Here is a 105894-nt window from a genome sequence, read left to right on the forward strand (position 1 = left end):
GACAATTCAAAGTTCCAGTCCGTGTGCAGGGTGTGTTTAAAAAGCCCAAACGATGATGGATCCAAAAAGAGAAGGCTCTGAGCAGTGAAGATGGGATGTTTCCAGCAAAGGCTTCTCACCTCTGCATCAGTTCAAAAAGGGGAAGGTGTGATCCTACACCCCTTCCAGATCCCTTGACAGAAAAGGGCCTTTAGCTTTTTAGCAAGGCTTCTGACTAAACAGAGCGGCACGGCTCAGCTTTCTAGCAGTGATGCTTCAACTTGGGCAACCTTTCTGCAGATCTTACTCTGCCTCTATCAGGCTCTCACAGACATCTTCTAGCCTCCCTGCCTGCCAAGGCTAAACCAGTGGCAGACAGGGAGTTGGGTGACCCTCCTTGGCTCTGCTCTGCGAACACTGACAGAAATAAGCTGATACAGACTCTGACATTCTAAAAACTGCATAAGCTTAAACTCTTCTAAGCTACTTCTAATCAAATCATGGCTATAACTTACAAGGCTTCACTGCATTTCTGATGCTGGGCCTTGACATTATGTTCGCTCTCATAACACTCTTTCACTCTAAAAACGTACTCCCCTCCCCTCACACTTTCTCAGCTTGGTTGCTCAGAGACTGCTGAGGGGAAGTGACTGTCTAAACTAGGGAGCTTGCAAAAACATTTCCAGTGCTTCTGAGCTTTCAATGGGTCTACTTGGAAATCTCAATCTAAGCTATTTCAAACACATTAAAAACAACAAAACCATCTCTTTTGCAAAGAGGAAAGGAGAGATCTCGGCTATGATCCCCTCCCTCTTGCGTAAGTACACTTAAAGTTACAGGGCAGTTTTAAACTGAACGGCTAAGTCAGGGGGAAAAACTCTTGGGGCTATCTATCACTAGACAGGCTAGCCAGGGATTCACAACATGACACCCCCTTCTCTTCTTCTCCCTCAACCTGGCACACAGGAACATAGTGCTGGAACTCAGGACATGGCAGGGTGATGGGGGTCACCTTATACTTGCATTCTTTACGCAGCCATCAATCTTCTTGGGGAGGCGGCGGGGTGATTTGCAGGACTTCAAAGTAAAGCTTCACAGTTTGTTTTTGTAAATCTTAGGTTCGAAAGAGGACACAATGAGGTACAGGGCAACCAAATGTTTGCTTTGTCAGGGGCAACAAATTACTCAGGTCAGCTTTTTTCCACTGGGGTCTCAAACAGGAAAACAGTCTTAGTTTCCAGTTGTAACATCACTTACAGCATCAGCCAGCTGGCTACACAGAACTCGGTGTTTTTGGAGACAGCTGCTCCAGTATCTTATTTTCTTCTCAATCAGGTTGGGTCTCCCAGCTTACTAGTTTATTGCAGCTTCCAGGAGCATGGTAGTAGCATTTTCTCGATCTCTTGAGCGCACACGCTCAGGCAGTCCAACACTGGACCCCTAAATCTGTGAGATTTCTTCATTGCAGGGAATCCCACGGCAAAAGCTTAATGGTTACACTCTTTAGAAATCATATAGCTGATGATCAGTAGCTCTATGCAATTCTAGAACAGTTCAAAGCTAAACACCTTGACAGAGATCTTCAGTGTGGTCTCTCCACTTCATTCTGCCTTGGAACCGTCCTCTGGTGCACTTTCCGCTCTAAGAGGGGTCTAGCCTGTGCCCTGGAGGCTGATTCTTCACCTTTACTTGGTTCCGTGTCTTCATCTTCTGGGTTTTTATTTTCAGTTTCCACTTCTTAGGGATTTCATCCCAGTCAGGCGAGGTGATGATGTTGCACCCCTCAGAACGCCGTGGGCAATCCCCCCCCCCCCGGTGTATCAGGCAAACAGCTACTTCTTGAGCTTCATGCTCCCACGCCTCATTAGAGGCCAGGCTGTTCTGCAGCGTTTCTCTAATTAACAGCCTTAGATCTTGCTCTTTTCTCAGCTCGGCCTTGAGCTGTTCTGCTGTTTTCTCTCTCCATTCTAACTCCTTCTGCCCAACAGCTCCTAAAGCTGTCAGCGATAACCATGCTAGAGGTCCTACGCATTGCTTCTCTTTAGCTGACCACTTTCCCAGCTGCAGAGATTCTAACACAGTTTCCAGGCCCACTAGTGTGCAGTCCTCTTCAACCTCTGGCCATGCAACCGAGCCACTCAGGATCGCCAATTGCTTTGCAGCTATACCCTACAGCCCCTCCTGTGGTCAGCCTGGGAGTTGGTTTAACACGCTGACCCCTCGATCCTCCTTCCTTTTGAATCTGAACATAGCAGTATTTTTGGCACCCTGCTCACTGCGCCAAATGTATCATCCCTGCAGTGGGCGTTGAACTCTTAGGTTAGAGGTGCCAAGATAGTGATACATCAGATTCAATCGTTTACTTACAAGGAGACTTTATTGGGTAACTTACAGCACACAGGGGTACCCAATGGCTGGATCAGACAGCTTCTCTGAACCACGAGCCATTGGGTCAAATGGGTCTTATACCATACATGTTAGCAATAAGCAGCATAACAGCAGCAAGCGCCCCCAGCGTGCATTCCCAGCATGGACTAACAGCACTAGGTTCTCAGCACAGCCACCTGTAGCTTTAAGGTAAACAAACTCTGCTTCTCAGGCACATCAGTGATAAGACATTCTCCTCATTAGCAAGGAATGTTCTGAGAAGGCTGTTATTGGCCTCTTGACTCATCTGCACATGCTCAGAGTCTCACCAGCATGGGAATTGCACCAATAATGAACTTAAGCAAGCATTATGGATCTCTAGGCCCCTCTAACACTACCAATGACTTGGCTATGCTCCTGGGGCCAATGCAGCCTCCCTGCAGCTGCTAGTTTCTCCCCGCACTCAAGTTGCTATTTCTTCTCTCCCCCACCCTTGCCTCTACATCCATACTCTCTTCCAGAGGACGGACAGCCAAGCTCTCCACTGGCTGTGCTGCCATTTTTAAAACTGGAGCTGAACTGAGAGGATATCTGGGAAGGGAACTATGCCATGTAATGTAACTGAGAGGAAATAGTACATTTCCTCTCAGCTGAGGTCCATCTTCAAAACTGCAGCTGACTATTCAGACTGCTACTGCTAATCTCTGCAAAAGCCGCCTCTTGGACCTGCACGGCTGGATTTTAAAGAGGAATTTTTTCACAAAGGAAAAAACACGCACTTTGCGATAAGCTGTATGGCTCCAAGTGGTGATCTTTTCAGAGAAATCAGCAGAGCCTGGGTCGCCACCTTAAGTCAGTTCAGGGCCGATTTGGGTGCTGCATTTTGTCCACCCGCCACCAGACCTGGGATGTGCACAAACCTGGACAAGCATGATTCTTCCATCTGCAGTACAAGCTGAAATGTAGTCCAGATTCACGATTAAATTGTAAGCCCTTTTTTGGAGCTGCATTTCACCTCAGTCAAGTATTCCTCTAAAGTTTGCCCTTGTTGAGAGATGCAGCCAGAGTGAACTTGATCCCTAAGTGCAGTCAGATATTAGTACTGCATTTTGGTATTTAACCACCAGGAGAGGGGTCATGGTTCAGTGGTAGAACACACGCTTTGCATGCAGATGGTCCCAGGTTCAATCCCAAGCATCTCCAGGTAGGGCAGGATAACTCCCTGCCTGAAACCCTAAAGAGCTGCTGCCAGTCAGTGTCATCAGTACTAGCTAGATGGACCAATGGTCTAACTGAATATAAGGCAGCTTCCTACGTTCCTGTCCTTAACTTGTAATTTGGCTGCTAATAGGGAGTTCTTAAATACTCCGCTGAAAATTCCATATGTGATACCAAGTTTCCACTTTCTTCCACCATGAGTCTTTATGTTTAAATTCTTGCTTCTTTTGACATAAATGTGGTAGTCCCTACTTTCATCCTCATAATCCTCTGTCAGCAGTTCACAACTAGAAAACAGGCTTTCATTACAAAGGAAAGAAGGGTTATTTGGGGACACTCCTGAAAGAGCCCTTGACATGCGTTTGGGGTTAAAATTCTGCTGAATTAGAACACCTTCAGGTTTTGGTATGGTAAAACTACTGGGCTTGTGTTCTAAAACTACATAGGCTCGAAGAGACCAAAACATAATCTATTCCAGTTTGTAGATAGGATGCAACTTCTCATAAACACACCGTTCCTGGATGCTGTCTAATGCTTTGCTAAGTACTACTGAGTGAGGAAGCATCACCCAAGCTTGGAGACGCTTCAGATGTTTCAGAGAAGTGCTGAGAGAAGAAGTGGGAATATCTCCTCTAATCATGCTTTCAGGTCTTGCTCAAACTGGGGAGAGTGCATATCCTTGCAGGACAGGAGTGGAGAGCCTCTTTCAGCAGGAAGACCAAATTCAATCTCTGAAAAGCTCTTGGGGGCTGCATTGCAGTGGTGGATGGGGCCTGAGGCAAAAACAAAGGGGGCGGGAGCAAAAATACAAAGAATAACAGCATATTTTAGCTTAAAGTTCTTATTGCCGATAATTGAGCCTTAGAGGTATTACAACATTTTATAAAGGGGAAAAACTGCACAAAAGCCAGGAAACCACCAAATGGGGGGGGAGCATGGCACCCAGGAGGGTCAGATTTGGCCCCTGGGCTTGAGGTTCCCCACCCCTGCTGTAGGAGATGTGCATCCTCTCCCCACACTTTGAGAATGTGCATCTATATACTTCAGTACAGGGATATGCTTGCAAAATGTTAACTCCCAGCTTCGCATGTAGAAGTGCTGTATGCATACAGCTGTGCTTCCATGACAATGCCTGTAGAAAATATGCTGCACCACCACTGACTGTCAAAGCACTTTTATAGCAAGGTCAGCCTCAAAGGCAGGGGAAGAGCTACTGCATTCGCTAACCTTAAAACCACCACTGCTTTCACAAGCCAGGAAGGGGGTCAACTCATTGTAGTTTACTCTGAGAGCTCCACGGCTGTCTTTATAACCCCTCTGTAGTTTGTCTTCCCATCCTGCATCACTCTCTGATTGCATCACTGGCTTGTTTCTTTCAACTAGCCTCCTTTGGCCTCTCCAACTCCCCATTTTCAGACAGGATGCTCAAAAGACTGGGGACAGCATGGCAGTTGCCCTTCTGAGGAATTCTGGGAGTATCGATTACCATGATCTCTATCTACCATCTATCTATCTATCTATCTATCTATCTATCTATTTTCATTTCTATACTGCCCAATAGCTGAAGCTCTCTGGGCGGTTCACAAAAATTAAAACCAAAAAGCACACAGTAAAACAATTTAAAATATAAAAGCATTAAAACCACAATATAACAATACAACCAGAACAAAACCAGAATAAGGCCTAGCAGCAATGCAGAGATTTAAAATACAGATTTAAAACAGCAAAGCTAAAAGACTAGAAAGCTAAAAAGCTAACTTGGTCCTCTTGAATGGGCTGCCAAAATTATGCATACACACGCTGCATATGTAAGCATTTATGTATGCAAAGTGTGGCAGTTAGCATAATTAAACTATGTAGTTAGCTCCTGACAGGGCAGGGAGAATTATGGAGGAAGTGTTGGTTATGCATGTACTTGGAGCTAAGTATAATTATCCTCAAGATCTGCATTATGATATCTCAAATTCTAACTTTTAGGAAGAGGTCTAATATTTTTCTCATGAAAATGAGACCACATGAAATGTCTCCTTGATCGCTCTTTGGCCCAAACCAGAGTTGATGGAACCATACACAGGGAAACATGAAATTTTCTGTTCAGTTTGTACAGCCTGTGCCAAGGCCACCTGGCTTACTTGAGGCAGTCTTGGCTGCATTACCTTGATAAATTTGTGTGTGGTGTCTCCTTGAAGCACCATCTTTGAAGTTCACCAACCACCACCAAGAAGGTCAATGTGAAACTGTTTTCTAATCCCAGGCAATTCTCCTGTCCAAGATAGCCTAATATGACATTTGAATCTCTGCCTTTATTGCTGAAGAGGGCAGTTATGCAATCTGTTGAGCTACCATTTTTGGTAAGTCTGTTGAAACATTTACAACCTTAAGACCCAGCTTTCTTTTTTGTTGGTCATCTGTTTCATTTTGCATTATCAGTGTTATTTTGGTCTAGCTTGCATAGCATTTTAAATAGGAAAGTATTCACGGAACTTTTGAGATTACACAGGCTCTTCTGACCCAGAACATAAAATATCACAGTAAGACTTTTTGTGCTGTAAACAAATTTCATGCAGGCCTTTTATCATCATATCTTGAAAAGAAGGTGAAACCTTGCTTCCAAAACTCATTAAAGCTTCACACACAGCTGTTTTGTCTTGTCCTTCCTTCTGTTGTCATTGTCTCATACTGATCTTAATCTAGGTCCTGCTATGAAATTATGTGAGCTCCCTAGAAAAGAATACAATATGCTAGGTCTAGGTCACCTGTTTATGTCAAAAACTGAAAAAGTTATAAGTCACTGCAGCCCCTATCTTCTGAATATGTATTAAGTTCTCTGAAAGTGTGTTCTGGTATTTCTGCCATCAAAAGTCTTGTTTTGTTAATTTTTCCTTTGTGGATGATGGCTCATATGGTGGATCTTGGGCAAGCCACTTAATCTCAATGGACTATCAATGATTTTCCAAACGGAATGACAAACTACGCCTGCTGAGAGCCACTTCACAGGTTACAAAATTCCTAAATGGAAGGTGCTCCTATGTAGGAAGTAATGTGTTGTCTAGGTGTCTTGCTTCTCTGAGTGTTATCTTCATTTATTTAAAAGATTTATAAACTACCCTTTGGCAGAGGTTCCATGGTTTACAAAAACAAGACAAAATATGCAAAAAATATAACAGGTTAAAAAGAAAAACACATTAAAAAGCTCAAGAGAATAAAATGTTTGCCTAGCACTAAATGGATAATGGTGTTGGTGCTAGGCAGGCCTCTATGGGGAGAGTTTACCACAAATGGGCCACCACTTAGAAGGCTCTTTCTCATTCTTTGATCACCCACGTTACTGCAGGTGTGTGTGTGTGTGTGGGGGGGAATCTGGAAAAGAGCATCCAAGGATGCCCTCAACACATGGGCAGGCTTGTATGGGAGCATGCTACCTGGGTCCTAAGCTGATATAGGGCTTTAAAAATCAGTACCAGCAAATTGAGCTCTCAAATAAACTGGAAGCCAGTTAATTTAATACTGGTACTATGTTCCAATCGACTAGTCCCAATCAACGCCATGACAGATGTTTTTGAACTCACAGAAGTTTCCATACAGTCTTCAAAGGCAGCCACCTGTACAATGCATTGCAGTAATCAATCCTAGATGTTATTCTGAGTATGGAGATCTTTGGCCAGATGATCTCTGTCCAGGAGAGGCTGCTGCTAGCTGATGAAAGGCACTCCTTGCTAAGGAGGCTATCTGGGCCTTCAGTGTCCAAGCTGGAGCCAGGGGGTTAATCCAACATCATGCCAGTGGAAGTCTGCTAGTGCAATGGGACTTTCTTCCTCCCTTCTCCCCCTTGCAGTCTTCTGCACCATCCAAAAATCTACCCCAGAGAGTTTTCCAGCCTTCCAGAGGATATTTCAGGACAGGTGTGTGCGGAATCTCCCTCCTCCTGATTCTGCCAGCTGACTGCTGCCACCAGTAGAATGACAATGCAGAATACATCCTAGGAGTACTCTCAGACCATACACTTGATCCTTTAGGGAGTGCAAACCCACCCAGAACAGGTTGAATACTCTTGGAATTGACAAGCCAACTACCTACAGAATGTCTGTTGGTTTGGGACTAAGTGTCCTGTAAATGTTAAAGGGCATAGGAGACATGATAACCTGACTCAGAGCTTTTATGATTTCTTAAATCACTCTTAAATGGGAAAGGAGCTTCTCCCTGAAGCCTTTAATTGCTTATGCCAATTTATTTTGATATAATAATGCACTGTCACAAACAGGAAAGTATTGCACTCTTTTTTGATTCAATAATGGAGTAAACTCTAAATGGGGAAACCAGATTGCACGGAGAAGTGAGCTTTTAGAATATTGAAAGCCACTGGCAACTTATTACAGCACTTTCGCTTCTGTGTGTTTTAGCAGATTTATTAATGTCTTAAGCATAACAATGTTTTATACTCTTGTGTAAGTAAGATACTATGAAATGTCCTTAAATAGTTATTATAAAACATAATAGCATGAACAAAGCATGAACAAAGGGAAACGTTTCCTCATCTACATTTCTATTAGGATAATGGAATAGATTGCAAATAAGTGTTGTTGTTTTAATGAAAGGCCAGTGAATAGAACTGACTGTATACCTGACTGTTAACACCCATGTAACCAGGACTCTGAAGGTAGTCTCTGAGACATTTTAGGTCCTTTTAAAGCCCCCAGTCATTAATACATTTTTCCAAATGTTGCTGTGAAGGTTTGAGGCCTACAGATGCAAAGGGAAATACGTTCAGGCTTAGAGGTCTGGGTTGTTTTTGTTGTTGTTGGGAGGGAGTATCTCTGAGAGGAGTAGTTTAATTTCCCAAGTTAGGGTTCATTTTCATTTCCCCAGTTAAGTTTCATTTCTTCAGGTCTGAAGCAGTATTTTCAGTTTTGAGGGAGGAGGGTATAAAAAAAGAGTCAGAAAGAGCAGAGCAGTAAGAGCAGAGGCAGGAAGACCAGAGCCCGAAGAGGGAGCAGGAAGAAGCAACCTGGAGAAGTCTAAATACAGCTAGGTTAAAAGAACTTGCATTTTTAACTTTTATTTTCTCTTAATGCTATTTGTATCACTCAGCTCTATTGTGTAAAGACCTTTAGTTGTGATTTGCTTCTTTTAATTTACCAGTAGACTGTTGTAGTTAACACCCAAGTGCCTGAAGTACCAATCACCCATGTCTACAGCCTAAACCCCACATTACTGGGAAGGGGAAGTTTAAAAGAAGGAAGGCAGGACTCTCAAGGAGGCAAGAGATCCTTACGGACTTGCTCAGGGGGTCCAGGTCATAAGGGGAAATCTGACATTTGCATCCCAGATTAAAGTGGAATTCTATTGAACCAGTGCCTTTCTGTTTAACGTTTTCCTTTTATTAGAAACAGGTGCTCCTAGCGCTACTAATCAAAAGACATTGTACATCTATTCTGTCTTTCCCTCAACAGATTTTTCTGTGGTAAGAAAAAAAGATGCAAGAAGCTTTGGGAAAACACAGGAAGGTTACAAGTCGAAGACGATGATATCCGGAACCTCCCCCCATCCCCATCCCCAGTAAAATTCCATGAATGAGGCAGAGGGATTGCACAATGAAAGCCTCATCTGGAAGCACCCAGAAACAATTCAAACTCTTATTGGTATATAACAGGTGGTACAGAAAGATGAATGGCTGCTCCTGGTATTTTTATATAATCCCTGCTGTAATACATCAGAATCTCAAAATAATCTCTCTACCAAGTGCTGCAGCATATAGCCGAAACAGACCATGGGATGTCAATTGGCTTGCAGCTGTGAAAGAAAAGAGCTTACTCTGCAAGTATAAATATATACTATGGAGATAATAAAAACAACTAAAATAAAATAATTTTTAATCTATTTTTATTTTATTTTTATAAATGAAATAAACACTACCAACAACATAATCAGAATATTCAGTTTCCAACATTACAGTATTCTGAGGAAAAGAAAAAAGGGAGGATAGCAAAGAAGGAAGAGAAAAAAAGAAGAAAAAGAAGAAATGATTATATTAAACTTCAATAAGAACAAACCAAATATCCAAATATATATCCAATTGGAGATTATACTATACAGCATTCTTCCAAACGTTGCAAGTATTATTAAATCTTCAATCCGCTACACCACAAATGGTAAACCTTATCTTTCAATATCATAACCTCAGTCTTATAGCAAAGGAATGGGAACAAACAATCCATTTCCATTGTCCATATGTTACCATTCAGTTAATGGCATTAATAAACATTAAAGGTTTAACCAACAAGAAATAGTAGTAATAATAATAATCCCATAATAATATTAATAATAATAATCAAAAGAAAAAAAGTTTAAAAACAAGAGTAAAAAAGAAAAGCAAATCATTTGTATATTTTAAGTAAAATCATATCTAAAAATATATATGTGTACACACACATACTCACACAAATAGGCATTTTATTATAGTATAACACAAAAAAGGAGAAAGAAAACAAAAATATGCAAACATTTACTCTGACATATTGCCTAGACAACTTATCAGCTATAGCCCAAACAGCACTTCAAAAGAACAGTAAAGATGGCTAAGTTCCAACTCCGGAGGCTGAGAGAGTTGGTTCCCTTGTTTTAATTGTAATACCAATTAAAAATGATTCTGCAACATCAGGATCCAAAAATCTTTTCACCTGGCCTTCAAAAAGAATGCAAAATGTAGCCAGATATTTAATATGATATTGCAGATTAATGTGCTTTGCCAAACTTCTCGCCTTGGTGAATTGCCTTCTTTTGTCAGCGATTTCTTTAGTATAATCAGGAAAGAGCATAATCTTGCCATTTGCTGGTCCCCACCAAAACTCACCTCTTTCTCTTGCCAGGCACATAAGATAATTTTTTGTAGAGACTTGTGAAAATTGAACAATAACAGTCCTAAAACTCCCTTTAGTGCCACATATTGAACCAGGAGCATGATATGTATGCTCAATATCAAGTAAAAAATCAGATGGTAAAGCAAATAGCTCATGCAAAAGTTTAGCCATAAATTCAGCCAAACCTATATCAGTAGCCACATCTTTAATACCAAGGATACGTAGATTCGCTCTATGTGTGCAGGCCTCCAGTTGAGAAATTTGAGCAGACAAAATTCGATGGCCATTTCATGAGCAGTAACCCAATCTTCAAGAGCATTAACCTTTGATTCCATCTTTTGAAAACAGGTATTAAGTAAATCCACAGCCAGTGGAGGGCAGTAATTGAGTCCTGAATTGTTTCAAGTTTCTTTGACTGCTCTGGTAGCTGAAAAGACATAGTTTTTATCAAAGCAAGCAACTCCTCTTCATCTCCGGCATTTCTAGAAACCTTTGCCGAGAGCGCCATTGGGGGGGAGGTAGGTGGCGTTCTCAAGCCTTTCTTTTTTTCCTTTGGTACTGCCATCCTCCACCTGCAAAAGCACAAGTATAATTGCAGAAACAAAAACAAACAAACACACAGATTTAATTAGAAGTTCTTAGATATTGCTGGTAGTTTAAATTCAGAAATACTATTTGGAGCTGTTTGTCCTTATGTCTCCTAATTGCTTAGGAGTTTCAAACAGCATTCAGTAGATGACACTCTGGCATCTAATCTTAGAGTTCAGCCCCTCTGTTTCTCCACGGAAGCAGCTAGCTGTTCTTCCAAGATTTCATCTGGATGGTACTGTAAGCTTCCCCTTTTAATTCCAGGGGAAGATAAAAAGGCTTCTCAAACTTTTCACAGCTGTTTGAGATAAGCAACCTGCAGAGCTCAGCAAGTCACTGCAGGATGCCATGGCTCCAATCAGATATCTCCTAAAATAAAATAATTATGTTCAGTGAGGTGGTATAGAATTAAATTTTGAAATGCAGGTAGTCATGTAGTTGCCACAGCCATGTGCTCAAGGAGAAGACAAAAATGTGGGCAGCTGTGTTGATGCATATCAACAAATCTGTTCATTACTTTTCATCTCTACCTGGAGCAGGTCTTTTCTAAAGTTATTTGATGTTAATTGCCCATTCGAAACTAGGGGAAAAGTGCTTTCCATTACAACAGGGAGAGCTCACAACTATTGTTGCTGAGATGTTCATCTCCTCCCCTGTCCATCTTGTTACTACTGTGAGGATTGCAGCTAGGCTCAGAGTGAACAGGGAATTCTGAGGGGGTGGCAGATGACATCAGCATCCCTGCTCATCAAAAAGTGCCAGTGGTGCATCCCTGAGAACCCTGGCTCCAGTATATCACTGGTTCAGTATCTATATACTGGCGTTTGCAGTCTGAACTTATGATGAGCATGACCAAAAATCACTAGGAATGTGAGTGAATGAGACTGAGTGGGTACCGAGCAGGAGTGGCAACTTAAAAAAGTTTATTCAGTGGTTCTCAAACTTTCTATCCCAGGGCCTGCTTGAGAGAGCAGAAAATGACTGAGGTCAGCCAGTCACAAAATGGTGACAAATGGAAGTGGGGTTTGGCACAATCAGCTGGCAATTGCTTATATTATTTTATATTGGTATCTAATCCCTCTTCCAAAATTCAAAATTCTTTGCTACAGCTATTTCCTTGTAGCAGGCAGTTCCATAATTCAGCTTTCCTCACGTTAACTGCAGACATTGGTTTTGGAGGTTTCATTATTCATCCTTCCCATTTGGTTAAAAAATTGCTGATCCGGGGGCTCTAAGTCCAGGTTTCCGACATGGTGCCCACAGACACCAATGTGCCCACTGCCCATGGACACTTTCTTGGTGCCCACCAGGCTCCTTGCCTCTCCTGATTTTAATTATAGTTTTAAAGATTATTTTTTTTAGCAGGGAGGTTGCCATTCTGCACAGCAAAGTGCTTCCCTCCAGCACTATCTTTATTTGGGTTCAAAACAGTGCTTTTATATTTGAATCCCAGTCGCCCACCTCTGCCTCGTACTTAGGTTCTTGAGCTACTTAGTTTTCTATTAGTCTCCCCAGTTTGCCTTCTGGGAAATGAGTGTTTTGTGACCCATCATGGCAGCCATTGCATGAATTAGTAAGTCCCACCATGGCTGCCATTTTGTGAGTGCTTATGACACTCAAAATTCCAAATGTGTCCACCAACCCCAAAGGGTTAGGGATCTCTTCTCTAAGTAAAGAAATCTGTTAACATTATTTTTCGCCCTGCCCCAACATGTCGCTCAAAGTCTTACCCATCTCTTGTCATTTTGCCTCCCCTTCTTTCACACTTAACTTGTACCCTATCCCTAACCACCAGTTGCTTTCATCTTTCCTTCTTGTGGTAGGTTTTACATTCACTTCCTCCTATGATAGCTTCCCTCTCCTATCCCCTTCCTCTTTATTCCCCCTCCCTATTTACTATACTCTAAGCAATTCCTGCTGCCCCACCTGCCTATGAAGCGTGTAAAGTGTGGCCATGGAACAGGGTGGTTAAGTAAGAGGCAGTGGGCCGTCTGCAGCACTGAGACTTTCCAGTTTGAGAAACACTGTTAGATGAATAGGATCAAGGACAACAGTAGTGTAATACTGAAGCTGCAGAACACATAGTAACTGAAAAACAGGAGTAACGAGACCTGTAGCCCAAACAGTTTGGGATGACAATTTACATATCAGTGGAAGAGTCAGCAGCAAGCCACTGTAGGTACCTATAGAACTGAGTTGCCAGTATTGATTCAAAATCTTGATGTTAAAAAAATCTGTATTTTGTAAGGAAATGGAGCACTATAATAGATCGTAACACATTTAAAAAAAAATGGTGCTAAACTTCATGACATCACATTCAGTAACATCACTTTTGTAAGTAATTCTACAATTGGATAAAATTGTTTTTAAGTGATCTTGCTGGGATGCAATTATCTCCAGAAGCTTTCCGTGAAGTAAGCAATTCTACTGTTTACATGATCTCTTAAACACATTTTATCACTTGTTACTGTTACAGGAAACTCTAAGAGCTAAGATACCAGTGTGTATCCTGTTTCTGAAAAGAAGGAGTGGGCCATGGAGCTCTTTTGTTCTCCCAAAGGAAATGCAAAAATAAATCTTGAAGCTGATTAAAGTAGTTATTTTATGGCAAGTTTGTAGCAGATGTGTATTCTCACTGCAGCAAAACATCTAAGGGTGTTGCCCAAAATGTGTAATTTGCAAGTGACATTGCCCAGGTTTCATTCATTCCAGTGGGATTTGCTTCCTGGGAAATACAGTTGACTGATTTAATTACTTAGGGCATGATCCTATGCATGTTTAGACAGACAAAAGCCCTACAACTCCCAGCATTCCTCAGCCAGCCTTGCTGGGTAGGAAATGCTGGGAGTTGTAGGCCTTTTCTCTGTGTAAACATGCATAGGATCGTGCCCTAAGTAATCAAATCAGTCAACTGTGAGTATTTCCCAGGAAGCAAATCCCACTGGAATGAATGAAACCTGGGCAATGTCACTTGCAAATTACACATTTTGGGTAGATTGTAGCCCATATATGACATAGCAACTTACTTGCTACCAGTTGCACTGTCCTCTTCTGTTACTCCCCCCTCAGGAGCACTGCGTGCTTTGTGTCAGCCATGTATAGGTGCTGTGAGGCTACCTTGACCAAGTCCTGTATAGACATGCACACTCATGGGCCTCTTTCCATACACGTACTGGGCATATTGTGACTATTTTAAATTGTTGTTTGTGTGTTAGTTTCCTACTCTGTAGCAGTGCATTAGTCATATATAGCGTTTAGGTACATTTGTAGTGGTATGCAAATAATTCTTTGTGCTCTCTCTGCAGCCCCATGTATAGGTTTTGATTGTGCTGAGAGAAATTTTGAACACCCGGCAGCTTTAGCTTGTTTGTAGCAATGGGTAGTAGGATACTGGCATCCACAGCTGCTTTCAGGGCACAATCCTATGAACGTTTAGACAGAAAAAAAGTTCTACACCTCTCAGCATTTCCCACCAACAGAAGAAGCTGACATACTGGTTCAGGCTATTGGTCTGTCCAGCCCACTGTCAGTGACTCTCAAAAGCCCCATGTCTTTCCCAGCCCTGCTCCCCAAGATCCCTTTTAATATGGAAATACCAGGAATTGAACCGGGGGGCCCCTCTACATGGAAAATATGTGCACTTCCACTGATCCTACCCCCAAGAAGCGCTACTCATTTGAACTGTTGTGAAAGTGAATAAGAAAAGGCTTGCTAATTGCTTTCCACAAAATTAAAAAAAAATGTGATTATCCTTGATGCCTGGCTCTGAGAGGGTCCTACCTCAGAGCCTGGCAGTGTAGGAGGGGTGTCCTAGGAAACTGCAGCTAAAGCCAAGACCCACTGGCCTCTGCTATCATGCAGGGGACCAAGGACCACTGGAAGGCCATACTGCCTGCCTTCCAGCAAGACCATCATAGCAAGGAGGAAACTAACCAGGCCCTTTCCATTGGCTAGAGAAGAATAATACACTGTGTTCCAGCTGCCAGTTGCCCTGAGCCTAGATGGGGCCAGCCCAGGGCATTTTTTTTCCCCCCTGAGGCAGAGCAGTAAATGGAGTCCACCCACCCATCTCCATATGTAAATAAAAGCACTCCAAAATAATTAAGGCTTTACCAATAGAGCTGACAAAAGCCGTGTATTTTCTTTTCGGGTCTGCAGATTAGGGAACTGATAGGCTAGCAAGATGTCAGGACTGATTCTGAGCGCAGGGAGATAGTTAGCAGCTCAGATTCAGAAAAGGAACAGCCAGAACCAGAGGATGCATTTTTCCAAGCCAGTTCAGATATGGGTGGGCGTGCTTCTCAGGTTACTAACTACCAGATGGCCGGGCCTTGCCCCCCTCTGTGAGAAGCTGGGAGGAGGAGGAGAGTGGGGGCTGTGACCTAAGAGATGCCAGACTATGGCGCAGAGCTAAGAGGGAAACGTCAGGGGCGGAGTTCAGATGGTCGACCTGGTTAGCGACGCATGAGAGGCGATGTAGGGAAGCATCACTGGAAGGGTGGGACATCCCTCCCTAAGTTAGTCTAGCCAGCAAGCCTCACTTCAAACTGTAGGCAAGGTCATGTTCCCATTTGAATCCCCTGGAGGCGTTCCTTTGTAGCCTGAGAGTCTTCGAGGATTTGCATCTGTAATAACCTGTGGATAATGAATTAAAGGCCTGAGACTGAAGCCTCTCTATTTGTGTGTGTGTGAGTGCATAAGGAAAGAGGGGCCCAAGGGAAACATGACACAAGATGAACCAGTTAAAAAGGACCATTTGCAGTGGGAGGGGAAAAAATAGTGGAAGAGCTAAAAGTAATGCTGATTACACATGCAGCAACTGGTGTAGGATGGCCCACAAGTCCTGCTAAGCCATGAGCAAAAGAATGAGAGGTCAAAGAAAGGGAACTGCAGATGCTAGCAAAGCAGAAGGACGAGAACAAGGTGGAGTGGGAGCAGATCCAGCTGCAGGCTGAACAACTGAAAGTCCGAGTGGAACAACACAGACACGAGGAAAAGATGGTGCAGCTGAGACAGGAGCAGCCAGCCAAGGTCACCCCCAATGACTTTACATCATACACCCCACGAGAAGACCCACATGTGTTCCTGACCACCTTTGAATGGGCAGCACAGAAGTGGGGACTACAGCATGGTGAATATATGAAATTTGTGCCTAATGTAATAAAAGGGGAGCTGGCAGAGATCTATAATAGCATGTCAGAAGGTAGGGCTGTTACCTATGCTCAATATAAACTGCATTTCAAAGGTTCCAGTTGGGTCCTGCGTACTTAAGGAAAAAGTTTAGAATGTTAACACCTCAGCCTGATAAATCTATGGTGGAATCTGAAACAAAGCTAAAAACACCCCCCCCCCCTACTGAAATGGGTAGGAGAAGCTAAGGCTGATACAAGGGAAAAGGTGCTAGAATTTATGGCTCTGGATCAGTTTTATTTTTGGTTACCCAGGGGATTAAAGCTGAAGTTTAAGGATAAAGATCCTGACAATATAAGCCGAGCTGCTGAAATGACTGACAAATTGATTGAAAACCAGGAAGGTTTGGGCCCAAGGAGGGAGCCTGAAAAGAAAGGGGGGAAGGGAGAAACCCCAGTCAAAAAGGGGTTTTAAAAACCTTCAAATGATTATTCTTACTCCAAGGATAGAGTCTGCTCTTCATGTGGCCAGACAGGCAATATCAAGAGCAATTGCCCCAGGTTACAAACCCCTTTGCCTGCTAAAATGGGTGTCCCCAAACAGGAACAAAACAAGCCCCAAGGTGTAGCAAGTGTGAAACAGTCCTACAATTGTGGCTTTGTGATCTCTAACCGTGAAGAGGTTAATAATCAGTTTAAAGAACCTGTTTATAAGGATAAGACCGTTATTGCTATGATGGACTCAGGAGCAGATTGTTCTTTAATCTGAGCTGATTTGGTGTCAGCTGAAGATACAGGGTTTTTCCACATTAAGCAAAACCCCCACAAAAACCCACATCCTTTTTGGAGCTTCCTGCTTTAGGTTTCTTTGTGGGATTAGGAAGGGCTTCTTTACAGAGCAGCTAGCAGCCATGTGATTTGAACTGAGGGAGTGCCTGGCGTGTGTGCAAAGGTGTGAGGGGAGTCTTGTTTTCGTAGCTCAACTTCTGCTGTACTGTTTACTTGCAGCCCCCAGGAAACCTCTGATGTACTTCTGAGTAGACATAATACCATGGTATAAGTCTGCAATCTTGGGCACACTTACTTGGGAGTAAGCCCCATTGAACTTAATAGGGTACTCTGAAACAACAGAGAATGTTGCTTCTGAGCTTGGTGGGGTGGGGGATCAGTTATGTTTCCCTTTGTTGTAGGGAGGCATTTTACCCTCTTCTCCCTCGGATTGAGAAATGCAGAGGCAGGAGACTCAGTCGGTAGGCGATTCTTGCCCTCGCGCCTGTCAAATCTGCTCGGGTCTCCTTCCCTGCAACCCCGCTCCCATCCTCAATGCCTTCATCATCCTGACCACACCCCCAGCAACTGAAAACAAATGCCCACAGCAGGCGGACAGAGCAGTTTCTTCCGCTATGGGAGAATTTCACGTGGAGGTCATGGCGCTCCTGTTCTGTGGGCCGGGAAAAATACAACATTTTTTGCATTTGGGGAAAACACGGCATAGGCTGGGGGAAATGGCAGGAGACACCCTGGAGGGTAACGGTGTCATCTAAAGAGCCCGCAAACTTCTGCGACAGAGCCATCACAATAGCAGGATAAAAGCTCTGTGTGATGAACCCCCTAGTATCAGGAAGGTACATGGAAATTCAGGGAGTACAGAGCCCATCTTTTGATGTCCCCGTGGCAAGGTTGTGCATAGAATGGAAGGGATGCCGAGGGTTGTATGAGGTTGGTGTGATGGAACGTCAAGCCCAATTTACCCCTATCATTATGGGAAAAGATACAATGGATCCAGATGCTCAAATATGTGTTGTGACTCGCATTCAAAAGGAAACGGAGGAAGATCAAGGGGAGGACCAGGAAATAATTATTCTGGAGAAAAGAAAAGAACCAGAAATACAACTTTTATTGATTCCTGAGGGATTAAACCAAAGCCCAGAACCTCCCCAGGAAGAAGCTAAGGCAGTCCTGGAAGAGGCAGAAAAAGCCCCTAAGGAATCTGCAAACTCTAACCCCAGTCTAGTAAGTGAGACAAGTGGTTTTGTAGAGGAGAAGGTCCTAGAGACCGAGGTTTCTGACTTAGGGCACAATCCTATCTAGACAGCCGCCTCCGAACTCGGAGGCGACCGCCTATCCAAAGCAAGGCTGGAGAAGCATGGGGGGATCGTTCCCTCTGCGCCTCTCCGGCCCTGCTATTTCTGCTAGACAGCCGATTACGGCTGTCTAGCCACAGGGGGGCTAAGCAGGAGAGTGGGCTGCTGTACGACACATAGGATGTTTCGTACAGGCAGATCTTATCTCCCCGCTCTGGAACGCCCCCAGCCCCGCCCCTTTCCTGCTGTTCCACGCTCCTCTTCTGAGCATAGGGCATCTGAGCGCTGACATGGGGGGAAGTTGGTTCCTGGAAAACAGCATATTCTATGGCTGTTTAGCTGCTGTCTTGCAGCCATAGGATTGCTCCCTCCAGAGAAGTGGAGGGCTCACGCAGGAAGTCCTCAGTGATCCTAGATTGGAAACTTTAAAAAGGATTTCTCTCCCTCAAGAGGTGACTTTTTCTGAGAAAAAAAAAGGAGCTGGTTATTTGGAGCAAAGGGCTGCTGTATAGACTCTGGTTGCCAAAAACCCAGGAGGTAAAGTGGGAGTCCCTAAAGCAACTGGTAGTACCTGAAAAATTCCAGTAGAGTTACTGGAACTAGCCTATGATGTGCCAGGACATTTGGGGAAAAACAAAACTTGTTGTTTATTCGTTCAGTCGCTTCCGACTCTTCGTGACTTCATGGACCAGCCCACGCCAGAGCTTCCTGTCAGCCGTCGCCACCCCCAGCTCCCCCAAGGTCGAGTCCATGACCTCCAGAATATCATCCATCCATCTTGCACTTGGTCGGCCCCTCTTCCTTTTGCCTTCCACTTTCCCTAGCATCAGCATCTTCTCCAAGGTGTCCTGTCTTCTCATGATGTGGCCAAAGTACTTCAGTTTTGCCTTTAATATCATTCCCTCAAGTGAGCAGTCTGGCTTTATTTCCTGGAGTATGGACTGGTTTGATCTTCTTGCAGTCCAAGGCACTCTCAGAATTTTCCTCCAGCACCACAGTTCAAAAGCAACTTATCTTCCTTCACTCAGCCTTCCTTATGGTCCAGCTCTCGCAGCCATAGGTTACTACGGGGAATACCATTACTTTAACTGTGCAGACCTTTGTTGTCAGTGTGATGTCTCTGCTCTTAACTGTTTTATCAAGATTTGTCATTGCTGTCCTCCCAAGAAGTAAACGTCTTCTGATTTCCTGGCTGCAGTCAGCATCTGCAGTAATCATTGCGCCTAGAAAGACAAAGTCTGTCACTGCCTCCATGTTTTCTCCCTCTATTTTATTTATTTATTTATTTATTTATTTATTTATTTATTTATTTATTTATTTCTATACCGCCCAATAGCCGAAGCTCTCTGCCAGTTTGCCAGTTATCAATCAAGCTGGTTGCCATAATCTTTTTTTTTTTTTAGGCTTAACTGCAACCCAGCTTTTGTACTTTCTTCTTTCACCTTCGTCATGAGGTTCCTCAGCTCCTCCTCGCTTTCAGCCATCAAAGTGGTATCATCTGCATATCGGAGATTGTTAATGTTTCTTCCAGTGATTTTAACTCCAGCTTTGGATTCATCAAGCCCAGCACGTCGCATGATGTGTTCTGCATACAGGTTGAATAGGTAGGGTGAGAGTATACAATCCTGCTGTACTCCTTTCCCAATCTTAAACCAGTCCGTTGTTCCATGGTCTGTTCTTACCGTTGCTACTTGGTCGTTATACAGATTCCTCAGGAGGCAGACAAGATTACTTGGTATCCCCATACCACCAAGAACTTGCCACAATTTGTGATGATCCACAGAGTCAAAGGCTTTAGAATAGTCAATAAAACAGAAATAGATGTTTTTCTGAAACTCCCTGGCTTTCTCTATTATCCAGTGGATATTGGCAATTTGGTCTCTAGTTCCTCTGCCTTTTCTAAACCCAGCTTGTACATCTGGCAATTCTCATTCCATGAATTGCTGGAGTCTACCTTGCAAGATCTTGAGCATTACCTTACTGGCATGTGAAATAAGTGCCACTGTTCAATAGTTTGAACATTCTTTAGTGTTTCCCTTTTTGGTATGGGGATATAAGTTGATTTTTCCAATCTGATGGCCATTCTTGTGTTTTCCAAATTTGCTGGCATATGGCATGCATCACTTTGACAGCATCATCTTGCAAGATTTTAAACAGTTCAGCTGGGATACCGTCGTCTCCTGCTGCCTTGTTATTAGCAATGCTTCTTAAGGCCCATTCAATGTCACTGTTCAGGATGTCTGGCTCTAACTCACTGACCACACCGTCAAATCTATCTCTGATATTATTATTCTTCCTATACAGATCTTCAATATATTCTTGCCACCTTTTCTTGATCTCTTCTGCTTCTGTTAGGTCCTTGCCATCTTTGTTTTTGATCATACCCATTTTTGCCTGAAATTTACTGCCGATGTTTCTAATTTTCTTGAAGAGGTCTCTTGTCCTTCCTATTCTATTATCTTCTTCCACTTCCGCGCATTGCTTGTTTAAAAATAATTGTTTAAAAATAATTCCTTATCTCTTCTGCCTAACCTCTGGAATTTTGCATTTAATTGGCCATATTATCACTGTTGCCTTTTGCTTTCCTTCTTTCTTGGGCTGTTTCCAGTGTCTCAGCAGACAGCCATCTTGCCTTCTTGGTTTTCTTTTTCTTTGGGACATTTTTTGTTGCCCCCTCCTGAACAATGTTGCAAACTTCTGTCCATAGTTCTTCCGGGACCCTATCTACTAAATCTAGTCCCTTAAATCTATTCTTCACCTCCACTGCATATTCATTAGGAATATTAGTGAGCTCATATCTAACTGCTCTGTGGGTCTTCCCTGTTCTGTTTAGTGTGATACTAAATTGTGCAATAAGTTCGTGATCTGAACTACAGTCAGCTCCAGGTCTTGTTTTTACTGACTATAGATGTCCGCCACCTTTGGCTACAAAGGATGTAGTCAATCTGATTTCGGTGTTGACCATCTGGTGAAGTCCATGTATAAAGTCGTCTTTTAGGTTGTTGGAAGAGAGTGTTTGTTATGCACAGTGAGTTGTCTTGGCAAAATTCTATCAGCCTATGTCCCGCTTCATTTTGTTCTCCCAGACCATGCTTGCCTGTAATTCCAGGTGTTGTTTGACTACCCACCTTAACATTCCAGTCTCCTGAAATGAAAATAACATTTCTTTTTGGCGTATTATCCAGTAGGTGCTGCAGATCCTCATAGAACTGATCTACTTCTGCTTCTTCAGCATCTGTGGTTGGGGCGTATATTTGGATCATTGTGATGTTAAATGGCTTACCCTGAATTCAAATTGAGATCATTCTGTCATTATTTGGATTGTATCCAAGCACTGCTTTAGCCACTTTATTATTAATGATGAAGGCTACTCCATTTCTTCTGTGGTCCTCTTGTCCACAGTAGTAGATCTGGTGGTCATCTGATGTGAAGTAGCCCATTCCAGTCCATTTCAGTTCACTGACACCCAACATGTCTATATTTAATCTTGACATCTCCCCAGTAACCACATCCAATTTGCCCTGTCATCACATCTGGGGCTAGTTGAACTTATCCTCTGTTCCTCCCCAGTAGCATTTTGACCATTTTCCGACCTGGGAGTCCCATCTTCCGATGGTATACCGACATATCTCTGGTTGTACTGATCCATTTAGTTTTCATGGCAAGAATACTGGGGTGGGTTGCCATTACCTTCCCCAGGGATAATATTTAGTCTGACCTCTCTGCCCTGACCTTCCTGTCTTGGGTGTCCCTTCACAGTTTAGCTCATGGCATCATTGAGGTGCTCAAGCTCCAGCACCACAACAAGGTAACGATCTCCTTTGCTGGAGAAAAACAAGACTAAACAAAGGTTAATGGCAAATTTCTTCTGGCCTGGTAGCTACTGTAGGTCTTGTGAAACCTGTCAGTGTGTGGGGAAAGCAGGGCACCAAGGTAAAGTCCCATTGAAACCTGTGACTATCATAGGAGAGGCTTTTTTCAGAGTAGAAATGGATATAGTGGGCCCCTTCAATAAACCCACATGCAGAGCAAAAAAATACATCCTCATGGTGGCAGATTTTGCCACAAGGTATTCAGAAGCAGCAGCACTGGCCTCTATAGATACCCAATCTGTAGCTGAGGCTTTGCTGGGCATTTTCTTTAGAACAGGATTTCCCTCAGATTTTGACAGATTGTGGAACGAATTTCCTCTCTGAGGTAATGGAATGTCTGTGGAAATGTTGTGGGGTAATACACTTGAAAACTACTGCTTACCATCCCCAAGGCAACAGATTGGTTGAGAGATTTAACATCACCCTTAAGGGAATGATTGCTTATGTAAACACACACCCTAATGACTGGGATGACAAACTACAACATCTACTCTTTGCTTATAGAGAAGTTCCCCAGGAGTCAACAGGAATCTCACCTTTGATCTCCTAAAGGAAAACTGGGAAGGTAAACTGTTGGAAAACAAAACTTCTGTGTTAGACTATGTGCTGAATCTCAGACAAACCCTAGATACTGTCTGTAAACTGGTTCAAACAAATATAACAAAGGCTGAGGAGGTGCAAAAGTTCTGGTATGGTCAAACTGCATGCTCTAGAGTATTTGAGGTGGGGAACCAAAAGTAATGATCTTTCTGCTCCTGCACAAAGACAAGCTCAAAGCTGCTTGGAAAGGCCCCTATGTAATCAGAGACAAATTGGATGACTTGACATATGTGGAGGTTAAGGAAAGGTCTAAGAAAAAGCCAAAAGTGGTGCATGTAAATATGATAAAGTAATATTATACAATAGGTAGAGTGTTTCACAGGTACACAGGGTACCTGATGAAAATGTGGAGCAAGAAGAGGGAAATGGTCATATAACACCTTTATGGGACAAGGTTGAAGCTATTTAAAGCTGGGATATACCTAACACCAAGAAACAGGTCAGATCATTCTTGGCACTTCCTGGGGATTATAGGAAATTTGTACCCCATTTTTGATGGTGAAATTGCTAGACCTTTGTCTGATATAACAAAGAAATGTAAACCTGATAAGATTGTGTGGACTGCTGAATATCAGGAAGCTCTTGACAAACTGAAATACATTTTAATTTCAAGACCTGTTTTAAAGGCACCTGACTTTGAAAAGACATTTAGGGAGCAATCCTATGGCCGCTAGACAGCAGCTAGATGGCCATAGGATATGCTATTTTCTGGGAACTGACCTCGGAGCCCATGCTCCGAGGTCGGTTCCTGGAAAACCAACCTACTCCCATGTCCACGCTGCCTCGCAGGCCACACAGAGAAGCCCCGTGTAGCTGAAAAGGGGTGGGGCTGGGGGCGTTCCAGGGCAGGGAGAGCGGATCTGCCTGTACGACACATCCTACGTGTTGTACAGCAGCCTCCTCTCCTGCTCGGCCCCCCTGTGGCTAGGCAGCCAAAAACGGCTGTCTAGCAGAAATAGCAGGGCAGGAGAGGTGCAGAGGGAACGATCCCCCTGTGCTTCTCCTGCCTTGCTTTGGATAGGCGGTCGCCTCCGAGTTAGGAGGCGGCCACCTATCTAGATAGGATTGTGCCCTTATTGTAGCCATGGATGCTTCGGAAGCTGGCATTGGAGCTGTGTTGCTGCAGGAACATGACTGCCAACCACCCAGTAGCTTACCTGAGTAGGAAACTCTTGCCAAGAGAAAGAAACTTGTCCACCAACCAGAAAGAATGTTTGGCAGCAGTGTGGGCTCTAGAGAAGCTCAAACGCTATGTTTTCAGATGGGAATTTACCTTATGGACTGATCACCATGCCTTGCAATGGATACAGACTATGCAAAATACCAACTCAAAGCTCCAGAGATGGTCTGGAAGTTACAGAAATTCCAGATGAACACTGATCAAGTCCCAGGGAAGGAGAATGTTATTGCAGATGGTCTTTCCTGAAAGTAATGACTGGTTTGTTGCCTTCTGTTAAGCTGGATGTTTCACAATTCTCTTTGGTTAAGAAAAATTGTTCCACTTTAAAGGGGTTGGGGAGATGTGAAGGTCTGAGGCCTACAGAGGCAAGGAAAAAGGTCAGGCCTGGAGTTTTGTGTGTGTGTGGGAGGGGATATCCCTGAGAGGGGTAGTTTCATTTCCCTAGTTAAGTTTCAGTTTCAATTTCCCAGTTAAGTTTCATTTCTTCAGGTTAGGAGCGGTACTTCTGGTTGTGAGGAAGAAGAGAATATAAAGAGAGCGAGAGAGTAGTAAGAGTCAGAGTCAGGGAGACCAGAGCCTGAAGAGCCAGCAAGACAAAGCAGCCTGGAGAACTTAAGTACAGCTAGGGTAAAGGAACTTGCATTGTGCAGCTTTTATTTTCTCTTAGGGCGCAATCCTATGGGGATAGGTGGCTGCCTCCGAACTCGGAGGTGGCCAACTATCCAATGCAGGGCAGGAGAAGCACGGAGAGGATTGTTCCCTCTGCGCTTCTCCTGCCCTGCACTTGCAGCTAGACAGCCAATTTCCAGTAGTGCTGGAACAGCAGCGCTGAAGGGGGGAAAGGTTGGTTCTCCAGGAACTGACCTTGGGGTGTGGGCTCCAAGGTCGGTTCCCAGAAAACCACATATCCTATGGCCGTCTAGCTGCCGACTAGCGGCCATAGAATTGCTCCATCCATGCCTTTTGTATCACTCAGCCCTATTGTGTAAATACCTTTAGTTGTGATTTGCTTAATTTAATTTACCAGTAAACTGTTGTAGTCAAACCCCGTGTCTAGAGTGTCAATCACCCCACATCTACAGCCTAAACCCTGCATTACTGGGAAGGGGAAGTTTAAAAGAAAGGAGGTAGGACTCTTAAGGAGGCAAGAGATCCTTAAGGAGTTGCTCAGGGGTTCCAGGTCATAAAGGGAACACTGACAGTGTTGTATCTATCATGTGTGTATGTGTATTCACATCATAACCTATTGTAAGCTGGCTTGAGGATCATTTGATGAAAATATGAGATATAAATCTAATAAAATAAATTCCAAAAAAGTAGTTCTGGAGCCTCACCTTACCCCCTAAGAGTACCTCTTTTCTGATAAATTCACTGCTGCCTTTCTCCTCTTCAAGGAAGGCTGATACCTGTTCCTAATAAATGTTATTTGGGGTGTGTGTGTTTTCAGTGACACTTTCATAGTAGGGAGCACTCTGTTATGGATGGATTTTCTCCCCTCTTTGTCACAAAAGGAAATGCAAAAGAATAACGATATATTTTGCCAGAGTACAGTTCACTGCCCAGAGAGTGTTGAATTAATAGACCTGTCCACTGTAGACAGAGTACGTTTCACATTGCCTTGCCTAAACCCCATAGCACAGCCTTCCCCAACCTGGTTGCCCAGTCCAAAACATATGGAGGGCAACCAGGTTGGCGAAGGTTGCCACATCACTTTCATGCCATTCTGCCAGACAATAGGGGGGGATTTAGGAGAAGGCAATCAATGGCTATTATTTATTATTTATTACATTTATATCCCACCTTTTTTCCTCTTTGAGGAACCCAAGGTGGCATACATAATCCTCCTCCTCTCCATTTTATCCTCACAACAACAACCCTGTGAGGTAGGTTGGGCTGAGAGAGGCTGTGACTGGCCCAAAGTCACCCAGTGAGCTTCCATGGCTGAGTAGGAACTAGAACCCAGGTCTCCTGGCTCCCAGTCCAACACTCTAGCCACTACACCACGCTGGCTCTACTAGTCCTAATGGTTATATGCTACCTCCAGTATCAGAGGCAGCATGCCTATGTACACCAGTTGCTGGGGGATATGGGTGGGAGGGTGCTGTTGCACTCATGTCCTGCTTGTGGGTTTCCCATGGGCAGCTGGTTGACCACTGTGTGAACAGCATGCTGGACTAGATGGGCCCTTGGTCTGATCCAGCAGCGCTCTTCTTATGTTTTTATGTCCGTGTTGTAGAACTAAGGTTGCAATCCTATGAATGTTTAGACAGAAAAAAAAATCCTGCAGCTCGCAGCACTGTTGCAGATCTTCTTTTTTTTGTATAAACATGCATAAGATTGAGCCCTAAGAGAACTAGCCTGGCACCATGCCATGGTGGCCAGGTGATATGATATCTCCCTTCCCTCCGCCCCACTGCCGTGGTCGACAAGCTGGACAGCTCAGGGTTTTCCCTTGCCAGGAAAGCGTGTCAGAGGGAGAGGAATATGGTGGGCGGTGCCAGGAGCTGGAGGCGGGAAGCGCAGCGTCGTCGACTGAGGACGGAAAGGAGAAAGAGAAGTGGAGCGTCGTCCTTTGCCTGGCCGCCGTGTGGACGTCGGGCGCTGCTTTAGCCCTTGGGGTGAGCGCTCGGCGCGCGGTGAGCGTGCGTCGGTGGCTGGCTTCTTAACTGATCTCTGGAGCAGATTCCCCACGTCGTTCATCCCCATCCAGGATGCGAGTTGGGGGCTCTCTCTCCCACGGCGAAAGCGCCTCCTTTCTCTTTAATTTCCCTAGAAGTGGTTATTCACTTCCCGAGGATTGCTTAACCGAAAGGGAGTTTCACGTTCTCTTTTTCTCCTCCCCGCCTCGCTTGCTGCGTTTCTCCTTGCCTTGCTTGCATAAGTTCCCTCAAGTGTGATTTGGTTGTTGGAAGGAGTCGCACTTTCGTTATTCTTCCGTTCGCGGTTACCGTTTCCCCTCTTACTCCTAAGATTTGAAGACCACCCAACCAAACAAAAATGTTTCCACAATGTCTCCGTTTTAGGTTTAGCGTGGCAGTATTACGTCTTTCAATCTGGACCTTATCTGAGGGGGCTTAAACATTTGTAAACACCAGCATTAATTTTCAGTCTTCATTTCCTTTAAAGGAATTCGGATTCTTGATGTTCCTTCTGAGGACGCTTCAGGGAGCACCGCTAAAGCGCAGGTCAAAGCGTTTCTGTGCTGTGACTTGCTCAAATAGTGCTCTCATTTGTTACTTCTAGCGCTGCGGCCAAATATGTGAAATCTTCTATGGACGTCTTGACAGGTAAGGCTTTGAACTGGCTTTTGGCTTGATCTGCATGTGCATCACTTGATGTTCCTCAGCTCAGTGTGTAAATCAGCCTTCCCCAACCTGTTGCCCTCCAGATTTGTTGGACTGCAACTCACTAATCCCACTGCCAGCTTCCCAAAGTTGGCGAAGGCTGGTGTAAACTGTCTCCCCTGGAAGTTGGTTCAGATAATCAGATCAGCAGGTCTCTTCCCCCAAATACTGAACAGCGTAAATTGGGAGTAACCAAGTCTTATGAGCCGATGGTGAACTATGAATGGCAATTTGTGATTTTCTCCCCTTCCCATAAGGGGTCTCATGTGGACTTGTTGTCATGCCCTATTGCTCATCTGAACTGGATGAATTGCGTATGTACTTACTTGCAGATGTGACAGCTGATTTGAGCACTGGAAGAGACTTTTAAGAATTGTCTTAAAAGTCTCTTCCAATTTTGCCTTCAGGACTTTTGTCCTGAAGGCAAAAGGAGAAGGGGAAGGCAGAGGATGAGATGGCTAGATAGCATCACCGATGCAATGAATATGAGCTTGAGCACGCTCCGGGAGAGTGCGCAGGACAGGAAGGCCTGGCGTGCTATGGTCCATGGGGTCACGAAGAGTCGGACACGACTGAACGACTGAACAACAATCTGATTCATACTGGATAGTATTCAGGTTCTGTCTGTGATGAGTTGTTTTTTAGTTAGAGATGACACTGAATGCATAAACCAGTTAAATTGTTCTGCAAAGTGAATATAACTCTTGCAAATGCGATAATGCATTCTTGTCCTGCTTGTGGCTTCCTGGTCAACAGCTGGCTGGCCACTGTATGAACGGAATGCTGGACTAGATGGACCCTTGGTCTGATCCAGCAGCGCTCTTCATATGTTCTTATGATTTTTCAGTCATGTGTTAACAGTATTCACATGTGACACAAATAGATGGAAGAGGATGTGTGTTTGACTTTTCCTGCAACAGAAAAACTTGCTCTTTCTCCTGGTTGGAGTTATATCTATATGCAACTAAGATATCTTGAGATATCTGAAGGTGTTCGTTGGTTCTTGTAGTCTCTCCAGTAGGGGTCTCCAACCTTTTTGGCCTGTGGGCACATTTGGTATTTTGAAAAAGTGCCCCTGGACACCACCACTGCTGTGGGGCAATCTCAAAAAATGTTGAGAGCGCCCCCTGTATCTGTGTGTGTGTGTGTGTGTTACCCAGTCTAGAGTCTCTCCCTCTCTCTCTCTCTCTCTCTGGTACCTATTCTCACTCTCTGGCTTTTCTTCTGTCTCTCTCTCTCTCTCTCTCTCTCTCGTGCTTTTCCTTTCTTTCCTTCCCTCTTTCTGATTCCTTCCTTCTGTCTCTTCTTCTTTCCTTCCTGCTCCCACCTCTCTGAGGTTCTTCTTTCTTTCTTTCTTTTTTTCTTTTCCCCCTCAATTCTTTCTCTCCTGCTCTACCTCTCTGCCCCTGGCTCTCTTCTCTCATACTCTTTCTCTCTGGCTATTCTTTCTTTCCTCCTCTCTCTGTTGACTTTCCTTCCTTCCTTCTGGCTCCCCCCCCCCGGTTCTGTCTGTCTTTCTCCTCACTCCTCTATTCCTCTTTCTTTCTCTCCCCCTTCCTCTGGCTCTTCTCTCTCTCTCTCTCTCTCTCTCCCCCTCCCTCTCTGGCTCCTCTTTTTCTCTTTCCCAGTCCCCCTGCAACTGAATGAAGCAATTTCTCCATGCATTTGCACGAGGTGAGAAAAAGTTTCCCTACCAAAAATTGCCAGTGGGGCAAAACTCACCCCCGCTAAGGACCCTGTTGCCCCAAGGGTCCTTGGTGGGGGGTGCACTTCACCCCCCAGCCATTTTTTTGCAGGGTGGGGGGGGGCTTTTTGCAGGTGCCTCAGCCTGACCTTGCAGATGTAGTGTTGCCTGTAGGCGTTGCATTAGAAAAGCCCATTCTCCAGTGATGCAAATGCAGGGAAGGTATGCATTGTGAAAATGCTGCCCAAACATGTATTTTTGAATAATGTAATCCCTTTCGTGAGAAGAATTTGTTTTTAATCCAAGGTATTGCTCATACGGTAGATTCCTATGTAACTGTGCAGAATGAAATGAAGAAAAATGTAAAGGGATTTTAAAAAACAGTTTAACAGTTGGTGGGTTGTGTGTTTTTTTGTTACTTATCAGCGAATACCATCGTTTATATTCAGAATTTGTTGCTCTGTAACAAGGTACTTAAACAAAACTTTAGACTTCGTTATAATTAATTATAAATTCTAAAAGCACATTATTTAGTTTTGTTTGTAAGTTCATGTACCATTATATGGGGATAGACAACCAATGAAAACCTGTCAGTTGACTTAGCTGAATCCTATATGGGGATATGCTTGTTATGCTTTTGCAGCAAATGGAGGAAGAACTTTAGTAATTTATTGGCAGTATCTAATGAAGTTCAATGAAACGTGACATTACTGGATGCCCATAGAATTCTATTCCAACAGTATATTGCATGTGGTGGAACCGCTCCATGGTTTTATTTGTTTAAACATAGTGTTAAGGGTTGACAGCTTCTCTGTAGATTGGGGGTTGTCTGGTGGGTGTGTGAGAATGTGTGGAACAGTGTGAGTGGCTGATGCCTGGGCCCTTGTGATTGGTAAGTGAGAGTGCTGATGGAAGGGGGTGCTGGAGTGAGTTAGAGTGGGTAAAAAGGGGCAGTTTGAAGATAGACGAGAGAGGGTTTTGATAAAACATCTCCTGGGGATAGGGAGTGGTGGTTAGTGGTTTTAGGCCTTAGTTTAGCTTAGCTTAGGTTAAGAGGTTAACATATAAAGTAACTAAGAAAAAGAACATCATATTCAAGAAATCTTTTAAAGTTTAATCTTTATAGTAATCTCAATAAATTATTTTAATTCTTTTACACTGAATCTGTATTCAAGTCCTCATCACGCTATTTATACTTAGGTAGAAGTTAAAAATAAAAAAGGGCACAGCTCTCACACACAATTATACTCTAGGGAAAAAAAGGAGTATAATAAAGGTGGTAAAAGGTGGAAGCCTAAGGTGGGTGGAAACAACCTGCCTAGGCTGAGGCAACGACGAACCCCTCTAGTCTTGAGGGACTATAGGCTGGGTGAAGAGAGGAGGGGTTTCATTACGGTGCACAATTTAGTTTTTCGATCCCTTGTTGCGGCATATTTGTGCAATTTAGTTGGTGCATCTTTTGTGGGGGTATAGTGTGCATTAGCTTTCAAGCATTCAGTACAGCTGTTGTGTACTTTTTAGCACTTTTGATTGTTTGTGAAACTATATAGCCGTTTTTCCGGCACTGGAGACCATTGTGTTAGTATTTGTTTCCTAAGGATATGGTTAACAATGCACATTTCAGTATATCTGGTATATCTTAAGAAACAATAAATGTTGTTTCTTCTATGTATTTCTTAGGAAAAAAATAAGGCCCTAATCAAGTAAGTGGTATCATTTTTTTTATTTATTAAACTATTTTGATTTATAGACCATCTAATTCTTAAGATTCAAGGTGAAGGGAAACAAGTGAATATTATAATGTATCATTTATAAAGCATCTAGAATTTTCAAATTTCTAAACAGAGTTTAAAAAACAAGGCAGTCCCTGCCACTTAATGGGGCTTCAGTACATTGTAGTGGCATGTGGAAGGTTCTGTTTATTTATTTTCAAGATTTAGGGTGCAGTCCTATGGGTTGTGCCCTTGATGATCATAAACTACTGAATTTGGAGGCTTACAATCATCCTGTGCAGGGAGGGAGGCATGCAGAAGTGACGGTTGCCTCTGTGCTCCTTTCACCCTGCGTGTTCACTAGACAGATGATTTTGCCTGTCTACTGCAGTGCGGGAGGGAAGGAAGCTGGGGCTGCTGGAGGACGCTTTGTAAGCCAGCTGCCTTGGTCTCCTCCCCTCCCCACTCACAGAACTGCCCCCTTTCCCTCCTCTCCGAGGTCGAGTTTGCGAGTTCGGAGAGGCAGGTCGGGTTTGCGAGTTTGGAGAGGCAGCTGGTGTGTGCTGGTGGGGAGGGGAGCTCAGACTCCTGGATCTGAGGTTGGAGTGCTGTCTCTGGCCTTGGATCCAGGAATTCAAAACCAATGGTCCCCCAGAGACTGTCTAGGGGCCACTGGATTGTTCTCTTATACACCTTTCAATCAAATTACCCCTAAGGCAGCTTACAATAGATTAAATCAGGAGTGGCAAATCTCAGCCAGAGGGCCGAATTCAATTTCAGAGAAGTACTCAGGAGACACATTCCAGTGGTGGATGGGTCCAAAGGCAAAAGCGGTGGGGTCAAAATACAGAAGAAAAACCCCACCCTACCATATTTTAACTTAAAGCTCTTGCTGCCAGTAACGAAGCTTAGGAGAGGCATTTCAACCTGTTGTTGTTGTTGTTCAGTCGTGTCCGACTCTTCGTGACCCCGTGGACCATAGCACGCCAGGCCTTCCTGTTCTGCGCTCTCTCCCGGAGCATGCTCAAGTCCATATTCATTGCATTGGTGATGCTATCTAGCCATCTCATCCTCTGCCGTCCCCTTCTCCTTTTGCCTTTTGCCTTCAGTCTTTCCCAGCATCAGGGTCTTTTCCAGGGAGTTTTCTCTTCGCATTAGGTGGCCAAAATATTTGAGCTTCAGCCTCAGTATCTGTCCTTCCAATGAGCACTCAGGGTTGATTTCCTTTAGGATTGACTGATTCGACCTCCTTGCAGTCCAGGGGACTCGTAAGAGTGTTCTCCAGCACCACAGTCCGAAAGCATCAATTCTTTGGCGCTCAGCCTTCCTTATAGTCCAGCTCTCACAGCCCTACGTTACTACTGGGAAAACCATAGCTTTGATTAGACGGACCTTTGTCGGCAAGGTGATGTCTCTGCTTCTTACTATGCTGTCTAGGTTTGCTATAGCTTTCCTCCCAAGGAGCAAGCGTCTTTTAATTTCATGGCTACAGTCACCGTCTGCGGTGATCTTGGAGCCCAAGAAAATAACATCTGTCACTGCTTCCATTTCTTCCCCTTCTATATGCCAGGAAGTGATGGGGCCAGATGCCATGATCTTAGTTTTTTTAATGTTGAGTTTCAAACCAGCTTTTGCACTCTCCTCTTTCACCCTCAACAAGAGGCTCTTTAGATCCTCTTCGCTTTCTGCCATTAGGGTGGTATCATCTGCATATCGGAGGTTGTTGATAATTCTCCCGGCAATCTTAATTCCAACTTGTGATTCATCCAGCCCGGCGTTTCTCATGATGTACTCTGCATATAAGTTAAATAAGCAGGGTGACAATATGCAGCCTTGTTGTACTCCTTTCCCAATTTTGAACCAATCGGTTGTTCCATGTCTGGTTCTTACTGTTGCTTCTTGACCCTCGTACAGGTTTCTCAGGTGACAGGTAAGGTGGTCTGGTATTCCCATCACTTTAAGAATTTGTCACAGTTTATTGTGATCCACACAATCAAAGGCTTTAGCATAGTCAATGAAGCAGAAATAGACGTTTTTCTGGAATTCTCTTGCTTTCTCCATGATCCAGCGAACCTTGGCGATTTGATCTCTAGTTCCTCTGCCTCTTCAAAACCCAGCTTGTACTTCTGGTAGTTCTCGGTTCGCATACTGCTGAAGCCTAGGTTGTAGGATTTTGAGCATAACCTTGCTGGCATGTGAAATGAGCGCAATTGTGCGGTAGTTTGAACACTCTTTGGCGTTGCCCTTCTTTGGAATTGGAATGTAAACTGACCTTTTCCAGTCTTGCGGCCACTGTTGAGTGTTCCAAATTTGTTGGCATATTGAGTGCAGCACTTTAACAGCATCATCTTTTAGGATTTTAAATAGCTCAGCTGGAATACTGTCATCTCTGCTAGCTTTGTTGTTAGTAAAGCTTCCTAAGGCCTACTTGACTTCACTCTCGAGGATGTCCGGCTCAAGTTCAGTGACCGCACTATCATGGCTATCAGGGACATTCAGATCTTTCCTGTATAGTTCTTCTGTGTATTATTTCCACCTCTTCTTAATCTCAGCTGCTTCTGTTAGGTCCCTGCCTTCTTTGTCCTTTATCATGCCTGTCTTTGCACAAAACATTCCCTTGAGATCTCCGATTTTCTTGAAGAGATCTCTAGTCTTTCCCATTCTGTTGTTTTCCTCGATTTCTTTGCATTGTTCATTTAAGAAGGCCTTCTTGTCTCTCCTTGCTATTCTCTGGAACTCTGCATTCAGTTGGATATATCTTCCCCTTTCTCCCTTGCTTTTCACTTCCCTTCTTTCCTCAGCTACTTGTAAAGCCTCATCAGACAGCCACTTGGCTTTCTTGCATTTCTTTTTCTTTGGGATGGATTGAGTTGCTGCCTCCTGAACAATGTTACGGACCTCCGTCCATAGTTCCTCAGGCACTCTGTCTATCAGGTCTAATCCCTTAAATCTATTCCTCACCTCCACTGTATATTCATCAGGGATATGATTTAGGTCGTACCTGAATGGTTTAGTGGTTTTCCCTACGTTCTTCAATTTAAGCCGAAATTTTGCAAGAAGCAGCTCATGATCTGAGCCACAGATAGCTCCAGGTCTTGTTTTTACTGACTGTATAGAGCTTCTCCATCTTTGGCTGCAAAGGACATAATCAATCTGATTTCGATATTGACCATCTGGTGATGTCCATGTGTAGAGTTGCCTCTTGTGCTGTTGGAAAAGAGTGTTTGCTATGATCAGCATGTTCTCTTGGCAAAACTCTATTAGCCTTTGTCCTGCTTCATTTTGTACACCAAGGCCATGCTTGCCTGTTATCCTGGTGATTTCTTGACTTCCTACTTTAGCATTCCAATCCCCTATGATGAAGAGGACATCTTTTGTTGGTGTTAGTTCTAGAAGGTGTTGTAGGTCTTCATAGAACCGATCAACCTCAGCTTCTTCGGCATCAGTGGTTGGGGCATAGACTTGAATTACTGTGATGTTGAATGGTTTGCCTTGGATTCGTACTGAGATCATTCTGTTATTTCTGAGATTGTACCCCAGTACTGCTTTTCCCACCCTTTTGTTGACTATGAGTGCTACTCCATTTCTTCTAAGGGATTCTTGCCCACAGTAGTAGATATGATGGTCACCTGAATTAGATTCGCCCATGCCTGTCCATTTTAGTTCACTAATTCCCAAGATGTCGATGTTCAGTCTTGCCATCTCATGTTTGACCACCTCCAGCTTACCTTGATTCATTGATCTTACATTCCAGGTTCCTAAACAATATTGTTCTTTAGAACAGGGAAAAACAGCACAAAAGTCTGGGAACCACCAAATGATCTGTGAGTGAGGGAAAGGGGCGGGGCCATCAGGGAGATCCTGTAGGGGCGGATAAGGCCCCCAGGCTTGAGGTTCCCTACCCCTTGATTACATTCATGCAAAAACTACCCAGTAGCCTGTGTTCCTCTAACTGGTGGCAAATGCCAGAGTATCCTTCCCATCACTTCTACAGTCCCAGGACAGTTTGCTTGAGCCTTGCAAGTTAAAGAGAGAGAGAAAAACACATGAATGGCTTTTTTGAAGGGTATACGACTCTTCCTGGGATCCTTTCATGCTTAGGCTACCGCTTACAACAACTTTGTTGCCCCTACAAGGACTAGAGGTTAAGAGCGCAATCTTATGCATGCTTAGACAGGAAAAAAGGTCCCACAACTCCCAGCATTCCCCAGCCAGCTAAACTGGCCTTTAGACTCTTTAATGTCACTTGTCAGAAAGCTTAGAGGACATACCAGCCTGGAAGTTAGAAAATAATTTTACTGTGTCTCAAACAAAACCAAAACAGTAAGGGGAAAACCCTGATTCCAGCCAGTGCCACCTAGTAACTAAGCTATATATTGACGTTATCCACACATCACACTTTATCCAGGCCTGTAAGGCCATCAGAGCCTAGCCTGGGCTGCAATACCATTCCCATGAGGAAAAACGTGAGGCTAAATTATAGATCATTTCCAACACACAGGCCGGAGGAGCCAACAAGAAGGAACAGGGGGCATGCACATTAATAGTAAGGGATGTTGAGATTTCAGAGACGCTAGGAGCCAGTGCTGCTAACAGGATTAATAGGCCCTAACCTTTGTGATTAAATGAATTAGGACTCTGTTTTCCAGAGCACAGAGAACTGAACCAAAATCTTTGGGACAGGAATAGTGTCTAATGGGCGTTTGTAATTTCAGCATTGTGTGTATCTATATATATCTATATAAATATATACACACACACATGCAATGCTGCTAAAAAGCAGGCTATTATTACATAATGGCAAAATAATGCCTCCAATGGCTGTAGTTTGGAAGTTTTCTTGAAGCGTTCAACCACACTAAATAGGTAGCCCATTTAAAAAGTTCAGCATTGCTCCAGTAACATTTATAGAGACAAAAGAGTTGAGGTTCATCATAAGAACCTATTTTCAGGGCTCAGCCATGAAATATATTGAAGCAATAGTAAAATGATTATGTCAGAAAAACACAATATTATCTATTGGATTCCCTCCACCTCCCAGATGGAAATTTAGCTAAGAAAAGAGAACTGTAGAACTAATTGGTTTTCATTGTAAATGATAATATTTAATTTTGCTAACCAGATAGAAATTTACCTGGGCACCATTTTTTTGTTGGAAAGGTGGGATATAAATCAAATAATATAGGAGCACTGACTCTTTTGCAACAACAATAATAATATCTTTATTTTGTTACAGCATTTTCTGGCTGGCCAAAAGTATTCTAAATAAAATGTTCTATTCTTTGCTGTGGATCTTGACAATGCTTTGTGGATTCTGTTTAGCAGGTAAGTTGAACTTTTTGTATACTTCTTACTGTTAGGATGCAATTTTGAGCAAACTAGCTTGTATGAAAATTATATTGAAATCAATGGTATTTACTTTTAAATAAGTATTGTTAGGATCAGGCGCTAAGCAAACCTACTATTTATCTTCCTTGGAATGATGGAGGTTAAGCAACAGTTTGTACTTATCAGTACTTATCATTATCAACTGAATGCAGAGTTCCAGAGAATAGCAAGGAGAGACAAGAAGGTCTTCTTAAATGAACAATGCAAAGAAATCAAGGAAAACAATAGAATGGGAAAGACTAGAGATCTTTTCAAGAAAATCGGAGATCTCAAGAGAACGTTTTGTGCAAAGACGGGCATGATAAAGGACAAAGAAGGCAGGGATCTAACAGAAGCAGATGAGATTAAGAAGAGGTGGAAAGAATACACAGAAGAACTATACAGGAAAGATCTTAATGTCCCTGATAGGCATGATAGTGCGGTCACTGAACTTGAGCCGGACATCCTCGAGAGTGAAGTCAAGTGGGCCTTAGGAAGCATTACTAACAACAAAGCTAGCGGAGATGACAGTATTCCAGCTGAGCTATTTAAAATCCTAAAAGATGATGCTGTTAAAGTGATTCACTCAATATGCCAACAAATTTGGAACACTCAACAGTGGCCAAAAGACTGGAAAAGGTCAGTTAACATTCCAATTCCAAAGAAGGGCAACGCCAAAGAGTGTTCAAACTACCATAGAATTGTGCTCATTTCACATGCCAGCAAGGTTATGCTCCAAATCCTACAACCTAGGCTTCAGCAGTATGTGAACCGAGAACTACTGGAAGTACAAGCTGGGTTTCGAAGAGGCAGAGGAACTAGAGATCAAATCGCCAAGGTTTGCTGGATCATGGAGAAAGCAAGAGAATTCCAGAAAAACGTCTATTTCTGCTTCATTGACTACGCTAAAGCCTTTGATTGTGTGGATCACAACAAACTGTGGTAAATTCTTCAAGAGATGGGAGTACCAGACCACCTGACCTGTCTCCTGAGAAACCTGTACGAGGGTCAAGAAGCAACAGTAAGAACCAGACATGGAACAACTGATTGGTTCAAAATTGGGAAAGGAGTATGACAAGGCTGCATATTGTCACCCTGCTTATTTAACTTATATGCAGAGTACATCATGAGAAACGCCAGGTTGGATGAATCACAGGTTGGAATTAAGATTGCCGGGATAATTACCAACAACCTCAGATACGCAGACGATACCACCCTAATGGCAGAAAGCGAAGAGGATCTAAAGAGCCTCTTGTTGAGGGTGAAAGTGGAGAGTGCAAAAGCTGGTCTGAAACTCAACATTAAAAAAACTAAGATCATGGCATCTGGCCCCATGACGTCCTGGCATATAGAAGGGGAAGAAATGGAAGCAGTGACAGATTGTATTTTCTTGGGCTCCAAGATCACCGCAGATGGTGACTGTAGCCACGAAATTAAAAGACACTCCTTGGGAGGAAAGCTATGGCAAATCTAGGCAACATAGTAAGAAGCAGAGACATCACCTTGCTGATAAAGGTTCATATCATCAAAGCTATGGTTTTCCCAGTAGCAACGTATGGCTGTGAGAGCTGGACTATAAGGAAGGCTGAGCGCCGAAGAATTGATGCCTTCGAACTGTGGTGCTGGAGAAGACTCTTACAAGTCCCCTGGACTGCAAGGAGGTCGAATCAGTCCATCCTAAAGGAAATCAACCCTGACTGCTCATTGGAAGGACAGATACTGAAGCTGAAGCTCAAATATTTTGGCCACCTAATGCGAAGAGAAAACTCTCTGGAAAAGACCCTGATGCTGGGAAAGCTTGAAGGCAAAAGGAGAAGGGGACGGCAGAGGATGAGATGGGTACATAGCATCACCAATGCAATGAATATGAACTTGAGCACACTCCGGGAGAGAGCGGAGGACAGGAAGGCCTGGCGTGCTATGGTCCATGGGGTCACGAAGAGTCAGATACGACTTAACAACTGAACAACAACTTATCAGTTGGAGAGAATCTACATTTCAGACCCTTTTCTTTGTGAGACTCTGCTGTGCCAGTATTTTTTTCAAACACAATTGCTGCTCGGTAGTAACACAACAAATACAGAGCAGTATCTACTGTGTTTATAAGGTGTTCAGGTGCAATACACCAGTGCATAGTGCTGTAACTGTGGGATAAGTTGGATGAACTTGGAAGGTTCATGTGAGCAGAGTTTTATCACTTTGTAACACAAATATGTGCCACATGTCACTTTATAATGCTTGCATTCCATTAAGTGGGAGGGAGAGATATAAGAAGTTTCATTGCAGGCACACCAGAGAACGTTTTGATGCAGTAGTTACATAAAGTGCACCTTAGGCTCTCCTCTCCCTGTTTACCAAAAAAGCATTCCCCACACCTTCTGCAAACCAAGACAAAAGCCAATGCGTCCTTCTCTCTATTGCTATATCCCAAGCACAGTTTCTTCTTGCCCTGCTTGGAGCCCTCATTACCGTTGAAGTCAATGTGACTTATCTTTGAGTGTGTATCACTTTGTGTATCACTATGTTGTCAGCTAGTGGTCTTTTGAAGCATGGAAATGAAAAGAAAAGGGGGATGACTGGTAAGGCTTGAAAAGATATTCCAAACTTGTTTTTTTCTTCAAAGGAGGCAGGGAAGTGAGGGGAAGTAGCATTGATTTCATTCTCTGTTTCAGTGGGCATGGCAGGGGGAGGAGGAAGCTTTTCAGGGGAAGGAGGCAGGAAAGCTGTCAAGAAAGGCTGATCACCGTCCTTCTCATCAGAGCAAGGTTTGCTTATAGGGCTGCAAAGGTGCCTGGTCAGCCATTTAATATTTTTTAACAATATTTTTCAAAGCACACCAACCAAGCTCTCTACCCGCACAGGAAAAAATTAATAGGACAAAATTGTTATTCACAGCTGTGTATCTGTGTAGGTGTGATTGGCAAATATTGTCAAAAATAAAATATTGAATGGCTGATGATACTCCCCCATTGACAGTGGTCAACAAATGGAGAACCAGATCCCTACTTCCTCCCCATAGAACCAGTCCCTCCAGAAAGTGAAAGGTGAAGGTGGGAAGAAAGGTTGCCGAACAAGTGCTATAGGCTGAAACCACTTCCACCACAATAAGTTACAGCGCTGCAAAGCTAGCACACACCATGATTTATACCGCCCAGAGAGCTTCAGCTATGGGGTGGCATAGAAATATAATAAATGAAATGAAATACTGCATGGAAACTGCAAGACATTAAAAAACCATCATAAAAGTAGTCTGAAGAAATCTGTGATATAAGGGCAGAAATAGTGTGAGAAAAAGTTTGCCAAGTATGCTGTGTGCCATACATCATGACAGAAAAAAAACCCATATGTAGATTGACCCTTGGTTGAATCCTAGAGAAGGATTCAGAAGATTAGAAAGCCAGTGTGGCATAGTGGACAGGTTGTTGGACTGGGACTTGGGACACCGGGGTTCTAGTCGCTACTTGCTTGGCCTTGAAGCTCACTGGGAGACTTTGGGCCAGTCACTGACTCTCAGCTTAACCTACCTCACAGGGTTGTTGTGAGGATGAAATGGAGAGGAGGATCATATATCCTGCTTGGGCTTGTTGGAGGAAAGGTTGGGTTATAAAAGCAACAAATAAACAGGAGTTGTACCAGTGGGAGCTTCTCTCCTGGAGCTAATAGAAGACACGGGGGCTGGGGTGGGTTGGTGGGATTTTTGTTGGTCCTATGACAGACAGGAGAGGAAAGAGTTAAAGCTACCATCCCAATGAAAATTGAAACCCCCCCATCTGCTTTTAATTAAAAATATGTGATTCTCAGTGACTTATTTAGTGTCTTATCTACATAAGATATTTAGTGGCATGAAGAAAGCAGGCAAAATCTATAAGTCATATCTGAAGTGTCCCTAAGCCTTTGCATGAAGATGAAATGTATAAAGATGCAATACTTGTGGAAGTATTACGAAATAAAAAATAGGGAATTTATGACACCCTAATGCCACAGTGTAGGGGTGATGTCAAATCAATAAGAAATCTTTTAAGAGGAAGTGGTGGAATTGTGTATGTTTAATTAGAGTAGTTTGTTTTCCCATCACTAGTGTCACGTATTGTGTTTTTTAATTTTAGTTTATTTTTGAAGAAAAATTACTTAGATCAGATAAACATCCTCATATATCCTACATCTCCTTTAATGGAAAGTTGTTCAAATTGAAAGTTCTTTGTAGTCTTGAAAAAAAGTTTTTGTGAACAGCAACATTTGAATGCCGCAATACAGTTGTCCTTTTACAATGAGAAACTGGCCACAGAAATGCATGAAATATCTATTCTTTTGTTTCTCTTGACTATAGTTTTGCCACAAAAACCTGGAAATATTTCCTGCATGTATTATAGCAATTACACTCTTACCTGCAGCTGGACTCCTGGAAGAGAAATACAAACTGAAACAACCTACACTCTCACTACAGACGAGTAAGTCATTGGCTATTTAATGGTATATAAAGATGTGATTAATACATGCTTTACCGTACAGATATGCATTTTCATGGACAAATGTAGCATGTGAATGAGGTGGTTACAGACATACTGTAGCTGGTAGCTATTACCATGACTATTTCTGGAAAAAGTGCTTTTCAGTCATGACTGTTGTCAGCTGTAGTTAACATTTTTTTTAAATTTCATTTCTGTACCACCCAATAGCTGAGGCTCTCTGGGCTGTTTACAGAAATTAAAACCAAAAACTGCAGGATAAAACAATATAAAATATGGAAGCATTAAAACACAATATAACAATACAACCAGAATAAAACCTAGCAGCAATGCAGAGATTTAAAATACAGATTTAAAATACCAACGCTAAAAGACTAGGAAGCTAAAATGCTAAAATACTGGGAGAATAAAAAGGTCTTCACCTGGCGCCGGAAGGAGTACAACACAGGTGCCAGGCAAACCTCTCTAGGTAGCTCATTCCACAGCTAGGGTGCCACAGCAGAAAGGCCCTCTTCTGGTAGCCACCTGTCTCACTTCCTTCGGCAGGGGCTCACGGAGAAAGACTGCTGAGGATGATCTTATGGTCCAGGTGGGCACCTATGGGAGGAGGCGATCCTTCAGATAACCTGGCCTCAAGCCATTAAGGGCTTTGAATGTTAATACCAGCGCTTTGAATCAGGCCTGGAAATGGACTGGCAGCCAGCGCAGCTGGAAAAGTACTGGCGTAATGTGATCTCGTTGGCCAGTCCCTGTTAACAATTTTGCTGCCCTATTTTGGACTAGCTGAAGTTTCTGGACCATTTTCAAAGGCAGCCCCACATATAACGCACTGCAGTAATCCAGACAAGAGGTTATCAGAGCATGGATAACTGTAGCTAGGCTATCTCTGTCCAGATAAGGCCGTAGTTGGTATACCAGCCTAAGCTGCTAAAAAATGCTCCATGACACTGAGTTCACCTGTGCCTCAAGTGACAGTTCTGGGTCCAAGAGCACCCCCAAACTACGAACCTGATCCATTAGCAGGAGTGCAACCCCCTCCAGAACTGGTTGAATGTCACCTAATTGGGCAGACAAACCGCCCACTAACAGTACCTCCATCTTGTCTGGATTGAGTTTCAGTTTCTTGGCCCTCATCCAGTCCATTACTGTGCCCAAGCACTGATTCAGAACAGCCACTGCCTCACCTGGGTTTGATGAGAAAGAGAGAGAGAGCTGGGTGTCATTTGTATATTGATGGCACCTTAGCCCACACCTCCGGATAACCTCCCCCAGCGGTTTCATGTAGATGTTAAACAGCATGGGGGATAAAACAGAGCACTGTGGAACCCCATGGCATAATTACCAAGGCGCAGAGCAATAATCCCCCAGCACCACCTTCTGGAATCAGCCATCCAAGTAGGAGCGGAACCACTGCAGTGCAGTGCCTCCAACTCCCAACCCAGACAACCTATCCAGAAGGATACCATGGTCGATGGTATCGAAAGCTGCTGAGAGGTCTAGGAGAATCAACAGGGTCGCACTTCCCCTGTCCCTCTCCTGGCAGAGGTTATCCCACAGGGTGACCAAGGCAGTTTCCTTTCCCAGGCACATATGAAGAATGTTAAAATATAAAATATAAAACAATATAAAAGAGAGGGCAACAGCTAAGAAGGAGCAAGTGAAGATCTGCATTTGCCCCTTTCTTCTTGTTCTTTGAAGCTGCTGCCCTCTGCGGCTGCTATTTGCTATTAGTTCATTGCAGGTGTCTCTGGAGAGGTGGTGGGTGGGTCTTGTGTGTGCTCCTCTGTGCGTCTCCAAGTGTGACGCAACATGTTGTGTTGGTTCATACAAAATAATACTTGGGGATGGATGCGCTTGCTCGTGTGTAGAGTAAAATGTCTGACATGAATTGCTCTAGAATTTGAAACACCTTGGTCACCAGTTATCAGGCCATTGATGAAGATTAGGGGGCTCTAAAACAGCTAGTCACCAACAACAGGCCACCCAACAGACACAGTCACAGGGACCAGATCAAGCAACAAGCTGAGATGCCAACTCTGTCACCATATCTACTTGGGCAACACGAATAATAGAGTCGGGCATGACTTAATGACTGAACAAAAAAATAATATTGGCTGCAACATCAAGGGTTCATTCCCCTGCTCACCTTTCAATGTGACATATGTTCTCATCTGCTAGTAACACCCTTCTGCATTCTACATAGGAAAAAACAGGTCAGTCTGTGCAAATAAATGGACACAAATCTTACATCAGAAAGGGCAATATTCAGAAATGAGTGAGAGGACTTTGAACCTCTCAAGATACTCTTAAAGTGTCCATTCTTGAACAAAGGAACTTCAAAGGCAAGCTCCAGCAGGACACTGCTGAATTAGAATTTATTAAAAAGTTCAGTTCTATCACCAGTGGTCTGAATTGTGATAACAGGCTTTTATCCTACAGGTGTTCATTAACTTACCATTACCACGATGTTTGTGTTATCATCGGTACTGTTTTGTGAATGGTCACTGTGCATATTTTACATACGTACAGCTTTAATGCAATTATCACAGTCATGCGGCTGTTTTAATGATTTAGGGCGCACTCCTATTAGATCCACCTTTGTTTTCTTATTTACTTACTTACTTACTTACTTACTGCTCCACATCAAAATATTTTGGAGTGGTGAACAACAAAGATAAAAGAATAAAACACCATATTAAAACAATTACAACATTTTAAAAGAAACAAATTCTGAATTTAATGAACTGTGGCTGGTCACTCAAGGAAGGCCTCTGGAAATGTCTTCAGGCCTCCCGCTCTGCAATTAGGTAGATAGATGTTTTCACTGGTCCAGCTGACGTGTCGGGGAAGGGGAGGGAAGGAGGCTGAGGGGGACTGGGGAAATGACATAAGCCGTTCCCTCCCCTCCCTGTCCATTGGCACGCCCTCTTTCCCTTCCCTCTGAGGTTGCCTTTGCAACCTGGGAAAGTCAGCCAGAGCGGTTCTCTCCATGCTAGCTGGGAGGGGGTGGGGAACTTGGATGCCTGGGTCTGAACTCTGTCTCCAGCCTTGGATCCAGGAATCTGAACTGTCCTGTGGTGCCCCAAATGCTGTCTAGAGGTGATAGGATTTCTCTCTTAGTTGATGGCATTGTATTATTTGTATTAAATATTGTGTTTTTAATCTGGAAGCTACCTTGGAAGTGCTTTTGCAGATTGAAAGGCGTGGTAGAAAATTTCTAAAATTTTGCATTACATTTCCCTCTGATTTCATTGTTTTACTTTTTTTTCTTCTTCTCTCTACCTGCCAACTTAGGATAACAGTTTTTTTTTAAAGTTCTTTTTATGTATTTTATTGCTGTAAGCCACCCTGGGAGGGCTTCTGCCCTGAAAGTGGCCAAGAAATATTTTAAATTAAATAAATAAATAAATAGTTCATGCGTCTGATAAATTGGACTCTTCTCCATTAAAGCCTGTCCCATAATAAATGTATTAGTCTTTAAGATGACACAAGACTATTTTTGTTTTCACTGTGTAACTTCCATTCTTGAAAATGAAACATACAAGAAATATCTTGTTGTTCAGTCGTTCAGTCGTGTCCGACTCTTCATGACCCCATGGACCATAGCACGCCAGGCCTTCCTGTCCTGCGCTCCCTCCCGGTGTGTGCTCAAGTCCATATTCATTGCATCGGTGATGCTATCTAGCCATCTCATCCTCTGCCGTCCCCTTCTCCTTTTGCCTTCAATCTTTCCCAGCATCGGGGTCTTTTCCAGTGACTTTTCTCTTCGCTTCGCATTAGGTGGCCAAAATATTTGAGCTTCAGCTTCAGTATCTGTCCTTCCAATGAGCAGCCAGGGTTGATTTCCTTTAGGATTGACTGATGTGACCTCCTTGCAGTCCAGGGGACTCGTAAGAGTCTTCTCCAGCACCACAGTTCGAAAGCATCGATTCTTCAGCACTCAGCTTTATAGAATCATAGAAGAGTAGGTTGGAAGGGGCCTACAAGGCCATCGAGTCCAACTCCCTGCTCAGTGCAGGAATCCAGGTCAGAGCATCCCTGACAGATGGCCGTCCAGCCTCGTCTTGAATAACTCCAGTGTGGGAGAGCCCACCACCTCCCTAGGTAGTTGGTTCCATTGTCGTATTGCTCTAACAGTCAGGAAGGTTTTCCTGATGTTCAGCTGGAATCTGGCTTCCTGTAACTTGAGCCCATGATTCTGTGTCCTGCACTCTGGGATGATCAAGAAGAGATCCTGGCCTTCTTCTCTGTGACAACCTTTCAAGTACTTGAAGGGTGCTATCATATCTCCCCTCAGTCTTCTCTTCTCAAGGCTAAACATGCCCAGTTCTTTCAGTCTCTCTTCATAGGGCTTTGTTTCCAGTCCCCTGATCATCTTTGTTGCCCTCCTCTGAACCCTCTCCAGTTTGTCTGTATCCTTTTTCAAGTGTGGTGCCCAGAACTGGACACAGTACTCCAGATGAGGCCTAACCAGTGCTGAGTAGAGGGGAACTAGTACTTCCCGGGATTTGGAAGCTATGCTTCTATTAATGCAGCCCAAAATAGCATTTGCCTTTTTTGCAGCCACATCACATTGTTGGCTCATATTCAGCTTGTGATCGACAACAATTCCAAGATCCTTCTCGCTTGTAGTGTTGTTGAGCCACTTATTCCCCATCTTGTAACTGTGCATTTGGTTTCTTTTTCCTAGGTGCAGAACTTGGCATTTATCCCTCTTCAATGTCATTCTGTTGTTTTCTGCCCAGCGCTCCAGTCTATCCAGATCACTTTGAATTTTGTTTCTGTCTTCCAAAGTATTAGCTATCCCGCCCAATTTTGTGTCATCTGCAAATTTGATTAGCATTCATTGCACCTCCTCCTCCTAAGACATTCAAAAAAATGTTGAAGAGCACTGGGCCCAGGACTGAGCCCTGCGGTACCCCACTCGTTACCTCTCCCCAGTTTGAGAAGGTCCCATTGATAAGCACTCTTTGAGTCCGATTCTGTAGCCAACTGTGGATCCACCGGATCGTTGTTTCATCTAGCCCACTTTGAGCTAGTTTGCTCATCAGGATATCATGGGGCACTTTGTTGAAAGCTTTGCTGAAGTCGAGGTATATGATGTCTACAGCATTCCCACGGTCTACAAGGGAGGTTACTTGACCAAAAAATGTGATCAGATTTGTCTGGCAGGACTTGTTTTTGACAAATCCATGTTGGCTTCGAGTAATCATGGCATTGTTTTCAAGGTGCTTCCAGATGGATTGCTTTATCATCTACTCCAGAATTTTCCCTGGGATTGGTGTCAGACTGACTCGTCTGTAGTTCCCAGGTTCCTCCTTCTTACCCTTTTTGAAGATAGGGACAACATTAGCCCTCCTCCAGTCATCTGGCACTTCCCCTGTCCTCCATGATTTCTCAAAGAGAATAGATAGCGGTTCTGAGAGTTCTTCTGCCAGTTCCTTTATTACTCTAGGATGCAGTTCATCTGGCCCTGGAGATTTGAACTCATTCAAAGTCATTAGGTGTTCCTTGACAATATGCCTATTGATCTCTAGCTGCAATCCTGCCCCTTCAGCCTGTACTTCTCCTTTGCCAGGGGGGGTCATAGACCCTCTTTTGGGAGAAGACTGAGCCAAAGTAGGAATTGAGCACCTCTGCCTTTTCTTCGTCATCTGCTATCGTTTTGCTATCCTTATTTAATAGCTGAACAACCATTTCTTTCCTCTGCCTTTTACTATGCACGTAGCTGAAGAAAGCCTTTTTGTTGTTTTTAGCATCCCTCGCTAACCTCAGCTTGTTCTCAGCTTTAGCCTTCCTGACGCCATCCCTGCAATTCTGTGCTACCTGCCTGTACTCTTCCTTTGTTACTTGGCCTTCTTTCCACTTCCTATATGTGTCCTTTTTTGTTTTCAGGTCATCCCTAAGCTTTTTGTGAAGCCACATTGACTTCTTCTGTTGTCTTCCACCTTTTCTTCTTGTTGGAATTGTTTGTGATTGTGCCTTGAGAATTTCCTTTTTTAAAAGCTCCCACCCATCTTGGACTCCTTTTCTCATTAGCGTCGCTTGCCATGGGACCTTACTGATCATTGTTCTGAGTTTATTAAAATGAGCTTTCCTAAAATCCAGGGTACGCATTTGACTATACTTGGCTTTTGCTTCCCTTAGAACCAAGAACTCAAGTACAACATGGTCGCTTTCCCCCAGAGTTCCTGTAACTGCTACTTTATCCGCTAAGTCATCTCTGTTGGTTAGGATCAAGTCAAGGATAGCTGATCCTCTAGTTCCTTCCTCTGCTTTCTGTAGGAGGAAGTTATCTGTGACACAAGTCAGGAATTTCCTGGAGGGGCCATGTTTTGCAGAATTTGTCTCCCAACAAATATCGGGGAAATTGAAGTCCCCCATTACTACTACATCATGCTTCCTTAAAACATTGGCTATTTGCTTTTCAAAAGTTTCATCCTCGTCTTCTCCTTGGTTGGGTGGCCGGTAGTAGACTCCGACCACCAGGTTCCTTTTATTCTTTGCTCCATTTATTTTGATCCAGATGCTCTCGATGGGGCTACCAAGCTCATCCTCCTGTATTTCTGTGCAGAGATATGTATTTTTCACATACAGTGCAACCCCAAATACCTTCCATATAGTCCAGCTCTCACAGCCATACGTTGCTACTGGGAAAACCATAGCTTTGATTATACGAACCTTTGTCGGCAAGGTGATGTCGCTGCTTCTTACTATGCTGTCTAAGTTTGCCATAGCTTTCCTCCCAAGGAACAAGCGTCTTTTAATTTCATGGCTACAGTCACCGTCTGCAGTGATCTTGGAGCCCAAGAAAATAAAACCTGTCACTGCTTCCATTTCTTCCCCTTCCGTATGCCAGGAAGTGATGGGGCCAGATGCCATGATCTTAGTTTTTTTAATGTTGAGTTTCAAACCAGCTTTTGCACTCTCCACTTTCACCCTCAACAAGAGGCTCTTTAGATCCTCTTCGCTTTCTGCCATTAGGGTGGTATCGTCTGTGTATCTGAGGTTGTTGGTAATTCTCCCGGCAATCTTAATTCCGACCTGTGATTCATCCATCCCGGCGTTTCTCATGATGTACTCTGCATATAAGTTAAATAAGCAGGGCGACAATATACAGCCTTGTTGTACTCCTTTCCCAATTTTGAACCAATCGGTTGTTCCATGTCTGGTTCTTACTGTTGCTTCTTGACCCTCGTACAGGTTTCTCAGGAGACAGGTCAGGTGGTTTGGTACTCCCATCTCTTTCAGAATTTGCCACAGTTTGTTGTGATCCACACAATCAAAGGCTTTAGCATAGTCAATGAAGCAGAAATAGACGTTTTTCTGGAATTCTCTTGCTTTCTCCATGATCCAGTGAATGTTGGCGATTTGATCTCTAGTTCCTCTGCCTCTTTGAAACCCAGCTTGTACTTCCGGTAGTTCTCGGTTTGCATGCTGCTGAAGCCTAGCTTGTAGGATTTGGAGCATAACCTTGCTGGCATGTGAAATGAGCGCAATTGTACGGTAGTTTGAACACTCTTTGGCGTTGCCCTTCTTTGGAATTGGAATGTTAACTGACCTTTTCCAGTCTTGTGGCCACTGTTGAGTGTTCCAAATGTGTTGGCATATTGAGTGCAGCACTTTAACAGCATCATCTTTTAGGATTTTAAATAGCTCAGCTGGAATATTGTCATCTCTGCTAGCTTTGTTGCTACTAATGCTTCCTAAGGCCCACTTGACTTCACTCTCGAGGATGTCCGGCTCAAGTTCAGTGACCGCATTATCATGGCTATCAGGGACATTAAGATCTTTCCTGTATAGTTCTTCTGTGTATTCTTTCCACCTCTTCTTAATCTCATCTGCTTCTGTTAGGTCCCTGCCTTCTTTGTCCTTTATCATGCCTGTCTTTGCACAAAACGTTCCCTTGATACGTCCGATTTTCTTGAAGACTTCTCTAGTCTTTCCCCTTCTATTGTTTTCCTCGATTTCTTTGCATTGTTCATTTAAGAAGGCCTTCTTGTCTCTCCTTGCTATTCTCTGGAACTCTGCATTCAGTTGGATATATCTTCCCCTTTCTCCCTTGCTTTTCGCTTCCCTTCTTTCCTCATCTACTTGTAAAGCCTCATCAGACAGCCACTTGGCTTTCTTGGATTTCTTTTTCTTTGGGATGGATTGAGTTGCTGCCTCCTGAACAATGTTACGGACCTCCGTCCATAGTTCCTCAGGCACTCTGTCTATCAGGTCTAATCCCTTAAATCTATTCCTCACCTCCACTGTATATTCATCAGGGATATGATTTAGGTCATACCTGAATGGTTTAGTGGTTTTCCCTACGTTCTTCAATTTAAGCCGAAATTTTGCAAGAAGCAGCTCATGATCTGAGCCACAGTCCAGGTCTTGTTTTTACTGACTGTATAGAGCTTCTCCATCTTTGGCTGCGAAGGACATAATCTGATTTCGATATTGACCATCTGGTGATGTCCATGTGTAGAGTTGCCTCTTGTGCTGTTGGAAAAGAGTGTTTGCTATGATCAGCATGTTCTCTTGGCAAAACTCTATTAGCCTTTGTCCTGCTTCATTTTGTACACCAAGGCCATGCTTGCCTGTTATCCCGGTGATTTCTTGACTTCCTACTTTAGCATTCCAATCCTCTATGATGAAGAGGACATCTTTTCTTGGTTTTAGTTCTAGAAGGTGTTGTAGGTCTTCATAGAACCAATCAACCTCAGCTTCTTTGGCATCAGTGGTTGGGGCATAGACTTGAATTACTGCGATGTTGAATGGTTTGCCTTGGATTCGTACTGAGATCATTCAAGAAATATCTAGTGATGTGCATTTACAGTTTGGTATCTTTTTAAAAATGCCTATTGGCTGAGACTGCAGATAGGCAAGATGTTTTTCCCAGAGTGGAAAATGGTATAACAGTGGCATTGTTGCCCATGTTTTTCCACACCTCTCCTGTGGTCAAATTTGTTCCCAGATTTTGCAGGTTTTTAGGATGCTTCGAAAGCTTGCCGAAACTTTGATCAAAGGCAACAGTGGGAGAGGCACAACTAATGTGTTTGCCTAAAAGAATGATGCCTCTTATCTCATCATCTTTACCTCTTTTAAAAACCATTGTCTATATTCATCCTAGAAACCTCTGCCTGTATAGGCTTTCTAGACTGACAACACAAATAATAATGTTCATTTTTAATTTTGGAAACATGGTCAGTAATGTGCAGCAAGAGGCATTACTCAACTGCAGTTGCTGAGCACCAGTTGCCTAAGGTCGTTCTACATCAGGGATGATAAACCTATGCCCTGTGGACCTTATAAGCCCATGGACTTTCCTCATCCAGCACATTAATTCCTTTTTCTAGCATTACCCAATCTGCCATGGATGGGAAAGATTCTATCTCTAATCAGATTAGAGCTTTCCCTGTGGGGCAAAGGGGGTGGGGCTGGGGGGTAGGGGAGGAAGCTGCTGAATGATTCAGTTCTACTTCCTGCAGAGGCTTGTCCTGTTTACTTCTGAGTAAGCAGTGTATTGCCCTGCTTCTTTGTGAGTAGACATGATCGTGCTTACTTCTGAATAGAAATGCTATTTGAAAGCACTGCTGAGTGATTCAGTCCTGCTTACTTCTGAGTCTTGTCCTACAGAGGCTTGTTCTGCTTACTTCTGAGTAGACATGCTTCCACTATACATTCGTAATGAAGGTTGTGGGGGTTGAATTCTGTGGTCCACTCATGTTTGCCTTTGGCCCATGCACCACTGCAATGCAGCCATCCAAGAGCTTCTCTGAAATGGAGTTCAGCCTTCAGGCTGAAAAAGGTTAATCATCCCTACCCTACATTCTTACCAGTGGTTATTAAGAGGCCATGGGGTAGGCTGGGTCTTTTGGCTAGTAAATGGCTGGGTACTTGTACAGTGCTGCTCCAGGCCTAAGTAGACCCCAGGCCTGTTGTGGGAGATCTGTGATTTGGATCTTCTTTGGATTTTTTAAAAAGCTTCTCATTAGCCTCAGATTGCTACTGGAAGTGGTGCTCTGCAAGAGGGAAAATAACATTTTCTCCCTTGCTCTGTCTTTGATCCAAATTGTCTCCATACTTGTGCCTGACCTTGTTATAGGGCTAATAGCTCTTTGGAGGAGGGAGGAAAGGGTTGAACTTCCTCTTCAAGACTGACACTTTCCCAATTTTTAAAGCAGCCACGTGGGGGTTACCAATTAGTAAAATAATTAAAAGACCCTGATGCTGGGAAAGACTGAAGGCAAAAGGAGAAGGGGACGGCAGAGGATGAGATGGCTAGATAGCATCACCGATGCAATGAATATGAACTTGAGCATGCTCCAGGAGAGAGCGCAGGACAGGAAGGCCTGGCGTGCTATGGTCCATGGGGTCACGAAGAGTCGGACACGACTGAACAACAACAACAACAAAATAATTATAATAACAACAGTGTGATCTCCTAATTCATGTCGCATCTAGTTTGGCCTCACCATGTTTTCATCCCATTAATTTCTATGAAAGGGAGGAGCACACACTTTAAATCTCTCCCATTGAAACCCATGAGACTTGAAAGTGCCCAACTTTTGAAATTATTGTTACAAATTAAGACTATAATTTATTTTGTACTGTTCTCCAAATTGTGTTGAACCTAGAAGGCGCTTTCCTGGGTTGCATCCTAAATGTAAACTTCTTAACCACTTCTGTTCTCCCACTGAGAATTACTAATTTCCTATTTTCCCTCCGCATTTTTCAGTAGGTCTGGAGAGCACGAAGTCTGCGAAAGCAAAAATGGTTCATGTTCATTATATGGTGTTTCGGACGTTTCATGTCTTGTCAAAGTGAAGGCAAAAAATCAGTTTGGGAAAGCAGAGTCGGACTGGGTCGCACAAAGTCCGTGGGAAATTAGTAAGTTGATAAGCAATTTATAATAGAAATACAATAAACATTGACTGAGATTGTATGCTTGGGCAGAGCTCAGCATTTCTGTTGCAGAGAAACTGGATTTGGATTTTGTAGAGCTTTAATTATCGCTTGGAAATCTTTCCCCATTTTGTTAGTGCAGATTACTACTATTCACTAATACAACTTTTCTCATAAGTGCTGCCACCATCACTGCCTCCAGGTACTGTGATGGAAGATGCTGTTATACCTGCCCACCCCAAATGCTGGCCTATAGTTCCATAATATGGTATGTTCATAAAGTGGTCCAAGGTTCACTACCTGGCATCTTCCTTTAGAGCAGGGGTGGGCAATACGTGGCCCGAGGGCTGCATGCAGCCCTCCTCACCCTTGGATTTTTTTTAATGGTGTTCGTAGTGCTACGGAGCTCTACAAGGAGCTAAATTTGACCCTTTTGGCGCTCTGTAGCTGATATAGAACACCAGTAGGGTTCAGTTTTGTAGGCCTTGGGGTAGAAACGTAGCTTATAAAAATAAAATAAAAATCACCCTTTGAAGATGTTTGGCTCTTTGGTGTACTGAGGAGATGAAAGAGCACAAGTGATAGAATATTTTTATTTTTGAAATTTATAAACTGCACTTTCATCCCAAAGAGGATTTCAGGGTGGTGCACATATAAACGAAACATTCAGTAAAATAAGAACAACCTAAAATCAAACATCATTAGTTTTTATGCCTCTTGTTTTTATTCTGTTTCAACCACCCTTAAAAAAATACAGGTTAAGATGTTTAAAAGTTTAAATCCCTGGGTATGTGGTGAATCTGAGCAAGTATACCACACAGTCAGTTAAAAGCTCTTTTAAGATACAGTGATGAGTGTAAGAAAGACAATGTTCTTTTTCTGGCACCACTGCATCACAGGAGTGTCATCGTGTGCTATTGTTCCAGTAGGAGCTGAAGGGTTCTCATTATTTCTATCTACTGTAATACTTTTGCTACACTCATCACTCAAATTGCACCAATTCAGTATGATTTGAATGCTACATGTTTGACAGGGTCTACTGTCAGAGTAACCTGCTTATTGTGCTCACTTGAATAAGTTTCAGTTTGTGGCTCTTGCAGATGCAATTAAAAAAATGTTTTAGGTGTCCCTAGATGTGGACTACACCCTTACATTTGCACAAGTTAACTTTTGTGCTAAGTGAATTGGGGCAGGCAGTTTTTGGTCCCTAAGACCTAACACTAAGAGCCCTGGACAGCCTAACTCACATTCCACGTTCTCTCTGCCCCAGTAGAGTCCCTTATGCTGCCGCCAGTGGGTTGAATCCAATTGTGTTGTTCTGCTGACAGGAACCATTCCATCAGTAAAACTAGGAGATGGGTGTCCTCCATGCAGCTCCCCGTGTGCCCACAAAATCTTCTCCGCAGGGCTGCTTCTTGAGAACAGATTTTTGGATGGCTTAGAAGCCTTCTGGGCAAAAGTTCACTAGTGTGACATTGGATTTAACCCAGTAGATTGATAGTAAAATTGTATATTTATCATTTGAAATCAAGAGAGCTTTGTTTCTCAATTCCAGTGAAGTCTGATCCACCTCAGATAAGTGAACTAGAACCAATTCCAGGGATGAAGCAAATGCTAAGAGTTTCTTGGAAAAGACCAGAGATGCTGCCTGTTTCTGGGACTTCAAAGTGCCAGATTCAATACAGATCCATAACAAAAAATCACTCGGTAAGCTGAATCTTAACTGAATAGCATTTTTTGTAGCTCATATAATTACTGGCAAGGTACAAGACATATGAGAAATATTTTGACAAATTCTGTGCGAGCATGTTTTGAGTAAATAGAAATAGTGTTATGAAGGCACCCTTCACTCCCCTTTCTGTAGGTTCAGGTCTCCTAATAGTTTACATTCCTTGTCTATCTTGGTGATATTCCAATGGGGTTCCCATCTTGGAAAGAGTGACTGTTTGAATATAAGCACCTTGATGTCTGGTATCGCACAGCTTCACAATGAATCCAGGGCATGGCTGCCGTACCCATAAACCCATTGTCAGATTTGGTTATTCTAATCTCTGTTGGAACAGGATTTCCCTGGGTCCCAAAAGAAGGGCAGTTATCTGTGATTTCGTCAAAAGAGCAAGAATTGCTGTCAACTCTTGTTCATTTCTTTGGATGGTGTTGTGCATTGAGTGAGTGATGCCCTCAAACACTCTGCCTTCATTTTCAGGATCAGATGAATAGCAAGTCTACTGGCTGTATCAGGGTTCTATGCACAGTTGGGAGGAGATCTTTGTTATGCACAATTATTGCTTTATGGGCTGCTACACATATTATGTGGCAATTGTTTTTACTGTACTTGCGGCTTTAAAAACTGTGGAAGGAAGATGCAAAGGTCAATGTGGTTCTTTATATCTGTGAATGGACTGCAAGGAGGTCAGATCAGTCAGTCCTAAAGGAAATCAACCCTGACTGCTCATTGGAAGGACAGATACTGAAGCTGAAGCTCAAATATTTTGGCCACCTAATGCGAAGAGAAAACTCACTGGAAAAGACCCTGATGCTGGGAAAGACTGAAGGCAAAAGGAGAAGGGGACGGCAGAGGATGAGATGGCTAGATAGCATCACCGATGCAATGAATATGAAATTGAGCACGCTCCGGGAGAGAGTGCAGGTCAGGAAGGCCTGGCGTGCTATGGTCCATGGGGTCACGAAGAGTCGGACACGACTGAACGACTGAACAACAAATTAACATGGAGCATGAATTTTTATTCACTCCGTTTTGACCCCTAAATATTATCTGATAGAGTTTGGAATGGTCTCAAAGCTCCCGATGCCTAGATCTGCAGATAAATAATCGCACCCCCAAAAATAAATTGACAGCTTTGCTATTATAATAATTTGTATTGTGGAGCTGGATGGGTATGAAATACAGTTTTAATACAAATGTAATATGAAATTGTGAAATCTCAAGATTGGGTAAAACAGCTTAATGAAGTTACTAAATCATAAGTTACACACACATGGTTCCAAATTTTTTTGCAACAGATACAGCTAGTATTTATGAAGCATTGAAAAAAAGTCTAGGCAACTAACAAGTATTAGAAAATGGGCAGTCCCTATTCACAGGCTTAAGGGAGGCATGACACACAAGGAACTGGTCAGAAAAATGGAAGGGGCAGAGGATGCAAATCGCATGGAGCAACCCTGAGTAAAATTGAATCTTTAATCTCTTCCTGAAGATGCTGATGGATGGAGAATGTTAAAGGAAGGACATTCCAGTGATATGTCACAACTAAGGAAAATGAATACAAGTGGGGAATTGAGGTGTAAATCTTGGCCTAGAAAAGAAGATGAGGAAGTGAAAATAGGTAGGTAGGTAGAAATAGGAAGGAGTGAGATAATGGAGACACTTAAAGATACGCATGAGATATTTTAGCTGAGTGCAAGAGTAGGATCTAGAGTGAGGAATGGTAGAGGAGTGAAGCCATGTGCAGAAAAAAGAGGTTATGGTTCTTAAGTATTTGTATCTTTACATCAGGCTTTCACATTTTAGGTATGTACTACTAGTGAACATTGGTGTAGTACTGATATTTGTAGGAATCATATTTGCCACAGATCTAAAATGTGACCCGCCTCTGCACTAATCAAGCAAGAGATGTTCACTACTGTGTCAGAATAGTCTATTCCTTCTTGGTCGTAAATGTTTGTCTCTGTGTTGGGGCAGTACAGAAATGCTGTGCCTCCATTTCCCTGATGACTCATTTTCAAGTGGGAGACATCAGAAAAGTTTGCTGTGCTTCAATGGGAAGAATACCTCTGAGATCCACTCCCCCTTTTCAGTCCCCTTCTATACCGGTGATATAACTCCTACTGCATGATGTCCTGAAACACTATATCTATCTGATGTGATGAGTGCACAGGCCTCTTTGAAAATAATATTTTAATATAATTTCAAGTGTCTGTAGCCATACTTGGTATAGTCATTACTGCAGGAAGCAGGGCATGCTGTAACATACATTGGAAAGTCATATTCCTATATATTACTGCTGTTACCTTCTAATTCTTTTTAAAACATCTATGTAAAATATGCAATTATACATATTTACAAAACAATATAATATGTACAAAACATAATTAACTGAGAACACAGTAATCAAAACATGGAATATTTATTAGATTCAGGCGCTTTTGTATATTTCAGTGTACTTTATTAAGATTATTTATTTATTTTCCCAGGCATTTTAGTCTGTTAGTTCTGCTGTTTTAAATCTGTTATTGTACTTTTAATCTCTGCATTGCTGCTAGGTCTTATTTTGGTTTTACTTTTATATTGTAGTTTTAAACTTTTACATTTTATATTGTATTTTATGCTATATTTTGTGGTTTTAATTGTTGTGAACTGCCTAGACAGCTTTGGCTATTGGGCGGTATACAAATGTAATGTAATGTAATTAATTAATTAATTATAAGGGAGGGTCAGCTAGATCTAAAAGTCTCCAACTTATGTTTGCTGTCTCTAAGGCTCATGTACTCAATCAATTTAGACATTTGTCATCTTCCAAACTTTGGCAAGCCACTCTTTTAAGTGAAGGGATCAAGAATTCATGACATTTTTTGGCAACCGAAATTTTCCATCTAAGCTGCATTGGGGTGAGGAATAAATATGGTTGACGGGGCCTGTGACAGATGACAAGGGAGAGGATTGTAATTATACATTTTCACCCATATTTTTTGTGTGCGTTCTTTGAAGTGAAAATGTTGCTTTGTCCATTTTTAGAACAGTGAAATTGTTTTCATGGAGAAAACTACAGAACAATTCTTTAATATCACTAATCTATGGGATTTTGCAAATTATACTGTTATCGTTCGGTGCGCCCTTGAAATGTCAAGATTCTGGAGTGAATGGAGTAGCGAGGAAACAGGAACAACAGAAGAACAAGGCAAGTAAAAGTGTAGAGATGTTTTATACATCCGTTAAGTTTTAAATTAGTAGATTTCTTTTTATTTTCAATTAAGATTGATCCAGTTTAGAATTTGTTTATATACATTTTCTCAAAAATATCACAAAAATAATGGCATTTATAGTGTAGAATATACAGTCTGTGACACTGTACAGTCAACTGATTTAGCTGTTCCTTAGTTGGGTCTCAACAGAAGAAGGGTGAATGGTACAGAATTGGATGAAAGAGTATGGGAAAACTTATTGGGGACATTATCTGTTACCAGTTGTACACGCAACCCTGTTTGAGCAAAAAGAGTTCTGGGGGTATGTATAATTCTCACTGAAGTTGTAGTGATGACACTATTTGGAATATCTATTCACCACTACTAGAGCAATGTGCTGAGGAATGTGCCTGCAAAATCCAGGTGGCTGCCTTCCCAGGGAGCCACTGGGCAGTTCTGTGGATGGAATGATGCCAATCCAGGCATATTTTGTACCAGCTGACAGCCAGAGCAATTTTTGGCTAATACCTGGGCCACCCATACATAACCCCTGTCCAATGCCTTCATCTTGACAATGCCAAGGTATTCTACATGTAGTTCTTCCAAAATTCTGGATTGCCGCTTCACAGGGATTATCATGTGACATTCCCACATCAGACAGCCTTTGGCAATTGAAACTTCATTTCTGTGGTGAAAAGAATGGTTTTCCGGTCGATTATACTGGAACAATCCCTTTTCAGTGTTGATGGTCAGAAATTTCTGTGATGTCTCCTCTACTTCCATTTGGAAATAAGTAGGGCTGTGCACAGACCCCCTGCTTCACTTCGGATGCCACTTTGGACCTTTCAAAGTGGTCCCGCTTCACTTTGGACCAATTTGGACCCTATCCGCTTTGACTCAGATCTGAATCCGAAGTGAGATTTGGACAATTGCTTTTGGTGTTTTCCCATTGACTTGCACGGGAAAACACAAACGGTCACAATGTTTTCAGTTTTCATGATACCTACATGAAATTTGGGGAGCTCTCAGCCCCCCTGGAGGGGTGTCCAACTGCCGAATTTCAGGCAATTTGGCCCACTAGTTTTTGTGCAAGACGCAGGCAAATTTGATTTTTTTCAAGGAAATCTCTCAAAGCAAGAAGTGCATGAAAATTGGGGAATACATAGCCCCACTTGAGGGCATCCCACCTGCCACATTTCAGACAGTTTGGCCAGGGAGTTTTTGTGCTAGGCACAGGTAAAATGTGCTGTTCTCAGAAACTCAAACCAAGTTCATAAAGGGATAATTAAGTTAGGTGTTGAAGCATTGAGGAAGTCACTATCCCTAAACTCTGCTGTAGGTTTCTTTGAAGTGCAAATAACCCCTTGCCCCTAGTACTGCTTTCCTATTCACAGTCAATAACCTCAGGCTGTCTTTGGCTGAATTGCCTGGGAAAACACTGGCTGGTAGGCAGGAAGCAAACAAAGACAGGTGGGCACATTGACTTGAACGAAGAGCAACGACAGTTGTCTGCTGGCCTGACAGGGTCAGAAAGCAACACAGCAATCCTGCCAGGAGGGCACAGCAGCACCTCGCCCATCTCTGCCCCTGCCAAGACCCTGAAGATGCTTCATATTGGGCTTGCTTGTTTTGCAACGCACAATGTAGTATATTATTTAAATAATATCTGTTAATGTGTGTAGTGCTTTGCCTACTGTTTTTGGAAACGTGGACTGTGTGTACTCCTTTGCTTGTCCACACAGCACAAGTGTGTGTGCAAAAGTAAAGCAAACACTAACCTACAAGCGGGGGGAGGGGGGACTATAATCCTAACAGAAGAGATAGGTGTTGTTTTTTTTTAAGGGAAAAGAGATCAAAAATGGGGAAGGAAGGAATATAGAAATTGAGAAGGGGAGGTGGAGAGGAGCCAAGAACAAGGAAAGGAAAGTGTTTATTCAGAATCAAAGTAAGGGCAAACCATTGGTTGAAAGAGAATTGAAAAGGTGGGGGCAGAGACAAATAACTACAGTGATGTTTTCTGGATTTTTAAATGAACAAACTAGAAGAATGAACTGTAAACATGTTACAGAAGGGTGGGGAGGGGAGAGACTAACATAGCTGTCATAGCACGTGTTTTCTTCTTGGCTTCATTCTAATAAAGGAGAGTGGGAAGGGTTAATCTCCTTCCTATTCTCCTTTGGCAGGATGCCAGCTGCTCCAGCCCCACAGCTTCCTGTGCCGTGCCTGGCAGAGACTGGTGCAGTTGCTCTCGGTGGCTGCAGCAGAGGCAGGATAGGACTGGAGCCGAGAGAGAAATGCCATGGAGCTTCCCCCTTGGCTCCCATCCCCTCCTGCTGCCACCATCACCATCATTGCATACAGTGGCAGCTCGTCAGGGCAGCGGGAGGCTGCTCAATTATCAAGTGTCTTGTGCACCCCAGTGGATCGTCTTGTGCACCCCACTTTGGAGATCATCGCTCTAGCCAAATAACGTTCAGACAGTCCTCTCCTCTGCAGTAACACCACCTCTCTCACAATGAGCAAATGGAGGCTAACTCACAGCAAAGCTCCCCCTTCCTCCTCTCCCCTTCCCTACTTCCTCCTTGACTTTTGCCCCTCCCACTGGCTGGAACTCTCTCAAATTGATACATTTGGTCCCTTTGCCCCCGCCCCCCCCTGCATGATCTTTCATGAGTTGATACATGTTGGAGACACCTGTCTGGGCTGCTCAGAAGGCATAAGAAGAGCTATGAATCTCCGAGGTGGTTGAGGCGCCTTGTTGATGAGCCATTTCGCTTTGGGGGCACCTTGTTGCTATTCTGATGTGCTTCTGATTGTGACGAGGCACCTCTGAATCTGCCCACTTTACCTTGTTATTTGGGCTTCGGCCCAAAGTGGTGCACAGCCCTAGAAATAAGCCTGTGCCAGATCCAATTTATTAAATTTATTTCCTCTGGCTAGCAATAACAAAATATCCTCAGTTCAAAGGAAGGAGTGGTGTTCTGTTCTCAGCTCTGGATTAATTGTTACCTTGAATTCACCACACATTCATACTGATCCATTTTTCCCCCATAGCGGGAAAAATAGGTGTTGCCCTTTCACTCCAATCAACTGTAGTCTTTCTAAACTATCCAGTTCTTTAGCCACTACATCTCTAATAGCAAGTAAACCCTGTCAGGCTTTCAAGAATTTGGGTTTTGCTCCATCCGTTAACACGATGCTGTCCTCAATATGCCTCAGCTGCCCAGTGCCCTGTTAAAAAACTGGATTGGCCTAAGACAAAAGTTCTGTCAGTTGTTCTTGCGAGATGGATGTCTGGTGTGCTTGAAAAACCTTGATAAATTTCCATTCCAAACTAATATTATTTAACAAGCTTTGTCCAAGCAGGGTCCTTTTGTTGGTACAAGATACAGACCTAGGTTATGACTCTGACTATTCTACTATACTGCTACGATTAACACTCTCAGTGAAGTTACCTTCACTGTTTTCAGCATAATACCTGTTTCATTCAGTTGCTGAATTTTTAATAAACTCTTTGGGAGAAATAACATATGCACCTGAGCCTGTGTCTCATTCCGCCTTGAGCATTTTCACCTCTGTGATGGGTATTGCCCATAATGGGTCCATTGGGCAGTATCCAATGTTAGTCCTTTGGAGAGTAGACCCATTGAAATGAATGAGATTTAAGATAGTCATGACTTAAGTCCCATTCATTTCAGTGGGTCTACTCTCCAAAGGACTAACATTGGATACTTCCCTTTATATCCATCTTTTTACAAGGCCTTCATACACAAGCAATAGTTATGTAGCTAAGCCCTCATTATTCTCTTAATCTGTTTCTGCTGCATGTACTTAAGGTACCCTTTCAGCTTTTTCTTTATATCGCTTTTCTGTTCTGTATGGCAGAACTACACACTGTATGTGTCCTTTTTTCCATATTGCCAGCAAGTCATGCTTTGGAGACAGTAGTCCATTATCTTATGTCCTCCCTTACCACAGTGACTGCATTTTCCTTTGATTCTGTTTGCTTCTTTGACCAGAAGAATAACGTAACTTCTGGGTGGGGTTTGACTTGCAGGCTGCAGCTTCCATAGAAGTGCATTCCATGGCCTTCTTAAAGGTCAGAATAGATGAGGTGAGGTGGGGTGGCGTTTCTGAATAATTTCATCTCTGAGACCACAGACCAGTTAGTCCCTCAGAGCTATATATGAGATGTTTCCCAAAATTGCAGTGTTTGAAGGCCTTTGGAATGCTGCTAAATAAGCCTTAATTGCTTAATTGCCCTTTTTGCTGGTTACTCTTGTGAAATCAAAACCTCTCTGCAATCTACTGGGATTTAGATGCAAAATGCTCCTGTAGGAGAGCCACAATTTTAGCAAAAGATTTGGAGCATGGCTTCTCTGTTTATGTCAACCTACAAAGCCAACAGTATGACCCCTCCACCCATCCCAAACATATTTAGTAATGCAGGCACTTCCTCGGGGGTATCATGGAGTACATAATACTGCCCAAGGCATTCAATATATGTGGGGAAGTCCTCTACAGTATTATCAAAAGAGGTCCATATGCTGTCCCTGGGATCCCATTTTAAAATATAACCTTCATGAGCTTGTTATCCGGCCACCTTATATGCCTCCTCAACTCTCCTACAAACTGTGGCAAATTCTTAAAGAGATGGGAGTACCAGACCACCTTACCTGTCTCCTGAGAAACCTGTACGAGGGTCAAGAAGCAACAGTAAGAACTGGACATGGAACAACCGATTGGTTCAAAATTGGGAAAGGAGTACAACAAGGCTGCATATTGTCGCCCTGCTTATTTAATCTATATGCAGAGTACATCATGAGAAACGCCGGGTTGGATGAATTACAGGTCGGAATTAAGATTGCCGGGAGAATTATCAACAACCTCAGATACAGAGATGATACTGCCCTAATGGCAGAAAGGGAAGAGGATCTAAAGAGCCTCTTGTTGAGGGTGAAAGTGGAGAGTGCAAAAGCTGGTTTGAAACTCAACATTAAAAAAACGAAGATCATGGCATCTGGCCCCATCACTTCCTGGCATATAGAAGGGGAAGAAATGGAAGCAGTGACAGATGTTATTTTCTTGGGCTCCAAGATCACCGCAGACGGTGACTGTAGCCATGAAATTAGAAGACGCTTGCTCCTTGGGAGGAAAGCAATGGCAAACCTAGACAGCATAGTAAGAAGCAGAGACATCACCTTGCCAACAAAGGTCCGCATAATCAAAGCTATGGTTTTCCCAGTAGCAACGTATGGCTGTGAGAGCTGGACTATAAGGAAGGCTGAGCGCCGAAGAATGGATGCTTTCGAACTGTGGTGCTTGAGAAGACTCTTATGAGTCCCCTGGACTGCAAGGAGGTCAAATCAGTCCATCCTAAAGGAAATCAACCCTGACTGCTCATTGGAAGGACAGATACTGAAGCTGAAGCTCCAATATTTTGGCCACCTAATGTGAAGAGAAAAGTCACTGGAAAAGACCCTTTTTTTCCCCTTTGCTGGGAAAGACTGAAGGCAAGAGGAGAAGGGGACGGCAGAGGATGAGATGGCTAGATAGCATCACTGATGCAGTGAATATGGACTTGAGCATGCTCCGGGAAAGAGCGGAGGACAGGAAGGCCTGGCGTGCTATGGTCCATGGGGTCACGAAGAGTTGGACACGACTGAACGACTGAACAACAACAACAACAATTATAACAAAGCCTCTAGGCCAGTGGTTCTCAACCTTCCTAATGCCGCGACCCTTTAATACAGTTCCTCATGTTGTGGTGACCCCCAACCATAAAATTATGTTCGGTGCTACTTCATAACTGTAATTTTGCTACTGTTATGAATCGTAATGTAAATATCTGATATTCAGGATGTATTTTCATTGTTACAAAACCATACTGTAAAAAATCCTCACTATATTTTCTTTTCTTAACGTTCTTCTCTACACGATCCATTGTCATGGGATGGTTTGCGAATGAAAATAACATGGCATAGTTCAGTCAATACAGTTCATTAAAGTTTCCTATGATTTACCATTCTCTGTGTTGTTGTTTTTACATACCTGTTACTATCACAAGGGGGCAGTATTCACATCAACCACAGCTGAATATAAAAAGACCCATCAGCATCCAGATTAAGTTCCCATGGTACAGATATATATTTTTTGCAGTAGTTGATGATTTTACGGTACATGATTTTACATTTACCCAGTAATTATAATTCATGAAGTGTCGTTTTACCTCCAGTACTGCTGCTTTCAACACAGCAGCTGCTTTCAACACAGCAGCTGCTCTCTACACAGTAGCTGCTCTCTACACATGTGTTACTGGTCCGCATAAGTACATTGTGGCGCCAACCCTGTCACATACACCTGTATTTGTACGGGGTGTATGTGATGGGGTTGGCGTGATGATGTCGTCACGCCGGGTCCTCGTATGTGGGCATATCTGCATGTGGGCGGACCCGCCTGGAGACGGATAGAGGAGCGGTGTCTCGGTTTCTAAGACCATCGGAAATATGTGTTTTCCGATGGTCTTAGGCAACCCCTGTGAAAGGGGTCGTGCGACCCCCAAAGGGGTCGCGACCCACAGGTTGAGAACCGCTGCTCTAGGCCAACCAGCCTACTATCTTGCACTTACCAGCTCCTTTCTTGATAGCTTTTAATGCAGTCACAGCAGTAGAGCAGCAGCGTGAGTCAATTCCATTCTTGTCACCACTGTTATGTCTGTGCGTCCCATTGATAAGACCTGGACACAGCACACCTTTATTAGGCAGGTACCTTGCTTGCTTACCTGCTTTGTTCTTCTGTTCTGATATACACAGAGACAGCAGAAGCCACCTAGTGGTTGACATAGAACATACACAACAGACTCTATATCCAAACTTTATATGCGAGTTTCCCCCCAAATTAAAATGGCATGTTGCTCAAAGCTGCTCGGTTTCAAGGCTGCAATCCTAAAAATTGGTAGCATGAATTGGGGGAGAAGGGCATGCTATGCAGGTGAGGAAGGTGTTGTTCCTTTCCTGCACTTCACAGCTATCATCTTTTTCAAATAAATGGTACCTGTTCCTGGTAGTGTGCTTTAAAGACTCGGCTCAAAAGTCCATGCCTAGCTTTACAGGGCTCAAAATGGCTTAAGAAATGTGACATCGAGCCTTTGTTCTGATTTTACCATAACATATCTGTACTCTGGCTACAGCTGAAGAGTCATTTTTAACTGGTAATGGGAATTTACTGAATTTGTCAGTGTTTACAGTTGCTTTCATAAATTTTAAAAAATCGTTCATGGCTGTCTTCTGTTGCTATCCTGAGAATTCTTGCAAGCAATGGTGATTGTGGAACTAGTGCAGATCAGATAGTCTTCATGGTAGAAATTATGCTATGGGGCTCGTGAGAAACAGTTCATGTTTTTTCAAAGTAGCCTCTTGGACCTCCCTGCTTGCACTTGTGGTTCAGTGCCCAAGCACACCACTAAGCAACAGAAACTGTCATCGAGACATATTCCACTTGTTCCTCTCTTCTGTCTGGCCATTTGAGTTGTCCTCTCCCTGAGAAGTTACAGGTTCAGAAGGAGCAAGGAGTAATGTGTGTTTAGAAAAGGAAGGGTACGAGACAACATCTTAATAGTTTCCAAATAGTTTTTGGGATTTCAGAATAGGCGGAACAATTGCTCACCTGTACTATACGTGGGGGAAGCACTGTGAACACACATTTGTGTCAATGTGTATGAGTTAACTAGGGTAGGCACTGAAGGAAAATGTAAGTGGGGTGACGAAACTATATTTCTTTAGGATGGGAAAAAGTAATGGCTCTGTATCACTGGAAGGAAGACTTAGATCATGATTGAGGGGGAATTGTCCTTTTTTTTCCTTCTGTGAAACTGACTTGGGGTGGTTGTGGAATCTTCTTCCTAGGAGGCTTCTATAAAAAGGCAGGGCAGACATCCTCTAGGGTATGGTATCCTATGTAAACTGTTAGCCTTACAACCAGTTCCTGCTACTGTGGTACGAAGCAATTTCTCAATGGATTTCTTTGAACCTTTAACTAGAAACGCTAGATATCAAACCTGAGGCCTTTTATATTTCACAAGTCAAGCCTATTTTGTACCATTGAGATACAGCCCCATGTCTGGTCTCTTTTTCAAAAGGGATAGTAAGGGCTTGTGAGGAGGAAAGCCAAGAAAAGAGGCCTCTTGCTGGCTAAACCTGTGGGAGGCCACAAGAGAGGGTGCTATGAAAACACTGCCTGCTTGCAGTGGTAGGTGAGGGGCTATAGAATTGCCCTCTTGCTGGGAAGACCTGAGATCGCCAGCCCCATTGCCTACTGAATTCATATGTGCTCTTACTATCTTGTCATTCTCTTATTTTTTAAAAAATCTAGTTTATAAATTCTGTTTTGAACTAAATGGAATACATCAGCAATAGCTGGGCATAGAGCTGACTTACTGAACATTGGCTGCCCATTCACATCACTTATGAATTTAATTGAGAAGGGGAAATGCTAGCCTGGCATCTGTCAGGATCTAGGTTTGAACTGGTATCTCTGGCTGCTTTACACCCATTTAGGGTGCAATCCTATGGGGATAGGTGGCCACCTCCGAACTCGGAGGCAACTGCCTGTCCAATGCAGGGCAGGAGAAGCACGGAGGGGATTGTCCCCTCCGCGCTTCAGCTGCCCTGCATTTGCATCTAGACAGCCGATTTCAGCTGTCTAGCTGCGGGAAGGTGAAGTGGGGGAAGCGACTGCTGGATGACACATAGGATGTGTCGTACTGGCATCTCCGCCTTCTCCACCCTGGAATGCCCCCCAAGTGCAGGGCCATTCTGAGCTGCCTGTGAGGCAGTGCAGGGGGGGGGGAGGTCGGGTCTCCAGGAACTGACCTCGTTGCACGGGCTCTGAGGTTGGTTCCTGGAAACTGACATATCCTATGGCTGTCTAGCTGCTGGCTAGTGGCCATGGGATTGTTCCCTTAATGACTACATTATTCAGTCTAAAAAAAAATCAACTGGGCAAGGGGAGGTGGTAACACTGATGGCCAGTATCCAATTGGACATGAGCACTAATGTAAATTATGTTGCGCTAGCATAAGGGACCTCTAGCACATAGCATTGCTGCTGTGACTGGATTCCTCTGAAAAGCCATCACGGCAGCTAATGCTATTGGTGTTGTGCTAGAGGTCCCTTACACTAGTGCAAAGTAATTTACATTAGTGCTTATGTCCAACTGGATGCTGCCCAATGTTTTCAATCCCTTTTACCCTTACTGAATATGGGTCGGAGGGAATCATTTAAGTATTGTCAGCCAATCAGTCATGATGTTCCATGATACTTTCTGTGGACAGTTGTTAGAACAGTTGTTCATGGACTGCCTCATAGCCTGTAAAGGAGCTGCCCGCTTGTGAAAGACAATGAAGAATTAGCTGTCACTATTGTGTGTGTTCTTGTGTTGAGTATCTGCTTGGTGCTGAAAGAGGATAGGATACTAACTAGCTTGCAAGCACCAGCAACGCAGTAATGGTGGCTACCTTGGTGGGGTTGTAGAAATAAGCTGCTCATGCATTTTGTGTTGTATTTTTAATACTATTTTATTTAATTTTAATAGCTCCTTTGAGAGTAGACTTGTGGAGAGTAATTGAATCTCATCAGCCCACTGGAACACGAACCGTGCATCTTTTGTGGAAGGTAAAAACACCATTGGATGCTTCGAAATGCTAATTTCTTCTGGTTTAATATTCAGGTGGCGAATGTACTCTACAGTTTTACTGACTCCTTTATTTCTCAGTAGCTTATTCTAGGGGTGGACGAAAGTCACTTACCTGTCCTCGAAGGACGTTCGCGGTGGGGGGGAGGCGCTTCGCTGCTCCCCCCGCGAAGTTCCGGCCGGGGGGGGAGGCTTCCCGCCTCGGCCCGGCCGAAATTCAGGCCGGGGAGGAGGCTTCCCGCCTCGCCCGGCCACGAAAGTTAAAAAAAAAAACAAAAAACGCCCCCTGATAGTCTACGTGACGATTCACGTAGCCTATCACGGCTAGATTTGCAAAGTCAGCCGTGATAGGCTACGTCAATCGTCACGTAGCCTATCACGGGTGACTTAAAAAAAAAAAAAAGCGTACGCTAATGGCGGCCCCCATAGGGAGCCGCCATTCGCGTTCCTTATTTAGTCGCTGTAGTCTACGTAAATGTTTACGTAGACTACGGCGAAAATAAGGGCAACGCAAATAGCGTTGCCCTTATTTTCACCGTAGTCTACGTAAACATTTATGTAGACTACAGCGACCAAATAAGGAACGGGAATGGCAGCTCCCTATGCGGGCCGCCATTATCCGTACACACTTTTTTTTTTTTAAAGTCACCGTGACGATTCATGTAGCCTATCACGGCTGACTTTGCAAATCTAGCCGTGATAGGCTACGTGAATCGTCACGTAGCCTATCAGGGGGCGTTGTCGTTGTTTTTTCTTTGATTGTAATGGCGGCGGCGGCAGCCGGTCGAAAGACTGGCTGCCGCTCCCGCCCCGCTCGAACGCCCGCCGAACCGCCGGCCGGACCCGCCGCCGGGAGGGACATTCGGTGAAGGTAAGACCCGTCCCGGGGGGGGGCGGGGGGCGGGGGGGTTCGGAGGATTTCTCCCCGAAACTTGTTCGGGGGGCCGAACACGTTGGCGCTCGGCCCCCCGAAGTTTCGGGGAGAAATTCTCTGCCAACCCTAGCTTATTCATTAAAGAACTGCTGTTCTCAGGTTGGAGAATTGCTGAATACTTTGCAGCTTTATGTAGAAGCCAGTAAACTAGGAGATCCTAATTGTGTCACCTTGATCATCTGATTTCTAGACAGACTTTCCCAGTGGATGCCTTATGTTTATCAGTTGAAATGAAGCAAATATATTTTTGGAAAATGCAAGTGGGCTGCACATTGGCATCAATTTAAGTTTCTTTTGCTGAATTGTGCCCAAATAATTATTCGCTTTAGATGAATAATAAGGGATTATCTAAAAGGGTCTTCCTACCAGCCAGTTTATCTGGATAGCTCTCAGGAAAGTCTGATAGAAGCATGGGAAACCTGTGCATGTGTACACTCTCTCTCTCTTTTGGGTCAGGTGTAGGAAATACTTGGTTCATGTATATATTTCATGGGGTTCATAGAATAGTAGGGTTGGAAGGGGCCTACAAGGCCATCGAGTCCAACCCCCAAGGTTCTTCAATGCAGCCTGCTGTCTCATAACATAAGTTGAAGAATCCTGACTATTTTAAAAGCAGTGTTTAGGCCTCGTGGTTTAAGAGTGATGAGGGTTTTTTTGGAGTGGGGGAATTGATAAAATTGGCCCCCAAACAGAAGTAAGCTTAAAAGGATCCCAAATTAATTGATCTTGTTCAGATGCTCTGCAGCCCTTATGCAATTGCTTGTGAGATCCAGGAGAGATTGTATGAAGTCCTGGATTTTGTGAAGTGGTCCTTCCGTGTAAGGCCACTACAGTTGAGGTCATCCTCGAAGCTCTTGTTCTGGGTGTCCCCACCTTCAGAGGATAGGTAGGTGGCTCCTGAAGGACATGCATAGGATTGCACTGCTCAGGTTATGGTGCTTCAGGTTTGGAACAGTCACGCAAGGGAGGATTGCTGGTTGCCTCTGCTGCTTTCCTTCAGGCGCTGTGAGGCGGACAAAACATTTTATTCTCTTTTCCCTTCACTAATTGAATTACATTTTTATTTCTGCTGGTCTTACAGTTTGTTGCTGTTTATAGGTTTAGTTCCGTAATTTTGCTGCTTTAATGTGAACTGCCTTGGATGATTGATGAGAAATGCAGGATCTAAGTATATTAAATAGAAATAATTTCTATAATCATGGAGTGATATTGTTAATGACAATGGAATATCTATAACTCTGGAGATACCAAAGGAGACGTTCTTGGCTACCACCTGTGTTATTTTTATTTGTGTACATTGTTCACACTTTAGTTTTTGTGTGGTGTGATCCTGTACATGTTTACACAGAAGTAAGTCCCACTCTGTTAAATTGGACCTGCTCCTAGGTAATTGTACATAGGTTTGCTGTCTGAACTGTCTATCTTCTTTAATTGCTACCGTATGCTGTTTTTTTTATATATAAAAAACAGGAATATAAAGGATTCCCAAGTTCAGGAATAATAAATGGCTATAGAATAAAGTACTTTACAAAAAGCAAAATTTCTTCTGAAGATATAACAGACCATAGTAAGAAGACTGTTGCGCTCAACCTGACCGGAGAAGCCTATGAGATCAGTGTTGTTGCTCATAATTTAGCTGGAGATTCTCCTAAAGCTATTTTGAGAATTCCATCAATACAAGAAGAAAGCAGGGGTGAGTTTATGCAACCAGTGCAACAACTAATTTGTCTAACTGCCGATGTAGTAACAAAACATTGGAGTGGATGTATTCTAAAACCTTGTGCATGTGAGAGACATGATAGGATGTTTTGTCCACTTCTGGGATTATTTGAGCTGGGTTTATTTACATTACCAGTAGTCAGCATCAGAACTATTTTAAATGGCATCAAGTATGTGCACACGAATGTTTCCTTTCCACTAAATAAACATAGCATCATGTGTGTAGGGATTAGAAAATGAGACTTCCAAGTTAGAAGGTCCCTCTCTGCAATCTGAATTTCTGTCTACAAGAACAATGCTGTGCAGTTTCACTACTTGTTTATCATGTATTTATTTTTGCATCCTACATGGATAAGGTATAGATTGTACCAAGGAATTCCTACTCAGATTGCCATGTTTTCTGTATGTAACAAGAAAGATTGTTTTAGAGAGCAATCCTGTGCCCACCAGACAGCGTTGGGGGGGGGGCATAGGATAGTTTGGTTTCCTAGCTTGAAGAGAGGAAACCACACTCCCCGCCCTTGCCCCCTCCCTCTCCGCCTCGTAGACACCGTGGAGAGAATCACGCTGTGCTCAGAAAACAGAGTGTGGAGACCAGGAAAAGGTTGGGGCTACTGGGGGGGCGGGAGGAGACTGGGGCGGCTGCCTTATGCCATTTCCTATAGCCACCCCAGCCTCCTTCCCTCCCGCTCCAAGGCACTGCTGCTAGACAGGTGAAATCGACTGTCTAGCAGAAATACAGGGTGGCTGGAGCGTGGAGCCGCCACTCTCCTCCCACCCTGCACTGGATACTCGGCAGCCTCCGAGTTCGGAGGCTGCCAACTATCTGGACAGCAGTGTGCCCTTAATATGTTATCATTACATGCCTTTCTGCTTCCTTCTGCCTTTTGTTGTAAATCATAACTCACAGTCTTTATTAAGCACATTAATAATCTATTAAATTGCTGACATCTGTTTAAGTCAACATTCTTGTTAATGTGGGCAATTATTTTCTTAGATCATCAAAGGATTGTTACTCTGAAAGCTTCTGCTTTAAAGGAACACATGTTTTTGGAATGGGAACCACCAGACACAGAAATAAATGGTTATATTATAGAATGGTATGATGAGTTGGAGACAGGACTAGAAAAGAGATCATGGCAAAACATAACAAATGTCACAAATTGGACATCTCCAAAAGGTAAGGGTTATTTTAAAGTTGCTCATATCTAAAAGGGCGGTAGGGGTTCTAATTACGGCTGCTCAAACCAACTATACTTCTCCCATGGACTCTTCTTCAATTTCTCTGAATGAAGATGGACATTATGCCAATATATTTTCTATTTGAATATTAGCAGTGCTTTGTTTACAAAGATTGTAAAGAGAGCCAGTGTGGTGTAGTGGCTAGAATGTTGGACTGGGAGTTGGGAGATCCAGGTTCTAGTCCTCACTCAGCCATGGAAGCTCACTGGGTGACTCTGGGCCAGTCACAGACTCTCAGCCCAACCCACCTCACAGGGTTATTGTTGTGAGGATAAAATGGAGGAGGAAGAATGCCGCCTTGGGTTCCTTAAGGAGGAAAAAAGGTGGGATATAAATGTCATAAATAAATAAATAAATAAATTGTAGAAAAGCAGGCTATACATGAAATAAATAAAAATGGTTCCCAATCCCAGTTTAGGAGCAGACCGCACCAACCTAGTGATGGGAATGGCATATGCACCATGCTTCAACTGCATGGTCCCACCCCAATCCAGCAGGAGATGTATGTTTAGAAACTAGGTTCTGCATGTGAATCCTCAGCTCTGCTGGACTGGCATGTTTTATTTCATTTAAATTACTTGTATACCTCTTGATGTCCAAAGATCTCTAAGCAGTTTATATATAATACATGATATACTATAAAAACTAATGTAAGAACAGAATAAAATAATAAATACATTAAAATGTTAAATGAACAGTAAAACAGCGTAGTGTGATTACAAGTCAGGAAATGCTTGTTAACTTGTTTGTCTCTCTGGGAGCACTTATGTAATGCAGAAGGACAGAGAGACAGGTGTACTATGATCCAGCTATAAAGGGAAGCCCATAATCAGAAAGAATTTGTGTGCACAGGTTGTAAGTTAAACTACATTTGAAAATGTCCATAGGAGGGAGTGGTGCATTACTGCAGCATTCCTGTTAAATTTCTCAGCATCTAAACTGACCCTTGTAGGGTTTCTTAGTTAATCCTATACTGCATCATTTTATCCCGCTTTTTAGACAATTATTGTCCCCAAAAGCAGCTGATATCAAGGGCGGGGGGAGGCAGTCCCTGCCATCAGGCTTACAAACTAAAATGTCAAGACTCACAAAGGACGGGGTGTGGAGGGAAAAGGAAGAGTGGGTTGAGAAATCACTTTTTAAAGACCAGAAGAAGGTGGGGAGCTAGAAGTGGACATTTAAGAACATAAGAAGAGCCATGCTGGATCAGACCAAGGGTCCATCTAGTCCAGCATTCTGTTCACACAGTGGCCAACCAGCTGTGCATAGGGAACCCACAAGCAGTACCCTTCTGCATTTAAATGCACTTGAGCCAGGCTGATCTTCCCTTGCTGTTGTTCTTGCCTGAATAAGGCTCTTGTTCTTTAGGTTGATGGATGGGGCCAGAGCATCCTGTCCCCTTATTTCTACAGTCAGGGCAACCGTCAGTTGGAGCCAAGTGTTCTTTCTGGCAGGAAGGGGAAACCAGGCTCCTTGCAACAGCTCCTTTTCTAGCCAATGGATGAGTTCGGTTGGTCTCCCCTTGGTTTGAGAAGCAGGGGGTGCAATCTGCCAGTGGCCCTAGGTTCCCGGCTGATGGCAGAAGCCAGAGTGTTCAAGATGGTGGGGAAAACTGTCACAAAGGGAAGCTCCGTTGGAAGTCCCGAGTCTGACGTTTTACTGGTTTGCCTTTCTTTGCTACATGAGTGTATAATATAACATGTAATAGGGAACTTGCTGCAAATCTTGAAAGAATGGTGATATTTCATGCCTGTTGTCTTTCAGGAACCTTCAGACTCTTTAGATATTACAACATTTCAGTGTATCCCTTGCTTAAGGGTGAAATAAAAGCTCCAAGTTCCATTGGATCCTACTTTCATGATGGAAGTACGTATGAACTTCTGCCTCTGAAATGAATTCAGTCTGTTTCAATCTTACCTGAATAGCTTGCGTGGCAACTTCATTACTGAAGAGGACCCGCAATGCAGAAACTAGTGCCTGGGAGTGGTACTGTGAATTCCTGAGTCTTTTTCCAACTTACCCTGTGGGAACTCTATGTAATTTTTTGCTTTTTCTCTTCATCGTAATTGCTTTTGATCACATGCTGCTCCTCCCATTAACACCAAAATCAGTTACTGTTCATGCAGTTCCCACCCTGCCTACATTTTTTAATACTAGTGGACAACTTGACTGTCAGAGTCTTGGTGTGGCAATTATCGGCCAAAACAAATTGTTATTTGCCCTGTATGAGTGTATGTGACCTACCTGTCACATTTTCAGGTATCCTCCATACACACAGGCCAGAATTCTCCACCTCCCCCCAATGTCTGGAAATACTTCCCAGTTCTCACTTTTTCCCTTACACCTTCCTTTGTGTTGAGAGGTGCCAGTGCCCCGTCTCGCTCTGTGTACATTTGGACATACCATGTCCAAAGTGTCAAAACTCTACTCCAAGACCACATGGCTTTACCTTATAAAAGGATCCACCTCCCCCATCAACCCCTTCCCCTGATGCCACAGGTTTAAGAATGGGGATTATTCCTTATAAAATATTACCATCTATAGAGCATCCTTCCCTGCCTGCAAATAAGTGTGAGATTTCTAGTTAAGATTGTTTAGCTTAGGTTATTAGGGAGTAAACTGGGTTTTTTTTTTAATATATGCTGTCTGTTTCCCCCATCATCACTTATTATCTTAATTTGGAACCTAAGATTTGATTGCATACTCTTGACAGGTCAAGGATCTTTCCCCTGCATACCAGAAAGCACTTGCAGGTTGCCCACTTTGACCAAAAGGAAAACAGGCTGAACTTGCTCAGCAATGACTGGGGAGTTTGCCAGAAGTTGCCCCGTCTCAGTCTGAAAGATAACCTGCGGTTCTTGAAGCTCCTCTCGCTCAAGAACACAGAGTTAAACAATAGAATTCACTACCAATGAGATGTAGTGATGGTCACCAATTTGGATGGTTTCAGAAGGGGATGAGGCAAATGCATGGAGGATAAGGCTATCAGTGGTGACTAGTCCTACTGGCTATATGTTACCTCCATTATCAGAGGCAGTATGCCTATGTACACCAGTTGCTTAGGAATGTGAGCAGGAGGGTGTTATTGCACTCATGTCCTACTTGTGGGTTTCTCACGGGCAGCTGGTTGGCTGCGTTGTGCGTGGAATGTTGTCCTAGATGGACCTTTGTTCTGATCCTTCTTACATTCTCATGAACTGAAAAGTGGTGGCAAATTAAGTTGAAGTACTACAGGCTGGCTATGGACCCATATCAGCTGGGCAATCTCCTCAGAGTAGTTAGCTACATGGCCGGATTTGTAGTTGAAAACACACACCAGCGGGAAAGGCATTTGTTACTGGGAAGATCTATCACATTGGTAGATCTCCTGCTTAGCATGCCTGAGACCACGTTTGATGCCTGAAATCTCTAATTCAGTGGCTTGGATAGCTCAGAAATCCTGAGAGCTGGCTTCCTGTTAGCAACACTGACAGCTGAGCTAGGCAGGTCATCAATATGACTTGCTACAGGCTAAGGGTAGGAGTGGCTCAATTAATACTGTATTAGTTAAATAGAAACTGTGTTTCTGCTACAGCTGCTATGGATTTAGCAACATTGATTGATTGATTAGATGTGATTGATAAAGGAATGACATCCTGAAATAATTTGTTGCTTTATTTCTCCACATGATTTAGTCCCACCAGGTCCTTCAGCTAGAGCAGAAAATGTTGATAAAAATGAGGCTACTATAACATGGAATGAAATTCCAAAAGCAGAGAGAAATGGTTCCATTATTAGCTACACGGTATTTTATAAAGCCAAAGATGGAGAAGAACGAGGTATGTAAACATGTATGAAGCAGAAAACTAGAAGGCTATCTAATGCCACTTGTTAGTAATGTTTTACTAAAATTGTTAGTAAACAACTTGGGACAGGATACCTGAGAGAGCGCCTCCTTCTTTACTAACCTGCCCGGTCTCTGAGCTCATCAGAGGGCATGTTCCTGGTGGTTCCACATGGACCCATGGCCCAGTTGGAGTCCACCAGGAAAAGAGCCTTCAGTGTGTTGGCTCCCTTCCTGTGGAATTCCCTGCCTTTAGAGGTCAGGCAGGCGCCAACATTGTGTTCTTTCTGGCGCCTCCTGAAGACATTGTTATTTCAAGAGGCCTTCCTTGCATGACCAGCCATGGTTTGTTAAATTCCACTTTATTGGGATTTGTCTTTTAAAAAAACGTTATAACTCTTCTAACCTGCTGTCTTATTCTTTTACCGTGCTGTTCACCACTCCAAAATCTTCTGATTTATAAATATAAATATTGTAATTAATCAATCAATAATGTTTTCAATCTAGTGCTATGCTTCTTTAGTGTGAAGTGGCCTCCATTTGCAGGCATAGATTAGTGCCAGGGAGGGGGGTAACTTTAAAACTCTCCCCTTGGAAACTATTTGCTTTAATCTATAAAACGTTCTTGGTATAAGTACCAGGGAAGAGGCACATACATTAGGATGTGTGTGTGTTTTGGTCTGGAGGCAGATTTTTATTCTGCCCTCCCCACCCGTTCCCTACATGTAATACAGAAAAGTTTGTATGCCCACCCTGGTGTTTTGTCAATGCCTGGAATAAACTCTTTTCCTTCTGTAGGACCTGTCCTGTTTCCTTTGGTTTGTCTTTTCCCAAACATAGTGCCAAAGGTAGCGTTGCCAACTGATTTGTCATTACATTTGGGTCCACTCAAACATTTGTTTTCCTGGCTTGCTGTGTCTCTGTTTGAAAACCTCTGTTGGAGAGCATTTGGCCCGACACGTATTGCTGTACAATAATGTCAGCATACAGCTCTTGAGATCATGTGCTCTACCAATCGGATATTAATGGTACATGGGCGGGGGGAGAGGAGTTTTAAACATGAAAGTATGCCTCATCATGTAATCAAATAGGAGGTTAGTTGTTTGACTTCCTTGAAAGAAAAGGAGACCCACACTTTCGCCTTTTCTCTTAATAGCTGGCAAAAATCATATCACAGTTGTGCTGGGGAAGCCGTCTGAATAACTAGCAAGTACACCATTTGTGACAGATGGCATGGAAGGTGGGCAGGTTAGTGCCCACTGGGGCTGGCGGGGTGGACAGTAGGGCAGCTGACAGTAGCCAAGGAGTTGCAGTAGGGGTAGTAGGGGCAGCCTTGCGTTGCCCAGGAAAGGGAAACTGAGGCCCACCAGCTGTGTTAAGGGGGGTAGAAAGGGAAACATAAAATCACAGATGATGAATACAAATAGCAGGATTTTTGCTGTTTGTACTGGTTGAGAATGCTGGACTGGAGGTCTTTTTTAAATCTCGTACTCTGACAAAAGGGCCGCGGTGGCTTAGTGGTTAAGATGCTGAACTGCAGACTGGAAGGTCGGCAGGTCAGCAGTTCGAGACCCGAGTGCTGCGTGACGGAGTGAGCTCCCATCTTCAGTCCCAGCTCCTGCCAACCTAGCAGTTCGAAAGCAAGACATTGCAAGTAGATAAATAGGTACCGCTTCGGCAGGAAAGGTAACAGCGTTCCGTGCACCTTGGTGTTCAGTCATGCCGGCCACATGACCACAGAAGTGTCTTCTGACAGCGCTGGCTCTTCGGCTTAGAAACGGGGATGAGCACCGCACCCTAGAGTCGGACACGACTGGTTGGGGACACCTTTACCTTTTTTTACTCTGACAAAAAATGTCAGTTTCTCAATTGGAGATATAGATACACACACACACACACACATACACAATGCCCTCTAACAGCCAACTCAGGAGTGCCAATGGGCTTGGAAGCTAAACAGGACACCAGAAAACAAGGCAGTGGTTTTTGCATGTCGGGGGGAATATCTACACATGCAGAAATGTGTTTATTAATTTGAAGGCAGAGAAAAACACAGGGAGCTGGAAGCTTCCAGATTTGCAGAATGTTGTTGGCAGTTAACATCTAGAAAAAGATGGGGAAGGGTCTAAAGAAAGCAGAAGACATTCAGACTGTGTGAGTCCAGCAGCATGGCTGAGAGCAGTTGGGATGGTGTTGGTAAAAAAAGAAGAAATGAAAATGGAAGGCAGTCCTAGGAAGAGGGAATTGGCCTGTTCAAGCAGTTTATACCAAGTATAAACCCCAAGGGGAGCTGACTAGGATTGGGGGATGTGAGCTATGAGATTAAATTCCCCCCCTCTATTATAAAGGAATGGTTCAGAAGGAAATGAAAAGAAGCACCTTTCCCACTTCCCAGAACTATGCCCCCTGCTATATAGCTATAAAATGCTTGGGGCTGCGGATGCCAGTCCTCTAGATAACAAGGAGGGGGAGGCCTGGGGAAGGAAAGAAAGTGTCCTTTATCCCTTCCCCACAGCTGAAACTACCCCCCCCCCAACAGCCACCAGTTTGGATGGCTTTAAAAGGAGGTTAGACAAATGCCTGGAGAATACTATCAATGGCTACTAGTTCTGATCGCTATATGGTACCTCCAGTATCAGAGGCAGTGTGCCTATGTACACCAGTTGCTGGAGGGCATGGGCGGGAGGGTGCTGTTGCACTTATGTTCTGATTGTGGGTTTCCCATGGGCAGCTGGTTGGTCAGTGTGCGAACAGAATGCTGGACTAGATGGACCCTTGGTTTGATTCCATATGGCTCTTCTTATGTTCTTAAACCAATCTAGAACTGTACTGCAAAGTTATTCTAGCCTGTCTGCAGCTCCTCTGGGGGTGGGGGAGATTCACTGAAACTTGTGTTGCGCTCACCTCCAACTTTATTTTGCTCTAACTTTCCACGCTGTCATATGCAGCACTGCTGCCCTCTGTTGAGCAGTAGCATCTCAGCTGTCCTTGTAGTCACTGTGAACTTGTTTCCTATTGCATGGCGCTTGAAATGCTGGATTAGATTACCATTTAACCCTACATTTGTGTCTTATTAGGCGAAACGGTGAATGCCAGTGCTGTACAATACCAGCTTAAGTCCTTGCAACCTAACACCAACTACACAGCTTGGGTTATGGCAAGCACCATCGTTGGCGGAAGAAATGGATCAGTGGCCATCTTCTTCACCAGAACACTTAGTATGTTACTCAGCTCAAATAGCTTTTCTCTTTATAGGTCATCTTTTCATGTGTGTTTTCTTTACTTTTTTAAAGCATTGATACCTGGTTCTTTAGCCGGAAGGGGTTTCTGAGCAGTGTGCAGATCAAGTAAAAAAAAACACAAGACAGTCCCTTTGTGGTGTCATTACTCAGCCTCCCCATTTCAGGTAGAATTTGCTGATCCAGAGGCTCTAAATAGAGAAGACATTTTATTTTATATTGTTTTCTTCCTTCTCCCCACATGCCTCCCAAAGTATTCTGACTCATCTCCTCTCATTTTGTTTCCTCTTCTCTCCTTTCACACTTAACTTTTACCCTACCCCAATTGCCAGTCTATTTCATCCCTCCCTCCTTCTGCTTTTATATTCACTTCCTCCTATAATAGCTTTTACCTCTTACCCCTTTCCTCTTTATTACCAATTTTGAGTCATCGTCATCATCATCATCTTAACCTTGCTCTCTAATTAACTCCAAGTGCCGCATGTGCCTATGCAGTGTACACCATGTGGCCGTGGCACAGGGTGGTCAAGCAAAGGGGCACTGGGAAGTGCTGAGACCCACCTGAAAGTGGGTGAGACCCACTGTTTGAGAAACACTGCTATAGTTGTCAGTCTCATTTGGATGCTTATGTAGATATACGGACTGCCTATATTAATGTATATGTTTAAGATATGAGTGCTGAATTTGTACTAATGTTGTTGTGAACTGACATTTCTCTTTCGTTTGTTTGTTTTTTCCTGTGATATTTGCAACAAAAATGCTAAAAATATTCTAAAAAGGCAAACTACAAAAGGGATGAGAAGGAAAACAAAAGAACTCAAACACTATTTCTGGATTTTATACAGTTCTTATAATGACCAGCTGTAATGCAGCTTGCAGTTGTTAGTCTTCTTATCATGACCAGCTGAAACAGGTCTAAGAAAGGAGGAGCCAGAAATGGCTGGTCTCTCAGCTAAGCTGATGGAGTGGCCCTGCTTCCTCTCTCTCCCTCTGCTGCAGCCTGATGGAATGGCTGCTGGGTGACAGTTGGCACCTTTGGCTGCAATCCTAACTGCAATTCCACCTGATTGAGTCTCGTTGATTTCAGTGCAATTTACTCACAAGTGTGCATGAATTATCATTGAGGCCTGTTAATCTAAAATATTTGGATTTTGACATTTTTTTAAGTTTTTTTTTCCTCTTCTTCCTCCTCTTCTAGGTGTGGTAGAAATTGTTCTTATATGTGTTGCTGTTGGAATGTTCATGCTGTGCCTATTAACTGCGGGAATGTTTTGGGCTCTGAAAAGACAAACGTGAGTAAACAATTTTTAAAATGAAAATGCAGCATCCCTATTATATGGAAGCATAGTTTTAAAAAATCTTCTTGCTTGTTATGGCTGCAATCCTGTACCTATGTTCTGGCTGCTACAAATGTTGGCCTGTGTGTTTATCTGATCAGATAAACTCACATCCTATCCATTTCCATGTAACTTGAATCTTCATCTTTATTTAAACACAGCTAAACAGTAAACAACCAATAAATGCAAGATCAATACTTAGCTGTAGAAGGAGGATGTATGGCAGCCGAAATGAAAGAAATGTGTGGATGAGGCGGATGGATGAGGTGTGTGATGAGGAATGGATGAGGTGAAAAAACAATGCAAGGCCAGGACTTCAAGCTATAACCTTGAACAGTAACAGAGAATCAGGCCAGAGAGAAGGTTCTTCCTAAACTGAGAAAGAGCCGGTACAGACCGGGTAAGAAGTTATTCTAGGAACAATTAATCAATGTATGACAACAAGGTCTGTTCAGTTGCCAACAGATTCATATAGGGCACTAAAGCAGTTACAAATGCGGAACCTACAGGGCAACATAACAAATAACAATGTCCAGTTGGGGCAGAACAACCTACTTACCTAGAAGTAAGCCCCATTAAACTCAGTGGGACTTACATTTGAGTAGACATGTATAGGATTGCACTGTAAGCTGTTATACAATTATGTACCTGAGAAATGAACTGTTAGAATGGTACAGTAGAGGTCCTTACTGACCTGAGAATTCTTATGGCCAAATTATGACAAGGTACACATATTTTTAAAATATGTCCTGAAGAATGGAGAGAAAGGGACTTGTCTTAACTTAACGACTTAAAGTCAAATACCTGTCTTATGACGCAGTCCTATGGGTTGCCCCCTGGGTATTCCTAAGCCCCCCAACTCGGAGGCCTACGAATATCCTGTGCAGAGAGGGAGGCACCTTGTACCTTCCACACTGCATTTTAGGTAGGTGGGCGATTTTGCCTGTCTAGTGGAGGCTTCGAGGAGGGAAGGAGGCTGAGGCAGTGACAGGAAAAGGCATAAGACATAAGGCCTCCTCCTCCGTGCCCCCAGGAATGCCTCCTTCCCCCCATCTCCACGCTTCATTTACTGAGCGCGGAGAGGTAGCCAGCATGGTTCTCTCCATGGCGGCTAGGAAGGGGAAGGGAGCACAATTTCCTGGTTCCGAGCTTGGAGCCCTGTCTCTGAGCATGGAGCCAGGAAACTGAAAAATCCTGTGTCCCCCAGGCGCTGTATAGGAGACATAGGATTGCTCCCTCCATGGGCTAAATATTTTTGTTTTTGTTTCGACAGACTAAAAAGAATTTGGTGGCCTGAAATACCACATCCTGTAATAAGAAGTTCTCCTGAGATATCGGTAAGAACTAATTTTTGCTGAGCAGGTAACCCTGTCAGAAAACATGCATTTAAAAATAGATGCAGATAACTATCAGCGTCTGTCCCCTTCATGGATCACTGCCTTGTTGTGGTGAATGGGCTTGCGTAACTCGGTGAAGCCATAAGCTATGCCGTGCAGGGCCACCCAAGACGGACAGGTCATGGCGGAGAGTTCTGACAAAATGTGGCCCACTGAAGAAGGAAATGGCAAAATGGCAACCTCCAGTATCCTTGCCAAGAAAACCCCATGGAACGTATCACAAGGCTAAAAGATATGATGCCGGAAGATGAGCCCCCCGGGTCGGAAGGTGTCCAATATACTACTGGGGAAAAGCAGAGGGTATTTCCAAGTAGCGCCAGAAAGAGTGAAGCGGCTGGACCAAAGCCGAAAGGACACTCAGCTGTAGATGTGTCTGGTGGTGAAAAGAAAATCCGATGCTGTAAAGAAAAATATTGTTTAGAAACCTGGAATGTAAGATCAATGAATCAAGGTAAGCTGGAGGTGGTCAAACATGAGATGGCAAGACTGAACATCGACATCTTGGGAATCAGCGAACTAAAATAGATAAGCATGGGCGAATTTAATTCAGGTGACCATTACTACTGTGGGCAAGACACCCTTAGAAGAAATGGAGTAGCACTCATAGTCAACAAAAGGGTGGGAAAAGCAGTACTGGGGTACAATCTCAAAAACGACAGAATGATCTCAGTACGAATCCAAGGCAAACCATTCAACATCACAGTAATTCAAGTCTATGCCCCAACCACTGAGGCCAAAGAAGCTGAGGTTGATCGGTTCTATGAAGACCTACGACACCTTCTAGAACTAACACCAACAAAAGATGTCCTCTTCATCATAGGGGATTGGAATGCTAAAGTAGGAAGTCAAGAAATCACCGGGATAACAGGCAAGCATGGCCTTGGTGTACAAAATGAAGCAGGACAAAGGCTAATAGAGTTTTGCCAAGAGAACACGCTGATCATAGCAAACACTCTTTTCCAACAGCACAAGAGGTGACTCTACACATGGACATCACTAGATGGTCAATATCGAAATCAGATTAATTATGTCCTTTACAGCCAAAGATGGAGAAGCTCTATACAGTCAGTAAAAACAAGACCTGGAGCTGACTGTGGCTCAGATCACGAGCTTCTTGTTGCAAAATTTCGGCTTAAATTGAAGAACGTAGGGAAAACCACTAAACCATTCAGGTATGACCTAAATCATATCCCTTATGAATATACAGTGGAGGTGAGGAAGAGATTTAAGGGATTAGACCTGATAGACAGAGTGCCTGAGGAACTATGGACAGAGGTCCGTAACATTGTTCAGGAGGCAGCAACGAAATCCATCCCAAAGAAAAAGAAATGCAAGAAAGCCAAGTGGCTGTCTGATGAGGCTTTACAAGTAGCTGAGGAAAGAAGGGAAGTGAAAAGCAAGGGAGAAAGGGGAAGATATATCCAACGGAATGCAGAGTTCCAGAGAATAGCAAGGAGAGACAAGAAGGCCTTCTTAAATGAACAATGCAAAGAAATCGAGGAAAACAACAGAATGGGAAAGACTAGAGATCTCTTCAAGAAAACTGGAGATCTCAAGGGAACGTTTTGTGCAAAGACGGGCATGATAAAGGACAAAGAAGGCAGGGACCGAACAGAAGCAGCTGAGATTAAGAAGAGGTGGAAAGAATACACAGAAGAACTATACAGGAAAGATCTTAATGTCCTGATAGCCATGATAGTGCGGTCACTGAACTTGAGCCGGACATCCTCGAGACTGAAGTCAAGTGGGCCTTAGGAAGCATTAACAACAAAGCTAGCAGAGATGACAGTATTCCAGCTGAGCTATTTAAAATCCTAAAAGATGATGCTGTTAAAGTGCTGCACTCAATATGCCAACAGATTTGGAACATTCAAAAGTGGCCACAAGACTGGAAAAGGTCAGTTTACATTCCAATTCCAAAGAAGGGCAACGCCAAAGAGTGTTCAAACTACCGTACAGTTGCGTTCATTTCACATGCTGACAAGGCTGTATATTGTCGCCCTGCTTATTTAATTTATATGCAGAGTACATCATGAGAAACGCCAGGTTGGATGAATCACAGGTTGGAATTAAGATTGCTGGGAGAATTACCAACAACCTCAGATACGCAGACGATACCACCCTAATGGCAGAAAGCGAAGAGGATCTAAAGAGCCTCTTGTTGAAGGTGAAAGTGGAGAGTGCAAAAGCTGGTTTGAAACTCAACATTAAAAAAACGAAGATCATGGCATCTGGCCCCATCACTTCCTGGCATATAGAAGGGGAAGAAATGGAAGCAGTGACAGATGTTATTTTCTTGGGCTCCAAGATCACCGCAGATGGTGACTGTAGCCATGAAATTAAAAGATACTCCTTGGGAGGAAAGCTATGGCAAACCTAGACAGCATAGCAGAGACATCACCTTGCCGACAAAGGTTTGTATAATCAAAGCTATGGTTTTCCCAGTAGCAACGTATGGCTGTGAGAGCTGGACTATAAGGAAGGCTGAGCGCTGAAGAATTGATGCTTTCGAACTGTGGTGCTGGAGAAGACGCTTACGAGTCCCCTGGACTGCAAGGAGGTCAAATCAGTCCATCCTAAAGGAAATCAACCCTGCCTGCTCATTGGAAGGACAGATACTGAAGCTGAAGCTCAAATATTTTGGCCACTGAATGCGAAAAGTCACTGGAAAACACCCCGATGCTGGGAAAGATTGAAGGCAAAAGGAGAAGGGAACGGCAGAGGATGAGATGGCTAGATAGCATCACCGATGCAATGAATATGGACTTGAGCACGCTCCGGGAAAGAGCGGAGGACAGGAAGGCCTGGCATGCTATGGTCCATGGGGTCACGAAGAGTCGGACACAACTGCACGACTGAACAACAACAATCAGCGTCTGTGCTTGGCCAGAGTTTTTCTTGGTTACAATACAGCCGTGCTGCCTGATTCCCCCTGTGGGCTAAGGCTGTGTGACAGCACTGCATTTCCCTTTGCTTCCCTCTTTCCATCTGTTCTGCCTCAGAAGCAAAAATGTCACTGCTGTTGAGAGAAACTGTCAAGAAGTGAAAGAACCTTTGAGATCTTGTGTAGCATCAGTGGCTAAGTCAACCAGGAGCTCTGAACCAGGAGACCCCTGGTTCAAATCTTTCCAGAGCTGCCATTGTCTGGAAGCTGCAACAGGCCTCTGGTCGGCCCTTGGTCTGCCTTGCTGCTGCCGTCATCTGCCTTCCCTCTCTCTCTGGGTAGCAGCCAGTGGGATTGGGCCCACCTGGAAGGAGGGTCTGCACTGTACTGCATCTCCACCTCTTATGCTGGAAGCTTCTCCCCTCCCTCTTATTCTCACTATGCTTCCCCCTGCAACGGCTTCCCTCTGATTTGTGGAGTGAGGGAGGAACTGCTGCTCTTGGCCAACACGGCCAGGATGCTCGCTTGCTTAGGCGGTTGACTGGCGATGTCAGAAGGCAGGTGGCAGCAGTGGCTGCTAGAGCTTGTTGGCAACGTTTGCTTGCTTGCCTGGCTGAAAAGCCATGATGGCTGTTAGGAGTAGCTGCTGCTGCCTGAAAGGAGAGGGCAAATAAGCAGATGAGCAGCTCTTCCTCCTAGCACGGTTGTCATTTGCCCAGGTGGGTGACGTTGACAGTGGAATTGGGCTGCTTCCTTCCCTCCCTCGTCTACATCATGCTTGGTTGCTCCTCCTCCTCCTCTCCCTCTTCACCTAAACTGTCACTCACCTGCCCTCTCCCCCTGCCAGTAGTGACACTACTCTTTGTAGCAGCCATTGTTGGCTGCTGACCTGCAAAGGCAAGTGAGAGCCACTGCCCGTTAGCCTACGTGCCTGATGGGGAGGAAGGAAAAGGAGAAGAGCTGTTTCCAGTGGCAAGCAGTCCTTCCACGGGGTGGGTGGGTGGGGGACACAAGCCACACTCCGCCCCTCAGCCCCATATTATAGAGGAGGGGCTGAGGTTGCCTGTGGCTTTTCCCACCCCCTTCCTTAAAGGATGGTTTTAAAGTTTACTAGGATAATGCATGTGAAGTGCTTTGAACACTCAGAAGTGTGTTATTGAAATGCAGTCATTGTTCACCTTTTTCTGACTGTGGTCCATGGAGTACAGTGGTGGCCTTTGGCCTCCAATAGATGGGACATATTGAGAGCCATCTGGCAGGATCTGCTTCTCTTAGAATTAAGGTCAGAACAGACTTGTGAATGAGATCAGAACTTTTGCTGATTTGTTTGCTTAGTGTTGACCACTAATGATCAGGGACTGCATTCATCTTATGAAAGCATAATTCAAAGAAAGTGATGTGAGTGTAACAGACAGTTAAAGATCCAGATTTCCTTATCTGGAGGCTCACTGGCAGTTTTGTACACCTGTGGCTCCAAAAGAGAAGCAATCATTAGGAAATTTTACACTTTCATATTAATACAGGGTTTAGAAACTTACTGAACTGAAATGACAAATGTTAGTTTTTCGTGGGTGAAAACCTAAGGAGCGTATTTGCTTGCTATATAGAATCTACAGTTTCCGTTTTTCTCCCCCAACAGGAAGCAATATTGAGCAAATCGTCCTCTGGGAATGACACATTCATCAGTATTTTGGATGTAGGTGTTTGTAGTGAGGATCAGGACGACCTGCAATTGCTGAATCAGGAGAACTGCTTCAAACAGACAAATGGTCCTGCAAAAGATATGGTTGGCAGCCATGATATTTTGTGCAATGGAGAAGACGAAGCTATAAAATCTGTTCTACAGACATCCTCTCTAGGGGATGATTTCAGGAGTCAAACACTTCCAGCTCTAAAAGTGGATTTCAGATATTATGAAAATGAGGAAGTTCAAGACCAGTCAAATCTGAATGAGAAAACTGAATTCAACCCATATTTGAAAAATTCAGTCCATACAAGGGTGTTCCTAGTGTGTGAGAACTCAGACCAAAGTACAGAAGGAACTAAAACCCAACCTGTTCCTTTGGCCTCTTGCTTGCCAAAGCACACAGAACAACCTTATCTGGCATTGGACAAATTTGAACTCTTCTCAAACATTAATAAATAGCAGGGTACTTAAAATGTTCCTGTTCAGAGTAATTTAATTTCAAGAAGTATGCTACTCCCATAGACCAAATGTCTGTTCCAAAGTGAGCCTAGCTGCTTCTTCATTCAAGTCTAACTGTGACTATACACATCATTTCAACTGCTGTCAAGCCTTTGATGGGTTCTCTGCTATGTTTTACTGTTAGCTGAAACAAAATAGTATAATTTGCAGTACTTTGGCTGGGGATAATGGGACAGGGCAGGGCATCATGAGTGGGGCCCTGCCCCTTGACATCATCTGAACCATGGGGGAAAGGCAATCCAGCTCCTGGGCCAAATATGCTTCCCCACTCATGGATAAAACACTACTGTAGGTTGGCCCATGGATTAGGTGGAAGATAATGTCAAAACACGTATTGTAAATGAAAAGTTAAATGGAATTCATTATGAAGGAAATGAATTACATGGCTTTCTAAAGTAAAAGGAAAAATCCTTTGAAACTAGAAAAAACTAGAAAAGAATATTTATTTTACTTAAAACATTTCTGTACTGCCCTTTATCACAAGAAATGCCAGAGCAGTATATACAATATAAACGACACTGTATTTTAAAATGCAAGGTTGCTTAGGTAAAAAGCTGCCCAAACTGCCTGCCATGGTATTTTGTCATGGTTGTTTCAAGTGATTTCAGAATAGAGTCAGACACATTACCTGGGCTACTTGTAGACAGGGACTGGAAAAAGAATTAACTGCTTTCCTCTTGAACTCATCCTTTGAGATCTCCTGTTTGACTGTCCTGCATCCCTTCTCTGATTTTGAAGACTCATCATGAGTGGCGGGAAGGACTCTTTAGCAAATCAAAACATTGGGAATCTGGCCAAATCATAGAATAATAGGTAAATGTTTTCAAACCTCTATGTAAGCAAAAGGAACTTGGTTCTTTGCTTATATACATGATAGCGAACCAACATTTTTGGGCCACCTGCAGCTACTGGCTGGTTTTTAGGACACACTGTTGAATGTGGAGGTGAAGTAAGCTTTCCAGAAAGAAAGTGGATGAGAGGAAATTATCTAGGCTTCAAAAGATCTAGATGAGGTGAGAAATATGATAGAGACCCCAAGAGGATAATGAGGGGCTGGTCTTATAGCACAAAAGGTCTCTACATCTTGTAAAAAACAACCATGGAACCTATAGGAGACTCATGCATGCCAGTTACAGCATGTAGATCAAGCATGTGCCGCACTACAGGTAATAAGAGCTCTCAGCATGGACTATCTCATTTCTGTATGTTGTATAAAGCTTAGTGTATTGTTGATGGCGGATGTACTGAATGTGATAGTAGCTATTGATTTGGTGAAACCAGATAGTTGTGATAATCACCCATGAAGTTCAGAGACCATAAAGGTATTTTAAAATTACAGTCTTTGAGCTTACCCACATATCTACAAAAACAACAGATCCTAAAGTCAGGGGGACAGGCCTTGAACATCCCATCACCATCCCCAAACAGGTGATCACCAATGCCAAAGCTGATCACATCAACCTCTTTCAGAGGTTCTGCACAATGACACCTGATCAGTTGAGATGGTAGCATGGATACAGGCCTGGCTGCTAGATACAGTCATTCTACAAGGAAAACCAAATGCCCTTTTATCCACAGGCAGAGCTTTTTCGTGCGTCTAGCCATGGTTTTGGGGAGGGGGGAGGGAAGGGGCCCAGAGACCCGATAGGAAGCTGTGTACAGCGGCTTCTGCAGTCTCCTCCCCTTCTTGCCCCCAGGGCTGCCCCCTTTCCCCCTCTCCACGCTTTGTTTATGAGTGCAGAGACTGCAGCAGTGCAGAAAGAACCGCACTGGCTATGAGGGGGTGGGCAGGCGGTGGGGGGGAGAGTGTGGTCGAATAACCTCGGTTTCCAGAAAACAAAAAATCCTGTGGCTGTCTAGACAGTGTCTAGAGGCCGTAGGATTGCTCTCCCCATGGGTCAAGTCCCCATATACCAACCAAAAGAGAATAATAGTAATCTACACCACAGATTTGGTTTCAGAACATGGTAAATATTGGGCAGTACTTTGTATATTCAAATGCTATATTCATATACAAAATACACAACTATTTAGATATGCATGAATAAGATCAGTAGTTTGAAAAATTTGTAAATACTGAGTAGTGGATCAACTGTTGCCGGTTGTTGCGTTATCCTAATCTGAACCTCTCTGCTGGAAAGAAATGTTATTAAAGCATTAAGTAGTCTGCCAAAATACTAGATTGTGTTTTATTCTAGAGTTGCAAGAGAAGCATGCTCATACCTTTTCAACATTGAGCCACAAGAAGCTGGGCTGTGCATTTGGATGTCAAAGGTGATTAAAATCTTCTTAAGAGAAGGGGTGGTCTCTCCACTAGCTTAAAGGAAGCGGTGGTGATGCCGCTATTGAAGAAACCTAGCTAAGATCCACTGGTTTCTGATAATTACTACCCACTGTTAAATATACCATTTGGGGATAAGATATTGGAGTATGTGAAGGCTTTTCAAGTCCAGGTAGTGTTGGATGCTACTGATTATTTGGATCCATTCCAACCCAGGTTCGGGTCTGGCTTTGGGATGGAAACAGCCTTGGTCACACTGATGTGGGAGGAAGGAGTGCAACCCTGTTAGTTCTGCTGAACCTCTCAAGCAGCCTTTGATATCATCAGCTAAGGTATTCTTCTAGACTGTTTAGGTGGGTTGGCCATAGGAGGCACATTGTTATCGTGGTACTAGTCCTTCCTCAATGAACTATCTCAGAAGGTGGTACTAGGGGACTTCAGCTCTGCCCCATAGCCATTAGCTTATGGGGTGCTGCAGGGTTCCATTTTGTCCCCTATGCTTTTCAACATCTACATGAAACTATTGGGGGAAATCATTTGAAGGTTTGGGCTGAATTGCCATCAGTATGTGGATGACACTCTGTTCTCTTGCTTATTTCCATCTAATAATCCTAGGGAGGCTGTTGAATGCCTGAGGACAAATAAGCTAAGATTTAATCTAGAAAAGATGGAAACCAACCAAACTCGATAGAGGAATACATCTGGTCTTAGATGGGTTGCAGTCCCCTGAAGTGCCACGTGGACAGTTTGGGTGTGCTTCTGTACTCTGCACTAAGTGGGGAAGCTCAGGTGGCAGCAGTGGCCAGGAGTACTTTGTTGTTGTTGTTTATTCGGTCAGTCGCTTCCGACTCTTCGTGACTTCATGGACCAGCCCATGCCAGAGCTTCCTGTTGGCTGTCACCACCCCCAGCTCCCCCAAGGTCGAGTCCTCTGTTCCTCCCCAGTAGCATTTTGACCATCTTCCGACCTGGGAGTCCCATCTTCCGATAGTATACCGACATATCTCTGGTTGTACTGATCCATTTAGTTTTCATGGCAAGAATACTGGAACTAACAGCTTAAGCTGGTATACCAGCTGTGACCCTATCTGGAGAGGGAGAACGTCCCTCGGTTATTTCATTTTCTGGTGAAATCCAGGGTGGACTACTATATTGCACTCTATGTGGGGCTGCCTTTAAAGATGGATCAGAAACTTCGGCTGGTGCAGAATGCCACTCTCTTGATATTGATAAAAGCTGGGCAGTCTGCTCATGTGACACCAACACTGTTCCAGTTGCACTGACTGCCAGTGCATATCAGAGCCCAACTTGAAGTGCTATTTTTAACCTTTCATGCCTTCAGAGGTTTGGTCCAAGCTACTTGAAGGACCAGCTGCTCCCATACAAGCCTGCCCCTACTCTGAGGTCAGTAGCAGAGGCCCTTCTCACCTGCCCATGGCCAAGGGTGGTTATGCTAGTGTATACAAGGAAGAGGGCCTTTTCAGTGGTGGTGCCCGTCTCTAGAATTGGTTCCCATCAAGGTTTTGTCAGGCCCATTCTTTGCTGGTTTTTAGAAAGGCTCTGAAAACCCACCTGCTTCACTGGACTTTCCATGGTCTGTGGGCTGCAAGTTTTATTGGTGATAGGTTTTTCCTGAGTCACATTGAGGGCATTCTTCACCTTGGGAAGGCACCTTCTCCTGGAGGTTGTAGGCAGGGTCCACATCTAAACTTTATCTCTCCAGGAGGAAGAGCTGTTCTGTCTCCCAGACTGCCCGTACCTAGCAAGCAGAGTGGTTGGGTCTGGTTGGAGCTCTACAGCACTTCAGCCTACATGTTAGTTTCACTTTTGTTTTCCACATAGGAAAATTCCTTTCTCTCCCTTTATTCTTCTCTGCTCTCATCTCTCTCTCTTTCTCCCTTCTCCCTTCCTACCACCTTCCCCTATCCAGCAGTAGCTAGAGCTGGGAGAAAAAAGTTAACATGAGGAAGGGGCTAACTTCCTCAGCTTTTCTGCTGATGCTCAGAGGCAGCCTGCAGCAATCACTCCACAAAGGAATGAGCATTTTGTCAGCAGGAAAAAAGAGCAAGCAGAGGCGGTATTTGCAAGACACCAGGGCTTGGCGTGGCCTGCACTCAGCTTTAGGCATGGTGTGTCTGGAAGTCACGAGGGCGTTCCTTCCCACTTCACAGGGCCACAGAAGGCCCAGGCCACTGCTGCCGCTGCCACCACAACCTTACACAGTTCCAGTTCCCTCCCTTCCAGTTCGAACACAGTTGGGGGGAACAAAAGGGAAGAAACTCCCATCCTGGCCTAACCCCTTCAGAAGAACATGGAGAGTACCTGGGACTAGCCACAAGAAGGAGACGGCTTCTTGGCATCAAGTGACATGGAGCATCGGGGCGAGGTGGGGGTTAGTACGCCAACATTGCAAGCCCCCACCACAGACCTGCCCCAGGTGGAGGTGCAGTTTCACTAGTGGATGAGACAGATTATATCACAAGAATTACTCGGTCAAGGGAAGGGGCCCACCAGGAATAACCCTCCCTTCCCCCATAAAAAGGACAAAGTGAAAAGAAAGAGGAGTAGACATGAGTCTAGAAGCTCCACTAAACCCAAGGAAAACGGGGAAGGAAGAGGATTAGGGAATCTTCCTCAGATTCCAGATCTTCCAGACCATATTCATCACCCTCCACTCCTCCCACCTTCTTCCCCCAGATGCCATAAGGGTAGCCCCTCCTCGCAAGCCTTTAAGGCCTCGGACAGGGCAAACGGAAGGGTTCCAAGGCACGTAAACCATCCAAACAGGGTTAGAAACCACACAGTGCCCCATCTCACTCCTCAGACGAGGGGCAGATGTCAGGGTGGAAACTGAGCCCATAGAGCCCCAGAGCAGTTCTGATTCTGAGGAGGATCAGCAATCCATGGGAGAGGAGCCAGCTCATCCCTCACAGGCACAGCAGCTGGCAGAGATTCCTCCTGCCAGCATTCCTGAGATAGATAGTGACCCTGGCAGTGAGGGAGAGCGGGAGGGGGGCTTGCTAGATGCTCGACGCAGACGCAGGGAGTGACGAGCGATGGAGGGCGCGGAAAGGAGGCGTAGCGCCCGTTTGGCACACAAGCAACAGCCACCTCCTGTGGACCCAAGGGAAACAGGGAGGATCTCTCCCTAGCGCATAAGTTCAGGGTCTTCAAGTGACTCTCCTTCAAACGGGGATCAACTGCCTACTCGGAGCATAGGCCACTCTGCTGTTCCTTGCTTAGTCACTGGTGATTAGCATCTGAAAGAGTCATTAAGTTGTAAAAGGATTAAAGCCTTGAAAAGAATCCTTTCGTCTATGTCTTGAGTTGGCTATTGGAGTCTACTGAAAGAGGCCGCTAGGGCGCTCCTGACAGCAGGACTCCTCTGGCTCAAATAATGAGGAAGGAGAACTGTCAGAGAAAGAACTGGATTCCCCTGCTGCTCAGAGATGCTTGTCTTCAGTTGCATTTTTTCCAGCCCTGTTAGCTAAAACAAGTAGAATTCTTCATACTGTGGATGTACCTAAACCAGAGGATTCTATGTCCCCCACTACTTTTGCAGGGCTAAGACAGTCTTTGCATCTGGACCATTCAACCCTTGATAGTCCCCTTCCCTGCTGGCTTCTCAGAAGTCTGGAAGGCAGAGTGGGCCTCACCGGGGAAAATCAAGCACCACACACATTGGCTAATAAACTTTACTCTCTGCCAGCTAAGAGCATGGATCAGCCGGAAGTCCCGGTGGTTGATGTGCCATTGCTGCACTGACCTCCTCGGCAGCCTTGCCCCACAACAGTTAAAGTGGGCCTAAAGACCCTTGCAACAAGCAAGTCAAAGCAGCCTTATGCAGAGGGTTTGAAGCACTGGCTGCTGCCTTCAGGGCATTGGCAACCAATTCCTTTTTCACTAGGGCAACTTACTTGCAGGCAGAGGAATTGGCAGGCTTGGATTTGAATCCCAAATCGATTAAGGAAGAGTTGAAGAAAATCTCATATTCAGTATCCCTGCTTGCTGACTCTTCCTTGGATGTAATTCAGTTTGGAGCCAAAGCCATGGCAGCCAACACCATCACAAGATGTACCATATGGCTGAGGAACTGGGATGTGGACCCAGGTTCCCAGATTAGGTTGGCCACTTCACCCTTTGCAAGTGCCTGACTTTTGGGGAACCTCTCGACAAGGTCTTGGTCAAAAATAAGGAAAAAGAAAAGGTGCTTCCTTCAAAGAAAGAAGAATGGAAACCCAAACCACAGCAGTCCTTTCTTCCTAACAGACGCATGCACAGACCAAACCAACAGGGTAACTGCAAGCCCAAATGGCAAAGAATCTACAGATCTCCTGACAAGCCTAAGATGCAGTCAGCATCCTTAAACTATGCCTCAAAGTATAGCAAAGGGCAAAAGAAGAACTTATCCACCTGATGCAAGTCCAACAGTGGGTGCTTTGCGGAAGGGGGGGGCTGCTGAACTTTGCTCCCACTCAGCTCCAGACTACTTCAGATAAGTGGGTGAGAGACACAGTAACCAAGGGTTATGCCTTGGAATTTGCCCACCTTCCCAGAGAGAAGTTTCTAGCTTCCCCGTGCTCAAGCAAGTGTTCCAAGCATCAGAACTTTCTCAAGGCTATCAATCACCTATTGGTGATAAAAGCTATTGAACCAGTCCAAGCAAGAAAGATCAAAACAGGTGTTTTGATTAAATCTGGCTGCACTTCTTCCGATTGTCTGATGGGGCAGGATGTTTCTGGGTCTAAAACTGTTCCTATTTGTCTGTTGGAGTGGGGATGGGGATGTGACCATATATGGTCCAGGGTTCCTACAAGGGCCAATCCAGATACGTTTTTGTCATAATTGTATGTTATGGCTCTAAACCCCCTTTCTATTAATCCATTGTGATGGAGTGGGTTCATAGAGGGTCATATGGCCCCCATTGGGCCAATCTGGAGAAGGGTTGGAAATGTCCCCCGTGGGGTCATTTTCATTCCTGCACATGGCAGGGCTCTGAAATGTTTTCCTATTGGTCCACAGTGGCATGGTGAATTTGTAGAGGGGTCACATGACCCCCGCCAGGTGATCATGAGGGTCACATGACCCTGTCAGCTGACCCCTCCATCCAGAGGTGGGACGTCTGGCTATGGCGGGGCTTCCAGTCTCAAAAGGGATGGAGCACCTGTCACTTTTGAAAAAAGGGGGGTGGTTTAGAGTTTGATGTGAAGGAGCCATTTTCACTACTGCAGTTGCAGTGCATCTGGGGATGAGCAAGGTGTACCTCTACCCATAGTTAGACAACATTTTAATCAGAGCATCGTTGGAGGGTGCTCTGCACCCAACTCACACTGAAATTCCTCAAGGACCACCGATTTCTGGTGAACGTGAAGAAGAGTGCCTTTTGCTCCACTCAGCAACTAGAAAACCTGGGGGTGATACTGGACACTGTTCAGTTCAAGATGTTTCTCAGACAAGAATGAATTGGGAAACTATCTCAACTGGCAGTGTCCATTTGCTCTCAGAAATCAGCAGACTTAGTGGCCTTGGCTCAACTATTGGGGATGATGGTGACATGTCAGGGTCGTTGGTCGGGATTTCACTCACGCCAACTTCAGAACTTGTTGCTTCTGTTCCAGAACCATACTGCCTCCCTCATGCACAGACAAATTGACATTCGAGAGCGAGTATATTAGGAACTGGAATGGTGACTGGACCAGATGAGGTTCCAAGAAGGAATGAGCCTAGAAGATCTATAGAGAATCACCATAACAATGGATGCCAGTCTCCTGGGTTGGGGTGGGGGCATCTGGGACACAGAGTAGCTCAGGGAGTCTGAAGCCCAAAGGAACAACAGTGCAGCATCAACTGGCTCAAACCAAGAGACATCTGGCTAGCCCTAAAGAACTTCAGTCAGGGGTTAAGAGAGGTGCATATCCACATCAGAACAGAGAATGTGTTGGCCAAAGCCTATGTGAACGAGCAGGGAGGAACTTGTTCAAAATCTCTCAACAAGGAGGCCCCAAGCTACTGATGTGGGCAGAGAAGCATCTTCAAGCCATCAAAGCAGAGCACTTAACGGGGAGCAAACAAGGTGGCAGATTGGCAGCAATGGCAAAGGCATGCTGCCGCTGCCAGCTCCTGAAGCCTGGCTGCATGGCAACTCTTCTTGCAGGGAGTCGCCATTTTTAAAATGTCAACCTCTGGGAGGTTGCCATTTTAAAAATGGTGACTCCCTGCAAGAAGAGTTGCCACATGTCCAGGCCGCTGGAGCTGGCGATGGTGAAGGCGGCAGTGGCAGCGAGAACGTGGTGGCGGAGAAGGTGGCAGTGGGCGGTGACAGAGGCGGCAAGGAGAACGCGGCAGTGGAGAATGGTGGTGGCAGCGGTGGCCCAGGTAAGGAGCTAGGGGTTTGCATGGGGGCAACAGGGGAGACCCAAAGTGGGGTTTGGTATCCAAATCCCACTGCGGGTTCAGGGCCAAATTGGGCTCACCTCCGAAGCCATGAAACAGCTTCCACATCTGATTGGGGGGGGGGTGTCCCTGCACAGCCCTAGTTCCAGTCATGGATCTGTTTGCTACCAGAATGCCCAACTATCCAAGTACATGTCAAGGCTTGCTGACCCTGATGCTGAGGGGACAGACACCCTCACACTTCAGTGGCCCAAGGGTCTACTCTACACTTCCCCCCCCCATGCTGATCCTTCCACAGGTGCTCAAGAAGATCAAATTGTCAGGGTGGAAACTGAGCCGATAGAACCCCAGAGCAGTTCTGATTCTGAGGAGGAACAGCAATCCGTGGGAAAGGAGCTTGCTCATCTCTCACAGGCACAGCAGCTGGCAGAGATTCCTCCTGCCAGTATTCCTGGGATAGTGACCCTGGCAGCGAGAGAGTGCTGGAGGTGGGCTTGCTGGATGCTCGACGCCGACGCAGGGAGCGACAACAGATGGAGGGTGTGGAAAGGAGGCATAGCGCTTGTTTGGCGTGCAAGCAACGGTCGTGTCCCAAGGACCCAAGGGAAAGAGGGAGGATCTCTCCCTAGCCCATAGGTTCAGGGTCTCCCCGTGATTGATGATTGATTCAGTAGACTGAAAGAGGCCGCCAGGGCGCTCCTGACACAAATGCACAAGGGCAATAGTCATTCTAATTGCTCATTGACCTTGCCATCCATGGTTCTAGGACCTCCTGGAATTGGCAGGGACAAATTACTGGAGGCTCCCTGTTAGGAGGGACTTGTTGACCCAGGGACCAATATGCCATCCACAGCTGGGACTTTTCCGTCTGACAGCCTGGAAGTTGAACGCTTGTGGCTGAGCAGATGGGATATATGGATGTGGTCCTGAAGACTCTGTCATCATGAAAACCCTCTACCAATAAGGTTACAGCAATACTTGGAAGACCTTCTTAACGTGGTGAACAAAGCTGGGGAAGACCCTGTCTCTGGGAAAGAAAATGGTGATCCTGGAATTTCTTCAAGAAGGATTAAACAAGGGCCTGAGCACTAACACTAAGAGGAGGCAGGCAGCAGCCCTCAACAGCACCTTGGGTTGCAGGGGAAAGGTGTCACTATCTTCTCACCCTCACTGTAAGTGCTTCCTAAAAGGACTGGCATTGTTAAATCCAGCTACAGTACACAGATTCCCCACTTGCAATTTGAATTGGGTAGTGATGGCATTAATGGGGTCTCCATTTGAGTCGATGGCCATGTGTTTCTTGAAACTTCTCACATTAAAAGTGCTTTTTCTGGTAGTTATTACCTCCACCAGGTGGGTATCTGAGGTGGGGGCTCTTTCATCAGATCCACAACTGTGTGTCTTTCATTCAGACAAGGTGGTTCTTGGGCCAGACTCCTCCTTTATTCCTAAAGTCAACTCCCTAGTTCATAGAGCCCAAGAGGTTTCCTTACCTTTCTTCTTCCAAATCCTGTTCATCCTCAAGAGAAAAGTTGGCATAGGTTAGATGTGTGCCGGGTGGTTTGATTTTACTTGGACAGGACTTCAGACTTTCAGAAGCCCTATTTGTATCCTTTCAGGGAAACTCCATGGGGAATAAGTCCACCAAGTCCACCATTTCCCAGTGGTTAAAGTGAATGTTATCGTGGAGGTTAATAAGGGTTTGGGGAAACCATCAACAAGGGGGAATCACGGCTTAGTCTCTTAAGGGAGCAGCTACCTCAGCTGCCCTTAGAGGAAGGTCTTCTTTTGAAGAGATTTGTTGGGCAGGCACTTGGGCTTCTGTACATAATTTTGCGAAACATTATAAAGTTGGTAAGTATATTTCTGCATCGGCAGCTTTTGGGAGGTGTGTGCTGAAGGTGGTAGTACAACAGCATGCTGTCCTTGGAAGCTCACCTGGAGTTTACACAGCCCTGCAATATCTTGAGGTGGAGAATGCCCTCTAGACTCAGGAACAGGAAATTCTTATTGTGGATGTCAGTTTTTTGAGACCTACAGAGAGCATTTGGCCCACCTCTACTTCCTGTCAGGCATGCAAAGAACAGAATGTGGATAAATGTAAAATATTTAAATTATTGGTAGTTTAGAGGTTTCTGCCATTGCTGCACATGTGGGGTGGTAGGCAGCTTCTAGGAGTTCTGCTTAACCTCTATTCCTTTTGACTGCTTTGAGTACCTGGTTGTAGTCTGACATGCACCATCAGAGGGAGTAGTTTGCAATTTTTTCTACTAGGTTAATTAATGAGAGGTGAGGAGCGCTCACTTTTTCCAGTCCAGTCTGGGAGATAGGACTGCTCCTCCCCTTGGAGAGATAAAGTTTAGATGTAGACCCTGCCTGCAAGGTGCAGGAGGAGACCCCTTCCTGAGGTGGAGAATGCCATCCCTGGGACTCAGAAAACTGAAATTCACAGTAAGAATGTCCTCTTTTTATATTATTATTGTATTGGTTTTGCATTGTACTATTTTTATTTTGTACCCTGCCTAGAGAGGGTTCTACCCTTAAAGGTGGCCTAAAATAATTTAAAATACTTCCCCAAGTACAGAGGGAAAGGGTGGGAGAGGGGATGTGATGTTTTTACAAAGTGAAGTCAAAAGGTCAAGAAACAGCAGTATATTCCTATTAAGTTCATGTTTCCGTCTCTTACATCTCTAGCAGGTGGAGTCCACATATTTTCTTTGGGTGTTAGACATATACAAGCTGGATATTCATCTTCAGACTGCTGTTCAGCATAAATATGTTTTGACATCGGGCTAAGAATGGTGTTCACTCTAGCTCAAGTCTTCATGGTGCTTCACTTCAGAAAACTTCCCATGGATACAAGGAAGACGGACCACCTCACTACAGGTCTTGATGAACCTACTGAACATTTGCAACTCTTCACTATCTCTATGGCAAGCCTGACAACTTCACCATCCTAATTACAAGATGGCAGAAAAACAAACAGCCCAGTGGGGAAAACAACTAAGTCAGTATAACAAACAAAACAATAAGCTATGAAAGCTTATGCCATAATAAATTAGTTAAATCTTTTAAGGTGGCACAAAACTTTGCTTTTCATGCAAGAGTAACACAGCTACCTCTCTGGAAATTGTTACAATAGAAAGTCCAGTGGGCAGAACAGATGGGATTCTATGGAGCAAGAGTTCCCTGTCCTAGTTGGGCCTACACTAAAAATATTCTGGTATATCTGAATGTAATCCAGTTGCTCAAACTTTTGATAAGTGGGCCACATTCTCTCCCCCCCGCCCCCCGTTTGTGGATTAAAATTAGCGGTACCTTTCACTCAAGAGTATTCGAAGATTGTTCTTGGATCTGACCAAGAAACTATGGGCAGGTATCCTCACAATTGTGGGTTGGCTCAGTTAATATTGTATGTCTTGCAACCCACTTTGCCCAGGCAGCTAGGGCTGAGCAATAGACCGCATTTTCTAGGCAATAGAGAATGCAATTTCCCTATGCTAGCTGCTGCACAGGCTGCATCAGACAATCCAAATGGATCCTTATCCCTTCCCTCAGGTTGGTGTTGCTGCCCATATGTTGGCAAAGAGAAGATCAATGCTGCAAAGGCCTCCCTGCTTCGATAGATGGAGGCAGCTGTGTAGAATGTGGTGAGAATTTTTCAAGATGTATGTCAGCCTCTCAGGGCATAGGACTGTGTCCTGTCCCAGTTTTGTAGTCACTGTGCTAGTGTGTATGTCCTGGAATAAAAAATTTAAAAATTCACATGGCATTAATTTGGCTTTACTGCCAAGACAATGCTGGCAAATAGGGAGAAACAAAAAGGTGGTTATTTTAATAATTTTATGATTATTGTTAGGCTGGCTAAAAAAGCAACATACATGTACAGGAGATGGTGACCTAGAGAGAGACATTGAAGACTAGAACTACAAATATGAACAGTAGTATTCACAGCACCTACAAGATGACAAACATGCACTTATACAAGCATGAGGCTGGGTATCAGATTTTTTATACAAGGCAGACGAAGGGCTTGTCTACCCTTCAAGATGACTACATGCCAATGTTAATTGGATCTGAATTGACTGTCAGCTGACCTGCAGCAGCTATCCAAGAACATCTGGGAATTATTCAAAAACCTGTTTTGTTTTTTTGTTTTTAGTGAGGACAGTTAAATGACAAGCAATTCGACAACAGGTACTTTTCTCTGTTAACTTTTTAATGTATAAAAAAATCTTAAGTCTGGTGGCGCCTAGGTAAACCCCTCCTCCCAATAATGACGTGGTACAGGCGGATGAAAATACCAAAAAACCTTGCGTACAATTTTATTGGCACAACATCCCTCTACATAAACAGAGGGCTCGCAATTTGGCAGCTGCCTAGATGCTCAGATAAAGTTGGTACAACTACTGTAAAACTAAGGGCACAATCCTATGTGGATAGTCAGCAGCCTCCAAACTTGGAGGCTGCCGACTATCCACTGCAAGGTGGGAGGACAGTGGAGGCGCTCTTCACCTCTGTGCTCCAGCTGCCCTGTATTTCTGCTAGATGGGCGATTTTGCCCGTCTAGCAGCAGCACCTCAAAGGGGGAGGGAAGGAGGCTGGGGCAGCAATAGGGAATGGCATACTGCAGCTGCCCTCGTCCCCTCCCCCAGGAACATCGCCCTTTTCCTGTTTCTGTGCTCCATTTTTTGAGTGGGGATAAGTAGCTGGTGTGTTTCTCTCCACACCAGTTATGAAAGGGGGGGGGGGAGGGCAGTGTGGTTTCCCAGCACCGAGGTCAGAGCCCTGTCTCTGACCTTGGAGCCAGGAAGCCAAACTATCCTAGTTCTGGGGGGCACAGGACTGCTCCCTCATAATGTTGCTTGAAATGTAAGCTGCAGCAGAGGCAAGCCCTAATGAAGGCTTAAGCAATGTGCATAGATATTGATGCATTACTCTGAACAAAGTAGCTTCTGAACCAGTTTCAACAACTGGGCAATTTGCTGTTACTGTAGTCTAAACCCAGGTAATGTTTCCTTAACTGTGTTTGACAACAGTAGGACTGTTTATGAACCTCTAATAAGGTGGATATGTCTATAAAGATCAGTAGGCTGCAATTACATAGATTTGTCAAGAACAAATCCTGCCAGACTAATCTGATCTCATTTTTTGATCAGGTAACCTCCCTTGTGGACTGTGGGAATGCTGTGGACATAATATACCTCGACTTCAGCAAAGCTTTCGACAAAGTGCCACATGATATCCTGATGAGCAAACTAGCTAAAAGGGGGCTAGATGAAACAACGATCCGGTGGATCCACAGTTAGCTACAGAACTGGACTCAAAGCGTGCTTATAGATGGGATCTTCTCAAACTGGGGAGAGGTAACAAGCAGGGTACTGCAGGGCTCTGGGCCCAGTGCTCTTCATCATTTTTATTAAAGACTTGGATGAGGTGGTGCAGGGAATGCTGATCAAATTTGCAGATGACACAAAATTGGGCAGCATAGCCAATTCCCTGGAAGACAGAAACAAAATTCAAAGTGATCCTGATAGGCTGGAGCGCTGGGCAGAAAACAGAATGGAATTTAACATGGATAAATGCCAAGTTCTGCACCTAGGAAAAAGAAACCAAATGCACAGTTACAAGATGGGGGATACTTGGCTCAACAAAACTACAAGCGAGAAGGATCTTGGAATTGTTGTAGATTGCAAGCTGAATATGAGCCAACAACGTGATGTGGCTGCAAAAAAGGCAAATGCCATTTTGGGCTGCATTTAATAGAAGTATAGCTTCTATTAATCACACAAAGTACTAGTTCCCCTCTACTCAGCACTGGTTAGGCTTCATCTGGAGTACTGTGTCCAGTTCTGGGCACCGCACTTTAAGAAGGATGCAGACAAGCTGGAGAGGGTTCAGAGGAGGGCAACAAAGATGATTAGGGGACTGGAAACCAAGCCCTATGAGGAGAGACTGAAAGAACTGGGCATGTTGAGCCTTGAGAAGAGAAGGCTGAGGGGAGATATGATAGCACCCTTCAAGTACTTGAAAGGTTGTCACAGAGAAGAAGGCCAGGATCTCTTCTTGATCATCCCAGAGTGCAGGACACAGAATCATGGGCTCAAGGAAGCCAGATTCTGGCTGAACATCAGGAAAACCTTCCTGACTGTTAGAGCAATACGACAATGGAACCAATTACCTAGGGAGGTGGTGGGCTCTCCCACACTGGAGTTATTCAAGACGAGGCTGGACGGCCATCTGTCAGGGATGCTTTGACTTGGATTCCTGCACTGAGCTGGGGGTTGGACTCGATGGTCTTGTAGGCCCCTTCCAACCCTACCATTCTGTGAATACACACACACACACTCAACATCAGATTTCCCATGGTAACTTTTACAGCTATCTTTTCAGCTATTACTGCGTCCACCAAGCAAGCAGAACATGTAATGTTTTCAAACTAGCTGCTCCATCACTTTAGGTTTTAACCAAAGGACAGGAAGCACAATGGGGGGGTTATAGGAGACATAGCATATCACGTAGGATGGCATGTTCCTGCATGTCATGAAACCCACACAATCCCTACTTTGACATGAGGAACCTTGAACCTGAGTGATCCTATTTGCTGCAAATGCAACTAATGCTACAATCCTATGCAAACGCATATATAAATCCCACTGAACTCAGTTTAACTTCTGAGTAAGCATGCATAGGATAAGGTTGTACATGGTACATGGTTTAAGTCCATATATTATAATTTACACAAGCTAATATGTCAGTCCCCTGCATGGATCACTGCCTTGTTGTGGTGAAGGGGCTTGCGTAACTCAGTGAAGCCATAAGCTATGCCGTGCAGGGCCACCCAAGACGGACAGGTCATGGCAGAGAGTTCTGACAAAATGTGGTCCACTGGAGAAGGAAATGGCAACCCACTCCCGTATTCTTGCCAAGAAAACCCCATGGAACGTATCACAAGGCTAAAAGATATGACGCCGGAAGATGAGCCCCTCAGGTCGGAAGGTGTCCACTGGGGAAGAGCAGAGGGTATTTCCAAGTAGCACCAGAAAGAGTGAAGCGGCTGGACCAAAGCCGAAAGGACACTCAGCTGTGGATGTGTCTGGTGGTGAAAAGAAAATCCGATGCTGTAAAGAACAATATTGTTTAGGAACCTGGAATGTCAGATCAATGAATCAAGGTAAGCTGCAGGTGGTCAAACATGAGATGGCAAGACTGAACATCGACATCTTGGGAATCAGCGAACTAAAATGGACAGGCATGGGCGAATTTAATTCAGGTGACCATCATATCTACTACTGTGGGCAAGAATCCCTTAGAAGAAATGGAGTAGCACTCATAGTCAACAAAAGGGTGGGAAAAGCAGTACTGGGGTACAATCTTAAAAACGATAGAATGATCTCAGTACGAATCCAAGGCAAACCATTCAACATCACAATAATTCAAGTCTATGCCCCAACCACTGATGCCGAAGAAGCTGAGGTTGATCAGTTCTATGAAGACCTACAACACCTTCTAGAACTAACACCAACAAAAGATGTCCTCTTCATCATAGGGGATTGGAATGCTAAAGTAGGAAGTCAAGAAATCACCGGGATAACAGGCAGGCATGGGCTTGGTGTACAAAATGAAGCAGGACAAAAGCTAATAGAGTTTTGCCAAGAGAACACGCTGATCATAGCAAACACTCTTTTCCAACAGCACAAGAGGCGACTGTACACATGGACATCACCAGATGGTCAATATCGAAATCAGATTGATTATGTCCTTTGCAGCCAAAGATGGAGAAGCTCTATACAGTCAGTAAAAACAAGACCTGGAGCTGACTGTGGCTCAGATCATGAGCTGCTTCTTGCAAAATTTCAGCGTAAATTGAAGAACGTAGGGAAAACCTCTAAACCATTCAGGTATGACCTAAATCATATCCCTGATGAATATACAGTGGAGGTGAGGAATAGATTTCAGGGATTAGACCTGATAGACAGAGTGCCTGAGGAACTATGGACAGAGGTCCGTAACATTGTTCAGGAGGCAGCAACGAAATCCATCCCAAAGAAAAAGAAATGCAAGAAAGCCAAGTGGCTGTCTGATGAGGCTTTACAAGTAGCTGAGGAAAGAAGGGAAGCGAAAAGCAAGGGAGAAAGGGAAAGATATATCCAACTGAATGCAGAGTTCCAGAGAATAGCAAGGAGAGACAAGAAGGCCTTCTTAAATGAACAATGCAAAGAAATCGAGGAAAACAACAGGATGGGAAAGACTAGAGATCTCTTCAAGAAAATTTGAGATCTCAAGGGAACGTTTTGTGCAAAGACGGGCATGATAAAGGACAAAGAAGGCAGGGACCGAACAGAAGCAGATGAGATTAAGAAGAGGTGGCAAGAATACACAGAAGAACTATACAGGAAAGATCTTAATGTCCCTGATTAGCCATGATAGTGCGGTCACTGAACTGGAGCCGGACATCCTCGAGAGTGAAGTCAAGTGGGCCTTAGGAAGCATTAGTAACAACAAAGCTAGCGGAGATGACAGTATTCCAGCTGAGCTATTTAAAATCCTAAAAGATAATGCTGTTAAAGTGCTGCATTCAATATGCCAACAAATTTGGAACACTCAACAATGGCCGCAAGACTGGAAGAGGTCAGTTTACATTCCAATTCCAAAGAAGGACAACGCCAAAGAGTGTTCAAACTACCGCACAATTGCGCTCATTTCACATGCCAACAAGGTGATGCTCAAAATCCTACAAGCTAGGCTTCAGCAGTATGCGAACCGAGAACTACCGGAAGTACAAGCTGGGTTTTGAAGAGGCAGAGGAACTAGAGATCAAATTGCCAAGGTTCGCTGGATCATGGAGAAAGCAAGAGAATTCCAGAAAAACGTCTATTTCTGCTTCATTGACTATGCTAAAGCCTTTGTGTGGATCACAACAAAATGTGGCAAATTCTTAAAGAGATGGGAGTACCAGACCACCTTACCTGTCTCCTGAGAAACCTGAACGAGGGTCAAGAAGCAACAGTAAGAACCAGACATGGAACAACCGAGTGGTTCAAAATTGGGAAAGGAGTACGACAAGGCTGCATATTGTCACCCTGCTTATTTAACTTATATGCAGAGTACATCATGAGAAACGCCGGGTTGGATGAATCAGAGGTCGGAATTAAGATTGCTGGGAGAATTATCAACAACCTCTGATATGCAGACAATACCACCCTAATGGCAGAAAGCGAAGAGGATCTAAAGAGCCTCTTGTTGAGGGTGAAAGAGGAGAGTGCAAAAGCTGGTTTGAAACTCAACATTAAAAAAACGAAGATCATGGCATCTGGCCCCATCACTTCCTGGCATATAGAAGGGGAAGAAATGGAAGCAGTGACAGATTTTACTTTCTTGGGCTCCAAGATCACCGCAGATGGTGACTGTAGCCATGAAATTAAAAGACGCTTGCTCCTTGGGAGGAAAGCTATGGCAAACCTAGACAGCATAGTAAGAAGCAGAGACATCACCTTGCCGACAAAGGTGCGTCTAATCAAAGCTATGGTTTTCCCAGTAGTAATGTATGGCTGTGAGAGCTGGACTATAAGGAAGGCTGAGCGCTGAAGAATTGACACTTTCGAACTGTGGTTCTGGAGAAGACTCTTACGAGTCCCCTGGACTGCAAGGAGGTCAAATCAGTCAATCCTAAAGGAAATCAACCCTGCCTGCTCATTGGAAGGACAGATACTGAAGCTCAAATATTTTGGCCACCTAATGCGAAGAGAAAACTCTCTGGAAAAGACCCTGATGCTGGGAAAGACTGAAGGCAAAAGGAGAAGGGGACGACAGAGGATGAGATGGCTAGATAGCATCACCGATGCGATATGAACTTGAGTACACTCCGGGAGAGAGCGCAGGACAGGAAGGCCTGGCGTGCTATGGTCCATGGGGTCACGAAGAGTCGGACATGACTGAACGACTGAACAACAAAATACATCAGTGCCAAATTTTATTAGTTTGAAATACAAAATATATAGAGTTGTCTATGTAGAATTTTGTTACATAGTCTCCCTATATCTCAAGAAAAGGGATAGAGAATACTTGAAACTATACCTTCGAGAAAGTAAAATAAAATGTAATTTTGACTTTGGCTTCCTTCATAAAGGCACTCTGGGTTAAAAACAAAGATTCTTTCTTTTGGGTTTAACATGCTTCATTTTAAAGCAGTTTCAGCATTGTGGCATTCTCATTAGAGAGAAATGTGTCACACAAGGAATACATTACATGAACCCACATGGCATATGTAAGCTTTTAGCTGATATTGCCAGTTACCCTTTGTCCCTTTTGGATAGAAGTGATTTGATAGGGAGGCCAGTGCTATATATTTTTGTCATCACAAATAAGCTTTTAAAGTCACCAAACTGGATGAAATCTCAACAAGATCCTGAGATGTCTTATTAGCAGTAAGAAAGAACTAGTAAGGAATTTTCTAGTACTGCAGAACTGACATTTCATGTTAATTCTTTCATCTATACCATTGTACCCTATACCCTAGGTAAAGGTGTCCCCAACCAGTTGTGTCTGACTCTAGGGTGCGGTGCTCATCCCCGTTTCTAAGCCGAAGAGCCAGCGCTGTCCGAAGACGCTTCCGTGGTCATGTGGCCGACATGACTGAACACCGAGGTGCACGGAACGCTGTTACCTTTCCTGCCGAGGCGGTACCTATTTATCTACTTGCAATTTATTGCTTTCGAACTGCTAGGTTGGCAGAAACCCTATACCCTACATCTCAACAATTCCTAAGGCTATAAAGATCCCAGTAATGCTTCTGAACCTTCTATTCAGGGCAATTTGCCATCACCATAGTCTAGACCTATGCCTTGTTTTCTGTAACTGTATTTGACAAACAGAACAAACTTGGGAGTTGGACTACAAGGACAGAATGTTATTGAGCCTATTTTGAGATTAGGCTAAAAGCCAAATGTTTAGGGACAGAGGACCAATCATTTTAGGAAGGCATTATTGGTACCTAGACATTTCAGTGTGGAGCCACAAATGCAATTCATTTTTGTTTGACATTAGCCTGTCATTTCTAACCCACTTTCAAATCATTTGGCTGGCAATTCACCTAACAAGGCAATTGCAGCCCATTTGTGGGTCCTTCGTTATCACAGATCTACTCTTACAGCTCTCTTCTTAAAGAATAGTTTTCTAGTTAATGAGCCTACATTGAGCCAATATTATTAACCTTCCCTGCTTTTTGAGAAATGGACATTTAATTAAGATTGCCGATTTCTCATCTGAGGAATGAAACTGAATGAATATAGAAGGACTCTTAAGGCATCACACAGCTTTGCTTTTAAATATTCTCCCTCTTCCCACTCAGCTCCCTTTATGTGCAAGACATAAAAGGCGAAGGCTTCCTTTAACATGTAAGGAATATGAGTTTCCAAACTAAAACAAACTAAAAACAAATACAGCTGCTCCCTGAATCAAACAATCACATATCTGTGTTTATTTGCTTTGAAATGTAATAAAACTAACCACAGAATCCTCCCATTTTAAGGTTTTGATAGGCAGCAACCATTATAGTTCAAAATAAAATTATAGTACACAACATGATCCTATCCTATTATTTATTCAGAAGTCTCAACGATTTCATTAGCACCAGGAAGTGTGCATAGGATTGCAACCATAAGGCTGGAATCCTATACTCACTTATCTGGAAGTCAGCCCCATTGAACTCAATAGGACTTAATTTGCAAGTAGATATGAATAGGTTTTTACTGTAAATTAATCAGGTTCTGAGCCAATGACAAAAACCTCTACCTTCTCCCAAGTAAATAAATATGGCATTTAGCATGAACTAAATTTAGTCAAAGTGGCACCATCTACTGTACTGCATCAAGTTTGATGAAAGAATGTGTGTTTAAACTGATGAAATCTCAAACGGAAGGAAACGCAATACCAAAACTGCAACTGCAACACTGGGAAGATAAACGTCTTCTATGAACATAAAAGACAAATGTGTGAAAATACTAAATAAAAAGTTTCCGTGAGCACTGCCACTGGATTGGAATCATCAGTGAAGATCCTTCTTTTATTAAGATTTTTAATTTTGGTATGAGGAATTTATTAGCTGAAGCTTGCTTCAGAGTAAGTAGGAAATTTGAGCCAGGCGTTCAAAGCAAGTAACATGCGCTAAAATTCAGTACACTTTCTGAATGAAGACAATTGTGGAACTGGTTGCAAAAATGCTCTGAATATTCAGGGCTTGGACAGTATGGGTAGAACATTAAAATGGGATTCTGACACTTGTAATACTAAGTTTATCTGGGGAAATGTCGATTTCTCATAGTCACAGATTGAGGCTTTCCACTGTGGAAAGTAGTATCAGAGCAACAGAAGAGACCAGGTTTTATATTCTATCAATATGCCTTTTCATACACTGTAAAGGAGATAGCTTGGCCTTTCAAGGAGTGAGCTTTCCTCTGTACATTATAATAATTCACCCAGTTTTTGC

General features: G+C 43.9%; 1 protein-coding gene across 3 annotated transcripts; it reads left to right on the plus strand.

The window, feature by feature from the left end:
- The first annotated feature begins 26367 nt into the window (after positions 1-26367).
- On the plus strand, positions 26368-86900 carry IL31RA (interleukin 31 receptor A). Of its 3 annotated transcripts, none has more exons than XM_084833265.1 (16): positions 26368-26492; positions 27001-27161; positions 35851-35939; positions 40309-40429; positions 51177-51325; positions 52896-53047; positions 56097-56259; positions 65855-65934; positions 68358-68580; positions 69604-69786; positions 71613-71714; positions 73523-73666; positions 76749-76889; positions 78109-78202; positions 79521-79584; positions 84168-86900. In XM_084833265.1, exons 3-16 carry the CDS (start codon positions 35885-35887, stop codon positions 84672-84674), a joined length of 2178 nt encoding a protein of 725 aa, XP_084689391.1. In that variant the 5' UTR covers positions 26368-26492; positions 27001-27161; positions 35851-35884; the 3' UTR covers positions 84675-86900. The 3 variants fall into 3 exon arrangements, with proteins under 3 accessions (XP_084689391.1, XP_084689389.1, XP_084689390.1); XM_084833263.1 differs by having other exon boundaries at positions 26374-26492; positions 51174-51325; XM_084833264.1 differs by having other exon boundaries at positions 26490-26510; positions 51174-51325.
- Positions 86901-105894: the final 18994 nt, after the last annotated feature.

Source organism: Heloderma suspectum, chromosome 2 (genome assembly GCF_057233095.1).
Source record: "Heloderma suspectum isolate Gila_16-S chromosome 2, 16-S_ref, whole genome shotgun sequence".
Lineage (NCBI taxonomy): Eukaryota > Metazoa > Chordata > Lepidosauria > Squamata > Helodermatidae > Heloderma > Heloderma suspectum.

What these genes read in the sequence shown, in the direction of transcription:
- IL31RA (XM_084833263.1), top strand. Translation starts at nt 35,885, where the DNA reads ATGTTCTATTCTTTGCTGTGGATCTTGACAATGCTTTGTGGATTCTGT. An exon ending in TTGTGGATTCTGTTTAGCAG is followed by an intron (nt 35,940 to 40,308) that starts GTAAGTTGAACT and finishes TCTTGACTATAG; the next exon opens with TTTTGCCACAAAAACCTGGA. An exon ending in AATACAAGAAGAAAGCAGGG is followed by an intron (nt 68,581 to 69,603) that starts GTGAGTTTATGC and finishes TTATTTTCTTAG; the next exon opens with ATCATCAAAGGATTGTTACT.